At 41.2% G+C, this 130795-nt stretch overlaps 5 protein-coding genes and 2 pseudogenes across 5 annotated transcripts in view; 4 read left to right on the top strand and 3 right to left on the bottom strand.

Moving 5' to 3' along the window:
- Positions 1–56603: 56603 nt before the first annotated feature.
- Positions 56604–57543, bottom strand: LOC131902383 (vomeronasal type-1 receptor 4-like; annotated as a pseudogene).
- A 7005-nt stretch (positions 57544–64548) lies between these two features.
- On the top strand, positions 64549–78920 carry LOC131926201 (zinc finger protein 883-like). Its single transcript, XM_059281498.1, has 4 exons — positions 64549–64718; positions 65318–65356; positions 67981–68107; positions 76448–78920. The coding sequence occupies exons 1-4, from the start codon at positions 64632–64634 to the stop codon at positions 78235–78237; spliced, it is 2043 nt and encodes a 680-aa protein (XP_059137481.1). The 5' UTR covers positions 64549–64631; the 3' UTR covers positions 78238–78920.
- A 3828-nt stretch (positions 78921–82748) lies between these two features.
- Positions 82749–89624, top strand: LOC131902392 (zinc finger protein 416-like; the record flags this gene model as incomplete). The annotated part of the gene is made up of 3 exons (XM_059253390.1): positions 82749–84170; positions 85661–85787; positions 89452–89624. Coding segments are annotated over exons 1-3 (348 nt in total), but the record flags the coding sequence as incomplete, so codon positions are not given.
- A 17-nt stretch (positions 89625–89641) lies between these two features.
- Positions 89642–120157, top strand: LOC131902402 (zinc finger protein 418-like; the record flags this gene model as incomplete). The annotated part of the gene is given in 3 exon segments (XM_059253400.1): positions 89642–90545; positions 119689–119832; positions 119835–120157. Coding segments are annotated over 3 exon segments (1371 nt in total), but the record flags the coding sequence as incomplete, so codon positions are not given.
- On the top strand, positions 98722–100429 carry LOC131926192 (cyclin-H-like; annotated as a pseudogene).
- Positions 109514–110407, bottom strand: LOC131895442 (vomeronasal type-1 receptor 1). Its single transcript, XM_059245830.1, has one exon. It carries the CDS (start codon positions 110405–110407, stop codon positions 109514–109516), a length of 894 nt encoding a protein of 297 aa, XP_059101813.1.
- Positions 120158–130757: 10600 nt separating the features above from the next.
- The window catches only part of LOC131902589 (gastrula zinc finger protein XlCGF8.2DB-like), a 993-nt gene continuing 955 nt past the window's right edge, over positions 130758–130795 (bottom strand). Inside the window, exon 1 of the mRNA XM_059253609.1 lies at positions 130758–130795. This exon is cut by the window's right edge and continues 955 nt beyond it. The gene's annotated coding sequence lies outside the window, so the exon portion shown is untranslated.

Below are 130795 nucleotides of genomic sequence, written 5' to 3' on the forward strand. Positions count from 1 at the left end.
AGATATTTTGTCTCTATGAACTCACCTCCCTCCAGAACTGTAATTTTCAAATCACCTACAGTGGCAATAACAGTGCTGGCTTTGGGAAATAAAATAATTTCGCAAACTTTTTCCAATTACTAATTAACAAGGATACTTAAGAGTTTCTTGTGAATATCTCCAAATTGACGAGCTGTTTTGAAGAGCCATTGAGTTTTTATGATCCCAGAAGCCTCACCAGGGTCCTATGGAAAGTGCCAGAAAGTTTGAGGTCAGGTTTGTGAGAAAGTTAGAAAAGTATCTATGTCCAATTGGATTTCAGGATTTAGTAATTTCGTCCAAGACAGATCAACTTAGTTTTTATGATCTACATAATTTTTACTTAAATGTTTGAGTATTTTATTCATGCATATGTGTTTATGTCAAGTGTACCAGCCATTATCTCCTTTCCAATTCCTTTCTTCTCTCACACCACAATTCCCTCAAATTTCATATACTTACTTGAGAGAGAGAGAAATAAAGAAAGGAAGAAAGAAAGAAAGAAAGAAAGAAAGAAAGAAAGAAAGGAAGGAAGGAAGGAAGGAAGGAAGGAAGGAAGGAGGAAGGAAGGAAGGAAGGAAGGAAGGAAGGAAGGAAGGAAGGAAGGAAGGAAGGAAGGAAGGAAGGAAAAAGAAGGAAAGGGAAGGAAGAAAAGAGACTGCTAACTGATTCTAATATGTGCCTAGTGCAAGGGAATCTATGAAAGCAAGGCTAGTCTATTTCTAAGTGGCAGAATTCTTAAAAAATTTTGACACTTCCTCTCCCAGAAGCCAGAGTGCCCAACAGCTCAGGTAGTTGTGGGACCTCCTGACAACATGCATTATTCTTGGATTTTGCCCTCTTGACCTTGTGCAAGTTTTGTGTGTACTGTAATAACAAGCTAATTCCCATGTACAATTCTATGTTCTGTCTGGACAAAACATATTTCCTTGGAATCATCTGCCACCTCTTGTTCTTATACTCTTTCTGCTTCTTCTTCCATGAAGATCCTTGAGTCTTGAGAGGAAGAGTGTGCTATGGGCATCCCATTTCATCCCTGGGAACTGTAGGGTCTGTTATTCCCTGTACCTTGAATGATTGTGAGCTTCTGTGTTAATCCGTATGAATGCAAAAGAAAATGGTTTTCTGGTGAGGTTGATGGATAGACTAATCCTCCAGCATAAAAGTATGAGGTCGAAGGTGTTTATTACTATGTCAACTTAGCAGAATATTAGTATTAGTTCCTCCCCCATAGTCTCTATACTCTCTAGCCACATATTCTCCACGATAACGATTCCAGGCAGTGGTACCATCTTGTGAACTCAGCCTTCAAATAGTTCATGAAGCCATTTATTACACCCATGGTGATCATGAAACTAAGGGGTTACAAGGGGAGAAGGCTAAGCTGTTGAGTGACCTAAAAAAAAGAAACTGCTGGGTGGTGGTGGTGCATGCCTTTAATCCCAGCTCATGGGAGGCAGAGCCAGGCAAATCTCTGTGAGTTCGAGGCCAGCCTGGTCTGCGGAGTGAGATCCTGGACAGGCACCAAAACTACACAGAGAAACTCTGTCTTGAAAAAGAGAGAGAGAGAGAGAGAGAGAGAGAGAGAGAGAGAGAGAGAGAGATTGTGTACTAGTCTATATTTCTTGTTTATTTGACATTACAGGCTAACATGTGGCAAACCTGTCACTTTCTCTGCAGCTTCCAGCAGAGGAGAACAGCTGCAGCCCCTTGGCTGGGAGCCACATGTAAACAACTAATGTGTGGAGTGACATCTGTGGGTAAACATGGTGACCTGTGTAAGTCAGAAGGGGAAGCAAGCAGCAGTTTCATAACAGCACTTTTGCCAAAAGCTGACTGGCAGAAAAAACATTTCAGATCTAAAAACACAATTTCTGTCCTGCAGCCTCAGTGTAGAGAGAACCTTGGAAGTTTTTTGTTTTGAGGCTATAAAGCCAGGCCATCTCCTTGTATTTCTGGCCGTCTGTGTAGCCTTTCCCACTGTAACTAGGCATAAAGCTGAGTCCTTTCTGGATTTGGCTTAATGGATTAGCTAGTTAATTGCCTGTTATCCACATAAAATTCATGACTAAATGTAAGCAGTTAGTAAACTGAGATTAAAATGTAGTACCATAAACAAAGATTAGAATATTCATACAAAGTGATGATTATCACAAGATCAGAGCAAGTAAGTGCTGGATCCCTTCACTGCTGCCATGGGAAACACAGAGCATTTTATGTTGTCTTATTATCTGAAGGACTTTATTTCAACAAATAAAGACACTTCATAATTTCATCCTTGAGTTTAATCTGTGAAAGTCTCACCTGTGATCTAACCACAGAGACACTTCATCTGTTCTGGTTTGCCCTCTCACCATAGCTAATTACAGACAGCAGGCTTCTAAGTTTGTCACCATAATTTGGAACAATAGCAGAACCATAAGAGGTTGTTTTATTTACCTGATTAACACAATGTAAACAGAAGTCATCCTTCTATCAATGTACAGGAATGACAGTGCCCAAAGAATGAGAATAACCTTGCTAAGGTTGTGAAACAAGTCCCACAGCTGTTTTAGAGGAGAACCATCACACAAGAGAACCATAGACAGAAGCAGTCAGAATTTATAAGCAATGTTCCTCATAGGCCCTGTTTAGGAGTCTCCTCTATCAGATAGGTTGTCATCTGGTGCGTTGGCCTTACAATTGTCAGCTGTTATCTGTTCGATCTCCTTGCAGACACCATGGAGTCTCATGCTGCTTTAGTAAAGTGACAGTATCAGATTCTCCTTAAATCCATGACTTCACTACTTCTGGGTAGTTGGATAGGTTTCCAGCACCAGGCATTTTTCCCTGTGTAAAGGAGAAAATTTTCCAAAATCTTTTTATGCAGCCATTAGCCTGAAACCAAACACAGACACAATCTAACAAACTGTGATGCGTATGTGTGTGTGTGTGTGTATATGTATATGTATGTATATATATATATATATATATGAAAATCTATTATTTACATGCATGTGGATATAGATATACACATACATACTTTATTTTCTTTCTTAACTAGAAAAAAGTTATGTTGCTTATAGGGAAACATATGCAAAGAGACAGTTACATAAAGTGAATAAAACCAGTCATAAAAAATCAGAGAATTATATTAAGTGAATAAGCTAGTTATAGAAAAAACTGTTACAGGCCTGGTGTGGTAGCATACCTTTAATCTCAGCACTCTGGAGGCAAGGCATGCAGATCTATGAGTTCTAGATGAACTTGGTCTATGTCGTATGTTCCAGGAATGCCAGCAATATGTAAAGAGATACTATCTCAAAAAAATAAAATAAAATAAAAAAGAAGGAAAGAGAAAATGAAGACAAGAAAAAAGAAAAGGTAGGTATATATTTTTTTTATTATGATTCAAACATGTTATAAAAGTACATAATAGTATGGATGTATATACATTGCATAAATAAATGAGAAAAATTGCCAAGGAGGATAATGAGAACATAGAGAAAGAGCACAAAGAAAAAGCAAGCTGAGGAATATGAGGGAAATGTTTTCAGTGAAATATATTGTTGCACGGAAATGCATATTGTGATACTGTTTCATGTTCAATAAACATTCACAATGAAAATCAAAACAATAAGATAAAATGACGTTTGATCCCTCATCCTAGCGATAATCTGGTCTGAAGGATGTTTTCTGCCCTTCTCTTATTTTGCTACTCTAACAACAACTTTGGTCTTCATTCCTCAGTCATTTTTCTTTGTGTTTAAAATGTCTGCTACTGAACCTGGAGATGTAGCACAGTTGGCAGTCTGTTACCCCAGCATATATGAAGCCTTGCATTTGATCTCTCACACCTCATAAATAGGTGTAGTGTCACATTCATGTAATCTTATAGCACTTAGAAGATAAAGGCAAGACATCTACGGTCATCCTCTGATACATAGCTTCAGGTCAGCCTGGGCTACATGAGACTCTATCACAAAAAGAATATAAAAGAAAGGTATAGAAGGAGAAACAGAAAAGAAATAAAATGAAATGAAAAGACAAATATCTAATTTTGAGAGGAAGGCTAAAAGTTTAAAGTGACTCTTCTCTCTTGTGGTGTCAGAAGCTGAGATTCCAGGTGGGATAACCAGACAACATTCAGTGATTTAATACACTGTAGAACACTCTGGGTAAGGGAACAGTAGCAGACTCAGAGGTTAGGTGGGATTTGGGGTAGGTAGGGCTTGGGTTACAGGGTCTGATGGGGGATGGTGGTAGTCTGACCTGTCTGCAGGAGATTTGCCTGTAGACTAACCTGAAACTGGGTCTGCAAAGGGTGGTAGTGTAGGGGCGCATGGTTGTGCCCCTGGGCCCAAAGCCTAGGGCCTGGGGTGTTCAGGTATCAGGATAACGACTCACCTCTTAGTCCAATCAGGTGCTGGTGGGCTCTGTCTCTTCACTCACAGGTTTTAATATACAAATACAGCTTGATTTGACCATTAGATCGCTACCTGTATGTATAGTATTTCAGTGCTGATCACTTGGTATTGTTTTGAATGACTACTTGCAAGGTTAACAGGGGGAAGACTATTTCTCCCAATGTTAGCATTCCTTGGTTGTCTCTAGTTCCATGTGTATGGTTGAGGACTCAAGAGATTCAACCCTACCATGTTAGCATATCTATCAGTACAAACCTTGTTCAGGTCTTGTTTAGACAGTCACATTGTTGACATTTCATGGGTGTAGCTTCTATGACAATTTTAGGGGCTGTATTCTTAGCACAAATTTCCTGTGCCTTTGGTTCTTGCAATCTTTCTAACCTGTCTCCAACTATGATTCCTGAGCTATAGGTGTAGTTGTGTTTAGAGGTATCATTTGATGCTGAGCACCACATGGTCCCTTGTTCTCAGCATTTTAGTCTGTTGAAGCTCTCTCTCTAAGGTCTCCATCTATTGCAAATCATACTTCTCTGATGAGGGGTAAGATCCACACGCATCTGCAAGTATAAAAGTAATTATTTATGATGTTGTTAGGAATGTTGCTGATTTAGAAAAGTGGCCTTAAGAGATTTTGCTCTAAGATCCATGATGTTAATATTTCTGGGCAGTCTTCTAGGGTTCCTGTGCCATGCAACTTTTCCCTGCCTAAAGAAGACACATTTCCAAATCATTTTAAAGAGCTATTACAAGCATGAAACTAAACCCAAACAAAATAATATAAAATGTGGTATATTTCATATTAGGACAACATAATATTGTTTGTAGTGAAATAAAGGCAAAAAGAGAATTATCTTAAATAAATAGAGTCTGTCATACAGACATATTAAATGAATAAAAATATTAATTATAAAAACTATTATGATTATGATGCTGGATTGCAAACCTTTAATCCCAGCTTCCAGGAGAAACCCAAGTATATCTGAACGTTGTATGGACATTTGATTGATGTAGAGATTTCCATGTGAACCAACTCTTTCAAGAGGAACTCTGTCTTAAGACAAAAGAAAGGAAGGAAGGAAGAAACAGAGAGAGAATAAAGTAATGAAAAAGAAAAGTCTTTTAAAATATTCATTTGTTGTTTATGACTCATAGATATTATGTGGATATATAAGATCAACACCTGTAGAGCCTCCATGGGAGTGGCCTAGGCCCTTGGCATAAGTTAGACAGTTGTATAGCTTGATCTACTTATGGGGCCTCCTGGCTGTAGGATCAGGATACATCCATGGTAGGTGTGCTGGCTTTTTGGAGCCCACCACCAGTGTTGGTACACCTTGAACAGCCTTAATGCATGAGGAGGAGCTTGGACCTGCCTCTGCTCAAGGTACAAGGCTCTGTTGATTCCCCATGGGAGGCCTTACCTTCTTATTAGAGGGAATGGGGAATAGGTTGCTGGGGAAAACTAGAGTGGAGGGAAGAGGAAAGAGGGGAATCTGTGATTGGTATGTAAAATGAATAAAAATATTTCTTAATAAAAAAAGAAAATTAACTACTAAAAAGAAACATTCTAAATTGGGTGAGATCCTCTTGTAGAAGCAGACAGCAGCAGTTTGAATAAGCACTAAGCTCAACCATGCACCCCAGGGAGATCACTGTTGCTCCTCTCTGCAGCCATGGAAGGAGAGTCAGTTGGACAATCAAGAACTAGGGTAGAACTGGCAATGAAGCCTAGGATATGAAGAAGTTTAAGCAGAGTGGTGAGATGAGCTGGAAACCTAGGACCAATCAAATACTTGCAGTGACCCTGTCTTCGTGCGCTGGCGTTGTACTACACCACAGGGAATTGCTGCAGCAGAAAATGGAAACTATCCCACTAAGTGATATAGTCCAACTCCAGAAAAATAGATACTGCTGTTCTAAATGCAATTTCATAGCTTTCAACTTTCATGTGTGTGTGTGTGTGTGTGTGTGTGTGTGTGTGTGTGTGTGTGTGCCGGAGTGAGTGTCTTTAGAGTCCAGGAAACAAAAAAGGCTCTATTGGAACATCTAGTGGAATGGTCAGGAAGACAAAACAATACATGTGTTTTGACAATGAAAGAAGAAATAATGGACATAGGACTGTATTAGCTAGGAAGAGACCAGAGAAATGGGGGATTCAGAGGGGTTGACCCAATCAAAACATCAAGAATTAAAATGCCTTAAGGAAACTTGTTACTGAGTAATCTAATAAAACAGAGAAAATACTAAAGAAACCAAACAAATAAAAATCAATAGAAAGTGAGGGTAGAAAAGGCTGAAAATAGAAAATTTCGGGCATGCTGGTGGGTGACTGAGGAAGCTCATGTCCTTATGATGTTTGTGGATGTCATCACAAATGTGAGGAAATGAATTGGACCTGCTTAATTGGAGAAAATAGAAACTTATACACCAGTAATCACATCCTTTTTTGTTTTTCCAACATTCTATTCAGTATTTATGTACACTTGAGTGTACATAATTAATAATTACATATCATGTTAAAGAAAGTAAGTATATTTTTATAAGCTGTTGAAAAGAAAGTAAGAGACAGAGACACAGAAAGAAAGAAAGAAAGAAAGAAAGAAAGAAAGAAAGAAAGAAAGAAAGGGAAGGAATACTCAAAGGGAAGGAGAGGAGAGAAAGAAGCAAGCAAGAAAGTAAAATAAAGACGTACAAAGAGAAGAAAAGAAGTCAGGAAGGAGGGAGAAGAAAAATAAAGAGAGAGAGTGTGTAAGGAAGGGAGAGAAGAAAAAAAGGAAGAAATTCAGTTTGTTGTTTGGGGTTTGGTTAAATGGAGGCTGTTGTGTCTGTATACAACCCTCATGGAATCACAGCTTGAGACCATGTTCCCAACAAACATCATCCTATACTTGGGAACTGTGATGCTGACTGGGTGGGAGTTCACTAAAATGTTGTCAGAACAGCTTCACAAAAGTGTTCATTACTTGTGATTTCACTGATGCAACTATTGATCATACATGTAGGAAATATGACATCATTTATGATACCCACAGACCAAAATGCTCATGTGCCTACCTGGTGTTGTAATTACTGAGAGGCCATGAACTTTTCTAGGAAGATGTGTAGCTTGAGTTTTCCTGCCTGGCCCACAGTCAGGGCAAATCTCTCTCACCTGCCAGTCCCACAACCGCTCAGACCCAACCAAGTAAACACAGAGACTTATATTGGTTACAACCTGTATGGCCGTGGCAGGCTTCTTGCTAACTGTTCTTACAGCTTAAATTAATCCATTTCCATAAATCTATACCTTGCCACATGGCTCGTGGCTTACCAGGATCTTCACATGCTGTTTCTCATTGTGGCGGCTGGGAGTGTCTCTCTGACTCAGCTTTCCACTTCCCAGCTTTATTCTCCTCCTTGTCCCGCCTACACCTCCTGCCTAGCCAATGGCCAATCAGTGTTTTATTTATTGACTAATTAGCAACACATTTGCCATACAGAACATCCCACAGCAAAGATGTTGTCAGTGAACCAACCTGCCACATCTGTGTGTGACCCGTCCCGCGGGCCACGTTATTTGATGAGACCCGAGGAGGCACCTCCTGAAAGATCAATGGGGGTGAGAGAGAAAGGAGACCAGGCGCGTAAAGGAAGACAAAGTCAGTCTGAGTTGCGTCAAGGTCTCGTTTATTGCAAGGGGAATCAGGCTTATATATGCTAGGAGCTAGGAGAAGTAGATAGGGGTATGGAAAGTTACTAGGAGGAAGTTAGGGTAAGGTAGGGTTCAGGAAAAGGTCTCTTTGTTCCAGGGCCTGATCAACGGACCATACAGCAAACCATTATGTTTCAGGGGGTAGATCAAAAGGTACATACTGTGGTCTTGTTGAAAAATGGTTGCTATTGAAACTGTTAACGGAAGATTGGGTACACAGCTTTTTCCCATGAGAATCAGTTAGGCTACTTGGCTCCTGACAATTCCCCCTTCTTTCTATAAAATGGCCAAAGCAGGCTTTGGTCATAAATCGAGAGGGCCCCTGTCTTAGGCTATATGGGGTGCAGTCCTGTCTGGCAACGTGCCATGTTGAGCCGGTCTCTGGCGACCTCTGTACGTTGTGCTCCCAGCACAGGCCCCATACTATTCCCGTCATTGAGTACCCTCTAGCTTTTAGTTATAGGGGTTTTAGGTTCGTAGACCATTGAACCTGAGCCTTTCACCTGTTTCAATAGTTTCCTCTCGAGTTTCTGTCCGATGGTAATGTACTGAAACAGTTTTTGATAGGGCCGAATCGATCTGATTTTTGATGAATTGTGTTAGTCGTTGAAAAGCCAAGGACCAAAGGTGAGGAGGAGAAGGAAAATTATCAAGGGGGCCAGGAGGGTGGAGATCAGAGTAGAAAGCCAAGGGGATCCCTTTAGCCAGCCCTCAAACCAATTGTTTTGATTTTCAAAATCACGTTTTCTTTGTGCTAATCTTTCTCTTAGTTTCTCCATTGATTCTCTAACTACCCCAGTGTGATCAGCATAAAAGCAGCATTCTTCCTTCAAGGCTGCGCATAAACCTCCCTCCTTTAAAAATAGTAAATCCAGACCTCTTCTATTTTGTAACACAACCTCAGAGAGCGAGGTTAAAGACTTCTCCAGGGCAGAAATGGATCTTTCTATGGCCTCTAGGTCAGTAGTCATAGCCATTTGTAACTGCATAAGGTAGTTGCTCTGCATGAGGGCAGCAGTTCCTGTACCAACTCCTGCAGCAATGCCTCCAATACCTAACAATAGGGCAATAGTCATCGACACAGGTTCTCGAGTGTATCTGCCTCTCTGCTCAAAGAATTCCATCACTGAGCTTTCTTGATGATAAGTGACACGAGGCCATAACTGGACCATCACACAAAATTCATAGGAATCATCAAATATCTGAGCAGATATGCAAGGGGTCAATCCTGTGTTACAGGCCCAGTAGGACCCGTTGGGTGCTTCGAGATAATAGCTCCCTTTATAGGGTGTCAGAGTTTGTTTACAGAGGTGACGATGGGTTGATGGAATCTTGCCCAAACAAGAACCTTGTCCGGAGACTTCAGGGAGTGTTAGTTTATGTGGCTTAGTCTGACACCTATTGCTCAGGGAAGTGAGGTTATTGGCAGTAGACTGAAAGGCAATTCCTTCATAATAAGGGGGACTGGAGGTAAGGCAGAGCCAGGAACCCAAGGTTCTGTTTGGATTTGTGGCATTTAGGGCCAGATAAGCTCCCTGGACCAAATTAAACAATCTATCTCCTGTTCCTCCAAAAGGAGTAAGGAGAGTGCCATTACTGGAACCTACGATGGTAGTCACGGTGCCTATATGGTAGGGAAAGGGACGAGGATGAGGTGAGGGGGAAGGAGGTGATGGCACCTTTTCATGATTGGAGGGAACTTTTTGGTCAGAGAGAACTACATTGGGTCCTACCGACTGTGGATACAGGTTTTCTATTGTTAGCAAGATCTTGAAAATGACTCCTTTATCTGTACCATCAAGATACCAGCGGAGTCCCCATGTTTTTCCTGAGGGCCATTCTCGATTCGCCCTACCCTGAGGGGTGAAGGTTATGTTTAAAGGTAATGATAGCCCAGGATTATAGGCTGTCCCAGTATAGAGGCTAAAGCAAAAATGTTTATTCATGCTAGGCTTACTGTATCCCCTTGTAACTGAAATAAGGTCCCAAGATGAAGTTGGTTCCCAGTAAGCTGCCCCTGTAGTTTCACAACCCCATCGAGCACAAAAGAAGGTCTCGAATCCCCCACATCTAGCAGCTGTGGCTCGGCTTCTACCATCCTTAGGGCAGACATAAAAGTCAGATTGTGCTAACCTACAACGAGCTGTAGGACTAACACAGCCTGGGGCAGTCATCACAGCAGGGTCATTATCATGGAATGTCCCACAAGGGCTTGTCCAAGTGGTTTTAGGACTGTGAGGAAATTGATTGCAGTTTGGAATTGTTTGAACCCCTGTACCATTTAACTGGTGTTGGCCACTAGTAGGTATATCCCAAGAATCCAGTCCTGCAGCCAGCTGACAGAAGTCAGGAGTGAGTGATGGCCACCAGGAATAGGGAGCATGGTTTGCAGTAACCCTCCAGACTTCCTCCCCCGTTACTGTGAAAATTTGCCAGGTAAGCTTTTTAATAGCATGGAGGCTTTCCTTGGAGATGCAGGAGAGGGGAAGGGGGAAGAGTAGTAAGCAAACGATGAAGCAGGCGTTGGTTTTCCAAGGCTCGCGATGAACAGGTCCTGCCATTGAGATGTCCGTGGCTCCCTTTATTTTCCAAGCGGGAGGCATTTCTGAAAGAAAAAGAGAGAATTTTTGTCTCAGGGTTGTGTCCTGGACATAACAGTTATTTTTCCCTTAATCTAGGGAGGCAATTAGTGTAGAGTAAGGCTTAATCAGTCTTTCTGGTAGCCAACGAGCCCCATTTTCCTTGGAGTCATAAATACATGCAGACCCCTTTCCCCAGATTATAACTGGATCAGGACCGCCCCATTTTCCAGTTATTGGATCTTTCCAAAGGGCCTGCGCATATCCTTGTTTGGTTTCTGGGTGCCAGTGTCGCTCAGCCGCAGATTTTTCAAAAGCATCCAATGTCAGAAAATTTAATACGAATAGGGCATGAGAAAGCAGAGCTTTGTGGTTTCCCTTAAGGGGAAATAGTGTCTCTTGTGAGCTAAGTTTATTAAGAGTATTTTTTAAAGTTTGGTGAGCTCTCTCCACGATACCTTGGCCTTGAGGGTTATAGGATATTCCAGTGATGTGTTTAATTCCTAATTGTAAACAAAATTGTCTGAATTTGCTACTAGTATATCCCAGACCATTATCAGTTTTTATACATTTCGGCTGACCTAGCACTGTGAAGACATGTAACATATGATTGATAACATCTTTGGTGGCTTCTCCACTGTGAGCGGAGGCACAAATAAATCCACTGAAGGTATCTACAGTAACATGTATAAACTTTAATTTGCCAAAAGAAGGAACATGGGTGACATCCATCTGCCATAGTTGTCCAGGTATAAGCCCTCTGGGGTTTACTCCATAATGAGGTTCAGGTAAGAGCATCAGGCAATTTTTACAGTTTTTTACAATTTACCTAGCCTGTTCTCTAGCAATTGAGAACCTTAGTCTCAAAGTTTGAGCATTGAGGTGATGAAGGCGGTGCGCCTCACGAGCGGCTGCTACCTGATCATGTTCCAAGTGAGAAATCAAGATAGAACGTGTAGCAGAATTGGCAAGTTCATTTCCCTGAGCTAGGGGTCCAGGTAGGCCTGTGTGGGCACGAATATGGCCAACATAAAAGGGTAGCGACCTTTGTCGGATTAATTTTTGTAATTCAGAAAACATTTGGAAGGTGGGAATAATGGGTTGGATTATTGGGACCATTTCTAAAGCCTGTAAAGCCCCTACCACATATCTACTGTCTGAATACAAATTAAAGGAACAACCTTCAAAATTTTTAAAGACAGCAAGGGCAGCATATAGCTCCACCAGCTGAGCTGACTTGAAAGGGGTTGTCATAACATTCTTTTGGCCATTGAGGACATACACAGCTTTACCATTACTTGACCCATCTATGAAAAGCACAGGGGAGTCCGGGATGGGTTCCATTCGGGTATTTTTAAGAAAAACAAAAGAAGTAAGGGAGAAGAATTATAGGAGTTTGTTACTGGGCATCTGTGTGTCAAGTTTTCCTTTATAGGTGCAGACAAGGATGGCCCAGTCAGGACTACGGGTGCATAACCATTCAAGTTGCTCTTTATCATATGGCATAACAATAATATCAGGGTCATGTCCAAAGTATCGAGTGGAGGCTTTTATTCCTAACATTATTGATTGGCAAACCAGGGAAGGATAGGTGGGAAGGATTTTTCTTTTAGTAACAGGAAGATGTACCCACAGTAAAGGTACGGACTCTTGCCAAAGCAGGCCTGTAGGGGCAAAATCTGTAGAAAAAATGATCAAATACAATGGGAGAGTTGGGTCAAAATATCCCGTGTGTTGTTGAGTGATGGCCGTTTCAACCTTTTTAACACCCTCTCTGCCTCCACCGTAAGGTATCTAGGGGATTGAGGGTCGGAGTCTCCTTTGAGGATATCCTCAAGGGGGCGTAACTCTCCCTTGGTTATTTTTAAATAGGGTCGCAGCCAATTGATATCCCCTAAAAGCTTTTGAAAATCATTGAGACAACGAAGTGTATCTTTTCTAATCTGGATTTTTTGTGTATAGAGGAGGTCCGGGTGTAACTCGAACCCTAAAAACAGGAAGGGGTATTGGGTTTGTATCTTCTCTGGAGCTATATGAAATCCTCGGTCCTGAAGTGTGATAATTATCTTTTGAGCTACATTTTGTGTTTTTTCTACAGATTTCCCTGCTATTAACAAATCATCCATATAATGTATAATATAAACTTCGGGGTATTAGACCCTCACTGGATCGATAGACTGAGCTACATACTTTTGACATAGCATAGGGGAATTGGCCATTCCTTGGGAGTCATTGCTAGGAGCTGGGGAGCTTGGAGTCTCTGTTTGCTATAGTAAGCTTTTTATCAAATAATGTAAATGCCATATTTACCAGATCTTTGACAGGTTTGAGGACCATTATCTATTAAATGTATCTGAGCCAAACAAATCTAGGGCCAATCTTGAAAATATCTTTAAGTTTGGTAACAATAACCAGGCCAATTTGTTCTCTTATAGATACATTAGTCAAATATACCTCTTAATTTTTTTATTTAAATAGAACAGTTTATGTTTTAAACTAGTATCTGAATAGCCAGATGACCAGTATTAACTTGTATTTCTTAACACAAAGGACATGCAAACTCAGACATTCAAAACCAAACATACATGTGGCCACATTTTTCATTCATACCTGTAGAGTAGACAGACATTTTTACAACTATGACCCTTTGGAGTCTCAATGTAACAGCAGAATAGCAAGACAAAGAAATCTGAAACATGCTTCATTTTTTATATATCTCAAGTCATTTTTTTAAATCATTATATAAGCCTTTTTATCCTCAGACCTTTATACCTTGCTTTTACGTATTCTAATAACTTGTATTTTATATATTTTTTAAAAACATTTTTTTTATCTTAACCAGCAATAATTTGAAACCAAGTCTCTTAAATGATGGCAAGTATTTGTAACCCATTGAACTCAAATGACCAAAACCCATGTAAATTTTTATTTTTCCTGTGGAAACAAAAGCATAATTTTCCCAGTATCTTGAACTGGTAATTTAACATTTCTTTTTAAGCAATACCAGGACAGAGAAGGGTTAACAAGAGAAGCTGCTGGCCGGCAGAGGAGACCTTAAAGTTATCACAGTAAAGGGAGGGAGGGGGAGCAGTGGGCATAGAGCGTGTCCTTGGCTGCCAGTGTTCCTAAAAAAAAAAGTTTTTGTTAACTCCTCTGACTAAAGTCAGATTCTCTGTTTTTGTTAACTCCTCTGACTAAAGTCAGATTCTCTGTTCAGTGTTCACACAGTTTTTGTCAATTGCAGGCAGTCCCCATTGCCCTGTCCAGAGCTCCTGTCTTTGCCCGCCTGTACGGAGAGCATGCACCCCCACTTTCATGAGAGCAGCCAGCTGACTGCAGTCCTGATAGCAAGAGAGCTAGGGAGGGATGGAGGTGGCTTTTGTTATGCCTCTCTCTCCTCCTCTTCCTTTAGAAAAATAAGGGAGGTTAGTAGACAGAAACAAATAACATTTACACAGACAATCCAAGAACCGGAACATCAGCACTGAGATGACAGCCTCATTCACAGCCAGCAAGCCCCTCTTGCAGTATGCAAGCCCCACCTGGCAGGGGCTACCTGCTTATCTCAGTTCAGTCGGGGAGTGGGAGTGGGGGACCCAGTTCCCTCTATTGTGGCTCACACATCCTTCCAGGGGGCTAGGCAAAGGTCTAGTGGAGAAGAAGGGAACTGTCCCATAGCGTCCGTCACAGTCAAGTCAACAATGAGAACACTTAATACATTACACACAAGACCAAGGGCACACGAAAAAACTTTGCCCCAACGAGACAACCAACAAAGCTCCAAGAACAATGACAGCCTGATGTGCTCTGGGGGGGGGGGGGTAACCCTCCAGGCTCAATCACACCAAAAACAATCCAGACTGGAGGATCTCTGTCCTTGATCATACAGACATCAGGGGCTTCCACATCCCTGTCAGTCAGACATGCACCTTTTTTCTTGGAAGAGAAGAAGAGAGTAAAGTAACAATGATCACAACAAAACATACAGAAAACCCACAAAATGGCTCTGACAAATTCCCGGGACAAAATACAAAGTGGCACTTCCTCCCACCATGGGGGAAGATACCCAAAGATGCTCCTAAGCCAAATCGTCACCTCTGAGGTGGCTTTAGGGCTCTGGGACGTCTCCCTTTGCCACCAGGTTCACTGTCTGGACACGTCTGTCCCAGTGAGAGCCTGCAAAGTACAAATCGAGCCTGCAAAGTACAAAACAAAAGTAACAAGACAGAGAGACATAGACAAGGCAGAGAGCGCTCTTACCGGTAGATGTCAATAAACCTCTGGACACTTGGGTGTCAGGCAGGGGGAGTTTGAGAGAAAATCCTCTGCAAGGGCTAGTAAATGTGAAACACGCCCATCTCCCTCTGCTTCCTTTAGCAAATCTCTAATCACACCATAAAAACTAAAAAAGGCATCGGGGACATTTTCCCCGTCTCTGATTAATTTGTTAATATCTTTTCCAACCTTGTTCCAAGTCAAAGGGTGAATTCCTGGTCCATTAATCACTAACCAGGGACATTTCTCCTCCACATATTGGAAGAATTTTATTAAATCCTTTTTTTTTAACTCTTAGTCCTCTCTCCCGAAGATTCCCTTTCATCTCCTTTAAAAAAACAGCCTCTTTAGATAAATTTTTTCCCATTGATCGATTGGACGACACATTTACCTCAAGACTCTCCCGCGTTGCACGAGTGATGCGGTCCGGGCGTCTCTACCCTAATTCTCTCCGGGGCCCCTTTTGTTATCAGTCGTCCGGTAGGTCACCATGCCTCGAGCCCCACGTTCGGGTGCCACTTGACCCGTCCCGTGGGCCATGTTATTTGATGAGACCCGAGGAGGCACCTCCTGAAAGATCAATGGGGGTGAGAGAGAAAGGAGACCAGGCGCGTAAAGGAAGACAAAGTCAGTCTGAGTTGCGTCAAGGTCTCGTTTATTGCAAGGGGAATCAGGCTTATATATGCTAGGAGCTAGGAGAAGTAGATAGGGGTATGGAAAGTTACTAGGAGGAAGTTAGAGTAAGGTAGGGTTCAGAAAAAGGTCTCTTTGTTCCAGGGCCTGATCAACGGACCATACAGCAAACCATTATGTTTCAGGGGGTAGATCAAAAGGTACATACTGTGGTCTTGTTGAAAAATGGTTGCTATTGAAACTGTTAACGGAAGATTGGGTACACAGCTTTTTCCCATGAGAATCAATTAGGCTACTTGGCTCCTGACATGTGTGGATGGAAAAAAATACACGTTTTGACAAAATGTTTTATCCTTAAAGTTGATGTGGTCTTTGAGACTCCTTGAATGACAATGACTAAGACATATCTGTACCATGTTCTTCAGATTTTATTATCCAACTCTATTCAGTGTAGTGTAGCAAGAGTCAATGTTAAAGTATAAAAACAGTGACAAACATCCACCATATTTTGAGACCAATCCATTGCTCAAACCTGTGCAATAACTGTGCCCAATTCAGGAAATAGGAGTTTGTCTTCACAGCCATAGCATTCTGCAAAAGAAGGTACCCTGTGTTCATATTGGTCACTTCTACTGAAACACCATTCTCACTTTTAAATATCCACTTTGTTTTATTTTAATAAGAGTTAATTGTATATTGGAAACTATAATTTCTAAAGATTTATTTTTTATTGTATGCACTAGACTCTGAATCATTTCAGCATTGCAGCCTTTCTTACCTGATCATGTCTCATGCTGTGGATCAACACAGCCCTAAATACCAATACCAGTATTGAGATCTCACTGCTTTGATTTATTTCTTAAAAGTGAACACAGTCCTTTTCCCCCTGGTGAATTGGACAACAAAAGCTCTGTTTCATGTGTACAACTCCCTCAGTCATGCCTGACCATTTTCTATGATGTTTTAGTCTCTTATATTCACCGAACTATCAGCTAGAAATAACAGTATGTACAGGAAAAACATTAGATCCTGTCAATCAGAGACTTATTTATCTTATATTGAGTCATGTGCATCCTTTGTTTGAGGGGAAGTGGTAAATTGCACTCCTCAATTTCTCTGCTTCTGAAGATCTCACACTTACTCCATCAGATACACTGTCAGTGTTTTCATGAGCCAAGTAGAAGAGACTACTTCTTCCATTGTTCTAAAAACACCCAATGTAGGTAGTTCAGATAGAGTATTTCATAATTTCCCAATACCCTGTACTAATAAAGAACCTTTCTCCATACTCACACTTTGATCTTTTGCTTTCTGTGGATTACAAGTTAGAACTCACTGTTATTTTCTACTGTTTTTATTTCTGTATTCTCTCCTCTTGAATCCTTAAAGTTATAAGAAATGGCATATTGAATTTTTAATAGTTAAGTTTATAAAATCCCAGCAGGACTAACAATACGAGTCACAGCTATAAGTTTGACGCCATTTTTTTTTGTTTTTGTTTTTTTGGTTTTTTGAGACAGGGTTTCTCTGTGTAGCTTTGTGCCTCTCCTGGAACTCACTTGGTAGCTCAGGCTGGCCTCGAACTCACAGAGATCCGCCTGGCTCTGCCTCCCTAGTGCTGGGATTAAAGGCATGCGCCATCACCACCCGGCCATTTTTGACATTTATAACTGTGTGTTGTGGACAGTAGCATTATTTCCACTGTCAATACCTGTCCTTAGAAACAGATATGATAAGTAAGTCCTTCAATACAAAACCTGCATGTGTCAGAGTGGATACTAGAAGGTGATTAACATGGCTAACAGGACTCCAACAGCCACCTAAATCCATGAGTATAAAGCAATGAGATATATTTGGAAAACATTCCAATCTTAAATGCATTTGAGTTCCCACTTGCTATCCTGTTCACTTTGATGGCATTTATTGTATGATATTTATTTTGGTTGTAAAATGTTTTCATTTTAGGGGACTAGAGAGAAGACACTGTGGTAAGAACACTTGCAGCTGTGTGAGAACAGCTGGGTTAGTTCTCAGCACCCACATGCTGGCTCTTAACTATTTATAACTCTAGTTCAAAGAGGACCTGACAACGAATTCTCTCCTCTAGAGACACTGCCATCTCATGGTGCACCTATATGCATGCAGGAAAAATATTAAGATACACAAAACAAAAATAGATAAATAAAGAAATCTTTTTAAAAGTAAGTTTCATTTTCAAACAAAGATTTTTTTGACTCAAATGCAGTGTCCTCAAAAAAAAGTCTGTCATGACAGAAAACTGTCATTTCCCAGTTTGATTTCACAGCACAAGGGGGACCTGATGTTTATGATGCCACCAGAAACATGCTTTCTTTGCATTGCAGGAGTAAAGGCTAAAGGGATAATATAGATGAATTACTAATGTCATTACTTTGTAAAAATATGCAACACAAAACAATAATGTGTTCTGAAATAGCATAAGAAGTCAAGTAAGTACTTCATTTCAAATTCTGCATGCTTACTACTTTTTATTGATGAATCTTATAATAAAATTCATAATACACTCAAATAAAGTCAATGCACATGAGATATGTAAAAATGAAAACAAAGAATGTAAAAAACTTTAACATTGTCCAAACTAAAAGAAAGAACTAAGTGTGAATACAAATACAGCTGATGAGTAAAGCCCTGCCCTGCCATCCATAAAGCCCTGTGCTCTATTAACAACAATAGTGATCAGTAAGGGAAGGCTTGTGATCAGTTTGTACTCATCATTGGATTATTTTTGAATTAGGATAGATAACTCAATCCCAAGTAAAAGAGAGAGGTTTCAAGCAAGTCATTTTACCTCTGGTCATTCAATACAGACTGAGGTACTGCCTGTCTAACTCATATGTGTAATGTTACATAAGAACATTTATGCACATGATAAAGATTTACATCTATATCTTCCAGGATTTTATGTGTCCTCTAGATCCATAAAAATATTTACTATGGTTATGAAACCATAGTAACAATAGTAATCATACTGCAAACTATAATTACACTGCAGCTATAAAAACAATACTGCAAAATCTAGTCTACATATCTGGTTAGGTAAGATGAATTATCACATTGACTTTTAACCACAATCCTTCAACACCTTAATACACTGACAGCATTATCCTGGTGGTGTTACCTACAGTAACACCAGGAGACTTATATTTCAGTAACAAACAGGGACTGGCATGTAGTTCTGTACACTTCGGTCTTTCTTGCTGTGGGATGTTCTGTATGGCAAATGTATTGCTAATTAGTCAATAAATAAAACACTGATTGGCCATTGGCTAGGCAAGAAGTGTAGGCAGGACAAGGAGGAGAATAAAGCTGGAAAGTGGAAGGCTGAGTCAGAGAGACACTGCCAGCCGCCACAATGAGAAACAGCATGTTAAGATGCTGGTAAGCCACGAGCCACGTGGCAAGGTATAGATTAAAGGAAATGGATTAATTTAAGCTGTAAGAACAGTTAGCAAGAAGCCTGCCACGGCCATACAGTTTGTAACCAATATAAGTCTCTGTGTTTACTTGGTTTGGTCTGAGTGGCTGTGGGACTGGCAGGTGAGAGAGATTTGCCCTGACTGTGGGCAAGGCAGGAAAACTCAACCTACACTTTCTCACTTACCACTTAGATATGCAGTTAGTCTTTTGAGTTCTCCTTCTGTCCCACTGACCTGTTTCTACCAAGATTCTCATTAATAGACATGAGCAATTAAGAAGCCTCTCTCTTATTTGCTTGCTCTGATGCTCAGAATGAAATACAAAGTACTCACCTGGTTTCTTGCCTCTACATGATGTACTCAGTGGGTAGATCCAGACTCATTGATAACTAGCACTGTGAGAGAGTCACCTGAGGTAGAGGATTTCACTCTATGAACTCACCTCCCTCCAGAACTGCAATTTTAATTTTACCGCCAGTGGCAATGACAGTATGGCTTTGGGAGACAAAATCAATTCTCAAACTTTTTTCAGTTACTAATTAACAAAGATACTTAAGAGTTCTTTGTGAATATCTCCAAATGGACAAGGTGTTTTGAAGAGCCGTTGAGTTTTTATTATCCCAAAGGGCTGACCAGTATCCTTTGGGAAGTGCTAGAAAGTTTGAGGTCAGATTTGTGAAAAAGTTAGAAAAGTCTCTATGTCCTATTGGATTTTAGGATTTAGTAATTTCTTCCAAGACAGACTAACTTAGTTTTTTATGATTTACATAATTTCTACTTAAATGTTTGAGTATTTTATTCATGTATATGTGTTTATATCAAGTGTACCTGCCATTATCTCCTTTCTAATTGGTTTCTTTTCTCACAACACAATTCCCTCAGATTTCATATGCTTTGTTGAGAGAGAGAGAGAGAGAGAGAGAGAGAGAGAGAGAGAGAGAGAGAGGAAGGAAGGAACGAAGGAAAGAAGGAAGAAAGGAAGGAAGGGAGGAAGGAAGGAAGGAAGGAAGGAAGGAAGGAAGGAAGGAAGGAAGGAAGGAAGGGAGGGAGGAAGGAAGGGAGGGAGGAAGGAAGAAAAGAAGAAATGAAGGAATGAAGGAAGGAAGGAAGGAAGGAAGGAAGGAACAAAGGAAGAAAAAAAGAGTGCTAAGTTATCCTAATATGTGCCTAGTGCAGGGCATCTATGTAAGCAAGGTTAGCCTCTTTCTAAGTGGCAGAATTCTTAAAGAATTCTGACACTTCCTCTCCCAGAAGCCAGAAGTGTCCAACAGCTCTTCAGTTAGGAGTGGGACATCCTGACAACATGCATTATTCTTGGATTTTGCTCTCTTGACCTTGTGCAGGTTTTGTGTGTATTGTAATAACAAGCCAGTTCCCATGTACAAGTTCTATGTTCTGTCTGGACAAAACTCATTTCCTTGGAATCATCTCCCACCTCATGTTCTTATACTCTCTCTGCCTCTTCTTCCATGAAGATCCCTGAGTCTTGGGAGGAAGAGTGGGCTATGAACATCCCATTTTATCCCAGGGAACTCTAGGGTCTGTTATTCCTTGTACCTTGAATGATTGTGAGCTTCTGTGTTAATCACTGTTAATGCAAAAGAAAATGTTTTTCTGGTGAGGTTGATGGATAGACTAATCCTCCAGCATAAAAGTATAAGATTGAAGGTGTTTATTGCTATGTCAACTTAGCAGAATATTAGCATTATTTTCTCCCCCCGGGTCTCTATACTCTCTAGCCACATATTTTCCATGATAATGCCAGGCCGTGGTACATTTCTTGTGAACTCAGCCTTCAAATAGTTCATGAAGCCATTTATTACACCCACGGTGATCATCAAAATGTTGCACCACATTTGTTGTTGGTGTTGCTCTCAAGGTTCATAGCTCCATAATATTTATAATTATGTCTAACAGTGTGAAAACTACCTAGTAGAGATGGAGCTTCCACCAGTCATTCTGCATGTTCTTTGACTCAAGTATGTGATATCTTTACCAATAGGGTCTTACAATCTAGGGTTGAAAAACTTGTAAATGTTATAGCTATTAACATTGTTCTTGGTTTTTCTCAATCGATTTCTAAACTTTCAAGGACCTAACCTGCTCCATTTTAGAGTACATGGCAGAAGAACATAGTCATGGTATTTGAGAAAACTATCTAAAGAAGTGGGACTAAAGGGGAAAACATGATGTCACAATTGTTGTTGAATATTAGTTCAAGAGGTGTCACATTTGATTATGCTGTGAGACATTTGTTTAATGATGCAAAGGTGTGTTGCATTTTTTGTGTTGCATTTGTTTACTTCTGTGAAGCTTTGTTACTTTGCCTGTCTGAAAAGCATAGTCACTCCCTTAACATGCACACTCACACAGACATACATAAATATTCTCAATCTATAAATACAACCACCTTAGTCTATACAGTGTTACTTCTATGTATAAATTTTCAGTGCTGAAAATTTGGTATTTGATGACCTATTCAGTGGCTCTTCCCTGGAAAAGACTATTACTCACAATCTCAGCATTCCTTGGTTTTCTGTAGATCTCTGTCTATGGGTTTGGTCTCAAAAGATTCCACAATTCCATGTTACCATATCTATCAATATCATCCTTGTTCATATCTTGTTTAGGAGGTTACATTAATGATACTTCATGAGTATAGCCTCTATGACATTAGTAGAACCTGCATTCTCAAAGCCAATTTCATGTTCCACCTGCTCTTTCAATCTTTTGAACCTCTCTTCTACTGTGATTAAGGAGCCTTTAGTGCAGTTTTGGTTAGATGAATCAAATGGGGTTGAGCATCACAAAGTCTCTTGTTCTCTTCAATTTCATTTGATGTCCTTTTCTATAACAGTCTCCATCTGTTGCCAAACTCATTTCCAGGATGAGGCCTGAGACCTATACTTTTCTTTAGTTTAAGAACAAATGCATACAATATGGCTAGATTCCCAATATAGACTGTGGAGTCCAGCTCCAAGGCTACAACAAAGTTAAGAGAAAAAAATATGCAGTGTAGTGTAATGAAACTTAAGACCCCTCCCCCACTTTTTTTTTTAATACGAGGGAATAAATTTATACATGAGTTGTTCTGGTCATGGTCTTTATTATTCTGCTTCAGTGTTTTCTTCACAACTAATATAACATTTAACTGCAATTTTAGGCAGCAAAAAAAAAGGTTACAGGAAACTCTTTGCAAGGTCACAGAGCATTCCTTGAATAAGCGATAAGAGACACAGGCAGCATACTCTTCCCTGCTGTTAATAGTGAGTGGCTGCAGCTGCGGTTGTAAAAAAAAAAAAAAAAAGGTGGGGATTTTGGCTGCACACTGTCTTCCTAAAGAGATTAGCCTAAGGGGTTAGGAGAGGAGAAAGCTAAGCTATTGAGAGATCTAAAGAAAATGTAAAGAAATTGCTGAGAGGTGGTTGCGCATGCCTTAAATCCCAGCACTTGGGCAGCGAAGACAGGCAGAGCTCTGAGTTCGAGGCCAGTCTGGTCTACAGAGAGAAATCCAGGACAGGCACCAAAGCTACACAGAGAAACCCTGTCTCAAAAAACAGAGAGAGACAGAGACAGAGACAGAGACAGAGAGACAAAGAGAGAAGTTATGTACTACTCTATATTTCTTAAGTTTATTTGACATCATAGGCTAACATATTGTGGCAAAGCTGTCAGTTCCTCTTTGCAGCTTCCAGCAGAGGACAACAGCTGCAGCACCTTGGCTGGGAGCCACATGAAAATAACCAGTGGGTGGACTGAGGTCTATGGATAAACATGGTGATGTGTGTAAATCAAAAGGGGGAAGCAAGCAGTTTCAAAACAGCACCTTCGCCAAAGACTGGCTGCCCCCCCCCAAAAAAAAAAACCATCTCAGATCTAAAAATACAATGTCTGTTCCACAGCCTCAACATGAAGAGAATCTTTTAACATTTTTTGTTCAAGGCTATGAAGCCAGGCCATCTCCCTGTACTTCTGACCATCTGTGTAGCCTTTCTCACTCTAACTAGGCAAAAAGCTGAGGCTTTTTCTGACAAGGTTTGATTTATTAGCTATTTAATGGCCTGTAATCCACATAAAATCCATGACTAAATGTAAGCAGTTAGGAAACTAAGATTAAGTCTAGGACAAAAAACTTAGGTCAGAATGTTCATACAAAGTGATGATTATTACAAGATCAGAGCAAGTAAGTGCTGGATCTCTTTATCAGCTGCTGCCATGGGAAGCACAGGGCATATTGGGTTGCCTTATTATCTGAAGGATTTTAATTCAACAAATCGAGACACTTCCTAATTTCATCCTTGAGTTTATTATGCAAAAGTCCCACTTGTGATCTAACCACAATGACATTTGTGATCTAATCACAAACCATATTTGTCCTGTTATACCGTGTCAACATAGGTAATTGTAGAGAACAGACTTCTAAGTTTATCACCAAAATATGAAACAATAGAAGAACCATGAGAGCTTGTTTTATTTACCTGATAAACACAGCATAAAGAGAAGTCATCTTTCTATCAATACACAGGAATGACAGTGCCCAAAGAATGAGAATAACCCTGCTAAGGTTGTGAAACAAGTCCCACAGCTGTTTTAGAGGAGAACCATCACACAAAAGAACCATAGACAGAAGCAGTCAGAATTTATAGGCAATGTTCCTTATAGGCCCTGTCTATGAGTCTCTTTCATCAGATAGGTTGTCATCTGGTGGGGTGGCCTTATAATTGTCAGCTGGATCTCCTTGAGAACCCCATCAGGAATCATGCTGGTTTAGTAAAGTGACAGTATCAGATTCTCCTTAAATCCATGACTTCATTACTTCTGGGTAGTTGGCTAGGTTTCCAGCACAAGGCATTTTTCCCTGTCTAAAGGAAAAAAAATCCCAAATTCTTTTTATGCACCCATTATTAGCCTGAATCCACACACAGACACAATCCAACAAAATGTGATGTATATGTATATATATGAAAATCTACTATATACATGCATATACATACAGATATATACAGATATAATAGATTTTTCTTTTCTAACACTACTTAGGAGAAAATGATGCTGCTTATAGGGAAATGTATGCAGAGATAGTTACATAAATTGAATAAAACCAGTCATGGAAAATCAGAGAATTATATTAAGTGAATAAGCTGGTTATAGAAAAACTGTTACAGGTCTGGTATGTGGTAGCACATCTTTAATCCCAGCACTCTGGAGGCAAGGCAGGCAGATCTGTGAGTTCTAGATCAACTTGGTATAAGCAGTGTGTTCCAGGAAAGCCAGCACTATGTAAAGAGCTCCTATCTCAAAAAATAAAATTAAATTAAAGAGCAGGAAAGAAATAAGAAACAAAAGAAAAAGGAAAACACAGTTACATATATTTTTCTTGTTTATGGTTCATACATGGTATAAAAGTACATAAAATTATGGATGTATATACATTGCATAAATAAATGAGAAAAACTGCCAAGAGGGACAATGAAAACAGATAGAAAGAGCAAGAAGAAAAAGCAAGCTGAAGGATGAGGGAAATACACTCAGTAAAATATAGTGTTGCATGAAAACACCTATTGTGATACTGCTTCATGTTCAATAAACATTCATAATGAAAATCCAAACAGTAAGATAAAATGAAGTTTGATCCCTCATCCTAGCAATAATCTGGTCTGAAGGGTGTTTTCTGCCCTTTCCTCATTTTGCTAAAATGAGGAAAAGTTGTAAAAACAACTTTTGTCTTCATTCCTCAATCATTTTTCTTTGTGTTTAAAATGTCTGCTACTGAACCTGGAGATGTAGCTCAGTTGGTAGTCTGTTGCCCCAGCATATATGAAGCCCTGCATTTGATCTCTCACACCTCATAAATAGGTGTAGTGCCACATTCATGTAATCTTATAGCACTTAGAAGATAAAGGCAAGACATCTAGGGTCATCCTCTGGTACATAGCTTATGATCAGCCTGGGATACATGAGACTCTCACAAAAGGAATATGAAAGGAAGGAATAGAAGGAGAAACAGAAAAGAAATAAAATGAAATGAAAAGACAAAAATCTAATTTTAAGAGTATGTTGTAGCTAGAGTTTTCCTGCCTGGCCCACAGTCAGGACAAATCTCTGACACCCGCCAGTCCCACAGCCACTCAGACCCAACCAAGTAAACACAGAGACTTATATTGGTTACAAACTGTATGGCCGTGGCAGGCTTCTTGCTAACTGTTCTTATATCTTAAATTAATCCATTTCTATTAATCTATACCTTGCCACGTGGCTTGTGGCTTACCGGGATCTTCACATGCGGCTTGTCATGGCGGTGGCTGGCAGTGTCTCTCCCCCAGCCTTCCACTTCCCAGAATTCTTCTCCTTGTCCCGCCTATACTTCCTGCCTAGCCAATGGCCAATCAGTGATTTATTTACTGACCAATCAGCAACACACTTGACATACAGAACATCCCACAGCAGTATGTGCCCTATTTTTGGAGCTCCTGCTTAAGTATGGCTCCCATTGTTTCCTTTCATTGGGAAGTTGCTCCCAAGTTTCACCTTGAACTCTGAACTTTATCCTCATTCCTCGCTGTAATATTTCCAATTAACCGTTGACACCAAAGTAGATATTTGGCTGTTATCCCATAATTTACAGTTGTTGTCCATGTCTCATCATCTTATTCCCCACACATAGTAGCTAGTTCTAGTCTTTTGTCTGCACCAGTCTCTCAGAATAAAAAGGAAGAGGTGTAGATCCAGATGCACTCAATCTCTTGGTCTTCCGTGATCATCATTTTCAGAATTTGCAACTGTCTTCTACCGTGTCAGACTCTTCCTCTCTTCATTCTCAAGTGTTGGAAATTGATGCTATGTTCTTCTTTACACTGGGCAGGAGCTCTAGCACTAAGCTTGGATTCCTTTTTAAAGGATTCAAAGCCCCATGTGTAGACTTGGTCACCAGCCTGCAGTGTTATTTGAGATTGTGGAAACTTCAAAAGGCAGAGTCTAGTAGTCAGAACTTGAACCATTTAGCATGATTGGGAAGACATTGGGATCCTGGCCACACTCTCTGTCCTCTCTTTGTTCCCTAGAAGACAAGGAGTGTACAGGTTTTTTTCTTCCCCCACCATTTACTGTCTCACTGCAGTCCCAGAAATCAATGGAGGCAAATTCCTGTCCATTGAAAACTTTTCTTTTTTTTTTTTTGGAAATTATTTTTTATTTATGAAATTACAGAAATTTGACAGAATAGGGCCTTAAAGGGGTGCTTAGTATATCAAGGGTATAGCTTTAGCAAAATATAAAATCAAAACAAGAACAAAGAACCAAAAAATAAAAAAACAGCAAAACAAAACAAAGAACAACAAAACCTAAGTTCATGCAAACCCTAAAACAAACCAAAACTATTTACATAAGAAGGTTTCTCTTCATGCAGATGTCCTACATTCTGTGGCTGGCTTTGGGCACAAATTGAAAGACAACCCTGAATTGAAATACCCTCTTCAAGACAAGTGTGGTCATGCCACTTTGGGGCTTCTAGGTTAAGTCTTTGCCAAAGTTGATCTTATGCCATGTTGGCCACTATATGATTCTGTCTGCCAACCTGTGTCTGTGTGCCCATTCAAGAGCAAAAAATGACACGGGGAGCATCTGTTACCAAAATACATAACAGCTCATGGTGACATCCTTCCTAAATCATCTCTCAGAACAATTCACTTCACCATCACTTGTGCATGAAATTGAGTAGTTCCCGCACTGGACTGGAGTGAGAATATGATGCTTCTTTTGTGTGGTCTGTCTGGATAGCAGCATGACATCAACACAGTCTCTGTTGACATATCTCCTTCCACATATGAAGGGCTGAGGACTCAGTCAGCTACCAAAAGTTTGTAGCAATAAACTTTCAGAGTAACTATGAGCGGAAACATATTCTCTCTCCATGTTGTTGTGGCTCTCACTGGGAACACTTGCTGGTAGATGTCATCTTTTTCTGCATAACTCTTGGTGTTTATTTTTTTGAATCAAGCATCTTCTTGATGGTTCCTTTATTCCATAACTAGTGAGTCAACAGACACATGGATCAGATTATGGATGGATGACCTGCAGGGCAGATGATATTTGCCTTACTGGTGATTTCACAACTAGTAGTACATGTCTTGTTCTGAGGAGGCCTTGATCATAGAGTGGAGAGTGTCAGGGTTTCTAGTAGACAATGGATTTCTTCAGCCTCCTCAGTTCTCATAAAGGGTGCTCATCTGGGAGACAGGCAAATGATGCTGCAGCTTTATTGCCAGGTGTTTTTTCTGGGTGACAAGCTCCCTCTGTTTCAGCAAGCTCTGGAGACTCTCTTCCATTCTTTGCTGCTCCTGCTGTTGCTGGTTCTGGAGGTCACTGATCTCTTCTTGATCCTTACTGAGCACTTGCAAGTCACCCAAGTGGTGCTTCAGCACGACCCAATCCTCCAGTAGGTTCTCCTTCTGTTGCCTCAGCATATCCAATTTCTTTTTGAGCTGACTCTGCTCCATCCAGAGCCGGCTCTGCAGATCACAAAGGAAGATTTTCTCTTTGGTCAGCTCACTGAGCTTCTGTGACACCTCCAAATTCTCATTCTCAAACTTCTGCAGGTGTGACATGACCTGCTGATGTTCCATCTTGAGCTTTTCCCAGAAAGGATTTGGCCTGTGGTAGGGCTTGTTGTCCAAGGATCCTTCGGTTACTAAGATGAGGCGATCTCTCAGATCATTCCGTTGGGCAGTCATCTCCCGGAGCTGAGTGGTCAGGCTCTCCACCTTCTGCTTCACTTGCTTCTTTGTGAGGCTGGTTGGAGTGGGTGGTGGCTCCTTGGAGGCCCTGTACCATCTTCTGGACCATTTTTTTCTTGACGGTTCACATTGGAATGGCTGAAGGCCAGCTTGTGTCTGCCTCTCTCTGGTTTCTCTTCCCTCTCCTTTCTCTCGACCCAACAGAGTCCTGAGTCTTCTCAACATGTTCATGGCTGAACTGTAAGGGCACTGAACCAACTGTCCAAAGGCAGTTGGTGTTGCTACCACACAGGTGACATCAGATAACATTCTAAAGTCTCCAGGATACAATAGAATGTCCAGGCATGAGACACCCCTGATGTCATGGGGAACTGACATTGCCTCCCTGCTAACCAGATATCCTCATAACTCTTCAGAAGTCAGGTTTCCCATTCTAGGAATCTCTCCTGGGACTCAAGAGAAATGCTTCAGTACCCTTTTGTTCCATAGCCAGAGGTTGCTCTCTGATTTTTTGGAAATTCCTCAGTACTTCCATGTGGGAATGAAAGTGAGTGTTCATCTCCTATTAAAGCATATGTCCAGAAGGTAACAGTATTATAGACATTGATGTGAGGTATGATTCTCCACAAGTACCTGCATCTCCTTATAATCAAGAAATAATAGACTTAATGATAATGGAAAGAACACTTTTTAAATAACTTCCTGGTATGGAGCCTACAGAAATTACTGCCAGTAGAGAATATGCAGCTTAGTTGATTTAAATTGATGACCACGGCAGATTGCATTAGCATGTTACATGGGATCTATAGATAATCACTACCCAGTACATCAGCTTTTAAGAGTTTCTGAAAATGATCAATGGGTATGACCCAAAATTACATCTAAAAATCCTGTAGAGTTTGCTCTTAGTGATTTTACAGATTGTTCTTCAAAAAGACAAGGACCATATATTTTATACACAAATTCTTCACACTCCTCAAAATGGTTAGTACCTTCCCCTGACTGTATAGCTCAACAGTCAAAACTTACTATATTCCATTAGTTTTTATTAGACATTGCTCAGTAATAGGTTACTTTTAACTTACTTCATGTATATATTTGTACATGAAGGATAGAGTTATACTAAAAATGGAAACTGGCCAACACTGATAGAAAAGAATTGTTACAAAAGTATTTTAAAAAATGTGTTAGAGTACAAAGTAGATAGAGCTTAGAGATTTTCATCTCTTCATTACATTTTTTTAAAATTTAAAATACTTTTGTAACAATTCTTTTCTATCATTGAAAACTTTTCATTCACATATTATGATGTGGCTTAAAGGTGACTGATGGAAATTCCAGTCATGTCTTCATGGTCAGGCTTGCCCTGAGGGGACATTTAGCCATTTCCACCTAGTCATTTCTGGGTCAACATCCTATGTAACCCATGTGCTGCGTGGTCACATCATCTCATGCAGCAACACATGTGATCTATACACATGTGTGGAATAGCCCCATTGGCCTGTGTGCGCATGTGTGGTGTGGTCCTTAAAAAGGCAGGTGACATCTATCCGCCCCCCCACCCGCCTCCCGACTCACACATGTGTCCTTCCACAGGTCTGATCACATCTATCCCTTTCTCCTTGTCTTAATAAAACTCTTGCTAGTCGATTCTTGTAGCTAGAGTTTTCCTGCCTGGCCCATGGCCAGGGCAAATCTCTCTCACCCGCCAGTCCCACAGCCACTCAGACCCAACCAAGTAAACACAGAGACTTATATTGGTTACAAACTGTATGGCCATGGCAGGCTTCTTGCTAACTGTTCTTACAGCTTAAATTAATCCATTTCTGTTAATCTATACCTTGCCACATGGCTCGTGGCTTACTGGCATCTTCACATGCGGCTTGTCATGGTGGCGGCTGGCAGTGTCTCTCCCACCCAGCTTCCTGTTCTCTCAATTCTCCTGTCTGTTAGTCCTGCCTATACTTCCTGCCTGGCCACTGGCCAATCAGTGATTTATTTATTGACCAATCAGCAACACATTTGACATACAGACCATCCCACAGCAGATTCTTTTGCTTTTCATGACTTTTCCTCGCAAGGTAAGAGCACCGCTAAAAAACCATCATTGATGCCATGTACAACAGGCACTCCTGGCACTTTGTGCCCAGGAACCTGTACCACAGGAATCTGCTCTGGCCAATGCAGCTCACACTCCATTTGCCTGGCCTCAGGATCCTGCACACACCACCGGCTACTTCGATCGGTGAGTTCCCCAGTTTTCAACCAGTGTAAACTGTCTCCTGGATCCATGGGGATGACTGTTAAGTGTCCAGTGCCCCACTGGTGTCTCTGAGACTGGGAGTACCCCAGACCATGGTCTTCACTGGCTATGGTTGGTCCCTATCACAGGCTAAAATTTCTAGCCATCTCCCATGTCTGCAGTTTGAATTATAATTTTAAGGTCAAACCCCCACCCCCCACCGCCCACCCCCCACTCCCCCACCCCCCATCTTCAGGTGCATCTTCAGGCTGTGTAAGGCTGACACATTATTTTGGCTTGACAAAGCAGTAAATGCTGTCAGACTCACGGGGAGTCCTTGCCTTCACATGCCTTAGAAGCCTGCCTTAGGTCTGACAAGACATCTGGCGGCCTGGGACTGATACAGATTCATCTTTGGCCTTAGGGATTCCTGAGGCCTTGGCTTGGGATCACGATTGTTCTTTTATTTATTTATTTATTTATTTATTTATTTATTTATTTATTTATTGCCTCTCTGCTGCAGACATGAGAAATAAGGCTTCCAATCCCATCAATCCCACCTCTCCCCTAGGATGCCTTCTGGCAGCTTTAAACTTCTCAGCTTAATGCCTTACTTAAAGATCCCTAAGCTTGTCCATCTCTGTACTAACAGATGGCCAAAATATGCCTAGAAAAATCACCAAAAAAAGACCACTGAGTGGTTCCTTAGACCCCAATATTTTAAGAGAATTATTTAACTTCTGCCAGTGAAGTTGCCAACAGGCAAATGGAAAAAAATTACGTTATATTATAGCTTTTTTCTACCTATGTTCTAAAACTTCTCTTCTTGATTCCTTCTCTCCTGTACATATGCTCTTAGCTCTGCCTGAACCAGATGAATCTCTGACTCTGGAACCTCTAACTCTAGATCCTGGAAATGAACCTTCACCAGACCGACTTTCTGCTCCCATTCCTGCTCTCAGGGCACCTGTCCCTTTGGATCCTTCTCTGGCTTCCTCCTCCTCTTCAACAGCAGGCATTTCCAAAGGCTCAGCTCTAGCTCCAACCCTTACACCTCCTGCTACCCAGTAATGAACTGCTAAAGGGTCTGACCCCAGCCATTCAAACCTGCCAATCATTCTCACTTTGCAAGAGGTGGACTGATTAAGTTCCATGTCCCATTCTCTCTCACAGAACTCTCTCAGATAGAAAAGAAACTGGGTTCTTATACCTCTAATTCTGCTTCCTTTATTAAACAATTTCAATATATTACCCAATTTTGTAGTCTCACTTTTCATGATATATATATATATCGTACTTGCTTCCTGAGGAGTGCAGGTGGCTTTGAGAGCAGGCTAGAACATATGCAGATGAAGATCACCAAACTAACCCCACACACCCTCCAAGGGCTAAGGCAATTCCTGATCAGGACCCACATTGGGATTATAACACCTAGGGTAGCTCTCTAGCCAGGGATAGGATAAGGCTGTCCTAAAACCAATAAACTATGAAAAGCTAAAAATGATAATTCAAGATAAGGACAAAAATCCATCTCATTTCTTAGAACAGCTTACTAAGGCCCTCCTTCAATATACTAGCATAGATCCTGAGGGCAGGCAGCTCCTTATGACCCACTTTGTCTCACAGAGCTTCCCCAACATAAGGATGAAACTTAAATGTTTAGAGAGAGGCCCTCTGAACACACAGGCAGAAGTGTTAGTGTTGGCATTTAAGGCATACCATGGAAGAGATGAAAAAGCCCAAAAGAGGAACTGCCAGATGCTGGCACATGCTGTACGGCTGGCTCTGTGAAAGCTGCCAGGTCCCCATTTCAAGTACAAAAAAGACAGCCATTGGGCCCGGGCTTACACCACCACACCATTGGGGGCACCGATAGGGCCTTGCCCAAAATGCTGCCAAAAGGGCCACTGGTCAGATGACTGTCCTAATGCACCTAGCAGCATGGGAATGCCAGATCTGGACCACCCTTTGGCTGACTTCCTAGGCTTGGCTATCAGAGATGACTGACACAGTCCCGCCCCAGCCACACCTATCTCACACAGGTAACTCAGCGTAACAATAATAATATCTGAGTGACCCATGTCCTTCCTTCTGGACACCAGAACTACCTACTCTGTTCTGAAGGAGTATTGGGGCTCTATTTCTCTTTCTTGTCTCCCTATTGTCAGGATGGGGGAACAGCCTTAACTACCTCATCAGACCCCATCACTTAATTGTATTTTCAGAGGTTTCCCTCTTACACATGCATTCTTAGTGGTGTCAACCTGCCCTGTGCCTCTAATGAGAAGGGATTTTCTAACAAGTTAGGAGCACCCAAAAGTGCTAAGGTTAACCAAAATGTGCATTTGCTCTGCACATTTGCCTCACTCCAGACTCACCAGCAGCTATTCTTCTTCTTCTCCTAGGCACCCACCCTACTAACTCTAACAGTTTCTTTACCTGCCAGCCTCTCAGGTAGACACAAAAGTCTGGGACACCAAGAACACTTCTATCACAAGGCGCCATCCACCTATTACTATCCAGTTACAGGACCCTACCAGATATATTATCCAAGCTCAATACCCATTCTCACTCCAGAGCCCAAGAGGACTTAAGCCAGTCATTTCTGACCTACTCAGGAAAAAGCTGCTCTGCCCAACACTTCACCTTTTAATACCCCCATACTTGCAGTTGAAAACTCTAATGGAACCTACTGCCTGGTTAAAGACCTCTGGCTCATTAATTCTACAGTGGTCTCTCTCCATCTAAGGGTAGCCTAACCCTTATATTCTCCTGTCCACTGTCCTTTCAGAAACCTCTCACTTCTCAGTTCTAGACCTCAAGGATGCCTTCTTTTCTATTCCTCTCAGTCCTCAGTCTCTAAATATCTCTACTTTCACCTAGACTAACCCTAACACTCATCTGTCCACACAGCTGACCTGGACTGTTCAGCCACAAGGATTCAGGGACAGTCCATACCTATTTGGTCAGGCTCTGGCCTCTGATCTGCTTTCTCTGTCTCTTCCTGCATCTAAACTAATATAGTATGAAGATGACATTCTACTCTGCAGCCTGTCCTTACAACGTTCTTACAGGTTAACCAAAGACCTCTGCTCTCCTAAATTTCTTATCCACCCAAGGTTACAAAGTTCAGCTGTCCACTCTCAAGGTCACCTATTTGGGTCTAACCATTACTCCAACCCACAAGGCTATTACTGTAGATAGAAAGCACCAATCCAACTGTCTCCAAGGAACATATACCTTGGAAGTCTTCCTCACACTACAAGGCTTCACTAGCCAGCAAATACAGGAGGAATCATTTATATGGTTTGATATCAGGAAGGTGAAGAGAGACTCCATGTTCTTGGCATTCTCAAAGTTAGCTGGAACTCCCAAATAGAAAGATAATTAAAACTAAGGCAGAACACTGTGTTCAACTACTTGTAGCACTCATGAGACCCTCCCTGAGCTCTTCATGAATTCTGTGGGATTATTGTTTATTTTGAGAATATATCTCAGGACCCAGTTCTGCATCTCCTGACTGGCACCATTATTGATCATTTTCAGTAGCACTTGGGAACCTTCACAGTACACAACCTCCTCTGCAGATAATCTCTGGTCCCCATACATATACTGTCACTAAATTTTTAGGTGAAATGATAATCATGAGAGCCTGCCAACACTGATTAGACTGAGAGTCCCAGGTTCAGGCCAGCAGACAGATCACCTACAGGCAGGCTAGACTATCAACATCCTGCAGTGGACCCTGTAACCTACAAGCCTTACCCCTCAAAACCCATCCATCCTCCAAGACTGCAGCTGCTCCTAGAGCCTGTCAGTGTTGGCTGGACTAAGAGGTGAGTCTTTGTTCTCATAGCCAAACACCTCAGCCACTAGATATTGAGCCCAGAGGCACAACCCTGCACCCACACACCACCACACATTTCAGTCCCAGTTTAAGACCAGCAGGCAGGTTACCTGCAGGCAGACCAGACTACCACCATCTCCCAACAGACTCTATAACCTACAAGCCTCACCCCAAGCACAAACTCACTTACTCTATGAGTCTGTAACTACTCCCTGAAACACAGAGTCCATTGTACTGATTGGTAAGGAGCCCTGATTAGATCAAGAGCTCCCATTGGACCAAGAGTATCAATCAGACCAAGAGAGGCTCCCTCAGACACAGACACTGCTTGCACCAAGTGAAGGAAAACATGGGTAGACTCCAGTGCAAAAATACAGTCAACAACATGAAAACCAATATGGCTCCATCAGAACCTAAATCAGCAAGACCCGAACATCCCAACACAGAAGAAACAGAAGAAATTGACCTTAAAAAATGACCTTAAGAAGATGATAAAGATCTTTAAAGAAGAAATGAAAAATTCCCTTAAAGAATTTGAGGAAAAGTCAAACAAAAAAAAGGGAAGAAATCAGTAAGTCCCTTGAGAGCAGAAAGAAAACAAATAAACAAGTGAGGGAAACAGTTCAAGATTTGAAAACTGAAATTGAGACAAGAAAGAAGACACAAACTGGGGGAATGCTGGAAGTGGAAAATCTGAGTAAATGAACAGGAACTACAGATGCAAGCATAACCAACAGAATTCAAGAAATGTGTAACTAGAGTTTTCCTGCCTGGCCCACAGTCAGGACAAATCTCTCTCACCCACCTGTCCCACAGCTGCTCAGACCCAACCAAGTAAACACAGAGACTTATATTGCTTACAAACTGTATGGCCGTGCCAGGCTTCTTGCTAACTGTTCTTATGTCTTAAATTAACCCATTTCTATTAATCTATACCTTGCCACGTGGTTTGTGGCTTACCGGCATCTTCACAAGCTGTTTGTCATCATGGCGGCTGACAATGTCCCTGACTCAGCCTTCCACTTCCCAGCTTTATTCTCCTCCTTGTCCCGCCTATACTTCCTGCCTGGCCACTGACCAATAGTGATTTATTTATTGACCAATCAGCAACACACTTGACATACAGACCATCCCACAGCACTTCCCTTTTTCTTTCTTTTTTTTTTTCAAAAAGGAAGGTTTTAACCTTAACAAAGTAAAATTACATATAATTTGGGAATTTGGGTGTAGCTTCTCTTACTACTTCCTGCTGGAGGGGGCACTGTATCTTATGGGGATACAAAGAAAATTTTAGGATTATGGAATAGTCCATGAGGCTGCATTGTCTGAGCCAGTTGCCTTCAAACCATTCTGGATGTTGGATCATCTGGGCCATGGTGTCATTGGAGACCTTTCAGGGGGTCTTGGCTGGTCAAACATGATGTATCTTAATCTAGAACAAATCCATAGCCTCTGGCTTTCTGTGGGAACAAAAGCGGAGTTTCCTTTCCAAAGCAACACATCCTTACATCCAAATTTTGAAGTCAAGGTATCTTTAAAATATACATATTGGTTTAACTCAACATCTTTTACAATCAAATGTTTTTCTGCAGTTAAAAATCCCAAAGACAACACAATCCAGATTCTCTGTGTAATATTCATCTTCACATGGCTTATTTTTATATTAATTTTACTGTCTCTATAAAGACTTTATTTTTTTTAACTATTTATTTGTTTATGAAACTGTATATATCACCTTTTTGTCTCTTTCAAGTCTATGCATATTTTACACACATTGTAAACTATTACATTTGAATCTGTCTTTTTGTGAATCTATTGCTTTAAACTGTAGCAGCTGTGGCTGCTGGCTCTGCCCACCTCAGCTTCCCAACATGGTGGTGGTAGTTTACCATCAGCTCTGGGAGCTATTGTGGGTCTATGCTTTTATCCAAGCAGCGTGTAGCCCAGAAACCTCTTTTTTTTGTTTGTTTTGTATTGGCAAAGACTAAATCCACCACGCAGCTTAATGTGTCACTTACAGAGGCTTCATTCCCACCATACTGCAGGTCCAGCGCACACACCTGCACACAGGAACCCACCAGTAGCTCAAACCAGCAAGCTGCTGCTCATTTGAGAGCGACAATTAGGAAGCTGTTTTTAGCTCCGTTTTAGCATCTTTTCTCAGGTTTTAGGGGGAAACTCTTGCCAACACGTTGGGCGCCATTTGTAGCTAGAGTTTTCCTGCCTGGCCCACAGTCAGGACAAATCTCTCTCACCCGCCAGTCCCACAGCTGCTCAGACCCAACCAAGTAAACACAGAGACTTATGTTGCTTACAAATTGTATGGCCGTGCTAGGCTTCTTGCTAACTGTTCTTATGTCTTAAATTAACCCATTTCTATTAATCTATTCCTTGCCACATGGTTCGTAGCTTACCAGCATCTTCACATGCTGTTTGTCATCATGGCGGCTGGCAATGTCCCTGACTCAGCCTTCTACTTCCCAGCTTTATTCTCCTCCTTGTCCCGCCTATACTTCCTGCCTGGCCACTGACCAATAGTGATTTATTTATTGACCAATCAGCAACACACTTGACATACAGACCATCCCACAGCAGAAATGGAACAGCAGATCTCTGGCCTTGAAGATACAATAGAGGAAATAGAATCATGAGTCAAAGAAAACACTAAAGCCAACAAAGTCATGACTCAAATTGTCCAGGAAATTTGGGACATCATGAAATGACCAAACCTAAGAATAATAGGGATAGAAGAAGGAGAATACCAACTCAAAGGCACAGAAAACATAGTCAACAAAATCATAGAAGAAAACTTTTCCAACCTAAAGAAGGAAATACCTATAAAGATACAAGAAGGTTACAGAACCCCAGATAGACTGAATCCAAAATAAAGTACCTTACCAATAATAATCAAACCACTAAACATACAGAATAAAGAAAAAAATATTAAGAGCTGCAAAGGAAAAAGGCCAAGTAACATACAAAGGGAGACCTCTAAGAATAACACCCAACTTCTCAATGGAGACTCTAAAAGTCAGAAGGTCCTGGAAAGACATTATCCAGACATTAAGAGACCATGGATGCCAACTCAGAATAATATACACAGCAAATCTCTCAATCAGCATAGATGGAGTAAATAAAATATTCCATGGTAAAACCAGATTTAAATATTTTTCCCCAAAATCCAGCCCTACAGAAAGCACTAAAAGGAAAATTCCAACCTAAGGAAGTTAGATACACCCATGAAAACACAGGCAATAGAAGTTCCACACCAACAAATAACAAAAAAGGGAAACATGCAACACTACAACCAAAAAATAACAAGAATTAACAATCACTGGTCATTAATATCCATTAATATCAATGGTCTCAATTCACCTATAAAAAGAAACAGGCTAAAAGAATAGATATGAAAATAAGATCCATCCTTCTGCTGCATATAAGAAACACACCTCAGCTTCAAAGACAGACACTACGTAAGAATAAAAGGCTGGGAAAAGGCATACAAACAAATGGATTTCGGAAGCAAACGTGTATAGCTATTCTAATATCTAATAAAATAGATTTCAAATGAAAATCCATCAAAAGAGATCAGGAAGGACATTAAATATTTATCAAAGGGAAAAATCTGACAAGACAAAGTTTCAATTCTGAATATTTATGCCTCAAATAAAAGGGCACCCACATTTGTAAAAGAAACATTACTAAAGCTTAAATCACACATCAAATCCCATACACTGGTAGTGGGAGACTTCAATACCCCACTTTCACCAAGGGATAGGTCTGACAGACAGAAACTTAACAAAGAAATAAGGGAACTAACAGACATTATGACACAAATTGACTTAATAGATATTGACAGAGTATTTCACCCTAACAAAAAATAATATACCTTCTTCTCAGCACCCCATGGAACTTTTTTCAAAATCAAACACATCCTTGGTCACAAAACAAATCTCAACAGATTATAAAAAAATTGAAATAACCTCCTGTATCTAATCAGACCACCATGGCTTAAAGTTAGATTTCAACAACAACAAAAATTACAGAAAGCCTAATATCTCATGGAAACTGAATAATGCCCAATTGAATCACCAATGGGTGAAAGAAGAAATAAAGAAAAAAATTAAAGATTTCCTAGAATTCAAAGAAAACGAATGTATAACATACCCAAACATATGGGACACTATGAAAGCAGTGCAAAGAGGCATGAGAACATAGTGAAATGGAAGGGTGGAGCTGGAACAGGGACAGAGTGGGAGGGTAGGGAGGGAGATACCATGATAGATGAGAACATCATAGGAATAGGAAGAGGCAGGGTTGTGGGGATGCTCTGAGGAATGCACAAGGATGACCTCACCTTGGACTACTGGCAGTGGTCTAGAGGGTGCCTGGTCTGGTCAACTTGGAGACCAGTCTAGTAGATACCCTAATCGTCATCATAGAGCCTTTGTCCAGTGACTGATGGAGGCAGATGCAGAGATCCACGGCCATGCTCCAGGCTGAGCTCTGGAAATCTAATTGATGAGAGAGAGGAGGGATTCTGCAGGTGGGGGACGTCGACGTTATGATGGGAAGACATGCAGAGATGACTGACCACACTAGTGGAAGCCCATGAACTGTAGACTAGTGGCTGTGGAGTTCCCATGGATATGGAAGATGGTTGTTTGGCTAAAAATGTTTGAGGGGCACCCAGGCAGGGGGATCGGGATCTGTCCTGGTGAATGGGCAGGCTTTGGGGAGCCTGGTGACTGTGGTGTGATGCCTTGTACAGCCTTGGTGCACTGGGGAGGGGCTTGTACCTGCCTAGGCTCAATTTGCCGGACTCTGCTGAATCCCCATGGGAGACCTTGATTTGGGGGATGTGGGGATGTGGGGATATGGGGTGGCTTGGAAGGGAGGCCTGGAAGGTGGGCCCAGGGAAGAGAAGGGATCTGTGGGTGGTATGTAGAATGAGTAGAAAAATTCTTAATCAAGAAAAATGAAAAGGAAATTTTATCATTCATTTCACATAAAAATCACATATCCCCTTTTTCCTTCCTCCCACCCCTCCAGCCTTTGCACACCCACCCACTCCCTATTCCCTCAAACAAAAAGGTAAGCTTTCCCATGGGGAGTCAGCAACCTGGTACACTCAGTAGAGGAAGGTCAAAGTCCTCCCCTGCCTCAAGGCTGTGTTAGGTGTTCCATCAAAGGTAATGGACTCCAAAAAGCCAGCTCATGACCCATGGATGAATCCTGATCCTACTGCCAGGGAGCCCTTTAAGCAGATTAAGCTAAACAATTGTCTCCATTATGCAGAAGGCCTAATCCAGTCCCATGGAGGCTCCACAGCTGTTGGTCTAAATTTCATGAGTTCCCATTAGTTTGTTTTGGTTGACTCCATAGGATTCCCTATCTTGAAGATAGGGAGTCTTAAGCCCTTAAGTAACTTACAGCAATTTTTTTGCTAATTTGACATGGAACCAAGCAGCATCGTAATATTTATATTTGTACAAACTGCAACCTCCACTATTGCATAAACTATTACACTCCAAATTTCCCCCTAACAATTTTTAAATCACCTATATTTTTGTACACCTGACCCATAAAGGCATTTCCCACCTTCACAATGTGTTTCTAGCTCCCTGGATTCAACAAATGCACCAAATTAAATGGGCAAATATGAAGACTCAAAGCAAGAGTCCACATATGAGAGAGACATTTAGCATCTGTCTTTCTGTGCCTGGGAATCTCCACTTTTCATCATGGATGAGAGGGTTTCCTACAAGTATCTAGTCTTCTCTGAGGGATGATTTACCTTTAACAGTTCTAGGGGTTTCGGGGAGATGTGCTTTCTTCAGTGATGTAGCCAATAATAATTTGCCCATGCTCCAAATAAATAACCTCCAAACAATGTTCTGTCAAACTCTAATTAAACACTGTGAGCCACACACAAAGTAGGACACAAAAGTAGGAAGGAGATGTATTGAGAAGAACAGTGTTACTCAAAAACAGAGTGGGATGAAAGAGTAGAATGGAGAGGGGAAATACCTAAGTCATCCTATGTAAATTTATGAAATAATCAAATAGTTTTTAAATTTAACATAAAGCAGGATACCCTGCAGTGAACTACTTTCTCTTGGAAATGCCATGCACTCATGCATAGAGCAGCTGTGGTCACCTGCACAAGAGCATCCTTATCAGCATGCCATCAGGGGTGGAGGTGGGACTCACAAGATGACAGCCATATGAGGGGAGCTGAGGACACTTCCTGCTTGTTGGAGGAAGGGAGTCATATCCCTTAATGATTTAGCGATCAGTAAACTGCATTTATACAAGTAAATAATCACCCATACATGCTCATGCAAGAAGCTATAATTAAATCCTATGGGGCATTAAAAATAAAGACATGAAAGTAGGACACAGATTGGTGGGGTGAAGGAGTCTGTTGGGGTTTGTAATTAAGAATCATGGGTGGATAAAATCAAAGAATATAAGCCTGTGAGAACTCATGAAACAATCCTTTAAACACTCTAAACAGCCAGGATAACAGTGCCTATCATGTCAGCACTGAAGAGACAGAGGCAAAAGAGTTAACTGACTCTTGCTGGCCAGCACATTCAGTTGATTAGTTCCCCTGGAACTGTGGTTGTGAAGGTTCTAAGTCCCATCTGGATGCTGGGATTGAATAAAAGCCCTCTGAATGAGCAGTCTTCTAACCGATGAGACATGGAAAGGGGAATGCAGACAGCACAGCTTTTAGAGCTCCCTGACAACATGAGCACAGAATGTTGTCTGATAAGAACTGGGACAGCAGAGACTGAAAATGGAGGTGTGGTGTCTGATGAGCAGAAAGGGGCAGAATGCTGGGAAGCATGCAGCCATGGCTACACCTGCATTAGACAGCCACCAATTGGTTCCTTCCAGGACAGCCAGATAAGATGTAATGACAATAGACGTTACATAGAAGAACACAAAGCTGCTCACTAGAGTGAGGATTCTTCGAGTGGCTCTGGTCTCAGGGGATGACCTAGGAGACAGGCATCTGTGGATGTGTTGGACCCTCTGCTTGTGTTTGAGCAAGATAAATACCATGTAGCCACTGGCACACATCATCAGTCCCAAAAACATGACATCATTGGATGTCAATAGGATTACAGTAAGTGTTTTGATTGGTCTCCCAGGATTCACAACAGCATAGAATTCATAAAAATTTATAGCAGTAACATTTCTGCTACCCCTTATGTCAGTTATATACACTGGAAGGTAGGCATATACCAACATCTGGAGGGCCCAGCACAGGCCTAGGGAAGGGCCAATGATACCGGGGGCTCTGATCTTCAGCTGTGCCAACTTGGAATTACTGGAGCTGATGGTGATGGCCTGAAAGACACTCATAAGGGATGTAGAGACAAGGGATACTCCTCTACCAACTCTATGAAAATATAAGACAAGTTTACAGGAAACATTATCTATATAGTAAGTCTGACTAAAAGCAGCAATGGTCTGTGGGATTCCTTTGAAGAGAACTATGAAGTTGGCCCAGGTCAGGTGTTTGACAATCAGGTCCATGGGCCTTGCCCTGATTCCAGAGAAGGCAGCAATGATAAAACAACAAAGCAAGGCTGAGTTCCCCAGCATTCCCAGTGCAGTCTGAGACATGAAGAAGATCCCCATAGCCAGGTGTCTGGAGGTCATTCTGCCATGGTCCTGGGTACCTGCACAACAGATCCAAAGAGCACTTATTACATAAGTAGTACTGTCTTCTTCTTAGCATGTCAAACAATGTTAGATACTATTAACAACTGATAGCTACTATGAAAAGGGTAGTCAGCTTCCTTTAAAAGGTGGACCGGATAAGTCAGCCATGCTCCTGTGGATGGTCTTACATCCAAGAGCATAGGGCAGCACAAACTGTGCTTCATGGGTTAAAAACTCTAAAAGACACAAAGGCAGGTAGGTTGAGGAAGATGGTAAATTTGGGAGATGTAGGGGAGGTGTAAAAATAACCAAGATATATTATACAAACTTCTCCAAAGTTGAAAAAAGAGAAAACAATAGAGAAAAATAAAAGAGTAATCAAAGTGGATAATGCAAATAGAGGCAGCAATAAAAAACAAGAAAAAAAGACAAGTGACCCTCAGATACCAGCAAGGAAAACATTTGAATACTCCTTTGTCTGCACATTCACATGTAGTGGAATTTGCATGTGTGTGTGTACATTTGTGTGCTTATTTTTGCCTTTAAGTGTTCTCAAAATTACTTCCTAATCTTTAAATGTATTGTAATTAATTTAAAATATAACTCTCTAATACTTTAATCAAGTCTACAAAACAGGAAATAGCAGATGACTTGGGAACGTGTTTAAAACAGGATCCAATGAATGCACTTATTCATTAGGAGGATAGCTGGTGAGATCATTCTTGTTGTAATGAAATTAAAGCACAACAGACACAACATGGAAATAATGAACAGTAGTAGCATCTATTTTTATCTGTGGGATATAAAATTTCACTAATATAGCGATAAATGTTACAGAAATTGATACATATTTGAATACGGTCAAAGATGCAATGGGTCCCTAACATGTAGCTAAATAATAATTGACATATCTGTGTGATTCAAAAGCAACATATGTGTTGGGAATGAGGACACATGTCTTTAATTCCAACACGTTTTAGGCAGAGTCAGGGGTTCCCTGTGAGTTTGGACTTGCCTGGTTTACATAACAAGCTCTAAAACAACCAGGACTGTGTAAAAAGAACCTGTCTCAAAAACACATAAAAAGTAAGCTCTAGTGGACATGGATATATATGTCTGGGATAAGTTAAATAATTAAAGGCCTCAGAACTGTATGACATGAAGTTGAATTCATTCAGTACTCAAATGCCTACAGACTTGAAATTTAGACATTGAAACATCAGTTTGCCACTTGCTCCTCATTTCAAACCTGAGAACAAGAAGACCTCTAAAAGAAAACTAACTTGTCACTATGCCACAATACACAGCAATTTACAAAAGGAGAAAAATATTCTGCACTCATATACAGCCACTGTGAGCAGCAGAATTAGAGGTGTAAACAAGCAGAGGCCATCAAACAACTCTCAAATTGCTCTTGTAACTAACTGTATTTAGGAGATATTTTACCAGCCCAGTGACCAAGGTCTGGGATGCCCAAAGAACAACAAGTTCACGTCAATTCTGAGAAATAGTCAGAAATGGTTTTAGTCACCAGGATCCCCATATTACTGGGAACAAATACACTGTTACTCTCTTGGAAAAGAACACAAAAAGTAGAAATCCAGGTTATTGTCTCTCACCTGCAGCCTCCATCAAACTATGTTGGTTTCAGTTCTTGGGCAGATCCTGCCCATATGAGCATTCATCCTGTGCAGGAGATGTTTCTTGAAAGAGGAGATCAGTTCAGAGGTACAGTGCTCTCACCCACCTTCCAGATACTGCACTGTCCTCTGTACACCAGGTATCTGAAAGAGACCAACTTATCTGTGCAGGTAGGATGCATAGGCAATGGGGATTTCTAGAAGGAGACTCAGTGGTCTTGGGACCTACAAACCTCATATAGGTACAAAGTAGATGGCGAACCCCAAGATGAAGGTTAAATGTTCTCAGAGCTCATCCCCCAAGCGGATGACAGGATCTTGTCACAGGAAGGGACAATGACAGTTATACTGAGACAGTTGACATCACCTCTGAAAAACATTTGTTCCCATCAATAAACTGGAAAAAAATTGACTGAGTAGTGAGCATTACAGAGAGGCAGGCTAAAAGTGTAAAGTGACTCTTCTCTCCTGTGGTGTCAGAAGCTGAGGTTCCGGGTGGGATAACCAGAAAGCTTACATTCTAGGAAGCAGGGACTGAGGGCAATGTGTGAAGTTACAAATACACTTAACTGTGGGGGTGCATCATTATGAAAATATCACTAACATTCTAAGAGACTGGAAGTTTTGTTGTACCTCCTAGACAGAGTTAATGCACCATGAGCTAGACTGCTATCCTATTGTGCATTATGCCTGTTTTTTAAATCTTACTTAAAGAGATCAATGCAGGGCTTGGAGAGATGGCTCAGAGGTTAAGAGCACCAGCTCCTCTTGCAGAGGCCCTGAGTTCAATTCCCAGCAAACACATGGTGGCCTACAACCACCTATAATGAGAGCTGGGGCACTCTTCTTACCAGTAGGCAAAAATGCAGGAAGAATGTTGTATATATAATAAGTAAATAAATCTTTTTTTAAAAGAGAGATCAATGCAACAATTGCCCTACTTGACTTTGATTTTCCATGTAATCAGCTTTTAAAACATAAGCTAATGCATAGCTTTAATCCTAAATTATGTAGTCTTCCAGGCTCCTGACCCAAAAGTAGTGAAGGTGTGTATATAAGTTATGGTAATAAATGATAAATAGAAGAAGTAGTTTGAAAGCAACCTTATGAAACAAATATCCACCATAAGTATTGAAAATATCTAAGATATAAGAATATATAGATCTATATGCAATGATGATTATAACACTGTTTGATATCTGGATCAATTGGATGAATTTGCATTCAGTGATATAATACCCTGTAGGACACATTTAAAGACTGCTTTAAAGTATCTCCCATTCTTTCCTTCATGTGAAACTTCCATACTGTTCAAAAAATAAAGTGCTAAGTGTTTGGTTAGGCACACAGGGAGAGACAAATTCACAGTTCATCAATCAGGCAGGTACTGATTTAGACTCCAACCGCAGACAGAGAATGATGGAAGGCACCAGGTAAGAGAGGTAAAGAATTAAAATCTGGGTTGTTTTTGGTTTAATGACTGGAGAAAGTGCTTCTTAATATATATTCCATAACATGGCCCTGACACATATTAAATATTTCAGGGATAATACTAATTTATTCATTCCAATAGCCCCTGATTCTTTTAGTCTGTCTGTACATAATTTAATTTCCTCCTCCTGTCCCCACATGAAGTGGACCACACACACTTCCTTTACTAACTTCCCTTCTTCCACTCATTCCTTCATACATTGAAGTTCAGGACCAGATGGCTTTAGAACAGAACTCTGCTGGATTTTCAAAGAAAAGTTAATCCCAGTACTCTACAAATTATTCTACAAACTAGAAACTGAAGGGTCACTGGCAATTTGCTTAACACTGCAGCCATTACCATGATACCAAGACCACAAAGAGACACAAAAAAGACAGCGTATTACCCACCAATTTCCCTTGCGATCATAGATGCAAAATTCCTCAATACAGTACTTGCAAACAGAGTCTAAGAACACATAAAAACAAGAAGAAAATATCCACCATGTTCAAACAGGCTTGATTCTGGAGGTGCAAAAGCATTTTAGCATTTATACATCGGTAAATGTAATCAATGTGCCAAGTAAACAAACTGAAAAAAAAATGATCATTTTTGTAGATGCAGAAAACGCTTTTGACAAAATCCAATATCCATCATTATATATGTCCTGGAGAGATTGTGGATATTGAGGACATTTCTCAACATTATTAAACCAAACTTATAGCCAACATAAAATTAAATGGAGAAAAACTCAAAGCAATTCCACTAAAATCAAGAACAATACAATCTTGTCCACTCTCTCCATAAACATTCAATATAGTACTTGAAGTAGTAGCAAGAGTAATAAGACAACTGAAGGAGATCAAGGAGTTATAAATTGAAATACAAGTCAAAGTATCTTTTTTTCTAGATAATTTTATAGTATATGGAAGTGACCCTAAAAATTCTACTGGAAATATCCACAGATGATAAACACTTTCAGTAATGTCTCCTGATCCAAAATAAACTCAGAGAAATCATTAGCTATCCTAGATACAAATAACAAGTACCATACAAAACAAATTAGTGAAAGATCATTTGATCCATGACAGTAGCCTGAAATAATACCAACTATCTGGAGTACATCCAACCAAGCAAAGACTTGTATGATAAAACCTTTGACTCAATAATAAGATATTAGAGAATAAAGAGATCACTCATGCTCATAGATCTGAAGGAATATTGTATTAAAAATGGCCATCCTACCTAAAAACAACTGAATTTTGAGACTGAAGGCAATCTCAAACAAAATTCTAAAACATATCTTCACTGAACTTGAAAGGTCAATTCACAGTTGCATATGGAAACAAAAAACTGAACATCACTAAAACAATTGAGGGATATAGTAACTTCTGGAGGTATCACCATCCCTGATTTTGAGTTGTGCTACAGAGCTGTAGTAATAAAAACAGATGGTATTAGCACAAGACAGACATATTGATCAATGGAATCCAATTGAAGAACAACATCACAAAATTGTTCATTATTTGTAATTTCACTGATGCAACTGTTGATCATACATGTAGGAAATATGACATCATTTAGGATACCCACTGACCAACAGGGCTTGTGTGAAAAGTCAATATCCCTGGAAGATTTTTAAAGCTCTGCCTACCTGGTGTTGTACTTACTGAGAGGCCATGAACTTTCCCAATAAGAAGTTGCCAGTGCACCCTCCTGCCACATCTGTGCGGATGAAAAAAAAATATGGTTTTTAACAAGATATTTCAACCGAAGAGTTGTTGTGGCCTTTGAGAATCCTGGAATGACAATGAATAAGAAATCTGTACCATGTTCTTGATTAGAGTATCCAACTCCCATCAGTACAGTGTAGCAAGAGTCAATGTTAAAGTAAAAAAACAGTGACCAACATCCACCGTATTTAGAGACCATTGCTGTGCTCAAACGTGTGCAATCACTGTGCCCAATTTAAGAAATGGGAGTTTGTCTTCACAGCCATAGCATTCTGCACAAGAAGGTATCCTGTGTTCATATTAGTCACTTCTATTGAAACACCATTCTAACTTTTAAATACTCACCTTGTTATATTTTAATGAGTTAATTGTATACTGGAAAATATATTTTTTAAAGATTTATTTTTTATTGTATGCATAAAAGTCTGTATCATTTCAGCCATGCAGCCTTGTTTACCTAATCATGTCTAATGCTGTGGATCAACACAGACCTAAAGACCAATACCAGTATTGAGATCTCACTGCTTTGATTCCTTTCTTTACTCAACAGTGAACACAGTCCTTTTCTCCTCCATGAATTGGACAACAAAAGCTCTGTTTCATGTGTACAGGTCTTTCAATCATGCCTGACCATGTTCTTTGATGTTTTAGTCCCTTATAGTCAATGAAATATCAGCCAGAAATAACAACATATATTAGTAACACATTAGATCATGTCAATCGGGGACTTATTTATCCTATATTGACTCGTGTGCATCCTTTGCTTGAGGGAAAGTGGTAAATTGCACTCCTCAATTTCTCTGCTTCTGAAGATCTCACACTGATCCCACAGATTCATTTTCAGTGATTTCATGAGCCAGGTTAGAAGAGACTACTTTTCCCTTGTTGTGAAGATACACAATGTAGGCAGTTCAGATAGAGTATTTCCAAATTTCCCTAATTCCCTGTACTGTTAAAGAACCTATCTCAATACCCAAACTTACATCTTTTGTTTTTCATGGATTACAAGTTAATATTCATTGTTCTTTTCTACTGGTTTTTTTTCAATATTCTCTGCTCTTGAATCCTTAAAGTTATAAGAAAAGGCACATGGAAGTTTTAATAGTTAAGTATATAAAAGCCCAGCAGAAGTAACAATACATGAGTAAGAGCTATCCTGTCAGTTGGACATCATTTTTTTTTACATTTATAGATCTCTGTTGTGGACAGTAGCACAGAGGAGGATCTGATGTTTATGATGCCAATAGACATATGCTTTCTTTGCATTGTAGGAGTAAACCCTAAAGTGATAACTATAGATGAATTACTAATGTCATTTCTTTGTAAAATATGCATCATAAAACATTAATGTGATCTGAAATATATATATATATATGTATATATATATATATATATATATGTATGTATTTAAAGTTGGTACTAGAAATAATTACCAAGGAGAGTCACAGGCTATACAGTTTGTACAAAAACAAGACAGGATAGGTATTGTCTATTCAAATTTGGAGTAGGGGCTAATGCCAAAAGTTCAGCTTCTCTGCATTTAAAATGGTTAACTGTATGAATGGAACAATGACCCTTAACTGAAGAAAAATACACTCATTTTAGCAACTAGTACAGGAACAGTTAGGTGCTAAACACATGAGGAACTACAGGTCCTCAGGATTCTATATTTTAAGAAAAAATGGTGGTGTTGCATGCCTTTAATCCCAGCACTTGGGAGGCAGAGCCAGGTGGATCTCTGTGAGATCAAGGCCAGCCTGGGCTATAGAGTGGGTTCCAGGAAAGGTGCAAAGCTACACAAAGAAACCCTGTCATGATAAAACCATGAAAGAAAGAAAGAAAGAAAGAAAGAAAGAAAGAAAGAAAGAAAGAAAGAAAGAAAGAGGAAAAGGAAAAGGAAATCTGGAAAATGGCAAATGTTGACATATTTGAGAGCTGGAAACAAAAAAATTCAACCCATGTGTACTTTACAGATCCATTCCTTTATGCTTAAGGAAGAAGGAGCAGAAGGGGGAGGAGGAGGAGTAAGAGGAGGAGGAGGAGGAGGAGGAGGAGGAGGAGGAGGAGGAGGAGGAGGAGGAATTACACCAATCTGTATATTAGTAGCATGACTTTTTTGGAGGTAACCAAAAAAGCCATGAAGGAATTCATGGTGCTTTAAGCTCTGTCAAAAACTCATAATTAAAGGCTGGAGAGATGGCTCAGTGGTTAAGACCACTGGCTGTTCTTCCCCAGGTCCTGACTACAATTCCCAAACACCACATAGTGGCTCACAACCACCTATAAGGAGATCTGGTGCCCTCTTCTAACATGCAGCCATAAATGCAGGCAGAACATTGTATACAGATAAATAAATGAATCTTTAAAAAAAGAAAACTCATAATTTAGGGGGTCTTAAACTTTTAAAGAACTTACAGCTATTGTTTTGTTAACATATCATGGGTCCAAACTGCCTTGAATAATTTGTGTTTGTACAACTGCAAATTCCATCATTGCATAAACTTTTACACCCCAAATTTCCTCCTTACAATATTTATACCACCTATATTTTATTATCCCTGCTCCGTAAAGGCATTTCTCACCTTCACAATCTGTTTCTACCTTCCTCAATTCTACAAATTTACCAAGATAAACAGGCAAATCTAAAGAGTCAAAGCAAGGGTCCACATATGAGAGAGAATATAGAGCGTTTGTCTTTTCAGTGCCTGGGTATCTCAACATTTCATCATAGATGAGAGGCTTTCCTATAAGGATCTATTCTTCTCTGAGGTACTATTCACCCTTAACAGTTCTAGTGAGGGATACAGGGAGATAGATGTGCTTTCTTCAATAGTGTAGCCACTATTAATTTGTTCCTGCTCCAAGTAAATAGCCTTCAACTAATGTTCTGGAAAACTCTAATTAAGTACTGTGAGTAACACACAAAGCAGGACACAAAAGTAGGAGGGAGCTGTATTGAGAAGAACAGTTTCACTCAGAAAGGGAGTGGGATGAAAGAGTAGAATGGAGAGGTGGAATAAGTAAGACATCCTACATAAATGTATGATACAATTATATGGTTTTTTAAATTAAGATAAAGGGGGAACCCCCATCCAATTCTGCCTCAGTTGCTGGCCAGCAGGGCAAAAACCCATGGCCAGGCTCCCCCACCAAAATCCCCATAAGACCCTGCAATATACAAGACCCATGCCCTACCCCAATATCCATAGTACCCCAAGACCCCAGTAACTTCCTGAGACAAGTAATCTGCCAGCTCCCATTAGACAAAGAGATGAGTGACTCATGTTCCACCCAGAGTGTCCTGCCTCTAGGACACAGGTCCTGTGACACAGTCAGTTTCTGGGAACCCCCACCCAACTCTGCCCCAGTTGCTGGCCAACAGGGAAAACACCCATGATCAGGCTCCCTGACCAAAACCCCCCATCGGACCGTGTAATCTACAAGGCTCACGCCATACCCCAATACCCATCTGCCTGCGACCCCAGTAACTTCCTGAGATAAGGAATCTGCTAGCTCCCATTGACCAAGAGATGAGTGTCTCCTCTACTACCCAGAGAGTCCTGCCTCTAGGACCCAGGCCTTGGGACACAGTCTCCAGGAACCCCCACTGAACTCCACCCCAGTTGCCAGCCATGAAAAAGTAATTAAACATATAAAAGAAATAGTTCAAGATCTTAAAATTGAAATAGAAACAATGAAGAAGACACAAACAGAGGGAATGATGGAAATAGAAAATCTGAGAAAACAAACAGTAAACACAGATGCAAGCATAACCAACAGAATACAAGAGATGAAGGACAGAATCTCTAGGGTAGAGGATACAATAGAGCAAATAGATTCATCAGTCAAAGAAAACACCAAAGCCAAAAAAGTCATAGCACAAAATGTCCAGGAAATCTGGGACAATATAAAAAGGCCAAACCTAAGAATAATGGGGACAGAAGAAAGAGAAGAATACCACCTCAAAGGCACAGAAAATATATTCAACAAAATCATGGAAGAAAACTTTCTCAACATGAAGAAGGAGATACCTATGAAGATACAAGAAGCTTATAAACACCAAATAGACTAGCACCTCAACACATAATAATTAAAACAATAAACATACAGAGTAAAGAAAGAATATTAAGAGCAGCAAGGGAAAAAGGCCAAGTGACTTATAAAGGCAGACCCATCAGAATAACATCTGACTTCTCAACGGAGACTTTGAAAGCCAGAAGATCCAGGACAGATATATTGCAGACCATGGATGCCAGACTAGAATACCCAGCAAAACTTTCAGTCATCATAGATGGAGTGAACAAGACATTCCAAGACAAAACCAGATTTAAACAATATCTATCCACAAAGCCAGCCCTACAGAAAGCACTAGAAAGAAAATTCCAACCTAAGGAAGTCACATACACCCATGAAAATGAGGGCAATAGATAACCCCACAGCAGTAAATCCAAAGAAGAAAAATACACACACTCTACCACCAAAAGATAACAGGAAACAACAATCACTGGTCATTAATATCCCTTAATGTCAATGGACTTAATTCACCTATAAAAAGATCGGGCTAATAGAATGGGTACAAAAGTAGGACCCATCCTTCTGCTGCATACAAGAAACACACCTCAACTTCAAAGACAGACACTACCTCAGAATAAAAGACAGGGAAAAGTCTTTCCGATAAAATGGACTTAAGAATCAAGCTGGTGTAGTTATCCTAATATCTAACAAAATAGACTTCAAACTAAAATCAATCAAAAGAGATCAAGAAGGACATTATATACTCATCACAGGAAAGATGCACCAAGATGAAGTTTCAATTCTGAACATTTATGCCCTAAATACAAGGCCACACACATATGTAAAAGAAACTTACTAAAGCTTAAATCATGCATAAAACCCCACACATTAATAGTGGGAGACTTCAACACCCCATTTTCACCACTGGACAGATCTCCCAAATCGAAACTTAACAGAGAAATAAAGGACTTAACTGATGTTATGACTCAAATGGACTTAATCAATATCTACAGAATATTCCATCCTAACAAAAAGGAATATATCTTCTTCTCAGCACCTCATGGAACCTTCTCTAAAATCGACCACATACTTGGCCACAAAGCAAATATCAACAGATACAAAACAATTGGAATAACCTCCTGTGTTCTATCAGACCACCATGGTTTAAAGTTAGATGTCAACAACAACAAAAACTACAGAAAACCTACAATCTCAGGGAAACTGAATAATGCTCAACTGAATCACCAATGGGTTAAGGAAGAAATAAAGAAGGAAATTAAAGACTTCCTAGGGATCAATGAAAATAAATTTACACCACATACCCAAACTTATGGGACACTATGAAAGCAGTGATAAGAGGGAAATACATAGCACTAAATGCCCACATAAAGAAGTTGGAGAAATCTCACACTAGTGACTTAACAGCACAACTGAAAGCTCTAGAACAAGAAGAAGCAAAGTCACCCAGGAGGAATAAACTCCAGGAAGTAATCAAATTGAGAGCTGAAATCAATAAAATAGAAACAAGGAGGACAATAAAAAGAATCAATGAAACAAAGAGTTGGTTCTTTAAGCACATCAACAAGACAGACAAGTCCTTATCCAAATTAACTAAAAGGCAGAGAGAGAGCATCCAAATTAACAAAATCGGAAATGAAAAGGGAGATATAACAACTGACAATCAGGAAATCCCGAGAATCATCAGGTCATACTTCAAAAACCTCTACTCCACAAAATTGGAAAATCTGGAAGAAATGGATAGTTTTCTGGATACGTACCACATGTCAAAGTTAAATCAAGATCAGGTAAACAATTTAAATAGACCAATAACCCCTAAGGAAATAGAAACAGTCATTAAAAGTCTCCCAACCACAAAAAGCACAGGATCAGATGGTTTCAACACAGAATTCTACCAGATCTTCAAAGAAGAGCTAATACCAATACTCTTCAAATTGTTCCACAAAATAGAAACAAAAGGAACATTACCAAACTCTTTTTATGAGGCTACAGTTTTCTGATTCCCAAATCACACAAAGATGCAATAAAGAAAGAGAATTACAGACCAATCTCCCTCATCAATATTGATGCAAAACTACTCAATAAAATATTGGCAAACAGACTCCAAGAAAACATCAAAACAATTATCCACCATGATCAAGTAGGCTTCATCCCAGGGATGCAAGGATGGTTCAAAGTCTGTCAATGTAATACACCATATAAATAAATTAGAAGACAAAAACCACATGATCATTTCATTAGATGCAGAAAATGCCTATGACAAAATCCAACACCCCTTCATTATAAAGGTCTTGGAGAGATCAGGAATACAAGGAACATACCTAAACATAATAAAGGCAATTTACAGCAAGCCAACAGCCAACATCAAATTAAATGGAGAAAACCTCAAAGCAATACCACTAAAATCAGGAACAAGACAAGGCTGACGACTCTCCTCATATTTATTCAACATAGGACTCAAAGTTATAGCTAGAGCAATAAGACAACCTAAGGAGATCAAAGGGATACAAATTGGAAATGAAGAAATCAAACTACCACTATTTGCAAATGATATGATAGGGTACATAAGTGATCCAAAAAATTCTACCAGGGAAGTTCTGCAGCTGACAAACACCTTCAGTAATGTGGCAGCATACAAGATTAACTAAAAAAATCAGTAGTCCTCCTATATACAACGATAAAAAGGCTGAGAAGGAAATTAGAGAAACATCACTCTTTACAACAGCCACAAATAATATGCAATACCTTGGAGTAACTCTAACTAAGCAAGTGAAAGACCTGTATGATAACAACTTTAAGTCTCTGAAGAAAGAAATCAAAGAAGGTATCACAAAATGGAAATATCTCCCATGCTCATGGGTAGGTAGGTTTAACATAGTAAAAAATGGCAATCTTACCAAAAGCAATCTACAGATTCAATGTAATCCCCATTAAAATCCCAACACAATTCTTCACAAGCCTGGAAAGAACAATGCTCAAATGCATTTGGAAAAATAAAAATCCCATAATAGCTAAAAGAATCCTGTACAACAAAGCCACCTATGGAGGTATCACCATCCCTGACATCAAGCTCTACTATAGCTATAGTAATAAAAACAGCTTGGTACTGGCATAAAAACCGACATGTGGACCAATGGAATCAAATTGAAGACCCTGACATCAACCCACACACCTATAAACACCTGATTTTTGACAAAGAAACTATAAGTGTACAATGGAAAAAGAAAACATCTTCAACAAATGGTGCTGGCATAACTGGATGTCAACATGTAAAAGATTGCAAATAGATTCATATCTATAGCCATGCACAAAACTCAAGTCCAAGTGAATCAAAGACCTCAATATAAAGACAGTTACACTGAACCTGATTGAAGAGTAAGTTGGAAATAGTCATGAATGCATTGGCACAGGAGACCACTTCCTAAATATAACACTAGTAGCACAGACAGTGAAAACAACAATTAATAAATGGGACCTCCTGAAAATGAGAAGCTTCTGTAAGAAAAAGGACACAGTAAATAAGACAAAACAACAGCCTACAGAATGGAAAAAGATTTTCACCAATCTCACATCTGACAGAGGGCTGATCTCCAAAATACATAAAAAAAATCTCAAAAAACTAGACATCAAAATAGCAAACAATCCAATTTAAAAATGGGCTACAGAGCTAAACAGAGAATTCTCAAAGGAAAAATTTCAAATGGCTGAAAGACATTTAACAAATTGCTCAGCATCCTTAATTATCAGGGAAATGCAAATCAAAACAAAACTATGATACCATCTTACACCTGTCAGAATGGCTAAGATCAGAAGGACTGCAGACAGCTTATGTTGGAGAGGATGTGGAGAAAGGGGAGCACTCCTCCACTGTTAGTGGAGGTGCAAACTGGTACATCCACTTTGGAAATCAGTGTGGCAGTTTCTCAGAAAATTGGGAATTGATCTACCTCGAGACCCAGCTATACTACTCTTGGGCATATACCCAAGGAATGCTCAATCTTACCACAATGACACATGCTCAACTATGTTCATATCAGCATTATTCATAATAGCCAGAACCTAGAAACAACCTAGATGCCCCTCAACAGAAGAATGGATAAAGAAAATGTGTTACATATACACAAATGAGTACTACTCAGCAGAGAAAAAAAATGATATGAAATTGCAGGCAAATGGATGGAACTAGAAAATATCATCCTGAGTGAGGTAACCCAGACTCAGAAGGACATATATGATATGTACCCACTCATAAGTGAATACTAGATATAAGGCAAAGGGTAATCAGGCAACAACCCACAACTCCAGAGAAGCTAACTAACAGGGAAGACCCAAAGAGGGATGCATGGCCCACCCTGGGAAAGGAAAATAGATGAGATCTTCATGAGTATACTGGGGATAAGGGGTGGGCAATGGAGGTAGGGGATAGGGCATGAGAACATAAGAGAATGAGATGGTTGAGCTGGAGAAGAGAGGGAGGGGGAATGCAATGAAAGAGATACCATGATAAAGAGAGATATCATGGGGATAGAGAGAAACCTGGTGGTAGGGAAGTTGCCAGGAATCCTCAAGGATGACCCCAGCCTGGACTACTAGCAATAGAGGAGAAGGTGCCTGAACTGAACTTGCCTGCCCCAGAGATCAGACCAGTGAATACTCTAACTGTTATCACAAAGCTTTTCTCCAATGACTGATGGAAGCAGATGCAGAGATCCACAGCAAATCACCAGGCACAGCTCCAGGAGTCCAGTCAATGAGAGAGAAGAGGGATTCCATGAGCAACTGCATCAGTATCATGATGGGGAAACATGCAGGGATGACCAAACCAAACTAGAAGGAACTCATGAAAGTTGGATCAGTGGCTTTGGAGCCTATAAGAGAATGGACTAGGCCCTCTGCATGACAAGATAGTTGTGTAGCTTGATCTGTTTGGGAGGCCTTCTGACAGTAGAATCAGAATCCATCCCTGGTGCATGAGTGGGCTTTTTGGAGCCCACTACCTATGATAGGACATCTTTTGCAGCCTTGAGGCAGGGAGAAGGGCTTGAACTTGCCTCAACTACATGTGACTCCCCATGGGAGGTCTTGCCTTCCTGTGGGTGGGAGGGGGTGCCGGGGGAGTTTGGGGGTGGGAGGTCGGGGATCTTTGATTGGTATGTAAAATGAATGAAAAAATTTTTCTTAATTAAAAAAAGGGGAAAGTTTAAGATAAAGAAGGATACTTACTGGGCAGTGGTGGCGCACGCCTTTAATCCCAGCACTCGAGAGGCAGAGCCAGGCGTATCTGTGTGAGTTCGAGGCCAGCCTGGGCTACACAGAGAGTTCCAGGAAAGGCACAAATCTGCACAGAGAAACTCTGTCTTGAAAAACAAAACAAAAAAATTAATTAAAAGGGTTGGGGACTTAACTCAGTTGTAGAGTGCTTGCCTAGCAAGTGCAAAGCCCTAGGTTCAGTCCTCCGCTCTGGAAAAATAAAATTAAATTAAATAAAATAAAATAAAAATAAATTTTAAAAAAGAAGGATACTCTTCAGTGGACTGCTTTCTCTTGGAAATTTCATGCATCCATACACATAGAGCAGCCCTAGTTACCTGCGTAAGACAATCCTTAACAGCATTCCATCATGGTTGGAGGTGTGACTCATAAGATCCCAGCCATATCAGGGGAGCTGAAGACACTTCCCGCTTGTTGGAGGAAGGGAATCATATCCCTCAATGATGTGGGCACCAGTAAACAGCAGTTATACAAGTAAATAATCATCCACCAATGCTCATGAAATAAGCTTTAATTAAATTCTATGGGGCATTAAAAAAGACATGAAGGTAGAACACAGATTGGTTGGGGTGAAGAAGGAATCGGGTGTGGGGTTATAATTAAGAATCATGGGTGGTTAATATCAGAAAGTATATGTGGGTTGAGAACTCATGAAATAAAACTGAAAACTTTAAACATCCAGGATAACAGTGCCTATCATGTTAGCACTGAAGAGGCAGAAGCAGAAGATTTAACTGACTCTTGCTGGCCAGCACATCTTGCTGAACAGTTTGCCTGGAACTGTGGTTGTGACAGTTCTATATTGCCATGTGGCTGCTGGAAATTAAACCCAGGTCCTCTGAATGAGCAGTCTTCTAACCCCTGAGACATGGAAAGGGGGATGCAGACAGCACAGCTTTTAGAGTTCCCTGATAACACAAGCACAGAATGTTGTCTGGTAAGAGCTGGGACAGCAGAGCCTGAAAATGGAGGTGTGGTATCTAATAAGCAGAAAGGGGCAGAATGCTGGGAAGCATGCAGCCATGGCTACACCTGCATTAGTCAGCCACGAATTGGTTCCCTCAAGGACAGACAGGTAAGATGTAATGATAATAGAGGTTGTGTAGAAGAACACAAAGCTGCTCACTAGGGTTAGGATGCTTTGAGTGACTCTGGTCTCAGGGGATGACCTAGGAGACAGGGATCTGTGGATGTGTTAGACCCTCTGCTTGTGTTTGAGCAGGATAAACACCATGTAGCCACTGGCACACATCATCAGTCCCAAAAACATGATATCTTTAGATGTCAATAGGATTGCATTAAGTGTGTCAATTTGTCTCCCAGGATTCATAACAGCATAGTATTCAAAAAATTTTTATCCCAGTAACATTTCTCCCACTCCTTATGTCAGTTATATACACTGGAATAAAGGCATATATCAACATCTGGAGGGCCCAGCACAGGCCTAGGGAAGGACCAATGATACAAGGGGCTCTGATCTTCAGCTGTGCCCACTTGGAATTACTGGGACTGATGGTGATGGCCTGAAAGACACTCAGAAGGGATGTGGAGACAAGGGACATTCCTCTGCCAAATCTATGAAAATATAAGAGAAGTTTACATGAAACATAATCTAGATAGTAAGTCTGAAGAAAAGCAGCAATGGTCTGTGGGATTCCTTTGAAGAGAACAGTAAAGTTGGCCCAGGTCAGGTGTTTGACAATCAGGTCTGTGGGCTTTACCCTGATTTCAGAGAAGTCGGCAATGATAAAACAACAAAGCAAGGCTGAGTTGCCCAGCATTCCCAGTGCAGTCTGAGACAGGAAGAAGATCCCCACAGCCAGGTGTCTGGAGGTCATTCTGTCATGGTCCTGGGTACCTGCACAACAGGTCCAGAAAGCACTTGTTACACAAGTTGGAATATCCTCTTCTTAGCATGTCAAACAATCTACTGCATAGTCACTATCACCTTATGCTCAAAAGTAATGTTAAAATGTGTCTTTCTAGTAAGAAGTTTACTGGGTTTCAATGAATTCTTATTGTGTTTGAATTGCAGATAATTAGCTAGGAAATCGTGGAAAAAATTAAACATTATATTGCCATGAATAGATGTTGGCATTTTCAAGTGCTTTACAATTATTTGTTGCTTTCAAATTAACAGTGTTGTTGAGAGAGGATCTAATGATCAGCCTGCATTCAGATGAGTGTCCTAGATGCAGACACACCTCAGATTTCCATTACCGGCAGGGAAAAGGCAGAGACTTGTAAGAAAGGAAACTATTCATCTCCAGAGAAAATAGTAACCCCTAAGGAAGGTACTATTCACAACTGATAGCTACTATGAAAAGGGTAGTCAGCTTCCTTTACAATGTGGCCCTGATAAATCAGCCATGCTCCAGTCGGTGGTCACACACCCAAGAGCATAGATCAGCACGACCTGTGCTTTATGGGTTAAAAACTCTAAAAGACACAAAGGTAGGCAGGCAGAGGAAGAGGGTAAATTTGGGAGAAGTGGGGGTGTTGGTAAAATAGTGCTGGTGGGTGGCACTGGTTACCGCCAGAAAAGTCACAGTCCACGGCCAGGACTACCAGAGTTAGAAAGAGCTTTATTAGAAAGAAGGAGGGGAGAGGAGGGGAGCCAGGCCTGGAGAGAAAGAAAGATGGCGGGAGCAGAGAGAGAACACAAAGAGGGTGGGGGTCCGTGTCCAGCTTTTTTAAGGCACAGATTGTGTGACCACGCAGGGGGTACGTAGTCGCCAACGCCAGCTGATGATATAAGACACCAGACCCGGAAGAGTGAGAGCAGGATCCTAACAGGGGGAAGTATGAAAATGATCATAAATTACACAAGTTTCTCCAAAGTTGAAAAATAAGAAAACATCATAGAGAATAATAAAAAAGCAATCAAATTGGAGAATGAGCAATAGAGAGTAATAAAAAAAAAGAAAAGAGACTAGTGACCCTCAGATACCAGGTAAGAAAACATTTTAATTCTTTGTCTGCACACTCACATGTAATTGAATTTGCATGTCTATGTATACATGTATGTGCTTGTTTTTGCCTTTAAGTGTTTTCAAAATTACTTTCTAATCTTTTAATTTATTGTATAAAAGAGTATAGAGTATAAAATATTACTCTATAATACATAATGGGAAATAGGAAGTAACTTGTGAATGTGTTTAAAACAGCATCCAATGAATGCATTTATTCATTAGGAGGATCGCTAGTGAGATTCCTAACCTTGTAAGGAAATTAAAGTACAGTAAATGCAACATAAAAATAATGAAGTATACTAGCATCTATTTTTCACTGTGGGATATAAAATTTCACAGATATAACGATAAATGTTATAAAAATTGACAGATTTTAGAATACTGTCAGTCAAAGATGCAATGAGTCCCTAACATATATAGCCCAATAATGATTGACATAACTATATGATTCAAAATCAGTATATGTATTGGGAATGGTGACACATGCCTTTAATTCCAAAAAATTTTAGGCAGAGTCAGGAGGATCCCTGTGGGTTTGAGGCTGGCCTGGTCAACATAACAAGCTCCAGAACAGCCAGGACTATGTAAAGAGACCTTGTCTCAAAACCAAACAAATAAAAAATAAGTTCTGGGTGACAAGGACATCTGTGTCTGGTGGAAGTTGGAATACTAGGGGTCTCAGACCTGAGTGACATGAGATTGAACTCAGTTACTCAAATGCCCACAGACTTGAAATTTGGATATTAAAACATCAGTTTGCTGTTGCTCCTCTTTTCACAACCCAAAACAAGAAGCCCTCTACAAGAATATTAACTTCTCACTATGCCCCTCTATACACCCATTTCCAAAAAGGGAAAAAATATTCTGCATTCATATAAAGCCCCCGTGGACAGCAGAATTTGAGGTGTAAATATGCAGAGGCCATCAAACACCTCTCAAATTGCTCTTGTAACTAACTAAATTTAGGAGATATTTTACCAGCCCAGTGACCAGGGTCTAGGATTCCCAAAAGAAAACCAAGTGCAGGTGAACTCTGAGAAACAATCATAAACTGGTTTAGTCACCAGGACCCTCACATTACTGGGAACAAATACACTGTCACTCTCTTGGAAAAGAACACAAAAAGTGGGAATCCAGGTTATTGTCTCACCTGCAGCCTCTGTCAAACCACTCTGGGTTCAGGTCTTTGGTGGATCCTGCCCCTATGAGCATTCATCCTGTGCAGCAGCTGTTTCCTGAAAGAGGAGGATCAGTTCAGAGGGGCAGTGCTCTCACCCACCTTCCAGAAACTGTTCTGTCCTCTGCAGACTGCGTGTCTGAAAGAGACCACCTCACGTATGCAGGTAGGATGCATCTGTGGTCCTGGCTGCTGCATGGGGACTCACTGGCTAATCGGGCCTACAACCGTAATATGGCTCCAAAGTTGACAGCACCCCCCCAAGATGGATGCTGAATGTTCTCTGAGCTCATCCCCCAAGAGAATGACAGGATCATGTCACAAGAAGGAACAGTGACAGTTGTGCCGAGGGAGTTGATATCACCTCTGAAAAACACTTGTTCACATTAATAAGCAAGAAAAACTTTTAAATGAGTAGTGAGCAGCGCAGAGCGGCAATTTTGAAGTGTAAAGTCACTCTTCTCTCCTGTGATATCAGAAGCTGAGAGTTCACATAGGATAACCAGACAGCCATTGCATTCTAGAGAGCAGAGACTGAGGGCAAAGGGTGAAGTTGAAAGTTCGCTCTACTGTGCTGATGCATCATTATGAAAATGTCACTTACATTCTAAGAGACTGGAAGTTTTGCTGGATCCCACAGCCAGAGTTAATGCACCTTGAGTTCATTACGATTTAAGACTGCTATCCTGCTATGCGCTCAGTCTGTTTTTTAAACCTGCCTTTAAGGGAACAATGTAACAACCAACTGTACTTGCCTTGGATTTCTCATATAATCAGCTTTTAAAACCTAAGCTAATGCATAGCTTTCATCTTAGAACATGTAGTCTTCCATCCCCCTGATCTAGAGTCATGCAGGTGTGGGTGTATGTTATGGCATTAAATGCTGCAAAGAGCAAGTAGTTTGAATGCAACCTTATAAAGCAAATATCTACCATAAATGTTGAAAGGCCCATGATTGTAGGCTGATAGATCTGTGTGTAGTGATGTTTGCAGCACTATTTGTTATCTGGGTCAGTTGAGGGCCACTGGAGTCGGTAACTTGTAGCTAGAGTTTTCCTGCCTGGCCCACAGTCAGGACAAATCTCTCTCACCTGCCAGTCCCACAGCTGCTCAGACCCAACCAAGTAAACACAGAGACTTATATTGCTTACAAACTGTATGGCCGTGGCAGGCTTCTTGCTAACTGTTCTTACAGCTTAAATTAATCCATTTCTATAAATCTATACCTTGCCACGTGGCTCGTGGCTTACCGGCATCTTCACATGCTGTTTGTCATTGTGGTGGCTGACAGTGTCTCTCTGACTCAGCCTTCCACTTCCCAGCTTTATTCTCCTCCTTATCCCACCTATACTTCCTGCCTAGCCACGGCCAATCAGTGATTTATTTTTTGACCAATAAATCAGCAACACACTTGACATACAGACCATCCCACAGCAGTAACTTAATCTCTTGTAAAGCTCTTTTAAACATTTCTGTAAAGCATCCCTCATTCCTTCCTCCATGTGAAGCTTCCATGCTGTTCAATAAATGCACAACAAAGTCTTTTGTAAGACACACACAGACACACACAGAGATAGGGACTCAGAGATGCACAAGTAATCAGTCAGGCAGGCACTGATTCAGACTCGCATGACAAACAGGCAGAGAATGATGGAAGAAATAAAACGTTCAAATCTGGGCCTGTGCTCTTAGTTAAATATCCATGGAAAATGCTTCTTAATGTGACCCTGACACATTTTGAGTACTTTGGGTCTATTATTAATGCATTCAAACTAACTGCTTCTTTATAGTCTCTTTTCAAAATTTATCTGACAATTTTTTCCATAGATGCCTTATGAAATTTGCTTGTCATTGGATGTAGTAGCAAAATCCTTTAATCTCATTACCCAGGATGCAAATGCATATGAGTTGGTGGCCAGGCTGGTCTACATAGTAAGTTCCAGGGCAGGTAGGGGCTACACATAATAAATCCAAGGTTTTTTTAAATCATTTTTTCACAAAGGAGATGGCTATGTGATTAAGTGCTTCCTGAATGAGCATGAGGATATGAATTGGAATCACACACACACACACACACACACACACACACACACACACACACACACTCACAAACAAGCCATGGAGGTAATGTGTGTTCATAACCCCGTTGCTAGGGTATCAGAGATGAGAATCCCCAGGGGATTACTGGCTGCCCAGTCTAGCCTAAAGGGAGAACTCCAGGTTCAGGGAGAAATGCTGCCTCAAAAAATCAGGTGGAGAGTAATTAAGGAAGGCACAGCTCATTGACCTCTGACCTCTATTCAAGCAGGAGTGAGCACACACGTGGTGGGAGGGGCAGGGGAGCTCATTAGAGTGGATAAAATATGCAGTCACCCATTAGATAGAATTAGATAGAATGCTCAACTCCGTACTGTTTCCTTGAGTAAAGGTCTTGGCAAGAACTGACAATGGCTGTTGCTCAATGCTGCAAATCCATCACGGGATCAGTAAACGATCTGTGAATGACTGGCCGGTCAGCATGAGGAGCAGATAGTGATAGTAGCGTTCATTTATTCATTATTTTTCCCTCTCATTTTAAAGAAAAGGATCGGTCAAGCTGGGAGTGTAGGAGGTGGCAAGTTTCTCCTGGTCCTTCACAGAAGTACATGGGAGAAATCAGCATTTAGACTTGGGATTCCTGGGTTATGACTATGCAAGTAATTCTACCTGTCATTTAGCCTGGAGCCCAGGAATTCTAGTGTGTGTGTGTGTGTGTGTGTGTGTGTGTGTGTGTGTGTGTGTGTTTATTAAGTGACTTTTTTACTGTTATATAATACATGTATCTTAAACATTAGCACAGTATTCATCTAAAGTACATGATTAAGCAAGGCAAGGTGTGGCACATCTTTAGTCCTAGCACCCGGGAATTAGAAGTCGAAGGATAGGGAGTTCAAGATTATCATTGGCTAAATAGCAAGTTCAAGGATAGCCTGCATGACATGAGACGTCTCAAAGTAAAATAAAATAAGCTGGCTGTGGTGGCCCCTGTCTTTAATCCCAGAATTCAGTAGGCAGACTATGGGATCAAAGGCATGCATCACCACACCTGGCTCAGTTCTGTATATTCCACATAAATGATGTCAGAGAACATGCCACATTTTGCATCAGGCTTCCTTCATGGAACATAATATTTTTTATATTCATCTATATTGTGGCTTGTATTAATGCCCTATTTCTTTACATCAGAGTTCCTTCTCACATTCAAATGCTATTTATTTATTTCTCTTTTTATGGTACTTCCAACTAGTTTTAAATGAATTTGGGGTATTTTAACATAATTTAATTGCTTACAGATTAATCTCTAAATGTAATATGTCTCTATTTTATATTTTATTTATTTTTCATTCTTTCTTTGTTTTCTTTTTTAGAGTGATTTAGTGCATGCCTAACATGTGCAAGGTCCTGGGTGTGATCTCCAGACACACACACACACACACACACACACACTTCTATGGAATCTTTCCTTGATGAGCCTCTCAAAACCAACCTAGAAAAGGTACTCCCTCAATGCAAGTGTTTTTCTGAATCTCCTTGTCTAGAGATGGACTGTTCCCTCGACAGGTTCTGTGATGAGGAGAGTGGAGCAAAACAGCCCCAGAGTAAAATCAATCTCGTGTTCTTAAAGAACAGTTCAAAAGTGAACATTTCCAACAGACTCTACCACTGTTTCTCCTGATATAAAAACACCTGCAATTTGCTAGGTGTGAGGGCACACACCTTTAATCCCAGCACTCCAGAGGCAGTGGCAGAAGGATCTCTATGTGTTCGAGGCCAGCCTGGCTTACAGAGTGAGTCCCAGGACAGCCAGCGTTATGAAGTGAGACTTTGCCTCAAAAACAAAGAATAAATAAATCCATGCAATGCGAAGGAGTCGTTCAGCTTGGGGACGCTCATCCTAGGGAAAAAAGCTCAGTCAGAAACTCCCTCCCCTGCCTTGCCTTTCCTGTCAGTATCTGCTAGATGTGGTGAACACCTGATTTGATGGTGTTTGTTCTTTCCCAAACAAATTTCACCTGAGGAGACATTGCTCTGCCTGGGACCCTCCCCAGTGTAAATACCAACTGGCTACCTTGTAAAGGGGGTTCCCCAGTCCGTTTCTGCTGAATGTTTTCAGATCCCAATTTGATGTTTTGATATTTCTCTATCGCTTGCTAATTTTTTTTTTAACTTTGGCTTACACTGTCCTTAACTCGCTCGTTCAAAAGGCAAAGAGAGGTTTACAAAATCTTGCAAAGGAGGCGTGTATAGGTTTTCCTGTCTGCCGTTTTAACTTTCTCAATTTGCACTAAATTACCTCTATTTAAGTCACGCTGCAATGTGGCGAACACCTTTGGTTAGGCAGTAACATATTCCTTCACTAAACATGATCTGGGATATGACACCGTCTGGAATGCTTTCCTTTATGAATACGTATAGGTTCCCCCAAATAAAATCCCCACTCTTCCTTTACTGCAGAAGTATTCCGAAATAAGTAAAGATCCTTCTGAGGATGGACCACGGGTTGACGTTGTTGCGGACCTGAGCAGTAGGAACTACATTACCCAGAATGCCAAGAGCAGAATAGCAACTCCTGAGCCAAAGAGAGCAGTTTCAGACTGGGAGGACCGACAGGCACTGGGTGGGACTTCCTACATTGCGTCCTGTCTGTGGTTTAACTTCCCTTGGGTAAATTTTTGGAGCAATCCGAGCTTTGGGATAGCCAAGTTGGACTCAAGGAGCAGTCGCCGAGTGACGGCCGATGAGACCACCGGCAGCGGTGGTGGCCGTGCGCGGGTCCCAGCACCATCAGCAGAGTCCGATGGCGACTCCGAGGCATCCGGCTCAGGTGAGTGCTGCATGCTAGGCGTTCCCCTACCCCAGACACTTCAATCCTAAAGCCTATTGAGCGCCCCTCACGCACCCCACCCCCGCTAAGCTCATGTCCCTATGGAAGAAATACCTGAGTCCAGAAGAGTGCCTAGCCTGTGGGTGGGGTCCCCATTTCTCATAACTAGTGTAATGAGACGTAAGAGAGTGGGACCAGAAGGAGATTGATTGACTGGTATTGGTAATATCGTGTTTGGACACATGAGCCGGAAGCATTCTAGCTTAAAAATGGCAAGGTGAAGCCTATTACTTAGGTCCTCAGGGACCTAGGAGCCAGCGGGACCTAATGGAAGATGAATGTGGTCATGGGCTGTACAAAATATTCCAAAAGCTGCACAGAGTTAGAACGGGCTGGGAGGAGATAATACGGATCCTCAGGAAGGTTAAGCTTTGTGCAACATCCCACAGCTGGTATGACTCAGCATTGTGCACTAAGATTTAGAGATAAGTTGGACATGCAAAGGTCATGTAGATCTGGAACTGGACAGGGGTCATGGGAAGGCCTGAGCCCATGAAACCCTACCTTGGTCCTTGACTCTTACACCTTTCTTCCCACAGATTTCGAGGTCCACAGAAACGCATATGGTCTGCACACAGGTGAGTGAGGAGATGAGTGAGTGGTGAGGTGGTGAGAACCTCAGCAGTGTGACCCCACTCCTAGTCTCAAGTTGATAGTAGAATTCATTTTTGTGGGACTTCTTAAGAGTGGGATGTGAAGTCTAGCGTGGAGGCACACCTCTGTAATCTCAAAACTTGGGAGGACAGAGGCAGAAGGATCACCCGTTCAAAGCCAGCCTGGACTACATGGTGAGACCCTAAGAAAGACAGAGTGCTTGGTAAGATGGCTCAGCAGGTAAAAGCACTTGCCACCAAGCCAGAGGACCTAAATTAATCCCCAGAACCTACATGGTAGAAGGAGAGAACTGACTCCTGCAAATTATCCCCTGATTTCTGTGAGTATACACACACACACACACACACACACACACACACACACACACACAGACACCACAATTGAAAAATGAATAAACCTAAAGAAGAGGAAGAGGCAGGACCAGCATGGTAGCTCATTGGGTAAAGGCACTGAGCACCAAGCCTGACAACTTGACTCTAACCCCAGGACACACAGAATGGAAGAAATGGACCAACTCCATCAAGTTATCATGACGTTCACGTGCATGCTAATTTGAACACATGAACACTCATACGATAAATACATACATACATACATACATACATACATACATACATACATACAAAGAAGAGGGGTATTGGGATTTCAAAACCCATAGTGGGGCTGTTAGCTGATAGCTAGTCACACAGATCTGAAACTCTGGGGAAGATTAATCATAGAGACATCCCAAATGGCGAAGGCTGATTTTGCCTACAACTATAGCTTGACTTTTAGTTAGGAAGTGAAATTGGGTCTTTTTTATTTTACTTTTTGTTCTTCACTTCTTCATGTTCTAAAGGCTGGGTTGTTGGGTTTTTTTTAACACCTCGAGTCAGCTGGTACTCCTGCCTCAGTCTGCTAGGTGCTTGGACTATGAGTGTGCACCATTACACCCAGAAGGAACCCGATCTTCATAGTAATGCCATTAGCAGAAAAGTTAGGGTGAAAGCCATGACTAGATCTGATGATGACTGAGCATCTAGCTGGAGATAGAGACATCATTAGCACACCTGAGTGGAGGAGCTATAGGAACCAGGTGAGAATGTTGCTGATCTGGTAGGTGGCCAAGGCTTCCATAGGAAGTGTGGAACTCAACTCAGACTGAAAAAAAAAAAAAAAAAAAAAAGGAATCATTGAGTTAACATAACACACACACACACACACACACACACACACACACACACACACACCGGCCCCACCAGCATTTAGGAGGGAACCTTGGAGTGTCTGAGGAGTTTCATTCGGACAGATGGAGAGCTCGGGGGCATAGGTGTTCATCTGGGAGGATCAGTATGTCTGGAGCCTAGGAGGGCTTCTGTAGCTAGACATTCAGTCGAGTTTAGTTAGAGGAAGCCTGTGACTGGTGAGATGGCATTAAATGCCACAAAGTGGGGAACCAACCTGTCATTCCCCAAGTTGTGATGTTGGCTGGCCTTGGAGCAAGGAACAGAATCAGCCATAAAGGCATTGGGAGGGGCTTGCAGCTGCCTCTTACACTACAAAGCCTCTTGCCTCCATTTAGGATGCTTTCTCTAGATACCTTCTGCTAAACAATGCCCAAGGAGATGCTTGTGGTATGGGGTTTGGAGTTTGTGGTGGCTGCGGGAGTGAGCTGTTATAAGAGAGGTATGGACTAAAGAAACACCTAGTGATGGGAAAGGTTAGCCGGATACCTGCAGTCCCTGGGATTAGGATGCCAGGCAATCTCTTACTTGGTTTGGTGGGGGAACCCGAGGAAATTTCCTTGACCAAAGTTAGGTCAGCTAGACTTTGTGAGTTGCTTCTGTCGGTTAAAGGGTTAAAGACAGGGAAAGAGCTCAGAGCAGAACAGAGTTTACTGATAAGGTTCTTCAAGTACGTGGAGAGGGACGTTCAGAGCTGACTACCATTTGGAATTATTTGGGGTTCAGGGTGCACCCACCCCCAGCCATACCCCTTTCTATTGGTTGATAGGCGTCTCATACCCCTTCAATTGCAAATGAATCTCAGCTTCTGTCTATGAGCAAGGAAGCCATTGCAATAGGACCCTGTGACTCGGTTTGTGAGCAAGGAAGCGGCTGTAAGAGGGCCCCTTCCATTAGTGCATGAGTAACTGTGGATTGGCTGGGATAAGAGTGGGCGTCCCAACGCCTCCTGTTCTCTGTGGTATAACAGACACAGAGAGACCCACCACATGCAAAAGGAAATAGGCTGTTTCAGAGGAATCAAAACTGACCACCTGTTGCTTAGGGCAAAACGCTATTTTTAAAAAGTCCTCACACTGTGGTTTGATGCTCCACCTTCTCCCCTTTTTGAGGCCATGGCCTCAAAAGAAGTTCTAATAGCCTTGTTATTGACAGGTCCAAAATGCATAGCTACTCCTCCTTGCCTTCCTCTGGGTGCACTGGGAGGTTGTAGTGATCTGGGAATGAAGTCACAGGTGAGTCTCAGTGTGTTAGGCTTTTTAATCTTCTCCAGAGGGGAGTAAGCAAGTGGGGGAGGGGTTGTTGAGTAAACTAGGAATCCTAAAAGAAGTTAGTCATTGAGTGACTTATCCCCATCCTGACAGGGCTGTATGACCTTTGAAGATGTGGCTGTTTACTTCTGCCAGGAAGAGTGGGAGCTCCTGGATGAAGCTCAGAGGCTACTGTATCTCAATGTGATGCTGGAGAACTTTGCACTTATAACCTCACTTGGTAAGGCCCCTGTACCTCCTCTGTGTCTTGGTTCCCATCTGCCTCTTTCTCCTAGAACGAGCTCTGCCCTTTCCACAGCCAAACTATAGGCCCTGTTGACTTCCCTACTTTCTTGACAGGTATGTTATGGGTATCAGTGCTGAGCTACATTTGTAGCTAGAGTTTTCCTGCCTGCCTGGCCCACGGTCAGGACAAATCTCTCTCACCTGCCAGACCCACAACCGCTCAGACCCAACCAAGTAAACACAGAGACTTACATTGCTTACAAACTGTATGGCGGTACCAGGCTTCTTGCTAACTGTTCTTACAGCTTAAATTAATCCATTTCTATAAATCTATACCACGTAGCTCGTGGCTTACTGGTATCTTCACATGCTGTTTGTCATCGTGGCGGCTGGCAGTGTCTCTGACTCAGCCTTCCACTTCCCAGCTTTATTCTCCTCCTTGTCCCGCCTATACTTCCTCCTGCCTGTTATATTTACTAACCAATCAGAGCAACACATTTGCCATACAGAACATCCCACAGCAACATTCACTGCCCTGAGCAGCCCTAATGCATGCCACCCCGAGTATTCATCAAAATGTCTGGGTGGCAGAAGTCCTACAGTCATAGTAATGGGGCTGTCTTACTTACTTTTCTGTTGCTTTGATAAAATACCTTGACAAAAGCAACGTGAGGTAGAAAGGCTTTATTTAGACTCAACAGTTCCACATTGCATTCCATCACAGCAGAGAAGTCACAGCAGCAGGAGTTTGAGAAAACAGGTCGCATCGCATCCACAGTCAAGAGCAGAGAACAATGAATTCATGCATGCCAGTGCTCAGCTGATTTTCTCATTCATAGTCAGTCCAAGACCCCAAGCCCAGGGAATTGGGACATCCATAATGGGCAGATCATCCACCTCAATTAAGGTAATCAGAACAGTCCCCCACAGACATACCAGAGGGCCCTTCTTCCAGGTCATCCAAGACTGTGTTAAATTGACAGTTAACAAGAACCACAGCTTCTAAAGTGACATTGCCCTTTACTTGTTCAGATGGCCATGTTATATCCATAATTCCTTTTTCTCCAAGTTCTGCCCCCTTCTGGCTGGTGTCTGATAGCTGTGTCTTTCAGAAATTTCATACGTTGTGATGTTTGGTGCTTATGTGGACTTTGGACTGTTGTACATGACCCTCTATCCAGGCCTCTTTAAAATACTGATCATTTTTTTACCAATCACTCATCTGTCTTGTCTTTCTTTAAGACTTACGTTTTCTATTTCCTACGGTGTTTAACAACTTGGGGTTAGAGAAAGTCCTGATTTCTTTCACAAGGTGGACATGTCAAGATGGTCACAATGGTTGCCTGTTCCTCATGAGTGAGTAACAGCTGATGCAGGGTATGACACCTGGGTTGTGTTCAGATCAAGCCAGGAAGCTGCAGTGTGTCTAACAGTATTATGATGTAAGTGTGTGGGGGTGAAGCATTTCCTGCTTGCAGTTTGAGATGTGATTCCTTCCTATTTCAGCCACCTTACTTCCACTCTGCCATCATGAACTCTTAGCCCTCTGGAACTATAATAAATCCTTCCTTCGATTAGTCGCCTTGGTCATCATGTTTTCTCATAGCAATGGAAAGTAACTGACATGCTAACCAAAAAGAAAGTAGCTATGAGTTGTAGGTTTTCATGACACCAAGTCTCTGTTTCCCAGGTAGCAACTGGTGTCCAATGATTCAGTTTATCTAGCAAGAGTTCAAATAGGTCACACAGTTAAAAACAAAAAACCAAAAACTGCCCCCAGTTAAATGCAGGTTTTCTTTAGTATTCTCTTGTAATGTTCTGAATGTCTTTGCTGTCTGTAGCAATATTTCCCTGTTCATTTCTGATTTGGTTAATTTGGGTCCTCTCTTTCTTTTGATTAGTTGGGTCAAGGTCTGTGACTCTTTGCTGTATTATCTTTATTTCTGTTTCATTAATTTCTTTCTGGTTTTTATTATTTCTTGCCATCTACTGATCTAGGTTTGTGTTGTTCTCATGCTTTCCAAATTCTTTAGTTGCCTTCGTTAAGTCATCGATTTGAGCGTTCTGATTTTTTAATGTAGGCTCTTAGAGCTGTACACTCTCCACAGAGGACAATTTTTAATGTGTCCCAGAGGTTTTGTTGTGTTGTGTTTCCATTTTCTTTTATCTCTGGGATACTGCCAGCCCAACACTCAATAGTGCATTTAATTCCCTTGGATTTGTGCACTTACTAGAGATTTGTTTGCTGTTAGTTTTAAGTTTTATCATTTTATGGTCACATAGGATATACGGAGTTGTTTCTGTTTTTCTGAATTTGTTAAGATTTGTTTTATGTCCAGAATATAGTCTATTTTAGAGAAGCTTCCATGGGCTGTAGCTAGAATGTATATTCTTTTGTGTTTGAGGAAATATTCTGTAGTTATCTGTTAAGTCCATTTGATATATGATGTCTTTTTAATGCTGATGTTTCTCTGTGTATTTTTTGTCGAGCTGACTTGTCTATGGAGAAAGTGGAGTATTGACAGTGTTTACTATTAGTGGGTTGGTGCTTATCTATGTCTTTATTTTTAGTAATTCACTTTGTATGAAATCAGGTATAATTGTATATATGTTTAGGATAGTAATATCTTCCTGGTTAATTTTTCCCTAGATTAGAATGAAGTGTCCTTCTTTATCACCTATGGTTAGTTACAGTATGGAGTCTGTTTTATCAGATATTAGTATAGCAGCACCTACTTGCTTCCCGGTCCCACTTTATTGGAGTATTTTTTCCCAGTCTTTCACTTGAAGGTGGTGCCTATTTTCAAAAACTGGAGTGAGTTCCTTGTAGACAACAGAAAGAAACATTTTTGTTTCTTTTCTTTTTTTGGCAGGGGGCGGGAGGCAGGGAAGAGCTGAAACAGAGTTCCTCTATGTAACTGCCCAGGCTATCCTAGAACCTGCTGCTGCCTCCTGGGTGGTTGCCTGACTGGATTTTTGTGTCTTGATCCATTCAGTCAGCCTGTGTGATTGGAGAATTAAAGCCATTGATATTTAAAGTTACTTAGAGGTGTCAGCTGATTACAGTCACATTTTTGCTGTCTGTATCTCTTGGCAATGCTTATTCTTCTTTTCATTCCAAAGTATTGCTTCCCACATTATGTTTAGGGTTGATCCACTGGATATAAATTCTTTTAGCCTGTTTGTATCATGGAACGTTTTTCTTTCCCCTTCAATATTTTCTTCCTTCAATTATGGAAGATAGTTTTGCTGGGTAGAGTAGTCGGGGCTGGTGGTCATGGTCTTTTAGAATTCAGAGTACATTGCTCGGGGGCTGTTTTGGTTTTCAAAGTTTCCATTGAGAAATCAGCTATTGTTCTGATGGCTTTTCCTTTATAAGCGACTTGGTATGTTTTTCTCTTATAGCTTTTAATAGTCTTTCTTTATTCTGTACATTTAGTGTTATAACTATTATATGTCATGGGGAGGTTCTTTTCTGGTACTGTCTTCTTGGTGTTCTGTGTGCTTTTGTGTCTATATGTGTGTGTCTTTTCTTAGTTTAGGGAAGTTTCTCTGTGGTCTTGTTGTAGATCTGGCCTTTGCCATTGACCACAAATTCGTCTCCTTCAATCTGTCTAAAATTCAAAGATTGGAAAAAATAAATAAATTTTAAAAATTTAAAAAATAAATAAATAAAATTAGAATATTGGATCTTTTCATGGTATCTCAAAGTTTCTACATATTACTTTCCTGTATTTTTAATTTTTTTCATAATCATCGTTTGTGTGGTCTAATTCTCCTACTTTATCTTCAGGACTTGATCTTCTGCCTTCTACTTTATCCATTCTGTTTATAAGGCTTTCTGTTGAGTTTTCTAGTTGATTTCTTGAGTTATCTTCAAGACCTGATATTTGGTCTTCTCTTTGAGCTATTCCATGTGTAAGGCTTTTGCTAGTTTTCTGGTTGGGTTGTGATCTATTCCATGTGTAAGGCTTTTGCTAGTTTTCTGGTTGGGTTGTGATCTATTCCATGTGTAAGGCTTTTGCTAGTTTTCTAGTTGGGTTGTTGAGTTTTTCAGTTCCATCTTCATTCCAGCTTGAGTTATCTGTACTGAATTGAGATTTCCAATCCTGAATCGTATTTGTCATTTCATTCAGCCTTATATTTGTATTTCCTTGGACATCACTCAGGTGTTTATTGTTATCCTGTTGAAGTTTAGTTAGGTGTCTGTTCGTGTTCTCTTTAAACTCCTTGAAGTCTTTGATAAAGTTTATGGTTTTGTTTTTGTTTTTGTTTTCTTTGTTTTTTTATACAGAGTCACACTATGTACGTCTGACTGTCCTGGAACTCAGTATGTAGACCAGGCTAGCCTCAAACTCTCAGCAGTGTACCACCACACCTGATGATGATATTCCTTTTCAATTCTGTATCCTGGGACTCATCTAGGTAATTCTCATTAAAGAACATTTCTAGCAGACCAGTGGTTTTGATGGGAGACATGCTGTCTTGGCCTTTCATAATGATTTGTTTTTTCAGTGTAGCCTGGGCATGTGGACTTGTTTCTTTGGTTGTGTGTCTGATGTGAGATTCTATCCTGCCTTAGATTGGGCAAGTGTGGGATCTGTGGGATGGAGCTAGGCCAGATAAAACTGGTGCATTAACTGTTCGATTAATCCTAGGCCAGGCAAAGCCAGTCTGAGGAGAACCTTGGTCTGGAGCTAGACCTTTGGGTATGGAGTTGAATCTTCTTTTAAAACGTACATTCATATATATATATATATATATATATATATATATATATATATATATATGTATACACACACATGATCATAGTTTTATATATATATATATATATATATATATATATATGATCATAGTATTACTTTTTCTTACCAACTTTTTTCTTTTTTCTTTTTTAATCTTCCCCTCTTTATCTCTGTTTGAATTGCTGTTTGTTGAATGTGGGCTTTGAACTTCCTGAACCTTTGGTTTCTTTAGTTTCCATTTTTGGCACATCAGATGACCATAGGAGGTAGGAAAGGCCTGGGGTCTGCACCTTCTGGGTTGATGTTTGCTCCGTGAGCTCCTCATGTTAGGAATAGTCTGTTAGAAATGGTAACCTCTCTTTCTTCGCTATTCTGCTTTCACATAATGTGCTTGGACTCTATATCTGGGAGAACAGTGGTAACTTAACTTTCTTTTCTGAATTCTTTGTTTTGTGATAACTTAATAGGCTTATCAACTAGAGGCCTTGTGACCCTCTTTACCATCATCTATAAAGGTAGAGAGTATGTTATAAAGTCAATGTAAAATGCCACCGAGGCTCAGTATCCAACCTTTAGCCCACCATGTTACCCTTCACTGCCTGCCTGTCCAGTGGCACCCTCAGCCATTTTAAATTCTACTGAGGGACACCTCGCTCTCTTTCTTCTGGAGCTTTTTTCTCCCATCAGATAGCCAGTGGCCCTGACAATTCCTGCAGCTACAGCAATAGCTCATCCTGCTCTATGGGGACCTTACCCTATGGTCCCCAGGGACAAACAGGCCCAGAGACACACAAGTAACCTGCAGCCCTGAGACCCAAAGATACATTGAGAAAACATAACACTTACCACACAGTGTGACCTGTAACAGTTTTAAGTTGAACAGTACACAAACAAGTACCTACTAAAGCACAGGCATGCTGTGCTCAGAAGGGCAGGCAGGCAGCACGTGTTGATCAGTACTTCAGGCAGTAACTGGAGTAATCCGGGGAACGGCCTCTGCTCTACCACATGAGTGGCCCTGCTTGCTGTCACACTTTCATTGATACATACTGTGGGTTTTAATTTCTAGAGATGACTGAATGGCAGCATGGAGAGGTGAATGCTATTGAAAGGGGATTTATTTCTGAGAGAAGGAGGTACACTGCATCATTCAGAGTATGGTGAGGAAACAGCGGGTGCTGAGGATGCAAATGTAAGAAAGGGATTAATTGGAGGGCAGGTCATGTGCACTTGAGTGCAGGCCAGAAAGAAAATTGTGTCTCCTGGAACTAGACTTACAGATGGTTGTGAGCTACCCAATGTGGAGGATGGAAACCAAACTTGCATCATTTGGAAGAGCAGTGCTCATTCTTAACCACTGAGACACATCTCCATCCCCAGGATATGGCCTTCTTGTCTAGAATATGACTGGGATAGTTAGGGCAAAGGAGTCTACTCTTGGATATACAAACTATGAAGACATGGTTTGCAGTGCTGGATCTGGATTATTCTAGCAGCAACTGAACTAAGTTAAGTTTTATGCTATCTATTAAGAACTGACACCACCACCACCACCCCCCCAAAAAAAGAACTGACCTCCCTACCCACACATGAAGGAATGAAATGGTTGGGAGGAAGGCAGAAAGAAAGAGAGAGAGGACCGGAAAAAAAAAATGGAAAGGAAAAGAATTAGAGAGAGAGGAAGATTCCATGGTTAAGAGCGTTTGCTACTCCTGGAGAGAAATGGAGTTTGATTCCTAGCATGCCCATCAGGCAGCTCAGAATCTCAACCCAGCTCCAGGAGGTTTGACACCTTCTCTGGCCTGTGTGTATGTGCATATACACACAGATACACTTATGTACATAATACATAGAAATGCAAAAATAAATCTTTAAGAAAACAAGGACCTAAGGAGGTAGACAGTGGAGAGATGTTTCCATTTAACATCTAAATTGGGGCCTATAAAGGAAGGACTGGCCTATAGTCTTTACTCTCATCTTTTCTGGAAATAACGAAAACAATAACAGGTCCAGCCTTTATTGTATTCTCCCAGGGTCTGTGGAAGAAACTAACAACCAGATGAGGATTCTAATCTGAGAGATAGCAAATGAATCTAAGCACACTAAATTCTTTATTCTTTCTTTATTCCACTCGCTTTATTCTTCTAAATCAATTCCATCTGCACAGTTTCTTTTTCTGTTCTCATACTTAGCTCCTCTCAGTCCCTCCTGTTCTCAGTCCCTTCTGCTGTTCTTTCATATCTATCGAGTTCTTTCCATCCCCATCTTTGTTCTTCTAAATCCATTCTCCCCAGTGCTGTGAGAGAACCAGTATATATACACAAGCAGTAATTCTTTGGCAAAGCAATGCAAGCCTTGAAGTTTTCAGGGTTGCAGAGAGAGGTGATAAGGATCCACACAAAAAGCAATAAATGTCAGCTTCTAATTACAACCCAAAAGGGGAGTGACTAAAGGGGAGTTCTCTGGTAGTGTCAACAAAAGGCTAAGATCAATCTAGGAATAGCACCTGGCTGAGGAGGAATAAAAACTTAATTTGCACAAGAAAAAAGCTTGGCACCTGTCACCTGCCTGGCCTTGATGCAGGCCTTGACAGCAATCTCCTTGGATCAGTGGGAAGCAATTACCTTAACTCAGTAACTAGCAAGTAACTAAAACATCATCCCAGGAATATAAGCAATAAATCTCTTAAATTAGGGTCTTGTGTAAATAACCCAGGGTGAAGATAAGGAGTTAAAGATTTAATTGCTAGTGGTTATTTTCTCTTATCTGTAAGTGAGATGTGCTAATTTTGATCTGCATTTGTCCTTGGATTAAAAGGTATCTTAGCTGAAATATTTATGTCTGTAGAATGGCCCTGGCCAGATTTATGTTAATGAAAAAATAAACACAGCTGGGAACAGTTGTCCAATTACCCCGAATGTATAGGGAAAGTTATGCCCAAGATTGAGATGCAATCTGAGATTACATGTACACTAACATGGAGATGCATGGTAAATGGGGAGACTCATAGCTGTTATTGCACAAGAAGTTCACAACAAGAGACAGCCAGTTCATTCAAAAGGCAGTAATTCCATAACGCCTTGTGTGATGGTTTCCTCTAACAGAACCCTTAGTTCTGATAGGTTGACCTTCTGAACTCTAGTTGTCACTGCTGTATACTCTCATGGGCTTTTGCTACCAGCAGCTCTCAGTATGGAAAGGTTTAAATAATATTCCTTTTTTCCTCCAACAACCACAAAAATGAAATCCACCTGTAGATAGTTGGCTACCAGCAGATTACTGAACACTAGCTAGTCTTTCAGACAGAAACCTGCCAAAGAGGGAGATTTGCTCTGAAAGATTAAATTGATTTATGTCATTTTTCCCTCTCTCCAGTTGACACAACTTATGTCTTTGCAATAAAAGTAGCTAGAAGCTCGAGCAAATATTTTCTTCTCATGTACTTTTCAAATCATAAGATAATCTGAATATAAAGCTAAGCATATATTTTTTTAAAATAGCCACTCTTCATGGTGAGTTCAATAAGGAAAATAAATTTAAAGCATAATTAGGAATTTCAGCCACAGTGAATATGTTCTCTGCCCTTTCAGTTTGTTGGCGTGAAGCAGAAGCTGAAGAAACAACATGTGTACAGAGTGTTTCACCAGCTGAAGAACCACAGGTCAGGACTCCAAAGGAGGGTCTACCCACGAAGAGGACTCATCCTCCTGACATCTGTGTTTCAGTCTTGAAAGACATCTTGCATCTGAATGACCTTCCTGGTCAGAAACCATATTTGACTGAGGTGTGTACAAACCTCCTGGACCAGAAGCATCCTAGAGCCAAGAATTGGTTAAAAAGAGATGTGGACTCCCTTGTGAAGAGTTGTATATTCCATGTATCAAGGAATCCTTTCGTCTGTAGTAAGATTGGAGAGAAATTCCCAGCTATGTGGAATCTTCTCCAACCCCAGGCCATTCCCCAAGGTGAGAAACAAAACAGAATTAAACATGGAAAGACTTTTCACAGTGATAAAAGTAATTCTAAGTCAACTGAGTATAAGAAATCTTCCAGCCCCCAACACAGGCTTCTAGAGTACCAGAGAGTTTTCAGTGAAAAGGGGGGTGCTGAATCCAGCAAATGTAAGCAAGACTTAAACAAGTGCACAGTTGTACCATCCCAGACAGACCAGACTGACAAAAGACCATATGAGTGTCGTGACTGTGGGAAATTGTTTGGCCAAAAAGCCACACTTAGAATACACCAGAGACGGCATACTGGAGAAAAACCATATACGTGCGGTGAATGTGGAAAGTCTTTCTGTCAAAGCTCCAACCTCAGTGAACACTGCAGAGTTCACAGTGGAGAAAGACCGTATGAGTGTGTGGACTGCGGGAAAGCCTTCGGGTGCCACTCCAGTCTTCTCCGGCACCAGAGAACACACACAGGAGAATGGCCGTATGAATGCGGTGACTGCGGAAGATTGTTTAGACAGATCGTCAGCCTGATTACACACCAGAGGACTCACACTACCGAAAAGCCTTACGGATGTGGACAGTGTGAAAAGTCTTTTAGTCACAAAGCCACTCTTACTGTTCACCAGAGAGTTCACACTGGAGAAAAGCCCTATAATTGTGAAGAATGTGGGAAATCCTTCAGCCAAAGCGCCAACCTTATTAAACACTCCAAAATTCATACTGGAGAAAAGCCTTATGAGTGTGGGGAGTGTGGTCTGTGTTTTCGTCAAAGAGCCACCCTCATGAAACATCAGAGAACCCACAGTTCAGAACGGCCTTATGAGTGTAGGGAATGTGGTAAGTTCTTCAAACAGTACTTCTACCTCATTGAACACCGTAGGATTCACACTACAACAGAATTTTATGAGTGTGAACAGTGTGGGAAATCCTACACGCAAAAAGCCACCCTTCTTAGACACCAGAGAGTCCACACAGGAGAAAGTCCTTATAAATGTGAGGAATGTGGAAAAGCCTTTGAGTACAAATCCAGACTTGATCGACATCAAAGAACTCACACTGGAGAAAGGCCTTATGAGTGTGCCAAATGTGGGAAATTCTTCAGGGAAAGCTACAATCTGGCTGAACACCAGAAAATTCACACAAAAGCAAAGCCTTACGATTGTGATCAGTGTGGGAAATGTTTTAGCCGGAGAGCTGATTTGGTTAAGCACCAGAGGGTTCATACTGGAGAAAGGCCTTATACATGTGGCGAATGTGGGAAAACCTTCAGCCGAACTACCAACCTTGTTCAACACAGCAGAATTCACACTGGGGAACGGCCATATGAGTGTGACCAGTGTGGGAAATCTTTTAGCCAAGTGTCTACCCTCACTCGGCATCAGTTACTTCATGCTGGAGAAAGACCTTCTAAATATAGCAAATGAGGCATGTCTTAGACAACCCTCTAGCATCTTCTAACATGAAAAATGTCACAGAAAGGCAGAAAATGTGGAAAATCCTTCAACACTGGGTAGACCGTCACAGCTCCTGGAAGCCTACATTTGAAAACACCATTAGGCCTCCCAGAGAATTGCATTGTTGTTCCTTGTAGCAGACTAGAGAGCCTGACTCGAGTATTCAGAGGGGCAAAGTACTATGAGTTCCAGGCATGTGTAATTTGTACTGGAGGTCCTCAGCATGTTCTATATTGTCTGTCTCTTTTGCCAGAATTAAATAACTGCCATAGTGTCTCCTCGAAAGAGTCTCTCCTCTGGCATCTCAGATTGAGTGCATATTCCCCCCAACATGCCCGTATTCTCCCCTTCCCTAGTGAAAGCCTCAATTGCCGGTGCCTTGCAAATGACCTTAATCCCTTTTTTTTGGTCTGTATTTTGCCTAAAAGAACCTGGTCTGGGTTTAGCTGGAGGCTTCAAGAAAGGATTATCTTCTTTTTCATTCTTTGTCTCATATGATTCATATTACTGTTTACATACTCCAAGATCACTAGCCAGTAACTTCCTGCTGTTTCGTGCAATAATAAAGGCCTTGTGTTATTTTTGCGTATTTTTAATCAAGAGTTTCTATTCACAGCCTTGGGTGGGTAAAATGCTACCATAGGCCCTGTTTGTATAGATGGGAACAGTTTTTTGAGGCAGCTCCATTCCTGCCTCAGTGGGGGTACTGTCGTGGGAAACAGGACTTCTCATTTATGTTGCTTTCCAAGACCTTTAGTGGAACAAAACAGGGTGTTCAGTCGTCGCTTTTTGCCTCAATGCTTGCTTTTGGTTTGTCGTTGGGAGGAGGGTGTTTTGTTTTTATTTAGACTACAGGTTACTTTGAAGGGGAGGTCACTTGTTAGACCTACAACATTCAGTGCTCTTAGAATAACTCAAATTTATTCTGTCCTTCCCACAAGATTTGACATGATGCCCAAGATTGTTGAAGGGAACCTTTTCACTCGGATTCATAGAACCAAGTCCATGACTCCAGTGTCATTTATCACTTAAGCAATTAGGGGAGCCAAATAGGAACAATAACTAATACATCAACCCGGGCTTTGATTAGTTGGGAGGTGGGGTTTTATGTGAGAACAAAGACAGAGACCATAGATTTTGCATTCTGGAAAATAATTCACCATATCTTGTGTCCTGAAATTTTAACTGGGTCTGAATTCAGGCTGTTACATAATTATTTCTGGTTGCTTATAGCAGTATTTTACTATGAGAAACATCAGCAAAAATCAGAGCATGAAGATTCAAAAGCATGTAGTTTTGCCAGGACCAGAATGTGTTGAAGTTGAAGACAGAGCAGCCATAGTTGCTAATGGAAACTATAAAAGAAGCCAAGCGGTCTGGAGAGATGGCTCAGAGGTTAAGAACACTGGCTGTTCTTCCAGAGCTCTTAGAGTTCAATTCCCAGCACCCACATGGTGGCTCACAACCATCTGTAATGAGATTTGGCTCCCTCTTCTGGCCTGCAGGGATACATGCAAACAGAACATTGTATAATAAATAAATAAATCTTAAAAAAAAAAAAAAAAAAAAAGCAGCAGCCAAGCACTTAGTTGCTAGGGCATAGAAAAAAAAAATACCTTGAAGGCTCCAGGCTGTTGGAAAAGACTTTCCCTTTTAAAGGGTGCTGCTAAGATTTTGTAAAGAATTCCTTAGGCAGATGCTTTCCTGGATCCAGCTCCCCTGTGCAGGCCACCAAAGCTGTGGACCAAGGAGACTATGGTTCTGCTTAAGCTGGCAGTATTAATACCATTGCCATGGTGCTGCTTTCATGGGCAGGCAGAACGGAAGTCATGATGTCATAGAGGCTTCCACCAATGCCAGAGAATAGCCTGTGATGCCAACTAGGGTGTGACAGGGTCAGTTTCCTCAGACGCCTCTGGTGGAGATTCATGAAGCTTGAGAAATTAATACTGAAGTGCGTGTTGTATGTCAGGAACATGGGATGTCTGCCAAGGAAAAATGCCAGCACCGAGTGGAACCAGTCCCATAGAGACTGTACGGGCTACAAATAACAAGGCCTTAGGGGTAGGCATACTCGAGCCTGTTGGATCTCAGGTGATGGCAGCATGTGATCCTGATCCCAGAAATGGGGCTACAGAATTCAGTTTTCCATTCAGTTTTTTGTTCGTTTTTTTTTTTTTTTTTTCTCTCCATCATTCCCTTTCTTCCCTTCTATGGTCCAATCCTTTCCTTTTGAAACAGGAATGTGTACTCTGTGCCATTGTAATTTGGACTTATGTAACATTCTTTTGGGCTTTATTTGGCTCAGTCAAGAGTTTACCTTTGGTCTCAGAAGAAACTTTGAGCTTCTAAACATCATTAGCACTGCTAAGAGTAAAGACTCTTGAAGTGGAGCTAAATGCATTTTGCATCCTGAGGTGGCTATGAGCCTTTGGGAGCCAGGAATGGAATTTTATGGTTTGGCTCTGAAATGCCTCTCATGTTGTAAAAACTTGCTTTCCAGATAGAAGTGCTGTTTTGACAGATGGTGGAATCCTTAGGAGATGAGGCACAGATGGCAGGAGCCGGTCACTAGGAACAGGTCTTTTGATGGTTATACCCAGCCCTAGTTAAGTGGTTCCCAACCCCTTTGGGTTGCATATCGGATATTTACATTATGATTTATAATGATCAAAATTACAGGTATGAAGGAGCCACAAAATAATCTTATGGTTGGGGGTCCCCACAGCGTGAGGAGCTGTATTAAAGGGCACCAGCATTGGGAAGGTTGAGAAGCACTGTCCTAGTTGAGCCGGCTGCCTCTCTGCTTATTACAGTGTTGTGAGCAGTCTTTGCCACACCCTCCTGTTGCCTTCAACTACGCTGCACCCCACCCCACCCCTAGCTTCCCCAGTGGGACAGGCTGAAACCTTTTGAAACTGAGCCAGCGTAAATCATTACTTCAGTTATGCAAAATTAACACACTGATATATAATGTGTGTGTTTATGTGTACGTTTTATGGTGTATGCGTTGACCAGGTTATAAATCTATAAAGCCATCAGGATCTCAACGTTTCCATGTAGAATTTCTCTTCTCTTGTATAATCTGTTTTCCACTGAGTTTTAGGTATCTGGTGACTTGCTTTCATTCATAATGGTTTAATTTTACTTGTAGCTTTTAGGATTTTACTTGAAGGGAATCAAAGTATTTGCTCTTTTTCTAGTTATTTCCATATTGAGTAATTGGTTTTAGATTCATTATTGTTGCCTATAAGAACACATCATTATTTTTATCGATAAGCAGAATTCTATTCTGTGGACAAGTCACTATTACCTGTTAATGATCAAGTGGCTAGTTGCCAGTTGAAGACAACTAATAAAGCTAAAAGAACATAGGTGTACTTTTCTTTTTTGGAAAGTATATTTTACTTATACTAATGATTTCAATTAAGGTAACTTTTACATTAAAAAAAAACTTAAAAACATGTTTAACCTGATTGAGTACATGGTGACTGACATTAAGAAACTCTCTCAGAATGTGCAGGCAGTCTGGCTACCACATCTGTAACCCCTCTGATCGCCAGGGTTGGTTTGATTGATGTGGCTGGCTAGGCAAGCGTTCTCTTCCTCCCTTGAAGCTCCATGCATGTCCCTGCTGAAGCTGTGATCTTGGTCCAAGAGGAAAATGTTCCCTGGTAGAGAAGGAGAAGTCTTTGATCAAGATTATATGAGCAGCAGCTCTCTCCTGCCACAACCTCCAAAGAAGCACTGAGGAAAATCTTACAGACTGAAGAGATGTCTCAGTAGTTAAGAGCTTATGCTGACTTTCCAGTGGAGCCGGTTCAATTCTCAGCATCTTTGTCAGATTGGTAGTGTCTGAGGTTGACTCCAGCTCCGGGGAGTCTCGGGGGGGGGGGGGGGTGTTCTGACACCCTCTTCTGGCCTCCGTGGGCACAGAGGGAGAGGGAGAAATAAAAATAAACATTAAAAAGAAAAAGACTTTGATGGTTGAGTGTTCAGCCCTAAATAAGACATTTATGCTATTCCCTCCAATGCTCAGAAAACGCATTGAAGAGGACCCAGAAAGAATGCAAGGGTTCGAAGATGAGAAAAGGCTTTAAAATGCCATATTCTGGGTAATACGCAGCCATATTAATCACAAACTGAACAACTACACATGACTCCAAATCCAGCTTTTCCCTTTAGAGACCCAGTCCTCATCCGGCTCTACTTTGCCAGTCTACTTTTGTCCATAGGAAGCGACTGTAAAAGACTCCAAAACTTCAGATTTTTGTTGCCGTTTGATTTGGTTGGTCTCATTAATGCCATATGTGTCAAAGAGTTCTAGGTCACTTTTTTTTTTTTTTTTTTTTTTTTTTTTTTTTTTTTTTTTTTTTTTTTTTGCTGCTCTCAGCACTTTCGGCTGCCATTCCCCCAACCCAAGAAATTCTAAAAGTGCGGAGTCGACCCCAGGCTCAGGAATTTAAGGACTATTTGAGTTGACGCCTCGGGTCTCTTTATCACAAAGGCCCCGAACTCGATCCGCAAAGTTGTTATTGCGACCCCGCTCAGCTGCATGGAGGGACTTTAGGCTTAAACTTCTAGCAGCTCTAAGAACCAAGGTTTAAATCCTTGAACCTGCCACTGAAACCAAAGGAGGAGGCTGCGTAACCAAGGAAACTACATTGCCCACAATTCTTTGAGCCGAGTGGCAAAAGGCTGGACCTGAGAAAGGCCTTGTCGGTGTTTGGACCGCAAGCTTTGGGCAAGACTTACTACATCTCTGCCAAGCGGTCCTTGTAGCTGCTTTGGGGTTATTTCTGGCTATCATCAATATAAGAGTGTGTAGTGGGGACCAAGGTAGGCGGAGAGGACAGGCAGGTCTGCAGATCTACGTCGCTACCACTGGCGGCCGTGAGGGATGCTCGAATGTTTGCAAAGTAAGATGGTTGCTGCCACCGCAGTGGCGCAACCTGCTCTAGTAAGTGTCACGTTCCCCTGGGCCTCACCACAGTCCTACTAGATCCCCAGTACAGTTCTGTTCTCCTCCCTATTGTAGAAATCCCTGTGTCCTGAACAGTACTGGGCTTGTGAATGGAATCCCTGTTACTGATTTCGGATGTGATTGGATGAGAGTGGGTCCCACAAAGGACTAATTGATAGATGTGTGTCCTGTCTTGTTTACAAGAATAAACAGGACCATTTACGCCTTACAATGGAATGGGAAGGTGAGGAATTTTACGTGTATCCTTACGGATCTGGGGCTTAGTGAGGATCGGAATGAAAGAACACGGTTTAAAAACATCTTTCAAAGTAGCCTGGAGGGGTGAGCACTGAGACCCAGGAAGGTTGAGGCTACTAGGAGTCAGCTATGAGTGCTGACGTCTAGAGATAGATAATTCAGATCTAATAAGGCCTCATAGCTCTAGGACTGGATATGGAGGCCTGAGCTGGTGAAACCCCTACCATGATCCTTGGCAACCTTCCCACAGATTCTCATGACTACTTATGGATTGTTCACAGGTGAGTAAAGAGTGTATTCCAGGGGATTCGCTGATGACCTCACTCCTTGTCTCTGGAATTGTGTGCTAAACTGATTGTTTCACCAGAGTTCTACTGCATGGACCTGGAGAACTCCCAAACCAGGAGTGGAAACCCAGGCTGGGGGTTATATAGAAAGGTTTCTCACAAAACTCTTAGCAACCAGGGGGGATGAGAAAAGAAAGGCTACCCAGGCATGGGTTCCAAAATATGGAACTGAAATATGAGGCTGAACTTGCTTAGTGATACAGGTTGCCTGTCCTTCTGCTGTCCCATGTCTATTCTGGAGATGATGGGAGCAGAGATGATTTGGTAAGATTTTTACCAGGTTCCCCATGGCTGCAGCAAGAACACACTGTAAGCGTTACAGCTCAGATGAAAAGGTATCCTGGCCGTTGGGAACCAAGGAATACCACAAAGTCACACTGCACAACAAACTTCACACAAGAGAGATATTGGGAGGGAAAAAAACCAAGAAGGTGAAAACCTGCCTCTGCTCAGGGGAGAAACAACGGAGAACTGATACAGGGCTTATATAGTTTCTTGGGTGGGAGGGACTTTTGAGGGTGAAGCTTTCCAGGATGGAGATTGGTGGGATTTCAAATCCAGAGACAGGGCTTTTGACTCTGTAGAGCAAGGGGCAGGGTCTAGCAGTTAGAGTGCTCTGTGGGTGAAACCTGGGAGTTTGAGCTTCTCAGGGGAGGGACCTGGGAACTAGTGTGGCTTGAGGGACTTACACACACACTGTGGGGTTAACAGGAGGTGATAGACACCCCAGAGTCACAGCTACTGCCCTAGTCCAGGGAATGGCTGGTATGGCTTCATCAGTGTGGTGACCAGAGGGCCAAAAGCTGTGGTTGGGGTCTGGATTGCTTTTTCATTTAAGAAATCTGGGTTTTTCTTCAGGGGGAATGAGAGAAGGGTAAAATAATTCAAGGGACTCCAGATTTTTAGATTTTTATTGGGTGGAAGCTTAACTAACTGCATTTTAACGTTGACTGTAGAATTCGATCTGGGGATATATTAGGATATCTGAAATTTTGTTTTGGCCATCCTAAAAATGAGGTGTAAATCCTTATGTGAATATAAACCCCAGTAATCCCAGCACTTGGGGGGCTGAGAAGGGCAATCAGGAGTTCAATACAAGAATGAGCTATATTTTTATTTTTAAAAATATTTTAACCTTGTTTGTCTATTATTGTGTATATATATACACATGCATGGAGATATATATATATACATGCACAAGTCACCCAGCTAAAAAGAGAGCAAGCCAAGTGGGAACTATAGATTAGATTCCAGGACTCTTGCCACTCAGAACTTTCAGTGAATCTTTTGGAGGCATTGGATTGCTGAGGGTAATGCACACAGCTCAGATATGGGCACCCACAATGCACCTATCAAGGAAGTGGGATAATCATGCATGCCACAGCATATGTACACAGGTCAGAGGGAAATTCTGTGCAGTTATCTCCTTTTACAAGTGTGTACAAAAGAGAGGAATGAGAGCTGCAAACCTGTGGGTGCTGGCATTCAAGACATAACAGTGAAGAGTCAGCTCACCTTCACATGTGTGCGAAGGACACATCTAGGGAGTCCCTGGAATAATTGTCTAATACAATGAGTTACAGCCCTGTGTTTGCCAAGCTCAGAATTACATGGCTTCCTCCAGCAGGCCTATGGGGACTGTAGGAGAACACAGTGATACTGAGCCTGCAGTGAGAAGTACGTGTCAATGGCCTTGGAGCCCAGTATCTCCCGAAAGAGGCACAAAATACCAAGTATAGTGTATGAAGGAAGGGTGTGCAGGTGGGTGAACTTGGAATCCTAGGAGAGAAGTAGATCATTTTGTGATTTGTCTCCATCCTGACAGGGCTGTGTGACTTTTGAAGACGTGGCTGTGTACTTCTGCCAGCGAGAGTGGGAGCTCCTGGATGAAGCTCAGAGGCTACTGTATCTCACTGTGATGCTGGAGAACTTTGCACTTATAACCTCACTGGGTAAGGCCCACATACCTCCCCGTGGTCTCATTTCCTTCTGTTCTCTGTATCCAGACCATTCTGCTATCAGACTACAGGCCCTGTTGATTATCCCACTTCCTTGATAGGTGCATTGTGGGTGCCCATGTCTGAGCTGTGTGCATTACCCTCAGCAACCCAAAGACTCGATGCCTCCAAAAGATTCACTGAAAGTTCTGAGTGGCAAGAGTCCTGGAATCTAATCTATAGTTCCCACTTGGCTTGCTCTCTTTTTAGCTGGGTGACTCTTCACATCCATAGTTCCATTGCTCCATTTTCTTCATCCTCCTACCTGACACCTCTTTATAGCCACCTCCTTCAGGAACTGGCAAGCATTGTCATGATTGGTACTTGTGTTGGGCTATGAATTCTTATCAGACCTTCTTCTAGGCTTTTGTTGTTGTTGTTGTTTTTCAAGACAGGGTTTCTCTGTGTAGTTTTGGTGCTTGTCCTGGAACTCACTCTGTAGACCAGGCTGGCCTCGAACTCACAGAGATCCGCCTGGCTCTGCCTCCAGAATGCTGGTATTAAATGTGTGCGCCACTGCCACCCGGCATCTAGGCTTTTTTTTTTTTTTTTTTTTTTTTAAATACTTATCTTTCTTCCTAATGGCCTTCTGTGTACTGGATTGTTCTAAACCTGTCCTTCTTTTCCTTAAGACTTGCATCACAGGGGACTGGAGAGATGGCTCAGAGGTTAAGAGCACTGGCTGCTCTTCCTAGAGGACCTGAGTTCAATTCCCAGCAACCACATTGTGGCTCACAACCATCTGTAATGAGATCTGGTGCCCTCTTCTGGCCTGCAGTCATACATGCTGTATACATAATAAATAAATCAATTTTTTTTTTTTTTTTTTTTTGGTTTTTCAAGACAGGGTTTCTCTGTGTAGTTTTGCGCCTTTCCTGGAATTCGCTTTATAGACCAGGCTGGCCTCAAACTCACAGAGATCCACCTGCCTCTGCCTCCCGAGGGATTAAAGGCATGCGCCACCACCGCCCAGCATAAATAAATCTTTAAAAAAAAAAAAAAAAAAGACTTGCATCATGGAGTTCACACGTTCTTAGACAAGTAGGACTGTGGGGGAAATTCCTGGTTTTCTCATAGGATAAAAAGCAAAAGGAGTCTCATGGGGAAGCTTGGCCCTCATGAGTGGCAAGTGAGGCAGGAAGAGACATCAGAGTTGTGTCCAAATCACACCAGAAAGCTGTTACACAGCAGTGTTTTGATGTGCCACTCGCCATATCCCATTTCTGTGTTTTCTTCGCCACCTTCAGTAGTTGCTTGGCTCCTGCTCCAGCTGTCCCAACCTTTCTTCCTGCCCCGCAAGCATCGCTGCCCCTCACCAGTATCTTCCAACACTGACCTATACTTAGTATGCCCTGTGAACACCGATCTTTAAACAGCACTGCAGACTTGTACAGTCAGAATTCTCTGAACCTAGACATGTCAAGTGTGTTACCCATCTACCCTTGTCAAAGGAGCATGTCCAACAGTTACATTGTTGGGTTGTATGATGAGACAGGCTTTTAAAATATTTGTAAAAGTTAGTTGCGTTGTGTCTGACCAACTGGGAAGAATGTTCAAAGGGTCTGTGTATTTTTACAATACTAACAACCAATTCTACAGTGTGGCAGGCACTGCCGGTCTGCATTTTGACTCAGATTTGATTCTATCAGGAGTATGAAGTATGTCTCATGTATTAAAGGCTCAGTCTCTTCAAACTCCAGTTGCAAATGAGATGTCCAGAGCAGTCCATTTTTGTCTATGCAACTACAAATTTGAGGGTTCTCTCAACATGTCTCTGGTTTAATAATTTTCTAGAAAAATGCTGTTATGGAGGTTGCAATTCAGGAATATCAAATGGAATAGCTGTATAAGCAAAGCTCTGGTCAGATGGCCAGCAAGATGGTTCAGCAGATGAAGGCATCTGTGACCAAGTAGGTTGTCCCAAGTTTGATGCCCAGGCCTCACACTGTGGAGCTATATAGTTTTCTTCTGGTTTCCATGCAAGAAAGAAGAGTAGAGGGAGAGAGAAAATGAAGGAGGGAGGTGAGAAGAAGGGAAGGAGAGAAAAAAGAAGAAAGGAAAGATTATTTGAGCAGAAGGTTTGGCAGCCTTCTGTCCTCTCTGGGCACACCACTCTTCCCAACACTTCTCTATAGTGATCAACCCAGATGTTTCCTAAACCATGTCATGTGGTAGTTTTGATGAAAGTCTCATTGATTTAATCATTGCATATAACTGATTAACTGATTCCACCCCTCTCCCCTCCCAGTGATCAGTATGGGGCTGAAATTACAATCTTTGCATCAGATCTTGGACTCTTACAGGACTTTTCCACAATGGACTTAGGAGTGGCTCCAGGAACTAGTTAGTACACTAGCATGCAGAGGCATTTTAGGATTAAAAACGGACACAACTGGGCTATTTAACAGAAAAACAATGGAAATAATTCACCCTGTATAAGTCACATTTCGTATGTTTTAGCTCTTGAAAGCCCTGTTTTACTATAGGCTAACATTTTAGTAGTAGAAGTAGTAGTAGAGGTAGTTTTTTGTTTGTTTGTTTGTTTGTTTTTGGTTTTTTGTTTTGTTGTTGTTTTTTGTTTTGTTTTGCTTTTTGGTGCTGAATGTTGAACCCAGGACTTTGAACTTGCTTAAGAACCACTCTATACCTGAACTACATACCTAACTCAATGTGAACTTTTTTTGTTTGTTTGTTTTTTTGTTTTTTCGAGACAGGGTTTCTCTGTGTAGCTTTGCGCCTTTCCTGGAACTCACTTGGTAGCCCAGGCTGGCCTCGAACTCACAGAGATCCACCTGGCTCTGCCTCTCGAGTGCTGGGATTAAAGGCGTGCGCCACCACCACCCAGCTCAATGTGAACTTTTAAACAGGGGCTCCATTTGGTTGAGTCATGTCTTGTGTCTAAGACCATCTAAATTTGTTATTTTTAAATGAAAGTTCGACTATCTCATGGATAGAATAATTTTGGACTTTAGAAAGGAATATGACCTTGTCGTTCAGTATCTGGCCCTAAGACAGACAGAGCAGAGGAGTGTATTCTTGGCTATATATGGAAACATGATTTTTTTAATGTCATTTCTGGATTGCTTTTGTTCTTTTCCATATTAACTCCATGCTACCCATTGATCACTTTGTCACCTGTTAACAATTGTTCACCCTTCTGTTGGGCAGGGTGGCACATGCCTTTAATCCCAGTACTTGATAGGCAGAGGTAGATGGATCTTTGTGAGTTCAAGGCCAGCCTGGTCTACAGAGTGAGTTCTAGAACAGCCAGGGCTATGTAAAGAGATCCTGTCTCAAAACAACCAAACAATTAGCTTGACTTAAAGATTGAATGAGAAGAAGCATTCCTTAGGAGGTTAAAACATCAAATATAAGGCCGGGCGGTGGTGGCGCACGCCTTTAATCCCAGCACTCGGGAGGCAGAGCCAGGCGGATCTCTGTGAGTTCAAGGCCAGCCTGGGCTACCAAGTGAGTTCCAGGAAAGGCGCAAAGCTACACAGAGAAACCCTGTCTCGAGAAAAAAAAAAAATCAAATATAGAAAAAAACAATAATAAAGCATCATTGATACACTCCGTCCACAGTTAACATGACTTTCAACAGCATTTTTTTTTCTTTCAGATTGTTGGTATGAATCAGAGTATGAAAAAAATCCTTCTGTACGGAGTGTTTGTGTAGAAATGCCACAAGCCCGGACTCCAAAGGAAACTCTACTCACTGGAAAGACTCAACCCTGTGACATCTGTGTTCTTGTCTTGACAGACATTTTGCATCTGTATGACCTACCTGGACAAAAACTCACTTGTAGCCATATGAGTGCAAACAGTGTAAGAAGTCCTTTAGTCAGAAAGCCACTCTCATTATACATCAGAGAGTTCACACTGGAGAGAGGCCATATAAGTGTGGAGAATGTGGAAAATCCTTCAGCCAAAGCTCAAACCTTATCGAACACTGACGAATTCATACTGGAGAAAAGCCTTATGAGTGTGGGGAGTGTGGGAAATCCTTTAGCCAAAGAGCTACCCTCATTAGACACCAGAGAATTCACACTGGAGAAAGGCCTTATGAGTGTAGGGAATGTGGTAAGTTCTTTAGGCAAAACTTCAGCCTCATCGAACACGGTAGAATTCACACTACAACAAAAATTTATGAGTGTGGCCAGTGTGGGAAATCTTTTAGTCAAAGAGCTACCTTTATTAGACATCAGCAAGTTCCCACTGGAGAAAGGCCTTATGAATGTGAGGAATGTGGGAAAACCTTTGGGTACAAATCCAAACTTGATCGACATCAGAGAACTCACACTGAGGAAAGGCCCTATGAGTGTGCTGAGTGTGGGAAATTCTTCAGGCAAAGCTACAATCTTGTTGAACACCAGAGAATACATACCAGAGCTAGGCCTTATGAGTGTGGCCAGTGTGGAAAGTCCTTTAGCCGCAGGGCTGCCTTTATTAAACATCAGAGAGTTCACACTGGGCAAAGGCCTTATACATGTGGTGAATGTGGGAAATTCTTCAGTCGAAGTACCAGCCTTATTCAACATTGCAGAATTCACACTGGGGAAAGGCCATATGAGTGTGACCAGTGTGGAAAATCATTTAGGCAAAAGTCTGTCCTCATTCAACACCAAATAGTCCACACTGGAGAAAGGCCTTATGAATGCACCAAATGTGGTCAATCTTTTAGCCAGGGCTCAAGTTTCTTTCAACACCAAAAAGGTCATGGCATGGGGAATACTCAGGAAGGCAGCAAATGTGGGAAACTCCTTAACCCTGTGTCTACCATAGCTCCTAAAAGTGCAGATTTTAGAAAGGCCTTAGAGCAACAGGTAATGTAATCTTTTGCTCTTAACAGATAAGCTGAACATTTTGGGTTTTTGTTGTTTGTTTGCTTGTTTGAAACAGGATCTCCCTAAGTAGCTCTGGCTGTCTTAGAAATTACTATGTAGAGCAAGTTGGCCTCAAACTCATAGTGATCCATCTACCTCTGCCTCCCAAGTGCTGGATTAAAGGCATGTGCCACCACACCCAGCTAAGATGGTTTGAATTTTTTTGAGCATGCCATCTGCCAACGTAAACCCCATCATAAACATGTGGGTCTAAAGGGTCCCATGCCTTTCAGGCAGTGTGATACATTTGGAAGCTGCCCTTCAGCAGTTCTTGATAGTCCTCCTTGACCAAATTAAATCACTGCCACATTATTTCATTGAAAGAGCTTCCCCTCTTAGCACCTTTAACATATGTGTACATGTACCACCAGCATGCCTGGGCTCCCTAGAGGAAATTATCAGTAGCCTGCACCTTAGGGGTGATGTATTTCCTTTTCTGACTGACTGTATGTGAGCCTGTAATTTGGTTACTAAGGAGACTTCTGGGCAAAGGCTTGCCTTCCTTTTAATTCTTGGCCTAATGTTACTCTTTGTAGTTGAGATAGACTTTATTCCCTTTTCTGACTGAATATGCATATCTAATTGATACTTACACACTTCAACTCACTAAGTAGTCGCATCCTCTGTAGTATTGCTGGGCTTTGTGCAATAGAAAAGGCCGTATTCTCTCATGTACTTTTAATCAAGGGGTATGGTTTGTCTCCCTTGATGAGCAGAATTCTGACATAGGCCCAGGTTGTGCGAAAAGCAGGACAGTTTTTCATGAAGCCCCACTGTGTGTGCCACAGTAGACACACTGAGAGCAGTTCTTTTTCAGTGGTGTATAGTTTGCAATGCTTCCCCAGTAACTACTAGCATTGCTCCCACTGTAGGAAAGCAAGGCTTCCTGGACCTTGGCTTTTCTGGCCTAGGTGTCTTTAATGTTACTGCTTTTTTCCCCCCTGGAGCTAAGGGGGCCTTGTGCTTACTAAGCGAGCACTCTACCACTGAGCTAAATCCCCAACCCCATGTTTTGTTTTGTTTTGTTTTTAAGATTAGTGACCATGGGGCTGGAGAGATGGCTCAAGGGTTAAGAGGCACTGACTGCTCTTCCAGAGGACCCAAGTTCAATTCCCAGCACCCACATGGCAGCTCACACCTATCTGTAACTCCAGTTTCAGGGGACCCGGTATCCATGGCAAAAGCACCAAAGAACATAAAAGTAAAATAAAATATATCTAAAAAGAATAAAAGTAAGGCATTAAAAAAAAGACTAGTGATCACCCCCATGGAAAGATTAGTTGTTTTAACTACCTTTGGTGCTCCTTGATACAGCTTGGACTGATTACAATAGTCCCGCATAAATTTACATTTATGGGCGGTGGTAGCACACGCCTTTAATCCCAGCACTCAGGAGGCAAAGGCAGGCGGATCTTTGTGAGTTCAAGGCCAGCCTGGTCTACAGAGCGAGATCCAGAAAGGCACAAAGCTACACAGAGAAACCCTGTCTCCAAAAAACAAAAAAAAAACAAAACCAAAAACAACAACAATAAATTTACATTTAGTGTGCAGTGCTGTTGAACAGACACATTTCATATGGGTTCTGTGAAGACATGTGTAATCTTACGATTCCACAAGTTTTTGTCACTGGGATCCAGGAAAGAACAATAATTAGTACCAAAACATAGTGTGTGGTCCATGGATTGTGGAAGAGCCGGCAGAAAGCTGTATGCATTGTGTTGCTTATGAAAACTGTCTTAAATTCTAGTGACTGTGTCTTGGGCAAATCACACAACCAAATCTGTATGTCTTGTACTTGAAGTCATTGAGAAGATAGTCTTAAACTTTTGCAGTTCTCCACCACATTTCTTGAAATTCCGCATAAGTTTAAATGTTATGTAGGCAAAAATACAAGGAAATTTAACTGAGATTCCCATAAAGGAAACACTGATGATGTTTTGGGTTTTGGTTGGTGGTCTGGCTTTGGTTTTGTCTAGCAAGGATTGTTCTTGTCTCGATTTGAATCAGCCTCCATTGTTCACCTCCCCCTCTCCAGCTGCTGTAAAACTACCTTCACCTAGTATCAGTGAAGAATGGAAAACCAGTGGGGTTGCCAAACATAGTTTCTAGAAAAATAGAGATTTATCTTTTTCACTTTTAGCCATTTTAAAAAAATTTACTTGTATAAAATTGAAATATCACTACCTCTAAATATTTAAAGTGTATGCATTTTAAAAGTTTATCATCCATGTATGCCATGAAGACATTGTGAACTCTACAGTCAACATATTCAAAAGTTGTTATGTTTCTATATAATTCCCCTGTGGTCCCAGGCTTTCAGGTAGCCAAAGATTTCCTTTTTTTGTGTGTGTTATTTTATTATTTTATGAGAGTAAGTATTTTACCTGTGTACCACATGCATGCCTGAAAGAGGGCATCAGATCCCCTGGGCTTGAAGTTATGAATGGTTGTGAGCCATCATGTGGGTGCTAGAAATTGAACTTGAATCCTCTACAAGAGCAACAAGTGCTCTTAACCCCTGAGCCAACTCCCCAGCCCAATTTGCATTGTTAAATTGAATTAATTTGAGTTTTTATAACTATTATGGATAGGATCATAATGTGCTAACTTTTAAAAGGTCAGTTTTTAAATTTTATTTTATGTGTATGAGTATTTTGCTTGCATCAATGTGTGTGCACCAAATGCATGCCTGGTACCTGCAGAGGTCAGAAGAGGGCTTTGGATCCCCTGGAACTGTAGTTAAATATGTATGTGATGCTGAGCACTAAACCTATGCACTCCAAGATCAGCAAGTATCATTAACTGCTGGGATATCTCTTCAGCCCCCATAATGTACTAACATTTTCCTGTGTTTTTCACAATAAGCAATCACTTTTAGATTCCTTAATGTTACTGACACAAACATTTTTCTCTGAGAAATATTCTCTTATAGTTGTGTTCATATTAATAAGCAGGTGAATCATTTCCAGTTTGGTACTGATAACAACAAAAAGGCCACAAAGATTATGTACTTACAATTTTTAAATGTACAAGTTTTATCCTCTCTTAAACTAATTGTATTCTTGTAATCTCAATGTCAGTATGTATACACACATACTACTTCATAAGTCTGGCCATGCTTCTTTTTCCAAGACAGGGTTTCTCTGTGTAGTCCTGGCTCTCCTGGAACTCACAAAGATCCATCTGGCTCTGCCTCCCAAATATTGGGATTAAAAGCGTGGGCCACCACCATCCAGCAAGTTTGCCCATTCTTGAGTAAGGCAATCCCTTTGGAATGGTGAGCTGTATATAATGTCAGCTCATTGTGGTTTTAATCGCATTTCTATGATGTTGATAGTTCTACCTGCTGTTCCATCAGTATACCTTTTCTCATAAAATGTTAATACCATTTGTCTATGTTTAATGGGTAATGGCTGACAATCCCATTTTTCTAAAAAGTACAAAACATTTATAACTAAGAAATGTAGTGGAACTTTACTTAGTTTTTGGTCATATGAATAACTTTGATAAATGAAATAATTGTTTTTGAATACGAAAAATATTTTCTCAACATTTTGTAATATTCATAGTATTAATAGTATGGACATAGTAATTTTTTTTTTTTTTTTGGTTTTTTCAAGACAGGGTTTCTCTGTGTAGCTTTGCGCCTTTCCTGGAACTCACTTGGTAGCCCAGGCTGGCCTCGAACTCACAGAGATCCGCCTGGCTCTGCCTCCCGAGTGCTGGGATTAAAGGCGTGCGCCACCACCGCCCGGCGGACATAGTAATTTTTAACTTGAAATTCATTCTTAACATTTTCAGCGAATTCTTGAATCTAGAAATTCAGTAAAAACAAATAAACCTGTTGCACTGCTTATCAGTTTTCCTAATACAAATCATCCTAGTCAGACTGGCATGTGATGTCACTACATGTGAACTTAGAGATGTGACATCATATTCTTTCTCTGTCATACTGATAGGCATATTGTCAAGAATATATAATCAAATAATTGTGAAGTGACAGTTTGGGACATTCATACCTTTCTCTTTATGAAATAGCTTTATTTCTAAACATGGTGACACACAGCTGTACTCCCAGCACTCAGAAGACTAAGGCAAGATAATTATTTAAGCCCAGGAGTTCAAGGCCAGCTCAATAAACTAAGTGAGACCATCTCTAAAAAAGTAAAATAGATCAATTGAAGTTTGTTTCACAACAAATTCTACCTATATAATGTGTAATATTGGTGTCTTGATACAAGCTTAATTTTTTGTCGTTACTGTGATAAAATACTTGATAGAACCTACAGGAAGATAGATATATTTTTGACTTACAAGATTCAGGAGATTTTTGGTCCATTGTGATAAGGCATGGATGAGTGGTTCTGCCACCATAGAGCATGTTGGGGACCACTGGGAAGAACAGTGTCATATGGACATGACAGGACCACTGCACTCATGAGCCCATACCAGCTGTGACTGCCTGCTCAAGGTCAGTAAGCCAGCATGAAGTGAGATGCTTATTAGCCCCCATACTGAGGAGTTATTGACTGTTGATGACTGTTAAGAGGAGAGAGAGAGTCAATTTTCTTTAGAAGTGTGGCCTCTGGTAAGCCAACCATGCTTCCGTGGATGGCCCCACACCCAAAGTATATGAAGAGTACAAATTGGACTCTGTGGGACAACTCAAAAGTGGTTTGCTAAACTCACATGCATGCTGTGGCACACACACACACACACACACACACACACCAATAAATAAAAATTTACAATACAGTACTCCCCTACAGGGTCCCAGGAGGTCTGCAAATGGTCAGTGACCCTGCTTCCTCCAACCTTGGGGCTGGGGACCACTCTTGGGCCTGGGCCTGATTCTGGGCCACTGTCTTATGGGGGAAGATACTCATTTCCATCACCTCAATCTGACACTTGGATCTCACATCCTGTCTGTACAAAGCTCAGTGACAGAGATAAAGTACAGGTTGTTGCTCTGCTATGCTGGAAAGGTACCACAGCAAGCTCAGAACAAGAGGTGCCAGGTTGCAACTGGCTACAGTGAATTTGTCTGTCTGCCTTTCAGGCCTGTGAGATGGTTCTATAGGTGTAGACATCCACCTCCAAGCCTAACAACCTGAGTTCAATCCCTGGAACCCACAGAATGGAAGGTGAAACAACTCTCCCAAGTTGTGCTGTGGGCTACCACATGTGTGTCATGGCACACTTGCACACACACATATACACACATGCCAAATAGACATTGGGCCTAGAGAGATGACTCAGCAGTTGAGAGCACTCTGCCTTTGCAGAGGACCCTAGCTTAGTTCCAGCACTCTTTAGGGTGGACATACAAGACTCACAACTATCAGTAATTCAAGCTCCAAGAAATCAAGTACCTCTGGCCTCTGTGGGCACCTACATTCACATCCACAAACCTACACACACAACACACAAATGAACATAATTAGAAACAAAAACAATTGTTTTTTAAAGAAATGTAGTGATGGGTAGGAAGTGATCTTATTAACATTCAGTAGTGAGCATTTAGGACTACAGTGTCTCCTTGGCCTAGAATACAGGAAGCCCTGGGTAATTTACTGACAGTCACTCAGATTATTCATGATGTATCCCAGCTCACTCATTGTCAGGACCTGTCTTGTTTATTAATTGATCATCCCTCATATTTGTCCCTCTTTAGTGTCCCTCTTCAAATCCTGTATACTGGACCAGCAGTTCTACCTGGGTATACAATGGGTTTACACTGGGATTCTGAGGGAAAAGACTGGGATGAGAAAGGAAAGAGTCAAAAGCTGAGGTCAGGAGGGCTGCCAGGGCTGATGACCAAAACTAGAAAGTTCATCAGTATCACAGCTCCATATATACTTCTCAAGTGGGGAATATCACCATTCCTTGTATACCTCAAGTGAGGATCATCACACTCCTTATATACCTCTCAAGTGAGGAAGCAGAAAACAAGTCAGTAAAGTAAAGCAGAAAACAGACAGCAGAATTATGGGGAATACAGAGCACCCCCTACTTCCTGTTTTGCAAGATACATACTTGTACAGTAAGCAAGGCATTTCATATCTCAGTGTCTGGAACATTTGATCACAGTTTTACAGGGAAACTGTCAAGCTCCAGGCCCCTGGGAGCCCTGGCACCAGTCCATTCCTGGCCTTGCCAAGCGTGACCCTGACAGGGAACCAATGCCCAGGACTTCTTGTTCCATCCCCAGGATCCCAAAAGGCTTTTGGCCCTACCTAGGCCCTGACAATCTTGTTTCTTTTCTTTGGTTTTTGCAGTAAAAGGGGTTGTACCTGGGCCCGTGTATCCCAGACAAGCAAGCACCCTCTGCCACTGAATCATATCCCTATCCTGCCTCTCGTTCTTCAATGTGAGCCTGCAAATAACTTCCAAAAGCCACCACAGCCCACATTGCTCCTTGTGGCATGGGAGTGATGATGGTATCAACTTTGAGGACTGCAATAAGAAAGTTGACAACACCAAGCACCTATGTCTGCTAGGCACTCCACTGAAGACCTCATGAACATTTCTCTCTAGTTCTCAGCAGTGTCTGGTAACAAATGTATGATTATTCCAAACCAAAGGCTGGTTTGGAAATTGAAGCTTAAAGAAATGGTCCTATGCCGGGCGGTGGTGGCGCACGCCTTTAATCCCAGCACTCGGGAGGCAGAGCCAGGTGGATCTCTGTGAGTTCGAGGCCAGCCTGGACTACCAAGTGAGTTCCAGGAAAGGCGCAAAGCTACACAGAGAAACCCTGTCTCGAAAAACCAAAAAAAAAAAAAAGAAATGGTCCTAGGGTACTGCGGCTTTGGCTGTGGCCATATCTCAACTGGCAGCAAGAAAATGGAAGGTGCCGGTGAGGTGGCTCAGCTGGTAAGGATGCTTGCTGACAGGCCTGGAAACCTAAGTTTGAGCCCCAGAGCCCACGTGGTGGAAGGAGAGAACGAACTCCGAAAGATTGTCCTCTGACTTCCATTTGCACATTACTAAATAAATAAATCATGTTATAAAAAAAGAAAGTAGGAGCAAGTTATGGTGGTCCACACCTTTAATGCCAGAAGTAGGTGGATCTCTGTGAGTTCAAGGCCAACCTGGTGTACATAGCAAATTCCAGGCTACCCATGGCTACACAGTGAGAGCCCTTCAAAAATGAAGTTGAAGAAACTGCCCCGAGAAACATCTTGGTCCACCAGAGGGTTCATCTACTCAGGCTTGCGGGGATTGGACCCCAGTTTTTCACAAAGTAGGAATGATGTGTTCTCCATTGGATGTAAGACAGGTTTGTTCTAGGTTTGTTCTCTCAACTCCAAGCTCTTTCTATACTCTTGTCTATGTGTCCAATGAAGACCTGCAACAGACTTGTGGTAACCCACAAGAAGCTAATGAGATTTCCCCAATCTTCCATTTCTGTGAGCACTTACTCTGTTGTGCTCATATTAGTGAGCAGGACCCATGAGTGACTGAGATGAGGCATATGTCCTATCCTTGAGTAGGACAACTTACTGTCTAGTGTAAAAAGAACACATGAAAACACATATAATAAATTAACTTAAACTTGTCTCATGCCCCTTTTAAATTTCTTTTGAGAATTTCATACTTCAATATATGCATTTTTCTGGGCTGTGGTCTCCTGACATGTCGCTGCTGTGGGATGTTGTTCTGTATGCTGTGAATATGTGTTTCTCTGATTGGTTGATAAATAAAATGGTGATTGGCCAGTAGCCAGGTAGGAAGTATAGGCCATACAGCAGATAAGGAGAATTCTGGGAAGAGGAAGGATGAGTCAGGAGTCACCAGTCAGACACAGAGAAGGTAAGATATGAAGGCAGAACTGAGAAAAGGTACCAAGCCATGTGGCTAAACATAAATAAGAATTATGGGTTAATTTAAGTAGTCAGTAATAAGTCTGAGCTAATGGCTGAGCAGTTATAATTAATATAAGCCTCTGTGTGTTTACTTGGGGGATGCAAGTGGGAGAGGTTTGTTCTGACCACCAGCCGGCCAGGACACAGGAAAACTTCCAACTACATTTTGGCGCCCAATGTGGGGCTAAGTTAAGTTTGCCTGGAGATCAGAGGAAACAGCAAGCAATTTTAAGTAAACACAAAAATCAAATAGTGGTAGCACATGCCCTTAATCTGATCACTTGGCAGTCAGAGTCTCTGTGTGTTCAAGGCCATACTAGGGAACAGAGCCAAGCGTGGTGACATATGCATTTAATCCCAGTACCAACCATAGAGACCTGAAGGTCTGTACAGACAGGCAGTGACAAGGAAGTGAGGTAACTGGGCTAAGAGCCAATGAGAGGGCAGAACAGCAAGGCAATAATGGTGTGGATAGACAGAAAGTAGCTCACTTTGGAAGCTGTGGCGAGGGGAGATAAGGTTAGCTGATGGCTATTCCTAATTCCCTGATCTCTAAGGCTTTTACCCCTATATTTGCCTCCATATTTTTTATTTAATGAGACTGCTTAGAAATTCCATTACATGTCCTGTTGCTGTCTTGGGCCTTTCAACCTGCCAGGGCTACACCATGTACCACAGCAACAGCCAGAAGCAGCACTGGACCTTTGCGGGTGAGGAGCAACTAGCGTGCCTGGGGGCTAACATCAACCACAAATTCAAGTGCAAAGGGGTGGCTAACAGTAAGATTCTTCCAAATGATCCAGTGTTTCTTGAGCCTTATGAAGAAATGACACTTTGCAAATACTATGAGAAAAGATTATTGGAATTCTGTTTGATGTTTAAGCCAACAATGCCACTCTCTGTTGTGGTTACAGCTTGTATGTATTTCAAGCATTTTTATCTTAATAATTCAGTAATGGAATATCACCCCCAGATAAAAATGCTCACTTATGCATTTCTGGCCTGCAAAGTACATTAATTCAATGTGTCTAGTCCTCAATCTGTTGGAAATCTTCAAGAGAGTCCCCTTGGACAGGAGAAAGCACTGGAACAGATTTTGGAATATGAATTACTACTTATATAGCAGCTTAATTTTCACCTTATTGTCCACAATCCTTATCGACCATTTGATACTCCATGTTGGAGAATCCAGAGATTTTTAGGAAAACAGCTGATGATTTTCTTAGAAGAATTGAGTTGACAGATTCTTATCTTTTATACACACCTTCACAAATTGCCCTGACTGCTATTTTATCAAGTGCCCCTAGAGCTGTAGTTACTATGGAAAGTTATCAGCGAGTCTAATGCTGAGAGAAAATATAACTTGCCTGTCACAGTTGCTGGATATAATGAATAGCATGAGAAACCTAGTTAAAAAGTATGAGCCACCCAGGTCTGAAGAAGTTGCTGTTCTGAAACAGAAATTGGAGTGATGTCATTCTGCTGACCTTGCCCTTAATGTGGTTATGAAAAAGAGGAAAGGCTATAAAAATCATGACTATGTATCAAAGAAACCCAAACAAGAAGAGGAGGAATGGACTTATGATGACCTGGTAGATCAATCTCTCTAACCATTTGAAAGTACAATGCCAGTGCTAACTAAGCAACAGAATTAGGAAGCATGTCTGACATTTAACTTTCTTTTAAGTAGTACAATGTGAAACACCAAAATATATTAAACTTTTCTAATTATAAAAAATACATGCATTGTTATCACACCCACTCTTCCCTCCGCATCACCCATTTTTAATTTAGTAAAAATTGCAAGATCTAGTTCTGTATACTTTCTGGGATATTTAATTGGACATTACTGAGCAAAAATTAAACTTTTTTCATACCTACTTCCATTTTAATTGTGTTATACTTAATGAATGAAATTTTAAAACCGTGCTGTTGGGATTTTATCTGCAGGAACCAAATTGTGGAAGTGGGACCAACAATGACTATCTATATTTGATAAGCTTCAACCAGAGATTCCACAGAAAGATGATAACAAAAAAGGATCAACTCAACAAATTAGATACTAAGGACCTTAGAGCTTGTAAATAAAGAGAAACTAGAAGGACCTTCAGAGTACATCAATGACCATCCCTTAGGTGGGGAGCTGGAGAAGGTGAGCAGGGCAATGTTAGCATTCACTTTATCTTTATTGGAGGCTACTGAAAAGACCACTTGTCTTAGACTACTAGCAATAGTGGAGACGGTGCCTGAACTGGTTTACCCCAGTAATCAGATTGGTGAATACCCTAACTGTGACCATAGAAACTTTCTCCAGATGAAGCAGATGAAGAGATCCACAGCCAAACAACAGGCCAAGCTCCAGGAGTCCAGTCAAAGAGAGAGAAGAGGAATTCTATGAGCAAGAGGCATCAAAATCATGATGGAGAAACCTACAGAGACAGCCAAACCAAACTAATGGGAACTCATGAAATTTAGACCAACACCTGTGGAACCTCCATGGGACTAGATTAGGACCTCTGCATAAGTGAGACAGTTGCGTAGCTTGATCTGCTTAAGGGGCACCCTGGCAGTAGTATCAGGATCCATCCCTGATGCATGAACAGACGCTTTGGAGCCCACTACCTATAGTGGGACATCTGGCACAGCCTTGAGGCAGGGGGAGGGGCTTGGACCTGCCTCTACTGAATGTACTAGGCTCTGCTGACTCCCCATGGGAGGCCTTACCTTCTTGTGGGAGGGAATGAGGGTGGATTAGGGGAGAGGCAGTGGAGGGGTGAGAGGAGGAAAGAGGGTGATCTGTGAATGGTATGTAAAATGAATAAAAAAATTTTCTTGGGGGCTGGAGAGGTGGCTCAGAGGTTAAGAGCACTGACTGCTCTTCTAGAGGTCCTAAGTTCAATTCCCAGCAACCACATGATGGCTCACAACCATCTGTAATGAGATCTGGTGCCCTCTTCTGGCCTGCAGACATACATGCAGGCAGAACATTGTATACATAATAAATAAAAAAATCTTTAAAAAAATTTTTTTCTTAATTGGCCGGGCGGTGGTGGCGCACGCCTTTAATCCCAGCACTCGGGAGGCAGAGGCAGGCGGATCTTTGTGAGTTCGAGGCCAGCCTGGTCTCCAAAGCGAGTTCCAGGAAAGGCGCAAAGCTACACAGAGAAACCCTGTCTCGAAAAGAAAAAAAAAAAAATTTCTTAATATAAAAAAGACCACTTGTGATCTCAAAGAGACATTTTAAGAAATCACTGATACAATCAAATATAATAGACCTAGAAGAATGAAAAAAGCTAACATTGGAAGAAAGAAGAAACAGCTGGGAGGATAAGCCAGTGGCTGCATGATGACATCACCCTTGCCACTGGCAATACATTCATATGGGGTGCTTCCATTTGTGTTCACACATACTTGACCTTTTCATAGCAGCTTTCAATATCATTGTCTTCCAGTCTCAAGAAGATTTTGGTTCTTATCTTCTTTTACACAGAGAATTTTAGCCTTCTCTGCCATAGTGTGACCAAATTGAACCCCAATGGAAACACAATAGAAGTACAAAGAAAGCAATCATTTCCATTGGGGTTTTTGCTCTTATATGGATCTCATATATCCCAGCAAAGCCTCAATTCTGCACAACATAGTGAAGGGAGATCTTTCTTATGGGCTGCAAGAAAATATCATAGAGATTCAGCTGTGTATTAAAGCTATACTTTGACTGGCCAAGGGTCTGTCAAGAGGCAAGCCATTTATTATGAATATTTGGTGCTATCCAGCCTTTAATATTTCAGTTGTCTTCTACTATGAAATTCTTGCATCCCCAAATATTTTCAGACCTGCTGAACCTCTAGGTTACTAACTCCCCCTACTGAGCCCAGGAGACAAGCTAGCTAGGGAGGTATAGCTTTGCTTCTTGTGCAAATGAAGCTCAGACCATCTCCTCTTCTTAAGACCTAGTGACTCTCCAGAGCAATTGACTGAGAACAAAAGAGGTTTTTACATATCAAGGTGTTAGGTGGAACAACATTCCTGAGGAGGCAGAGAACCACGTGCCCAGGGAAAGAAAGAGCAGGCATTTTCTGTAGAAAGGGACAGAACGGCACTGGGAGACAAAAGAGAGAAAGACAGAGGTTCCATATAGGGTAAGCATATCTTGGGTAGAGTTTTCTGAGTGCCAGGAGTAGAGAGTAATGGAAAAAGAAAATGAGGAAATGGAGGACGAAGATGAGGCTGGAAGCATAGGAGTTTAGTCATTAGCAGGACTATGAGCTAGGGAACTGGACAGAACTGAAGCTATGTAGACAGGATTTCATCCCAGAGAAATAAAGTAGATGGACAAAGAGCTTGGTATGTCTAGAGTTATTCCTGTTTTGAATGCCTGATGTGTAAAAACCTCTTTTGTTCTGGTCTACAGAGTGAGTTCCAGGACAGCCAGGACTACAACAGAGAAACCCTTCTGTGAATAAAAAAACATAAGAGAAATGGATGGAAATAAATTATCAGCTTATTTCTCAAGTCTTAGGAGCTATTATGGAATGGCTCAGGGCTAAATAAACTTCCAAGTCAAGAGATTCATTGACACTTTTTCTAAAATACTCCATATTCTAATTGTCATAGATTGGTTGGGTTTTTTTGTGTGTTATGAGTATTTTGCCAGCATATATATATTTGCACGACATATGTGCCTCGTACACACAGAGATCAGAAGAAGATGTCAGATTCCTTGGAACTAGAGTTATATACATCTGTAAGCCACTATGTAAGTACTGGAAACCAAATCTGCATCTTCTGAAAGAACAGGAAGTACCCTTAAACACTGAATTCTCTAACCATGAAGGTATAGCCACATTCATTCCTAATATAAAGAATATAATTATGCCTATGAACAGAGACATGTGACACAAGATTTTATAATGTCTGCACAGACTTCTGCCCATTCATCCCTTCCCAGACTGAAGGGCAGGACCTCCTGCAGAGGCCTGTGATGTGAGACAGTGGTGGCCTTGGATTTGTGCCTGGTATGCACTGGACTTGACCCACAGTTGAGTGGTTTCCAGGGACAGCAAGTAGATTCTGCGATAACAAATGAAAATGAGACATGTGTGGGTAAAGCCTAACAACAAGCAAGCCTCATGATGCATAAAAGGAAGAAAGAAAGAAAGAAAGAAAGAAAGAAAGAAAGAAAGAAAGAAAGAAAGAAAGAAAGAAAGAAAGAAAGACAGAGAGAGAGGAAGGAAAGAAGGAAGGAAGGAAGGAAGGAAGGAAGGAAGGAAGGAAGGAAGGAAGGAAGAAAGGAAGGAAGGAAGAAAAAGAAAGAAAGAAAGAAAATATAGAACAGAAGCTAAGCATATACTAAGATGTGTCAGTCCATCACTGACCTATCTACCAAACATTAAGAGCCTCCTATTTATGGGAAATGCATCACACAAATCAGGAGTAGCTGAAGCTTTCCTATGACCAGCAGAGAGATGGAGACTTGAAGAGGAATTTGTTGGACTTCATCACCAGAGTACATCTGCAAAATAGTACACTTGAATATTTCCATTATATCACCAAAGCCTGCATAAGATTGATGGCAGGTGTATCAGTCAGTGATATAACAGGCATGTGCATAGACAGACAGACAGACAGACAGACAGACTTCCAAGTACAAGCAGTTGTAAGTCTCCTGATGGGGCCTGAGACCCCAACTTGTCCTCTGTAAGAGCAAAATGTGCTCTTTGTTGCTGAGTCATCTTTCCAATCCTGACACTTTTTGTTTTAAATAGGCTAACATAAAGGTGAGGTCAAAATGTGAGGGTAGCTAAGGTGTGGCTCAGTTGGTAGAGGGCTTGTGCAGCATGCACATGGTCCTGGATTTGGATCACAGCAGCATATGATCCAGAGGTGATGGACCATACATTCAGGAGATGGAGGCAGATTCGTCAGAATTTCAAAATAATCCTGATGTACAGAGTGGGAGGCCAGCCTCATCCACAGAAACCTGTCTCAAAAAAGTTAAATACGTCAGGGTCCATGCGTGGTTGTGCAAGCGGTTAATCTCAGCACTTGGGAGACAGGCAAGTAGATCTCTATGAGTTATTAACCTGGCTTACATAGTGAATTCCAGGCTGGCTAGCACTGCAGTGAGATCCTGTCTCAAAAAGAAAAACCCTGGGAGGCAGAGGCAGGTGGATCTCTGTGAGTTTGAGGCCAGCCTGGTCTCCAAAGTGAGTTCCAGGAAAGGCACAAAGCTACACAACAAAACAAAACACCTAAAGAAAAACAAGTATTAGAACCTTCAAGAACTATGGGACATGATCAAGAGGCCAAACCTATGAATCCAGAGAACAGAAGGAAGACATAAAATAAAGTCTAAGGGAGAGTGGAGAGATTGCTCAACAGTTAAAGAGGACGTGCTTTTCTTGCAGAGGTTTGGGACCCTTATCACAGATTTTTTTTCTTTTCTTTTCTTTTTTTTTTTTTTTGCTGAACTTTCTGGAGCGAATTCTGACTACATCTTCATCACACAATGATGTTCTTATAAAATGTTTACCTAAACACACACACACACACACACACACACACACACACACACGTACATGCAATGATATATGTTGTTGCAAAACATTCAGCATTTTATGTTCATCCTGAAAGATAAGACACAATAGAGAGGGCTAGGAGAGGTTTCAATGATTAAGAGCATTTGCTATTCTTGCAGAGACCAAAGTTTGGTACCTAGCATTCATGTCAAGTGGCTCACCACCACACATAACTCCTCAGGAATTCAACTCTGTCTTCTGGTCTCTGTGGGCACGGGAACACATGTGATGGGTTAGAACAGGCATACACAGAGAGAGAGAGAAAGAAGGTAGAGAGAGAAATAAAGATGAATCTTAAAAATGATATAATAGATTGATGAGGTAGCAGAGCAAGGTCAGCCCCCTTGAACACGTATAGGTCCCAAGGTAAACTGAGAATAAGATACTGGAAGGACATTATCCAGCTCCTTCTTATCCCAAAGTCCCAGTGTGCAACCTATAATAGCCTCTCCACTGATACTTGGGTATAAGCATATATCCCGTGTCAAACCCACTGTGATTTCCCTAAGCTTTTTGATGACTGTATATACACATGCAAAGGAGACACACTTGTGGTACTGTGGGTGTTATGAAATCCTTGAGGTAGATTTTCAGATAGAAAAAAGATATTGCTGCAAGCCAAGTGGTGAAGAGAGGTGGGACTAATATCAATATAATCTGCAAGAAACTTGTAGTTAAAATTATAAGAAAGTCTTAAGTCAATATCCCATCAAAACAGTATTTAAGATGTTTTAGTGCTTTGGGAATTAGGGGGCTTGGAAGATAGCTCGTGGGTAAGAACACTGGCTGTGCCAGTATGGGGAAATGGGTTCAAATCCCCAACACCAATTTAAATGATACAGGAGTAGTTGTATACATCTCTAACCCTAGGACTGTGAGTGGGTGGAGATAGATTTGCTAAAGCTTGCCAGCTGCTATCTTGGCTCCAAGTTCAGTGACGGAGAGATTCCATCTCAAGGGCATAAGGCAGAGAGTGATCAAACAGGGCATCTGATGTCCTCCTCATAAGTGTGCACAGCTGACAAACTTGTGCATTCAGAACACACACACACACACACACACACACACACACACACACACACACACACTGTACACCAAGTGTGGTCACAAAATGAAAGCTAAGTGTGGTGGTACATTCATGTACTCCCAGCACTGAAGAGGATAAATGAAGAGATACTGATTTCAGGCAATCTAGGACTACACAGAGATCTTCTCTCAGTCAAAACAAGTAAAGTGCAGAGTACTCACTCGGCTGTTGATTTAATATTACTGAAAATGAAGACAATATGAAAGAAGAACTAGAACAGATGTTGTTGGTTTAAAAATAAATGTAGAAAACGTTTATGAAGTGTGAGAAAGTATTTGTAACAAAAGAAAAATGTTGGGGACCGATTCCGGACAGCAGTGTCCTTACTTTATCAAACCTTACAAAAGCAGGAAGTTCCTGGCCTAACCTCGGGCTGTACAACTTCCTGGAGTACCTGCTAATCAGCCAGCTGCAGGGGCCTGGGACCAAAGTGACCTCACCCTCCCTTAGGAATTTTCCATTCTTCTCTCCGTGCTTCCCCTGCTCCCCCACCCTGCCTGAAGCCCTGTTTATAAGCCTCAACACCCAGTCAATAAACGAGACCTCGATGCAACTCAGACTGACTCTGTCTTCCTTTACGCGCCTGGTCTCCTTTCTCTCTCGCCCCCATTGATCTTTCAGGAGGTGCCTCCTCGGGTCTCATCAAATAACCTGGCCCGCGGGACCGGGCAGAAAAACATGAGCTGGGCAGTGGTGGCTCACGCCTTTAATCCCAGCACTCGGGAGGCAGAGGCAGGTGGATCTTTGTGAGTTTGAGGCCAGCCTGGTCTACAGAGTGAGATCCAGGAAAGGTACAAAGCTACACAGAGAAACCCTGTCTCAACACCCCCCCCCTGAAAAAAACATGCAAGTAAAACCAACATAGTTGGAATTAAGCCACACCAAAAGGCTTAAAAATCTATTAATAAACACTATTGATATTTTAAGGCAAAGAATATATTTGCAATTACACAGATGAATAAATTAATATACAGTAGAAGCATCCTAATACCTAATACACACACACACACACACACACACACACACACACACACACACACACAAAATGTCCCTACTATTGGCCAGTGAGGTCTCATAAACCCCAAATATTACAGACCATTGTCAATGTTCTTGGTTATCCTCTAGAACCTGAAACTTGACAGTAAGACTCTATTGCTGAAGACATTTGACTCATAGAACATGAAGAAATCAAGGTAGTACTCACCTGGATGCTTCATCCCTACTAGCTAGATTTCAGTGCTAGAAAGTGTTATAAATACTACCAGAGGACCAAAGTAGTCATTAATTACCCTGTTGCAAACCCTACAAGCTACGATAAAGATTGGCCTGTAAAGGCGTGCCCACTGGTGCAATAGTGGCATGAACATCATGGAAGTAATCAACTACTTTGATCGGATTTAAGTCCCACTCCACAAGGTGAAACCCATACCTGTCATAATTGTGAGGTCAAGAGCCTATGGCAACACAAGTCCTAGGCCCTAGAGAAAAACCTTGTGCTATTATTCTGCTAAATGGGCATAACATTAAACTAACGTCCATTGTTATACCCATAGATTAATATATCTCTCAACCCTCATATGAGAAGCTTCTGTACACAGGAGATGTGAATTACAGAGACCCACAACTCATCCAAGATGCAGAGAACAAAAGACTGCAGAATGTTTATTCCTCAGTGGAGCATCTATACCAGAGCCCCTCCTCACAAGGGGTCACTGTGGAGGAGGGGGCATTAAGGTGAATGGCAATAAGGAAAGTCTGGACACAAGAGGGAAGCTGCACAAATGAACTTATAACAGTTGTGGCATCATTCACAAGACCTGTGCAAGCTCAAGCCAGACCAAATCCCAACAAGGACAGGGAAGGTGAATACAAAATCTCACCCCTAGCTAAGGAGCAACCAAAAAATGATAGCTTCTGGGATAGGGAGAGTAATTTCTTTTCTTTAGAGTATAGCGCCTAGTAAGTCAATCAAGCTCTACTGGAAGGCCACATATCCAAGAATATACAAGTAGCAAAAAGGGAACTTGACGGATTTTTTAAGGTGTGGTATCTGGGAGTAGTTGGGGTAAAAGTGAATATGATGCAAACACATTGCATGAAATTCCCCAAGAACTAATTCACAAAAGAATATGTGTAAGGTATTTGAAATTTTCAAATATCAAGATTAAGGAAGAGTATGAAAATCAAATCAGTGTACTAAAAGGAAAGAACTCAATCTTTTAATATCCATCTTTTCTCTTTTGAAATTTGTTATCCAGATGAAAATAGCCAAAAAATTTGTAAGCATTTAAAACTTTATACTAGATGCTACAAATTGAGACTAATTGGAATCAATTTTCAAAACGAACCATAAAAGGGATAAGAGAGATGGTTCAGCAGTTGAGAGCTATTTATGTTCAGGGAACACAAACTTGACTCCCAGCACTAGCACAGGGTAGCTTATAACTTCTCATATCTCCAACTCCAGGGGATCTGAGGCCCTTTTCTGGACTCTACAGACACTGCACTCATTTGCATATACCCACACACAGACAAACATATACTCATAATAAAAAAAATTAAAAATCAGGAATGAAAATGAGTATATTTTTAAAGTAAATATTCTGTAAGGAATTTAAAACAAAAATAACTGCTCATGTCACCCACAGTTTGAACCCATTCACCAGCTTTACAATTCCATTAAATAGTCATACTTTTTTTTTTATTTGTCCTAATTGCTTAACCCAGCACTTTTCAACACCTTCCTTTATAGACTCATAGATTCTTTCCAGAATTCTTTCTTATGCACTCTAAACACCTAAACACAACAAAATCTGGAAGTTTCACATGTCTTCCTAAACACGGTATCTTTCAGGTGCTTTTCCCACAGCCAGAAAGAGGTTAACACAATTATATGTAAACAATATATAACTTGTATGTATCTTCATCAAATCCAAAATAATAGATGTCTCCTAATTGCCCAAACTTATAATTTTCCTTCCATGACAATATTTAAAATTTCCCTGATTTGTTACACTACGACTACCCAGTGATGATAATTAATTACTTTAGATGTAAGTTAATAATGTAAATGTATAGCTTTATGAGAAGATCCATGTGGGCAGGGACATTACTGGTCCTATTTGCCCTGGTTGACTTCACAAAATTCTACTATGTAATAGCTAACTAAATGTTAGCAATGATTGAAGTGACTTCACAAAAGAAAGTAAAGAGAGCCCGAGCACTTGAACTAATCAGAAAGACACTTGGTCTTCAGGCAACAGCCAAATCACAACCTAGAGATTCTGGTGTCACTGATAATGATCACAAAGGGACTTAATGCTGGGACACATGTACTCAAAAACACAGAGCTGTTCATCATCCAGTAACCGGTTTTTACAGTTAAGGTTGTCCAGATGGTCAAAGCATTATAGATTGAATAAAAGGCAAAGAAGGAGGTCACCAAAATCAGGATAGTGAGTGTGGCTCTGGCTTCATGGTTTTGTCTAGACTTGGAGAGGGCTTGGTTGTGAATGTATTGTACTTGCTTCTTGTGTCTGTGCAGTAAAATGACCATGGAGATGCTGGCCCACATTATGAAAGCCAGACCCAAAAAGTCAGGGGAATAATATAGGAGGACTGTATACAGTGGGTTATAGTGATCTGGCATTTCCCAGAAACAATATCTATAATTACTTTCTAAACTGAGATTCTGCCTACCCCGTGGGCTACTCACTAGAACAGGAATGAATGAATTTAATACAATATGTAAGATCCAGCACAAGAAACAGCAAAAGACAATGAACTTTAGAGATCTAATCTTGACCTCCATCCAACTCCAAATACCAGGGTTGAGCTTAATGAGCTGGAATCCATTCAGGAGGCAGATGGTGTTCAAGGAAACAGCCATGCCCACTCTGCACCAGTAAATGGCTAGTTTACATCTGACATCATCCAGGAAATCTTTCCATCCAAAGGCCACTATTGTTTGAGGTATCCCTTTGAAGAAAAGGACCAAGGAGTTGGCAAATGCTAATTGGCTGAGAATTAGATCTGTGGATCTCAATTTATGTCCAATGAAGAAAGAGATGTTGTAAAAGCAAAGGAGGGAGGAATTTCCAAGGATCCCAACTCCAGTCTGAAGGAGGAAGATAATTCCCATCTCCAATTTTCCAGCACCCATTGCAATGACATTGAGAGGGTTGTTGATTTTAACTGAAGTCAGAGGACTCGGTGGGGGAAAGAACAAAAATAAATGTTTTACATCACGGTAAAGAAACTTTCACTCTGTTTATCCCAGATTATATATCCTCATTTTAGGTAAGTGTTAATAGCATTCTATGCTTACTTATGCAAAAGCAATCAACAGAAGAACAGCACTGGAAATATCACAGCATCTAAATACCAACATTGGATAAATAGATGAATGCACAACTATCCAGCAGACCAATATAGCAGTGGAGATGAGGAAAGACCTCTGGGTATTGATTCAGTCAGTGATATTCCAAAGTTTTTCCAATAGGACTGAGGAATTCAGAAATGTCTTAGCCAATGAAGAATTTTGATTACTTATGGATTTATGGGTGTTTAGCTTGCAAGAAAGGCTGGATGGATGCACAGAGGTGCCTTCTCCTGAAATGAGTCCTGATGGAATATAAAGATGCATACAGCTGAAACATAGGTCCACTGCTCCAAGTCACTGTGGGCTAAACCCATTACTGTTCGGTGTCCAGGCCACCTCTTCTTTTAGATTACCACACAAGCTGTAACTTCTCCAACTCTAGCAGCTTCAGACTTTCAAAATACCATATTTGTTATATTCTTAGATGGTCTTTAACTTTCACCATGTGTTAAGATAATTTACTAAACTTAGCAGATTTTGTCTACTTCTTAATTGACTTCACTCATGATACTTTTTCAATGCTCCAACAATTTCCATGTTTGAGTTATTTATTAGTTTTCATTAATGCACACACTACACTATGGAAGAATATACTTTGTGGAGTTTCCTCCAATCTATATTTTAAGTGAAAATCCATTATTCACAGAATCAAAATATGTTACTTTTTAGGAAAATAGAAGAATATGCACTTAGCACCAGAAACTTGACTATTTAGAAGGACCATGGTGAAAATGTAGGAAATCTCCTTATATCACAGTTTTGGCTTGACTCAGGTTTAAGCATTATAGATTGCTTAAGTCATGTTAAAATTAAATTAAAAATTTTAAAGCTATAAGGCCAAAAGTAAAATAAAACAAAATAAGGTCATGTTTTGGCCTGAAAACCTATTCAGAAAAAGATAAATTCTTCAAGGAGGACAGTAAAACTACAGATAGGCACTGGTATGCTTGTATAATTGCTGTGGGATGGTCTGTATGTCAAGTGTGTTGCTGATTGGTCAGTAAATAAATCACTGATTGGCCATTGGCTAGGCAGGAAGTATAGGTGGGACAAGGAGAAGAATTCTGGGAAGTGGAAGGCTGAGAGAGGAGACACTGCCAGCCGCCACCATGACAAGCCACATGTGAAGATCCCGGTAAGCCACGAGCCACGTGGCAAGGTATAGATTTATGGAAATGGATTAATTTAAGCTGTAAGAACAGTTAGCAAGAAGCCTTTCACGGCCATACAGTTTGTAAGCAATATAAGTCTCTGTGTTTACTTGGTCGGGTCTGAGTGGTTGTGGGACTGGCAGGTGGGAGAGATTTGTCCTGACTGTGGGCCAGGCAGGAAAGCTCTGTGTGTGTGCTGCTATCTCTCTCTCTCTCCCTCTATCTATCTATCTATCTATCTATCTCTTTCTGAAGGAGAATTTGAATAATATCAGGAGATAGCATCAACATGAGCATCTCTCATCTGCTATTATAATATACTCTTATAAATATTAGTATTCAGAAAACTAGCTAATGTTTTCCTGGGATATGTCTGTGTGTCTGTCGTATTTATTACAACTGGTTGTATTCCATCCATATAAATATATGGATATATTTATAAATAATAAACATTTCAATCAAATGGCTAAGGAATATATACAAAGCAAAAATTTATGCAAAGGCATCTTAATATTTTTCTTGTGATCTTATTTTTGCCAAATCTACCATTACTGATTAATTTGAAAAGATTACTGAAATCTTACAAAGTAACACCAGCATAAAGCTATCTTGATGGAAATAAAAGCAAGATTCTAAACTATTAACACATGAACATCAAAAATAGAGACTAGCAAAGACAAACTATAGACCAACATATATTTTCAATACAAATATGAATTTAACATAATTATCATTTAAATAGTAGCATTTCTAAAATTTCTCAAATAATTATAAAACAAACAATACATGAAAATTACAAGAATAAAATTAAGACATAAGTAGAGTTATTTATTTTGACAGAAAAAATAGAGAAGTTATAGAAATATCTATAGCAAATCACATGTACATATATAAGGATATGTTTATTATTATAATTCATCAGTTTATTTGGATATTATTTATTCAGTATATGGTATTAGGACCATTATTTTAATAAAACAGAGGTAAGTTTTGCCCACACAATTAGAACCAAATAACACTGAATATACAATGTAAAAGATAAGCTGGGCGGTGGTGGCACACGCCTTTAATCCCAGCACTCGGGAGGCAGAGCCAGGTGGATCTCTGTGAGTTTGAGGCCAGCTTGGTCTACAGAGCAAGATCCAGGACAGGTAACTACTCAAAAAACAAAACAAAAAAAACAATACAATGTAAAAGGTGTCAAATATCCTAAGTGAAAAACATGGAAATCTCAGCACTCAGGACACAGAGGCAGGAGGATCTCTGTGAGTTTGAGACCAGCTTGGTCTACAGAGAGAGTTACAGCACAGCCAGAGTTACATAAAGAGAGAGAACCGGTCTCAAAAAAAAAAAAAAAAAGAGAATTATCTTCATTTTAAATTGAGAGAAAGCATCACTATACAGAGTCCAAATCAGAGTTCTAGTTATGTGATAATGAAAGAGTTCTATATGGAGAAGTTGTACAGATTATAATTGAACCTCTAATTTTAACCTAGATAAACCATTTAAGAGGGAGCATTCTATCATATCATTAGCAATAGTATTCATTATGGCAATGTAAGCAGCCCCAAAACACGTCCATAAGAGTTTACACGGTGTACCTGTTGAGTGTCTTTCTCTCCTCCTTACTACCTATCCAACTAGCTGTGTCTCAGAAGTTAATGGCTTTTGTTTCTAATTTCAGAGAACAAAGTTTAATAATACCCAAATTAGCTTTCCTGAGACGAACAGCTCCTAAATATATGTCATTCCCCTGGTGTGAGGAGCTACTTACCAGATTTCAGTTTGCACTCGGGACTGGGGAAAGCCTGTGTGGAGTGTGTGGAAAGAGGCACACAGCCTCAGATAAAGGTTTAGAGTCAGTGACCTCAAGTCGCTTCTGATGAGTAATTATCATGTCACCTGTAAGCACTGTAACAGTGTCTGCAAGAGGAGAGAAAATGATCTCAAAAACCCTTTGGGGTTGCACAAAGCACTGAACACTATTAAAAGTTCTTAATACAATATCCATCAAGAGTGGCAGAAACTTACTGGGGAGAACTGACTTGGAGATAAACAGTCAGAATCCCAATGGAATGGGAAAAGGAGCCTGAAATCTAATGAGTAAGAGAAAGACCCTAATCAGATACTGCTGTGGGATGGTCTGTATATCAAGTGTGTTGCTGATTGGTCAATAAATAAATCACTGATTGGCCAGTGGCCAGGCAGGAAGTATAGGCGGGACAAGGAGGAGAATAAAGCTGGGAAGTGGAAGGCTGAGTCAGAGAGACACTGCCAGCCGCCACGATGACAAACAGCATGTGAAGATGCTGGTAAGCCACGAGCCACGTGGAAAGGTATAGATTTATGGAAATGGATTAATTTAAGCTATAAGAACAGTTAGCAAGAAGCCTGCCATGGCCATACAGTTTGTAACCAATATAAGCCTCTGTGTTTACTTGGTCAGGTCTGAGTGGCTGTGGGACTGGCGGGTGACAGAGATTTGTCCTGACTGTGGGCCAGGCAGGAAAACTCTAGCTACAAGATCCCAAAGGGAACTTCTCACTTGATGTGAAGGCATCCTTTCCCAACATGTGTTTGAGGAAATGGCAGTAGCTTTCCTGATGCAGCTTTCTTGCAAGACAGAGTGGATTTTACTCAGCCTCCATAGGCACCAAGCCCATATGCTGTGCACAGGCATACATTCATAAAACCCCCATACACATAAAATGAAAAGAAAAGAACAAAAAAGCAGGCTGAGCAAGCCATGAGGAAGAAACCAGTCAACAGCATTCCCCCATGGCTTCTGCTTCAGTTCCTTCTGCCTTTACTTCCTGCCCTGGCATCATTTCTTACTGGACTACAACTGTAATCTGAAATAAACCCTTTTCTCAAGTTGCTTTTGGTCATTCATGGTGTTTTATCACAGCAATGAAAACCCTAACTTAGGTAAGGACCAACATCAGTGTGAGTTCGATAACCCTGACTTGCAGACATGAGAGTTTGGGTGGTCCTTTGGGATGCCAGCATCATTGCTTGTTACACTCTTGCTTTTCCAGAGGTTCACGTTAATGCAAAGACATCCACCAACCATGAAGAGGTAAGTGAAGGGTGCTTCAGGAGCCAAGCTTTTTCATTCTTAGTGTGCCCCAACTCCTTGTTGGATTTCCATAGAAGGTGATCATGGGATATAAGTAAGGTCCCTGAGTCCACAGTAGGGATGATATGGAAAGATTCCATTGATGGCACTGGTATAAGATTTGAAGGTATTAAGGTTCCAATGATGAACATTAGGGTATGTCTGCAAGTGAGACTGATTGGGAATGCTCAGAAAGCCTTAGCTATCTACTATGTCTGGAAGTTCTGGAAAGCAGGGGTTAGGACTTGAACAGTAACCTGAGCAGCTGGACCTTGTATACTGAGGTGGAAACAGAACTAGAGCTTCAATACAATGCACACAATTGAGAGAGAGAGAGAGAGAGAGAGAGAGAGAGAGAGAGAGAGAGAGAGAGAGAGAGTATGTGAACATGGCCTCCACAGCCAGAGCGCATAGCTGTAACCCAACACAGTCATATTTGGAAAGCATGATCTAGAGGACCCCATGTGATTTTTCTAATTGAGAGAATGTTCTTTGTCAAATGTCAAGCTTGGATGGACTCCATCTATCTATGTGACCTCTGTTGCTGAGTGCTGAAAGCAGGGATCCAAAGGACCTTGAGGAGAGACTGGGTGCCAGTGGTCCCAGGACCTGGTACCCTCTGAGGTAGGGAGCTAAATTGTAGTGGTTATCTTGGGAATGGCCAGAATCCCAGGGGAAAGGGCTTTTTACAAACTCAACACTTCCTGTTATTGCAGGGTTATATGGCTTTTGAGGATATGACTGTTTACTTCTTGGAAGAAGAATGGACAGTTTCATTCCAAGAGGCAATTTCTGAACTGCAATGTGATGCTAGAGAACTTTGTACTTTCAAGCTTTTTGGGTAAAAGATTCCCACCCTGGTAGAGAATCCATGACTACTTATCTTTTCAGTGGAAGCAACTAGTATGGGCTTTCATGTCTCCTCTCTTTCCATTTGGTTTTGTATTACATGGTACCTATGGAATCACTCAAGTAGGATTATGGGAAAACTCCTTCATGCCTGAACTGAGAATCATGATTCACGCAGTGTGGACAGGTAGTTGGATGGTGGAACTGGGTGATGTGTGAATTGTGGAATAGGTTGAAATGAAGATTATCTATTGAATATAATGTTTTGGTACCAAGACAAAGGCTCTTGACAGATGTCTGTCTTCTCTGTTGCCTATTTGTTCTCTCCATTTTTTTTTTTTTTTTGTCTCTACTAGAAGTTATCCATGTGTGTTTGGCCTAGACCCGTAAAGCGCTGTGGGCAGTGGCTTACCTGCATTGTGTTGTTATCTGTGTATCATTTCCCTCATTCGTCTTAGCATAAAGTTTCCTCTGTTTTTGTATATTTCTGGGACTGAGTCTCACTCTGTAGCTCTGACAGTCATCCTAGAAATCTCCATATTCGCCAGGCTGACCTCCAACTCACAGAAATCTGCCCACTTCTGCCTTCAAAGTATGCCATCATGGAAGGCTGGATGTAGGTTCTTTTATGTTTGTTTGTTTGTTTTGTTTTGTTTTGTTTGTTTGTTTCTCTCTGTAGCCCTGCCTGTCCTGGAACTCACTCTGTAGACCAGGCTGTCTCAAACTCAGCAAACTCAGAGATCCGCCTTCCTCTGACTCTCAACTGTTGGGACTAAAGGCATGCACCACCATGCCCAGTTGAATGTAGGTTCTTAAGTCAGCAAGGTTTGTGGGCCTAGATATACCATTGTATACTGTGTTCTGTGTCTCCAGCAGCTGATCTCTACAGAAAGCTTTCTACTAAGGAGTGTGTTTGAGTCCCTGAGAGCCCCCCTTGTGTTGCACACCATGCTTGTATTGTTGGTACCCATGTCACCCGTGGACCAATGATCTTGACAGTCTCAGCACTGTACTTGGCCCTTCCCACCTTTAATAGCTCCTGTGTGCTGCCATCACTTTCGTTCTCATTATTCTCCTTATTATCGGCTGTCTGTCTCTCCATGGTCTACGTACACTCATCAGATGTCCCTATGTTCAGGTTGTTGGACTGGAGCTAACACTGAAAAAAAATCATTTTGAGCAGATTATTTCTACAGAAAGAGAACTCAGTGCAACATGCATGGGCAGCTGAGAGGTGGCTGGGACCCTCTATATAATGAGGAATACCCAATTATGAAAAGCAGCAACCATATGTCTGAGAAGAGTTTCCAGCTCAGGAAGGATGGCATGGACTTCCAGACTAGCTCAGATTTTATCAGGCATCAGGTGACTCACAGTAGTGGGAAGCCACCCAGGAGCATTGAGAGTGGAGAGGTCTTTCCCATTGGGAACAAGAGCTGTAAGTGTGACCATGGCTAAATCTTTAGTAAATCGTTACTTGTGCAACTCTGGAGAATACACACTGGAAGAATGCATTTAAAGGCAGTGGGTATGGTCAACTATTTAAAGGCCTTACATAAAGGTTTTTTAGATGTAGTGCCTGGAAGAAACCCTTTAGCCAAATGCCGATTGTATTCAACATAGCAGAGTCCATATGAGGAAGGAAAAGAGTCTTCTGTGCAGTTAATGTAGAATAATTTCCAGGCAAAACTTCATACTTGATTGGCACTATATAATGTACATTGGATTATGGTCTTAAAAGTGTGGGGAATTTGAGAAATCATTTAGCTGAAAGTCCAAATAGTACACTGAAGTGTTTGGTGCCTTATCCAGGGCACACAGTAGGAAACTTTGAAGACTTAGGTCAAGGTAGCATTTGTGTACATCTGGCTGCAGGGTATGTGAGAGGGTATGGATGATAGTTTGGGATTGCCATGTCATGATTTTCTTTTTCTCACAGGCTTAATATTTCATGGGATCTTAGTGGTAGAGAGACACTAACCAATCATGAACCGATTAGTAGAAGATGCCCCAGAGTTCATCCATATGATTCTCATTTAAGTGATCTCTAGGCTGTAGTGCCTGGAACTCTGCTTACTCTTCTTCTTGTCCTTCCATCTTATCACCATGGAAGGTGATCACAGAATGTAACATTCCTCAGTCCCTTATATGAAAAGGTTCCCATGTATGGCAAGGAGGTATTAAAGTTCCCATGATCAGCATTAGGGAATACCTAGAAATGAGATTGGATTGGGAATGCTCAAAAAACCTTAGATGTCCTTTATGTCTAGAAATAGTGGGAGGCAGCAGTTTGGAATAGAATTGTACCTGAGGAGTTGGGCTGGAATACTAAGATGGAAATGGAGGTGCACTGTGATGTCATGTGTATGATGAGAGGGAGTGTACACAGATGGCCTTCGGGCCCATCTATTAGGTGTACAATGCAGAACAATGACCCAAGTCTGCTCATATTTGGGAGGTGTGATATGAAAGACCTTATGTGAATTATCTGGTAGAAAGAAGGGACTTCTCATGTCAGTCATCAATCTTGGATGAATTCCATCTGTCCACATTTATTTTTTAATTGAGTAGTGAATACAGTGGTCACTGGGACATTGAAGAAAGACTGGATATCAAAGGCTCAAGAGTCCACTACCCTGTACGGTAGCAAGCTAAACAAAAGTGGATAGCTCGTGGTTGGCGAGAGGTCTAAAGAAAAAGGATTTTTATGAACCCAACTCTCCTTTATCGGACAGGGCTTTGTGGCCTTTAAGGATGTGGCTGTCTGCTTCTCAAGGGACGAGCAGACACTGCTGGATGACTCTCAGAGGCTTCTATACCACAGTGTGATGTTGGAGACCTTTGAATTCTTGGCCTCTTTGGGTAAGGACCTTCCACTCTATCAGAGCTTTCTGGGCTGGGCTGGGCTCTTCTCACTGCCTAGGGCAGATCTATAAAAGCTAGCTAGCATGGTTTCAAATCAAGAAACCATTGACTAACGCTTTGGTGCAGCACATTAAGGAACATGAACTGTTTCCACTACAGCTGCCCAGTGGCTTGCTTGTCATTTCTGTTCTTTTCAAACCTAGGATATCCTTCCATTACCTGCTGTCTTTCATGTATTCCGCTGCAGCACTGTGCAACAGAGACTTTCCTTCATTATGTTGTCAACTATGCACTAACTTCCTGAGTAGTACTTTAATGCAAGTTTTTTAGTTGTCATGTTTTATGGACCTAGACACAGCCATCTGCACTGTGTGTATCTCAAGCAACTGAGATCTGCAGAAAGCCATTTGTCCATGAGTGTTTGAGGGTACTGTCTACTCCCTCTGGGACATGCCACCCTTGTGTTGTTGCTGTCTGTGAAGCCCCTGGACCTATTATCTTCCCGTATCCTGTGAGTTGGTGGGACCTTCCCAAGGCTATTTAGGTCCCTTATGATCTACCAGTAATCCCAGGCTCTTTGCTACTGGTTACCATCTGTCACTCGAAAGTCTACATGCCCTTTATCATCATTTCTCTGTGCTCAGGTCGTTGGAGCAGAATAGAGGATGAAAAGTCACATGATGAGCAGGGCATTTCCACAGAAGGAGCGCTTAGGGCCACCATGCTCCAGCAGCAACAGCTGAGACATGAGAAACCCTTAGGAAGAGAAGAGGGCAGGATCCCAGCTGTAAACAGTGGCAGAAGCCACTTATCAGAAATGATATCAAAGAACAAAGGTGATGCCATGCACTTCCAGACCAGCTCGGATCTTCTCTGGTATCAAGTGACTCATGATGCTGGGGGACCACTCAGGAGCCCTGAGAATGGAGAGACCCTTCACCCTGGAAACTACAAATGCAGTGACCATCGATCATTACTCAATACTTGTTCTGCACCAAATAATACACACTGGAAGAAAGCCTTTTAAGTGCCATGAAAGTCCTTCAGCTGAAAAATGCATCTCATCCAACACTTCAGAGTTCACATCAGTGAAGAGCCTTTTAACTGTAGTGAACGTGGGAAACCCTTTAGATGAAAGGCTGATCTCTTTCAAGACTTTCGTGTTCACACTGGAGAAAAGTGTTTCAAGTGCACTGAATGTGGGAAGCCTTTCAGGCTTACCTCTCCCTTGTTGTGCATCAGAGAGTTCACACCAGAGAAAGGCCTTTGAAGTTCAGTGAATGTGGGAAAGTGTTTACCCAGAAAGCCCATCTCATTCAACACCTTTGGGATCACTCTGGCGAAAAGTGTTTCACATGCAGCAAATGCAGAAAGGCCTTCAGATGTAACCACTCCCTTGTTGAGCACCAGAGAGTTCACACTGGAGAAAGGCCTTTTAAATGCAGGGATTGGGGGAATTGTGTAGGTACTGAGCCAGCCTTACAGCTCATTATAAAATTCACAATGGAGAAAAGCCCTACAAGTGTAACAAACGTGGGAAATTTTTAGGCAAAGATTCAACTTTTTTTATCATTAACAGGTACATGCTGGAGAAAGACCTTTTCAGTGTAGCAAATGTCAAAAGTGTTTTAGAAACAACACTAAACTTGTGAACCACCAAAAAGTTCATACCAGACCTAAGCCTTTTAAGTGCAATGAATGTGGAAGACTCTTCACCATGCATTACAGTCTCCTTAAACATGAGAGAGTTAGTTCACACTGCAGCAAGACATCATGAGTGCAAAGAATGTGGCAAGGTTTGCCAATACAGTTCTGGTCTTTCTAAGCATCAGAAGAGTCACACCTGGCAAATGACATAGGAGTGCAATGAATGTGGACAGTCCCTTAGTATTAACCCTAAATAAACACCAGAATATTCACTGGATGAATTCACAGGACAGGTCACCATGTGGAATGCACCATGACAATGCTGATTCTGGGAAAGCCTCAGTGGGCTCTCTGCTCTGACAGTCATCATAAACACAACCAGATTGGTGTATGGATGCCCCAGAAAAGCTTTGGCCATTCACCAATCTTCTTCAGCCTTGCGGGGGTCAACATGACTTTGAGCAGATGCTCTGAGAGTCCTTTGTGAGGGACCCAGCAATCAAATGCACCTCATACAGGCACACTGGACCAGCATGAGGTTTGTTACCATCCTGCTCTTCACAAGAAGATGCTAATTGCCAGGGAATGCAAGGAGAGGAAGCCCTAGGATTTTGACTACACAAGTGTGGAGTGCAATGTCCATGTTTATGAGTTTAAATGAGGGAAGAACAAAGTAGCCTTGTTTTATGTAAGCTCCATACTTTCTCTTACCAAATGTTCACATTTCCCTAAATAATTGTTTATTTGCTATGTACTCTTTTGTAAATATTTTTGAAATTGTATTTTATTAGATGTACTTATTTCATGTGTATGAATATGTTAGGGGCACCATATGTGTGTAGTACACACAGAGGTCAGAAGACGGCATTGAACTCCCTGAACCTGGAGTTAAGAATCCTTGTGTGCCACCATGTGGGGCTGGGAACTGAACCTGGTTCCCAAGTGCTCTTAACTATAAGTATATGCTTTATGATTGTTTTCAAAGGTTTCCGTTATGTTCTTATATTTGACTTGTGATGCTGGGGACAGCTCCATGGAGCTCCTAATGCTGTGTATTTAGTGCAAAGCCAATGTTTAGCATCCTTTGAGCTGGTCTCAGATTCTATTCTATGTGTTTCACATTGACTCCTAGAAGGTATCAGATTACCAATTCCTCACATCCACTGTACTCAATAGTATAGTTGCCATATAATGTGACTTCATTATGCCTTTTCCTCATTGATTCATGTGCCACTTTTAAAATAAAGCTTCCAATTTCAATCGTATTTTTCAGAGTCATGTCTTAAATTTGTGCTAATTTTAAAAACTGGTCTAGGCCATCTTTCCAAGCCCCTCATAGATTTTGGGTTTTTTTGTTTTGTTTTGTTTTTTAATTTATTTATTAACTATGTGGCCTTGGCTGTCCTGGAACTAGCTTTGTAGAACAAGATGGCCTTGAACTCAAAGATCCACCTGCCTCTGCCTCCCAAGTGCTGGGATTAAGGGCATGTGCCACCACTGCCCAGCTTTTAATTTGTTTTGTTACCCACTGGGTTAAGCCAGGGCCATGTGTTGACCATCTACTTGAAGTTATTCACTGGAGCTTCTTGGGCTCAACACCTGGTAGACAACCAATAACTCCCCTTCTCTCAAAATCTACCCATGGCCTGTGGTTCTCCAGGGGAAAAGTAGGTACCCTGAAAAACTCCCCAGTTCATCCCTATCAATGGTTCCATTCTTGTGCAAACCCTGGGCAGACAACAGGAGATGCTCTGGCTCTGTTACTGGGATCATTATGTCTGGCCCAGAAGATGACATTTCACAGCCTTCCAGTCTTCTAGCTCTTCCATTCTGTCTCCTCTTCTTCAGTGTCCCTCAGCCTTCCAGGGATGAAGATAAATGCCTTGTCCAGTGCTGAGCATTCACCTGTAGCTTATCATTAGCACCTTAAACAAACAAGAGCCTCTTCATCTACTTAAATCCACTCCATAGAAGGGCTTCTCTGATTAAGGCTGAGAGTAGCATTTGTCTATGAATATAGACACATATTTAGTAGCCAGTTCTATGCTCTGTCTATTAGCTAAACAACAATCTTAAGTTCTGGTCTGGGACCTGTGACCTCCCCAATCATGGGTTTTAACTAGGTTAACAGTGCCAGACATGGCTTCCCTCCGTGGGAGTGGGCCTAAATCCCATCAAAGAATGGTTGCTTACCTCCAAGCCATGCCAGTATTTTGCAAGCGTGAATATCTTGCCTACTTGAAGCAATAGGTAATTAAACAAAAGCCTCAATACTGAGTGGGAGATATACCTCCTCATGAGTTGTTAACCAGGGAAGCCCCAGAGGCATCCAAAATTACAAGTTTCTGTCATCCTTCTTGGTTGACTATCAGAGCTAGAGACTAAGACTCTAATGATGAAGACACCACACACTTTTGATTCCAAGATACCCTACAGGCTATATTTTTATATTATTTATTTATGTATATGGGTGTTTTCTATGCATGTGTGTCTGCACACCAGGAGAGGGCATCAGATCCCATGGGACTACAGTTACAGATGGTTGTGAACCACTATGTGGGTGCTGGGAATTGAACCCAGGACCTCTGAAGTATATCACAACCCCTCTACCATCTGGCTTTAAGAGTAGCAGAAGGCGGGGGCCTGGAGAGATGGCTCAGTGGTTAAGAACACTGGCTGCTATTCCAGAGAACCCAGGTTCAATTCCCAGAACTCAAATGGCAGCTTACAACTATCTGTAAGTCTAGTTCCAGGGGATCTGACACCCTCATGCAGACAAAACACCAATCAGTACTCATAAAAGATAGATAGATAGATAGATAGATAGATAGATAGATAGATAGATAGATAGATAGATACATACATACATACATACATACATACATACACACACATACATAAATAGACAGACAGATAAGGTGGGTAGGTAGGTAGATTAAAAAAGAGTAGCAGGAGGCACGGTGTAGGCTGCTGGGAGAGAAACAGCATCAGTGGTCTTACCTATCTGTGAATAACAGTAATTCCTGGTCTCCCAGACCAATCTAGGTCTCTGAGCTCATACTTTGATGAAGTGCTTATCATGTCTAAGAGTTTTCTGCTGGGGTATTTTCACTGTTGGAGTTGTGTTTTGGTGCCATTTGTTTTGTTTTTGAGACAGGCTCTCACTGTGTAGCCCTGGCTGGCTTTGAACTCGTGATATAGACCAGGCTGGCCACAAGCTCAGAGATCCACCTGCCTTTGCTGGACTTAAAGGCATGTACCACCCACTCCCAGATTAATTGGTGTGTGTTTGTCATCTGGGTGTGTGGACTTGGTCCAGCTGCAGTACCTTCTTCAACATCATGGACTCCCTGCCCTGAAACATAAACCAGACAATACAAATCTCAAGTCCCCTGTGTTGCATATATATTAAATATTCTGTCGTATATATTAAATATTCTGTCATATCAGTGAAAAAGTTAACTAATAGAGCTCCCAGGGCTATCAGCCTTCCTTTAGAACTGTGTTTATTATATCCCAAGTGTCAGTATTCCATTTTTTTTTTTTAAGCAGGGTCTCTCTGTGTGCCCCTAGCTGTCCTAGAATTTTGTGTAGATCAGCAGGCTGGCCCTAAATTCACAGAGATCTGACTGCCTCTGCCTCCCAAGTGCTGGGGATAAAATATTGAGCCCACATCATCCTTTAGTAAATAGTATTTTCATTCGCATTTGATTTTAAGAATTTTTAAATTTTTCTCCTGATTCTTCATTGATCCACTGGTCACTCAAGAGCAGTGTCCAATTGCCATTTCTTTGCATAGTTTCTAGATTTTCTTTTACTATTGATGTTTAGTTTTATTTCACTGTGATATGAGTAGACAGAAGAAATAATTTTGATCCTTTTGTATTTGTTAAGACATCACTTATAGTTTACAATGTGATCTCTTTTGTAAAGCACTCCATGGGATACTGAGAATATGTCTTCAATAGTTACTGCTTGCAAAATTCTTTGGGTTTTGGGTTTGTTTTTTGTTTTTGTTTTTTAATGTATATGGGTGTTTTGCATACATGTCGGTCTGTGCACCACCGCATGTAGTACCAACAGAGGCCAGAAGAGGGCAGTGGATTCCCTAGAAATTTGAAATTTGAATTCTAGACAATTGGTAGATGCTACCTGGGTATTGGGAAATGAACCCAGGTCCTCTGGAAGACACTTAACCACATAGCGCTCTCTCCAGCCCATTTGCAATAATCTGAAGTTCTCTTGCAATTTAACTCTTCATTTTTGTTTTTTTAATTTTTTAAAATCTATATGATAGCTCTTTTGATAACAATGCGGTATTGATGTCACCCACTATGAATGTTTCTGTATTATTTATCTGTTCATGTCTAGCAATGTTTATTTTAGAAAATCATATACCTGAATCAGTACATATATATTTATTACAAATTGTTCCTCATATTAATAGGTTGTAGCATGTTTTATCTAATTCAATCTTAGGTAAGGTGAAATTTAACAGATGTAAGTTTAGCTGCTCATGGTCAGTTTTTGTCTTCCATGTACTTTGTATATTATTTTACATTTTATATTATCAATCTCTTTGCCAATGATTTATTTATTGTAGATTTAAAAAAATTAGTAAGATCTTGCTTTTAACACACACAGTAGATCTTTGTCTTATAACTAGAGAACTCAGACTATTAATGGATAGTTATTTACCAGGGACTATTTGTTGATTCTGGTAATTTGTTAATTGTTTATGTTTGGTTGGGTTGTTTGTTCATTTTTTTTTCTCCTCTACTTCTTTTTGGAATTTGCTGGGTTTGTGAGTTGGACATGACTGACCCGTTCCCGGTTCTCCTTTATTTATATCTTTATCTCTTTCTTGTACACTCATAACTAAGAATGCCTTTCTTGTTGAATGGTGGTGGCGCACTCCTTCAATCCCAACACTGGGGAGGCAGAGGCAGATAGATCTCTGAGTTTAAGGCCAGCCTGGTCTACAGAGCAAGTTCTAGAATAGCCAAGGCTATACAGAGAAACACTGTCTCAAAAAAAATTTTTTTTAAATGTTTTCTTTAAACAGAGCATATTGATGCATGGCTATAACCCCAGAATTTGGGATTTGAAGGAAGGAGGATTATGTGTTCAAGACCATCCTCAGCCTGAACTTCATTAGATGAGATCTTAAACTATCAAATGTTGTGGGCAGTTGAGATGGCTCAGCAGGGAAAGGCGCTGCCTGCCAAGCTGAGTTCAATTCTCAAGACCCGAAAGGTGGAAGGAGCTGACTCCCAAGAATTCTCCTCTGACAACCCCATGCACACTGGGTTGCAAGTCACACACACACACACACACACACACACACACACACACGCACACGCACACGCGCACACACACACAAACTTGGTAAATAAAAATAAAGAAAAATAAAGTGTGTGTAGGGTTAAGTATCTTCTATGTGCTGGATTGATGGTCATGAGTTGCCTTAGTTTGTCTGTGCTGAAATGTCTTTCTTTCCCTGCGAAGTTTAAAAGGTGAAACTGCTCAACTTGTAGTCTTGGTTATCAGTTATGTTCATTCAATGCCAGAAATAGGTCATTTCATGCTTTCCTGAATTGTTATGGTTTTTCTGAGAGCTGTGATAAAGTTCTGAGTGGCTCCCTGGTTTGGTGAATTAGCATTTTCCACCAGTGGCTTTTAACACTGATTTGTTTGTTCATTTGTTTGTTTTAAGTAAAACAAGACAGAGTTTCTCTGTGAAGCAGTCCTGGCTTTCCTGGAACTCGCTCTGTAGACCAGGCTGGCCTCGAACTCAGAGATCCACCTGCCTCTGCCTCCCGAATGCTGGGATTAAAGGCATGTGCCACCACTGCCTGGTAACACTGATTTTCCACTTCCTAATTTTTACATTTAGAGGATGACGTGTCACAGAGAGATCCTTCTCTTGTCATTTAAGGTTCTTAACACCTTCTGTACCTGAATGTCCATTTCTTTCCTTAGATTTGTGAAATTATATGCTACCATTTCACTGAATGCCTTTTCTATTGCTTTAGATTTTTCTTTTAGTTAATTTGTTGGGGATTTATTTATTTTAGGTGCATGAATGTTTTGCCTGCATATGTGTATGTGCCTCGTGTGCATGCCTGTTGGAGTTGGATGGTGGTTAGCCATAGTGTGGTGGGTGCTGGAAACCAAACCTCTGCAAGAAAAGCACGTCCTCTTTAACTGTTGAGCAGTCTCTCCACCCTCCCTTAGACTTTATTTCATGTCTTCCTTCTGTTCTCTGGATTCATAGGTTTGGCCTCTTGATCATGTCCCATAGTTCTTGAAGGTTCTAATACTTGTTTTTCTTTAGGTGTTTTGTTTTGTTGTGTAGCTTTGTGCCTTTCCTGGAACTCACTTTGGAGACCAGGCTGGCCTCGAACTCACAGAGATCCACCTGCCTCTGCCTCCCAGGGTTTTTCTTTTTGAGACAGGGTCTCACTGCAGTGCTAGCCAGCCTGGAATTCACTATGTAAGCCAGGTTAATAACTCATAGAGATCTACTTGCCTGTCTCCCAAGTGCTGAGATTAACCGCTTGCACAACCACGCATGGACCCTGACGTATTTAACTTTTTGGAGACAGGTTTCTGTGGATGAGGCTGGCCTCCCACTCTGTACATCAGGATTATTTTGAAATTCTGACGAATCTGCCTCCATCTCCTGAATGTATGGTCCATCACCTCTGGATCATATGCTGCTGTGATCCAAATCCAGGACCATGTGCATGCTGCACAAGCCCTCTACCAACTGAGCCACACCTTAGCTACCCTCACATTTTGACCTCACCTTTATGTTAGCCTATTTAAAACAAAAAGTGTCAGGATTGGAAAGATGACTCAGCAACAAAGAGCACATTTTGCTCTTACAGAGGACGAGTTGGGGTCTCAGGCCCCATCAGGAGTCTTACAACTGCTTGTACTTGGAAGTCTGTCTGTCTGTCTCTCTGTCTATGCACATGCCTGTTATATCACTGACTGATACACCTGCCATCAATCTTATGCAGGCTTTGGTGATATAATGGAAATATTCAAGTGTACTATTTTGCAGATGTACTCTGGTGATGAAGTCCAACAAATTCCTCTTCAAATCTCCATCTCTCTGATGGTCATAGGAAAGCTTCAGCTACTCCTGATTTGTGTGATGCATTTCCCATAAATAGGAGGTTCTTAATGTCTGGTGGATAGGTCAGTGATGGACTGACGCACCTTAGTATATGCTTAGCTTCTGTTCCATATTTTCTTTCTTTCTTCCTTCCTTTCTCTCTTCCTTCCTTTTTTTCCTTCCTTCCTTCCTTCCTTCCTCTCTCTCTCTCTCTCTCTCTCTCTCTCTCTCTCTCTCTCTCTCTCTCTCTCTCTTTTATGCATCATGAGGCCTGCTTGTTGCTAGGCTTTAACCTACACATCTCATTTTCATTTATTATCACAGAATCTACTTGCTGTCCCTGGAAACCACTCAACTGTGGGTCAAGTCCAGTGCATACCAGACACAAATCCAAGGCCACCACCGTCTCACATCACAGGCCTCTGCAGGAGGTCCTGCCCTTCAGTCTGGGAAGGGATGAATGGGCAGAAGTCTGTGCAGACATTACAAAATCCTATGTCACATGTCTGTTCATAGGCATAATTATATTCTTTATATTAGGAATGAATGTGGCTATACCTTCATGGTTAGAGAATTCTCACCTCTTCAGAGAAAAATACCTTAAATCAGCAAGTTGACTAAATGCCTAAAGCCCCGAGAGATCAAAGGGAAAAGCTGGGCATGTTGGCACTCAGGCAATCTAAGTTCTCAGGAGACTAGGGGAGGAGAAGAAAGAGTTTGAGGACATCTAGGATCAATAGTGAGACCCTGTCAGAAAATAAAAATGGAAAAACAAAACCCACAGACTTTGATATTTTTCTCAGAAACATCAACTTTCAAAACAACAATAGAAAACAAGTTTTTCTCTTTTTTCTTTTCTTTTTCTTTTTTTTTTTTTTTTTTGTGGGGAGGGGAAGACAGGTTCATACTATGTAGCATTGGAATTCACTATGTATACCAGGCTTGCCTTGAACTCACAGATCCAAAAAGGAAGGAAAAAAAAAAAGCAAACGATAAAAGAAAATAAGCAGAAAAACATGGGTACCAGGTGTGGCTGAATGAAGTGAGAACATGACTGCTCCAAAGTATGGTTGAGGGGAAGGGTTTTTTGTTTTGTTTTGTTTTGAGTTGGTTTTTGGTTCTTCAAGACAGGGTTTCTCTGTGTAGCTTTGCAGTCTATCCTGAAACTCACTCTGTAGACCAGGCTGGCTTCGAACTCACAGAGATCCACCTGCCTTCAGCCTCCCGAGTGCTGGGACTACAAGCGTGGGCCACCACTGCCCAGCTGAGGGGAAGGGTTTTATTGTAGATATGATGGAAAGTACAGCCAGAAGCTTGAGGAAAAGTCCAGTGCAGAGACAGAAGGTAGTAGACTAAACCTGACCAGTAGATTAGACTGGGCCATGAGAGAAGAGAAACTTGGTTCCATTCCCAGCATCCACAGCTCCAGTTCCAGTGACTCTGATGCCTGCTCTGCCCTCCAAGGGACCAGACATACATGTGGTGCACATAATACAAACCCACAAATGTAAATAAGTCTTTAAAATAAAAACTCACTATGTAGACCAGGCTGAACCTGAACTCACAGAGAGGTCTGGCTGTCTCTGCCTCCTGAGTGCTGGGATTAAAGGCCTGTGCCATTGCATCCAGGTATACATAAGTAATAAAATTTCTAAAATGAGGCTGGAGAGATGAGAAGGCTCAGAGGTTAAGACCACTGGCTGCTCTTCCAAATGTCCTGAGTTCAATTCCCAGCAACCACATGGTTACTCACAACCATCTATATAATGAGATCTGGTGCCCTTTTCTGGTGTGTGGGCATACTTTCAGGCAGGACTCCATATACATGATATATAAGTGAATCTTTTTTTAAAAAAATTGATAAAATGAATACTTCATGACTTACAGAATGTCAGGATGTGAGAACCTGGTATTTGATATGCTCTAGAAGGAAATATGAAACACATAGCCACTTAGAACAGAATTTGGTAACTTCTTAAAAACTAGCCGGGCAGTGGTGGCGCACGCCTTTAATCCCAGCACTCGGGAGGCAGAGCCAGGCAGATCTCTGTGAGTTCGAGGCCAGCCTGGGCTACCAAGTGAGTTCCAGGAAAGGCGCAAAGCTACACAGAGAAACCCTGTCTCGAAAAACGAAAAAAAAAAAAAAAAAAAAAACTTAAAACATGGAGCTGGAGAGAAGGCTCAGTGTGTAAGACCACTTACTGCTCTGACAGAGAACCTGGATTCCATTCCCAGCAAACACTGTGGGTTCATAACCATCTGTAACTCCTGTTGCAGGGATTCAATGCCTTTTTGCGGCCTCAAGGGCACCAGTTATGCACTTAGTACATATACATATGTGCAGCCAAAATACTCACACATGAAAAAACAGCAAACACCTAAAACATATGGACTGGACTCCTATATGACAGAATAAAGTGCTGCATGGAGCTGGTCCCCTACAAAACTGGGGACAGTTAGAAACACAACAATCATGAAGACTATACAGCAAACAATCATATATTCCAGGAACTACAACATTCATTTAAAAAATAAAAATAAAATAAAATCATGTCTTATTTAATGGAGGCCACTCTTCCCCCATTCAAACTCAGTACCATGGAAAGTCCACTCCTCACTGGTACAGTCAAGAAAACAGGGCTGCCTAAGTTCCCCAGAAAGTATTAATTTGGGGGAAATAGGAAGATGGCAATAATCTTCATCTAGTCCCAATGTTCTTATTCGATGAGTAACTTGCAATGAAAGGCCACTCTCAGGACTTCTGTTCAAAATCTGGTTCACTCCTAATGCTGAGCAAGGTTGGCCAATGGCTGAAGCTTTTCTCTACATTTTCTGCATTCACAAACCTATCTGGGTTGTGCAGATAGTGGGATATTACTATTATAAGCAGACATTTGCTCAAAGGCTTTCCCAGAGTCAGTGGGCTCATGATGCATCCCAGCACTGTGGCCTCTCCAGTTCAACAGGATGGAGGTGTGGGCGAAGGCTCCTCACATCTGAAACACTCTTGACTTTTGTCCAGTGAGCATTCTCTTGAGTGCGTACAGTAGCCTATGAAAATGATTTTCCCCATTCACTGCACCCAATACATATATTCTACCCAGTGTGAATCTTCTAGATTCTAGAAAATCAGGTCCTGTAGCAAAACTCTTCCCCACATTCCTTGTACTCACAATGCTTTGCTGCAGTGTGAAATCTCTGATGTTTAATTAGGCCACACCTCACAGTAAAGAATCTCCTACACACATTACACTTCAAAATCATTTCCTCTGTTGTGAACTTATTGATCTTTCATGAGGTGAGAAGTGTTTGATTTGTTTTGAACACTTCCCAGATTCATGACATTCAGAAGGCCTTTTCCCCAGTGTGCACTCAGACATGATAAACACAGCTGGATTTTTTTTTTTTCTTAA

Source organism: Peromyscus eremicus, chromosome 1, assembly GCF_949786415.1.
Source record: "Peromyscus eremicus chromosome 1, PerEre_H2_v1, whole genome shotgun sequence".
In the NCBI taxonomy this organism is placed as follows: domain Eukaryota; kingdom Metazoa; phylum Chordata; class Mammalia; order Rodentia; family Cricetidae; genus Peromyscus; species Peromyscus eremicus.

Coding starts and splice junctions, on each gene's coding strand:
- LOC131926201 (XM_059281498.1), top strand. CDS start 64,632: ATGAGACCACCGGCAGCGGTGGTGGCCGTGCGCGGGTCCCAGCACCAT. Junction 64,719..65,317: donor CTCCGAGGCATCCGGCTCAG/GTGAGTGCTGCA, acceptor TTCTTCCCACAG/ATTTCGAGGTCCACAGAAAC. Junction 65,357..67,980: donor CGCATATGGTCTGCACACAG/GTGAGTGAGGAG, acceptor CCATCCTGACAG/GGCTGTATGACCTTTGAAGA.
- LOC131895442 (XM_059245830.1), bottom strand. CDS start 110,407: ATGGGTGCTGGAAAATTGGAGATGGGAATTATCTTCCTCCTTCAGACT.